Below are 130,412 nucleotides of genomic sequence, written 5' to 3'. Positions count from 1 at the left end.
TATTTCCTGCAGTTTCAGAAGACATCTTCCTCTTTTTTGGGTCTGTTTTGGATCACAGGCTCTGGGGTCTTGAAAGCTGATTCCCCAGAGAAGCTGTTGTTTCCCCAGCCTGCTAAAAGCAAGGAGCAGTTCTGTCCAACGTGTGCACAAACATTACTCACATGGCTCCTGCTGCTCCTTTACAGCTATAGTACATCCAGACATTCACGTTGTTACCTGTTACCGTTCCAGCTGGCAGCTTCACAGTCCCATGTTCTGCAGGACAGAATCTTTCTAATCAAGTCCTTGCCTTTCTGGGAATGTGCACTGTTCACCCTTACACCTGGCTGAGGATAAGGTTTAAGATTTAATCAGCAAATTAAAAAATAAACAAAGCAAGTTTGAAGAGAAGCAGATATTCCTGTCCTTTATTTTGGGATGCTCTCTCTTTGTTCTCAGCACAAGCTGGTGTGTGTGCATCATCAAAGGGAATTAAAATGTGGTTCAACTCTCAAAAGACACTGCGGGAAACCAACACCAGTTGCTGTGCATTTGCTTCCTGTAAAAGGTCAGCACTGGGCTGTACTTGCTGGTAGAGTTAAAAATGCTGAAGGAAATCATATACTCATTTCTCATTGAATGCTTGTAGCGCACAGGCTTCTTGTTCTCTTAGGTTCTTCTGGAAAATCCCAGTGACAAAGGTAAGTAGGCTTTACTCCAGCTCACAGCTGTTCTGGTAGTAAAAGAGTGAGTAACTGGTTTATTGCCTTAGACAAGGGTGTGTCTGCTCCTGACTACTCCCTGTTCCTCTGTGCAGCCACACCAGCAGTGCCCACTGGGACAGAGTGACAGGAGGGAGAGCTGGATGCTGTAAAGGATGGATCCAGCATGGATGCAGAAAATGGATCAGGTTCTGGTTGGGCGGATATCCCAAAAGCCAGGGTATTGCATAGGGTTTGGGGGGAGGTAGATTTGGACCCTGGGGTTTAGAGCTTGTGGGTGAGGGTGGAGAACCTGTGCTTGCAGAAAGCTCATTAGAAAACAGTTCTCTCTGGTGGAGTGGGATTCATCTGGGATCAGAGAGACAATAAACAGGATGTCCCACAATGACATTTTTATAGAGCTGCTTTGCAGAGTGGGGCTGTTTTTAAAATCCAAATTTAGTTTATTTGAGTGGGAGCGTCCTCAGCTTTAATGTCTGCTTGCTTTCAAAGCTTGGCTCATGCAGCTCTGATGGCCAGGCAAACCTGGATCTGGATCCCTCCTGCTATCTTCCTAAAAGCCCCTGCCCTTCCATTGAGCTATGCTGGTGCTCATGCGTTGAGATTTTAGCTGTAGTGATCTTATGTGAAGGGTTAATTAGCAAGCTTTGCTCTGTGGCAGGGATTACTTCATTTTAAGGTTTAAGCATCTTTGTACATCAGGCCAGTAAAATATTCTTGGAAACAGACACAGAGCTATAAACTTAAAATCATGTTCTACTGCTGAATGAGATACAAGAATCTTTAATAAAAGGTCTGGTTAATTACTAGCATGTGATGGCAAGTGATGAAGAGAGGCTGTGGGCTGTGTTTGTTCAATGTGGAGAAGAGAGGACAAGAGCCAATTGCTGTATTTGACTCTCCAAAGGGAGGGTTCAGAGAGGATGGAGCAGGTCTCTTCCTCAGAAAGGCGCCACAAATGGACAAGCAACAACAGGGGCAGGCTGCTGTGAGGGAAGTTCTGTCTCAATAAAAATAAAATAATTTCAGAGAGAGAGTGGTTTAGCCCAGAGTGGCTGGAGATACTCAAAACTGGATCCGAACAGATGCTAAGCAACCTTTTCCAGCTCTTAAGGGGAACTCTGATAGTCTCTAGCTGAATAGTCTGCTCTGCACAGCATCTGTTTGCTTTAGGTGGGGGATTCCTGGAGGTATTGGTTTGTGGGGTTACTAGGGAACTTTTTCTTGGGATGGAAGGAATATACAGCCTTGGGCAGTGGTGGCCCAACCTTCTTTAGTCATGCCTTTTCTTTGGCAGGGTGTCCACATCAGCAAGAAAGTGAAGAGTTTGTTAGTGCAGCTCCTCCTCTGTCACAGTGAGGGTCCAGAGAAGCAAGCCAGAAACCAGCAGTGATGCTTGGAGAGAATGTTGCAGAAGGGGTCTTGCTTGTGGGCTGCATGTCAGTGCTTGTGTTCACAAGCTGGTACATATAAACATACTGAAGAAATGGAAAGATTCACTGCTGTAGGAGTGTCTCAGGCTGCCTGGTTGTCTCAGCAGGGCTGCACCAGTGCAGGAAGGCTCATTGTGCTACCCTGGGATGAGATCATCCAGATCATCCCCTCCCACACCTGTCTTGACAGGTAGTGTGCTTTAAAGCACATGATTAAGTACTGTGAGTTGAGGCCTCGTGCTTTTCTGCTGGCCCCTGGACACTTTTCTACAGGGCTGGTTCCTCGTCTTTCTCCTATGTATTGCTGAAGAGGGCAAGGGGTTCTGTCTGGAGGCAGAAGGGCAGAGCTGGTTGCCCCAAGGTCCTCTACAAGTGGTCTCTGCTACTGAGCAGGGTCAAAGGTGGGATAGAGTTTATCTAGGTCCTGGAGAGCTGTAGAATGAGGATGCAAGATGCTCTGTCCCCTCAGCTCTTGGCTCCATCTTTCTCTGCCTTGGCCACATATCCAGAAATGAGTCAGGAGAGGTGTAGGGCCAGGGAAATGGGACTGGAGAAATTCTTGTTTAAGAAGTTGTTAGGGGGTTAAAGGCACTGCAGTCCTGTGTGCTCCCTAGTCCTGGAGTAGCTCCTGTTCTTCAACAGCCAGGGGACTTCTAGTGCTGGGGTTTCCTTTGTGCTAGACACAAATGTCAGTGTACCTTCAAACACTTCTCTTGCCCTAGGAGAGCTCTGTGCTCTGAGTCAAGATCTGAATGGCCTGTCTTGCCCCAGCCAAAACACGACTGTTCCCTGTGTTTCTTCCAGTACTTGTTTTATTTGTCCCATGAGACGCATAAAGTTACTTCCCCGAGGAGGCTTTGACATGGGCAGCTAGAGACCAGCAGCTGGAGTCCTTTCTTAATATGTAGTCACACTACACTTTCCTTTCCTTCATCCTGTTCCATCCAAGCACTTTCTGTGGACTCATGTAAGCAATCCCTGCTCTCCCTGGGGCTGCAGCCCCTTTCCACTCCATTCCTGCATGCAATGTTGTTACTCAAAGCAGCATCCCAGCATGGTGCCTAGAAAAGAGCTGTTTTCTCTCCTGAGTAGGTTCTCCAAAGCTGTTATTACTTTTCCAACAGCAAATACAAAGCAAGTAGAAATGTTGGCTGATGCTGCTAACAAAATTCTTAAGCATCTATGTGTGCTTTGAAATGCTTTCATCCCGCTGCCCTGTTCAAGGGGTACCAGGCACCGACGGGAAGCCTGTCAATGCAAAAAGGATCTTTGGGTTCTCATATCTGTCAGGGGGATACTGTCTATTTCCTATTCCAGGGGCTGGGAGGCTGTCCCAGCCCTCTCCAAGAAGCTGGACCCTTTAGCATCTGGACTCACTGAAGCAAAGGGATTTTTAATCTAACTTTTATCTTGGGATCTAAATCCCCACGGAAACCATGGATCATTGGAAGACTCGGTAGATGTATGGATTGTGGTGGCTCTTACTCCCAGGCACGTGAGTTTTCAGGAGCATTCAGACTACTGAAGGGAAATCATGGTGGAGTGGTCTGGAGAGGGAAGGTCTCTTAAGGCCAGAAAAGCAGGTCCTGAGGTAAGAAGCAAGGGCTGTTAGTCACCAAATATGAACAGTACTATTGCCCATTCCCTCCAAGTTACAGCTGGAATTTGTGATGTCTGTAAAGCCACTGAAAATTTAGATCTTTGTAAACAAGTCAACTTCTACTGATATCCTGAGAACTGCCACTGGGAAACTGTAATAAAGAAGTTGTGTACAGTATTAGGTCCTTTAGCCACCCAAGGCCCACTTCAAACAGAGATTTGTTTAAAGTAGGAATATCTCTGCAAAGATGCACTGCTGCCTTGGCTCTTCCTTCCTCTCCCTCAGCTACATCTCATTGCCCCGTCCTCTTCCAAGAGCAATTAGCCTTGGTACCTGCAGAAATCAAGGACAGTCTCCACATAAATCCTCTCTACTTTTGTTTGATCATCCCTAGTAGCCAAGTCACAGTGCCTGATCTGCCTAGGTCAATATTGAACCTTTTTTCCTTACCTCCTCCTGTTCAGCTGCTGGGTTTCAAAGTGTTTTAAATACCTGCAACTATTGAAGGCATCTTTGAGGGAAGCTTAGGGATGTGTGAGGAGTAACTATTGGGGTGTCCAAGTGCAGAAGCCTCTGCTCTGTATGGCAACTGCAGACCAGACAAACTTGTGACACCCTGCCTCTCTCCCCTACACCCCTGCAGGAGAGCAGTGGTGCCTGGGAGATGGGTAAGTACCGAGCACCTGGCCCCTTAGCATGAGAATCCCCATTGCTTTATGCCTTCCAGCTAATGGGTGGTTTCAGCTCTGCTAATCTCTAATCAGTGCTGGAGAAACCTAAACAAACTAGCCTGGACCATTCCTAAGCATTCATAATTACTGGATCAGACTCAAAGATAATGCATTTAGGGCTGCTCTAAAAACATTTCAGATAGGGTGAATGTAAATAAAGTGGCCTATAATTGACCCTTCTGCTGACATTTGAACCCTGGCTGTGCTGATGCACCTGGGGAAAACAATATGAGGATGGAGAGGGGTGCCTGGGGCATCAGGCAGGTCCAGACCTACCTCTGAGTGTGACCTGTGGAGCAGCAGAGCTATGGGCGTGGATCAGAGCAGCAGGAGCTTGTGGGGTACCTGAAACCCTTGCACAGGAGCCAACCAGGCTCCAGAGAACAAGTGCTGATGGAAGTGTGAAACATGCTGATGAGTTTTGGGGGGGTGGAAGTACAAGAGACTGATGTGCAACCACAGGTGTAGCTCTGGCAGTGCAAGTAAGATATGCAGGGAACCTCTGGGAACCTAACCCTGACAAGGAAGAAGACACAATGCTGGGAACTAATTTCTGGGCCATTTGTTTATTTCCTTGAAAGCTTGCTGTTTACTGTGTGATTGCTTTGGGGAGCAGCTGCGGGCAAGATGGAACAAGAGGGTCTTGCCAGTGCCTCCCTCCTCCCTGCAGGGCTCTGCTGAGCTCACTCCCACCACCCCAATTCAATGAGCAAAGCTACTTCAGCAAAGTGGCTGAAGGCAGGTTAAGTTTCATGCACCAATTCAGCATGGGGCTGGGGCATTGAGACTTACAGTCCTGGGGAGTGTGGAGGGAGGGACAGAGAGCCAATTCCATGGCTGGATCCAACAGCCTGGATTTTAAGGCTTAGTGTTCCTTTTGAGGGGGAGTAAAGGTCCCCCCTGCAGGGGCAGAGGGCAGGGCAGAGCTACTTCTGCCCCTGCTACTGCCTCTGGCCTTGGCCTGACACCCCCTGGGAAGGAATGGGGATGAAGGAGGGAAGACACCCTGTCATCCCACTCTGATGTGCTTCTCTGTGTGCCAGAGGCAATGCCTACCTCCCAGTACCTTTTACTCATGGCCGAGCTTCACTGAATCTCCAGGGAGAAAGCAACATTTTCTTATGGCTCTGTCCTTTGTCAAGGATGAACTAGGAAAAATAAACTCACAAACAGAAAGTGGAGGCATAAATATATCAATCCCAACCTTCCTCCTCACAGCCTCCCCTTCATCATCGCCTGCCCCTCACCATGCCAGCTCTGGGACTCGGGAGACTTTCTCCAGCACCCACTATAAAACACTTTGTGTCAGTCTACTGAAAAGGAGGACTTTAAAAATAATTAAAACATTGTTTTAATATTTTTGATTTTTTTTCTTCTCCCCCTCCCCTGTGCCCCATTACCCATGAAGAAAAAATGAGGGAAAGAAAAAGGAAGAAGGGCACTTTGTTTTCTCCCCCACACACTCGGAGCTGTAAAATACTTCTTAATCATTGGTAGCAAGAGGATCTCTGTGCTGGGCCTCCACTTTTTGTTTGTGAGTTTATTTTTCCTAATTCATCCTTGACAAAGGACAGAGCCATAAAAGAATCAACCAGCACGTCTGTGGGAAAAAACTGCCCTGAAAAGGGTCGGAGGAATACTGTAGCATTTCCAAACAATTCCAAGGGCTAAAGCCTGTGTGAGATGCAGCTTCAGCTATAACTTGCCTTTCTAGGAACAAGCCTACATCTGTTTGGCAATGCCATATTTTGTAGGGTAAAATAAACCCTTGAGAACAAACAGGCCAGCTTATCCAGAGGGGTAAATGCTTGGGAACAGAGCTCACTTGTTAATCCTAAAACTGTCAGCAAAGACCCACTGGAGAAATTATAGCTGGCCACGGGCACTCAAGCTGTTTCCCTCTGCCTCCCCGCCTCCCCCATCCCCGTAACAGCTGTAAAATCTTCTTTATTGTTCTGCTGGAGTTGGAGAGCAGCACAGAGAGGTCTCCCAGCCCAGGGCTTCAGCAGCAGGGGCAGGGGGAACATCTGATCCATTGTATCTGCACCCGGCGTTATTGCTTTAGTGGCAGACAAAGAAAATGACGGTGATAAAAGGAGAACAGCCCGAGCACCTACTAAAGAGGCATATGAACAGGAAATCCTGGCTCGTTCCCACATCTGAGCTAACTACGGTTTCTTTCCCTACAGGATCATTATGTTTAATGTCCTTCTGCAATTCAGGCAGCTGAGCCAGCGGAGCCCCTTCCTTCCCCCTCCTCTCTACCTTCCCTTCTCTCATCAGATTTCGAGCCCTCCTCCCTGTGGAAAAATGATTTGTGCACAAGCAGCCTACACAACGGCGCTTAGAAGGAATTTGCCCCTGCCAGGACTTATTAATGGCACCCCAGTAAATGCCCCCAGCAAAATGGGCCGCTGCAAGCATCAAGTGCGTGTTGAAAAATAGGGTTTAAATCGTCCCTTGGGCAATGACCTATTGGCCACCTAAAAACCACAGGATCGGTTTGCTGTATAATTAAGTTCAGGCCATCTCTTGTGCTTACACATGCAGAAACCCAGATGTCAGCTTGGTGCGAGTCAAAGTTCTGGGCTCTTTTAAAGCACCAGAAGACAGACTGTGAGGGCATAACATTTACCACTGGAAGAAAACCTACTTTGAATACTTGGAATATTTAACTGACTGCAACAGATAATTAGCCAAACTCTCTTACACCTCCAAATATAGATTCATTAGTCATATGAAAATATCTCATTGGAACCAAATGTGAGTCATTAGTGAAGTCAACAGCAGATCATAAAAAAGGTACTGAGAGCCTCCTTCCCGCTATCCCCGAGAAGTTGTAAGTGTGCAGTGAAAATGATTTGCTCCGTTTTCTATTGAACATCTGCTGGGAAATCTGTTTAAAAGGGAGGCTTTTGAAGGGCTGCTGGTATGCACGGCTGTGCATCCCATTTTCCCACTTCGAGATTTGTGGGAATAACAATTGCAAATCCTATGCTGGGCTTTTTTTCTGCATTTATTTTTCTTTTTGTCTTCTGGAAGGGACTTTCTCAAGTCACCCAGGCTAAAATCTAGGTTCTGTAATATAAAAAGGCATTTTGTAACATGAAGCAGAATAAAAATCTCTCCATTATTTGCTTGTAATTTCAGGGGAACATGTTGGTTGGCTTGGAATTTCAGAGTCCCCTGCACTCAGAGCAACGAGTGCTGCTGCCACAGGGACCCCAAAACCAACTGGATACTTTCCAAAGTGAAATGGGGCTGTTTAACATCAGTGTCGATCTTAAGCAATGTGCAAACAAGCAATGGTGTGTTTTAAAAACTAAAGCAAGTGGGTAGCTCCTCTGTGGCAAGGTATCTGCAGCATGATGGGCAGAGAGAAAGGGACCATGCTTGATTAAACTCTTGTAAAACCTGAGTTATTGTTTGGGAAGACCCAGAGACTGGGATGGGACTGCATACTCAGTCCCAGGACGTATCACAGATTTCACAGAGCACGCTGAATGCTGCAGTCCATCAACCAACCCTGCAGTCATCAATCTCACAAACAAACATGTTGTTGTATAACTCCAGAGCTGTGAGTAATCCTATGCCAAAAGTTGTGTTGTGCGAGTTGTCAACAGCAGCATTCTGCATTTTTCTTAATTTGAAAAAAAATAAAACCAGAACAACAAAAAATTACACCAGCAAATGTTAAATGCTCCAAAGCCGTCATTTTACCCATGGCTGAGGGAACTCGGGCTGCCTCAGTGCTTGACTTTAACCATACACCCCACAAAGATATTAGCTGAGTTTTCCAGCTTCATTAGCTCAGTTGCACTCCCTTGACTTTGCTGTTACTATTTTTTATTACAGAAAAAGAAGTCACCTCTATGTAATACCCCTTGTAGTTAAAACTCTCTGTGTAGCCTGTGGCAGTCGGGCAGCAGGAAAAGGAGTGTGACAGGATTTGAAATGGGTATTTCATACCAAAACCCCAAAGCTCAGAGACCTCTGTCTCTTTGCCTCTGGTTGTACCCCACTTTTGGTCAGCCTCGTGAGGCAGTGGCACACGAGAGGTGCTGAGTCAGCTGCAGACAGCTTTGATCAGGGGTAAAATACCCTGTGGGCAGCCAGGCTGAAGACATGGGGCATCCCTATGGGCACGGAGCCCTGGGTCTCCAAGAGGTTTCTCCCAACTGCAGGGTCCTGTTCCCACAGAGGCATGGTGGCTCCCAGGACCAACTTTGGTGAGCAACTGGGTGTTGGGAGTACAGGTGTTGGCCCCCATGCCCATGGTGGCACCTGGACTGAAATGAGTCTGCTTGTACCAGGCCTGGAACTTTTGTGGTAGCAGGGTAAGAGTTGGCCCTTGCTGAACCCCCCAGCTCCCCTCATTTTTTGGGATGTGGATATCATCCAGTTCTCCCTCTCCCAGCACTGGGTGTTGCTGTGAGGCACGATCCCAGCCCTCTGATGGAGCGGGATCTCCATCCATCCCTGTTCAAGGTGTCTCCGGGAGGCCGGTCTTGCCTCCGTATTTAGCCCCGCCGTATTCAGCGGGGCAGACCCCCATCCCCAGAGGGAGACCTTGTCTCCCATTACAGTAGGCCCTCGCCCCGTGTCGCTCAGACTCCCCAGTTCCTCTTTGGGTCATCCCCAGCCCTGTGTGCGGCTGGCCCCAGCCCACTCTGGGTCGGATCGCCGCTCCCCACCGGGAAGGACAGCCCCGACCCCCGTAGGGGAACGGGGGCGGGCGTGGGGGCGGCTCTAGGACCCAGCGGCGGCGCGGCGAGCCCGGCCCCGCTCAGCTCCGCTTAGCCCGACACCGCACCGAGCGGAGCCGAGCCGTGCCTCGCCGTGCCGTGCTGTACCTCGCCGTGCCGTGCCGTGCCGCGCCGCCTGGTTCCGCTCCTCTCCTCTCCGCCCCGCGCCGCCCCGCCGGGGGGCCGAGCGGCGCGTCCACCTGCCGGCCCCGCCGCCCGTCACTCCCGCCATGGCGCTCGGCGGGGTCGGGCGCGGCGCGGCGCGGGCCGCCTGGCCGCGGCTGCTGTTGGTGGCGGCGGCGGCGGCGCTGGCGCTGGCGGGGCCGGCGCTGCCCGAGGTGCTGTTCCGCTGCCCGCCCTGCACGGCGGAGCGCCTGGCCGCCTGCCCCCCGGCTGCCCGCCCGCCCTGCCCCGAGCTGGTGCGGGAGCCGGGCTGCGGCTGCTGCCCGGTGTGCGCCCGCCTGGAGGCCGAGGCGTGCGGTGTCTACACGCCGCGCTGCGCCGCCGGCTTGCGCTGCTACCCCGACCCCGGCGCCGAGCTGCCCCTGCAAGCCCTGGTGCAGGGACAGGGCACCTGCGCCCGCCGCCGCGACACGGCCGAGTACGGCGCCAGCGCCGAGCGCCCCGCAGGTGAGCAGCGCCCGGCCCCGGCCTCCGCGGGTCCGGCACGGCGCGCCGAGAGCCGCGCACCGGGGACGGGGCACCGAGCGCTCTGCGCGGCGCGCCGGGGACCGGGCACTGCGCGCCGGGGACCTGGGACCGGGGACCGCCGTCCGGGCTTCGGGCACCGGGGACTGCAGCGTGCATCGCTCACCGGGTACCGGGTACGGGGGGACAGGTGGGCGCTGGACACCGCGCACTCGAGAACGTGTGCCGGAGCAGCGCCGGCGCAGCGCCGAGGTGCCGGAACGTCCAGGGGACAAAGGAATCGTAAAGGGTGACCTCGAGGGGGTCCTCCCGGGGCAGAGCGACCCCGCAGAGGGCAGACATGAGGATCCCTGCGGGAGAGGAGCGAGAGTAAGTCCAGGGAAGCACAAAGAGGGAGGAAATGAAAGGGGCGCTGGAGGGGGGACAAAGCATGAGCGCATCCCTGAGGCGGGCAAAATAGGGTATTTGGGGGTGCAATTACTTCGGGGGTTAGAGAGGTTTCCTTGGTATGGCGCAAGAAACCCAGGGGTGGAATGCAACGAGGTGGGGGGGGGCGGGGGGGGAATGCAGGGACTGCTCCAGGGGGCAGGCTGGAGGTTGGGAGTCTTTTAGGGGAAAAAAAACACCATGAGAACAGATAAGGGTGAACTTTGGGGAGATGCAGCTGAGGTATGGGGAGGGTCCTTTGGGGAGGAGAGAGAAGTGAACGTTCAGATTTGTATTTGGTGGAGGAGTAAAACCACCCTGAAAGGTGATGGATGCCCCAAAGACAAGGAGAGAGGTGGTGTGGGAGGACCATGTGCTGCCTGGTGGGAAGGGGGAAGCTGAGGGACTGCGGGGGCCGTGCTATGTGAGGAACCTGTTCCCTATGGCCACCCTTCCAGCACAGTCTACCTTGGAGATGAGGTGACCTCTGCCAGCTCCCGTGGGGGTCCTGGCCCCCTCAGGCTCCCCTGCTCCGGGAACTGGGTGCAAGGACAAGAGGAGTGCCTCCCGGGGGCACAGCCCCGGGGACAGGGACACCAACAGGCTCCTGACCTGTTGCTGCGATCGCCGTGGGAGGGAGCGCTCTTCGGGTTGCCGGTTCAGCTGTGCTGGGTTTTATTAATGGCTCGTCTCCCGTGCGATCAGCTGCAAGCTCTTTCCTTTTCCGTGGGATGTTGAGAATTGACAAATCAGCTCTGAAAATAGACACCATCACTTTCTCCTTTGTAATCACCCCTCCTTGATTTCTGCCACCTTGCTGGTTTTGCTCCCCTGGCTGTGACTTGGGCTCTTGACCCTGTTTGCATAACTAGTTCAGCAGCACGATTTGAATTCCCTCCCTCCCCTCTTGAGGCTTGATTTAAAAGCGCTCTGAACTGGGCTGTACCTCTTGGCTTCCCTCTCTGTGAGGATGGGAATGCAGCCAGGTACCTGTGCATGCTCCTCAGGGTACCTGTGCATGCTGCTCTGCTTGAGGAGGAGAGATGGAGAGAGTGGAGCAAATAAAAAGCAGCATGGAGAACTTCGCACGTTTCAAGCTGCTGCTTTGCACAGGCAGGCTGCCACTGCTGTTGTCCCCACTCCTGTTGTCCCTTCTCCTGTCCTTGCTCCCTTGCCCAGCTGTGAAGGGCTGTGGAGAGCCAGGACTCTGGAGAACAATGTTGATGCAAAATCTTCCTTGACCACAGAATACGCGTGTCAAGGGAATGAATTTTAGACTCTCCAGAAGAAGCCAAGGGCATTTAGATTTAAGGAATTTGGCACTGACTTCCAGGCTTATGCTTTTACAAAAAACTGGGGTAGGTGGAGGGCATTGCAGTGATGGGCTGAGAGGTGATATTCTGAGTTAGTGCTTCTTTTTTTTTTCTTTTTCAGACTGTAACTCAGAATTATGTTCACTTAGCATTTTGCTTGACTGGATTATCTTTATTCTTTTACAATGGGTGTGATTTATTTGATTGTATCTCTGTGGATAATACACACACACATAAATAACACACTTTAAGAACCCTATAATGTATGTGGTGCTCTGTAATATCCATAGGGGATGAATAATAAAAATACTGGCACATGCTTAACCAGCGTGATGTGAAACATGCAGCTGGAATATTCACAGTTGAGCATGTCTTGGCAGAGGAGCTTGGACATCCAGAAAAGGGTTTGCGCTCTTCAGATTACAAAACTTTTAACAGGTTATTGTAGCCATTAGGAAAAAAATCCCAACCAAACCCAAAACAAAAACAAAATCTGAATCTGCCAGCTTCACTTGATACTCTTCTCTTTAGACTGTCATATTTGATCCCATCTGCACTTGCTTGCTAAACATATATGAGGGAGCTGAGTTTGCTTTTCGTTTTAAGCAGTGACAGGGAAAGAACTCTGGCATCCAAAAGAGCAAGGACTGGAATTTACTTTCAAATGCTGATGTTAAGCCAGTTTCAAGAGTGCCCCAAGCGCAAGTTTTTGCCTGCAAAAAGCAGGTGTTGAGGGTTTTTTGGTGTGGTTGCTTTTGTGGTGCCTTTTTTTTTTCCTTTTTAAATGTGCTTAAAGGTATTTACCCTTTTTCCCCTTTCCAGCTTGAAAAGGCTCCTTTGGCTGATTCAGGACTGGAATGCAGAGCTCGTGCTATTCCTAAATTAAGAGGTTGGCAAGTTTTTTTGTCCCTGATGAGAGGCAGAAGGATTGCTGAAATAAAACAAGGAATAAAACTCTGCAAATTCTCCTGCTATGGCTCCAGCATTGTTTAGTCTTCCACTAAGGTCTGTAAAGCCAATCCTGAAATGGTTGTAGGCGGAAAGTAACATAAACCACCATGTAGCTAAGAAGCAAGGGATGTTGCTCGTTGCACAAGAGGCTTTGGGTATTTTGGAGATCTTGGGAATGTTGGAACAAAATAGCAGCAGTCTGTGGAAATCAGTCTGAGAACTTCTACCCTCCCTGGGGAGGCGAGTGCATCATTCACCATCAGTGTGGGAGTGAGGTGGAGACTCAGCATCTACAGGGATCAGGGCCTTTTAGGTAGTTTTGGTGCCTCTGGACCACGTTCCATTGCAGTTTGTTTCAGGTCATGGTGTAACAAACTCCTGTACTTCTGACTGGAGCCGCGTGACCTGGGGACAGGGCTGTTACTGTGTGCACAGAGCTCACGGAACTCCTGCTGGTCTTGTGTGTGTTTATTCTCTCAGCACCTCAGCAAGATTATCACGGTGTTTTGCAGATGGAGTAAATGATGTGCACAAGGTCCTCCAGGACACAGGGAGCAGAGTGAGGACTGTCTTTTCATTGTGTTAGTCTGTGTCCTGGCAGAAAATGTCTCAGTCCCTGCAGCCACCTTTTATTCAAAACAGGCCTAAGCTGGCCATATGGGTAGACACAGTGTGATTTGAGAGGCATTTAGGTAGCGCTGGGGTCTTTCAACCCCTCCAATCTCAGCCAGAGGGTGGGGATCCAGCCTTCTGTTTTAGCCATGATGAACTGGAATCAGGGGCTCATGTGGTGTTGTTGTGTGGCTCTCAGCTCCCACGCACGTCCTTTGCCCTTCCTTCTTCTGGTTCAGCTCTCACCTTATGTTAGAGCAGGCTGGTTCAGGAGATAGTTCTGCTGCAAGCTAGTCCTAGAAAACAAGTGACCTGAACTGGCTCAAGGTGCAGCAGGGTGCCCAGCAGGATGCCAAGTGCTGCTTCCAGGTGGGAGCTTATGCTAAGAGGTGCAGCAGGGCAGATCTCAATGATGTCAGCAAATGCCCTAGATTGTCTTGCCCAAGTTATGAGAACAACTGAAGAACATATTTTCTCCTAATGGAGACAAGATCCTAGGAATAAAACTTGTTCCACTCTGAAAAAATGCTTCTTGAGCTGCTGTTCAAAGCTGATCAGTTAAGAGAATTTTTTTTTTCTCTTTCCCAATTCAGATCAGTTGTGTTTGTAGTATTACTTTTTTGTTGGTGTACTTGTACTAATTTAGTGGGATATGTCTCAGAACCCACTGCTAGCTAATGAGTCCTGCTTTGGAATCTCACTTATTAAAACGAATGTGTTTTTTCAGTCCATGCCAGTGCAAAGTAACCTTTCCAAAGGGCAAGAGAGCTGTGCAAAGAATGTGGCTCCATGCAAACTTGAACTTGAAGGGTTGGAGTTACGTTCCTCAACTGACCAGAGTCTACACTTTGAACTCCCATGACACGAAAACAGCGTCAAAATGGTTAACTGTTAAAAACACAGCTTGTTTTAGCATCCAGCTAAAATCCTTATTTGGGTAGCTCCAAATGCCACACATCCTTCCTTACAGGTCAGATGTCAAAACCTTCATTTCCCCTTGGCAGGCGCTGCTAAAAGACAGTTTAATGTATTGCTTGAGAACACAGAAGACTCTGAGGTTGGAGGTAGCATAATGTAACTGGAATTTTAACAGCAACTTGAAAACCACGCCAGTAATGCTATGAATGCATTTTTCATTTCTACTGAATTGCCAGGAAGACTTCTGCTTTTCTCCTGCTTTTGTAGGGAAATGAAGCATCCATCATGATCTGCATGTGCATGTGTGTATCTGTCCTCCCACCCCCACAACTTCTGACCCTGTCAGTCAAGTTGGTGGGTCCAGTGCAGCAGTGGATGTCCTGAAAGTACTTCATTGCTAAAACATGGGTGAGGAGCAGAGGAGAGCCAGGCTGTGAGTGCCCCCCTCATCCTGTGCTGAAAGCACATGAGCAAGAGGGAGGTTGGTTACGAGTGCAGCAGTCAGGCTTTCAGCCTGGTTTATGCAGGCTTGGGGATTACTACACGCCAGGGAAGCTGACTACCAGAACCAAATCCACAGGAGTGTATTAATATGTCCATAGCCACTACAGCAGCTCTGCCCAGGATAAGCCAAATGTCTGCACAGCTCCTTGCCTTGGAAGAAATTATTAAAAGTCAAATGCAATTAGTAGCAGCTGTAGGGATGATAGGTGAATGAGAAAACTACACAGTTCATCTGTCCTCTTTGCCTCTGGGGCTTTGCCAGTAGGTGGACCAGGTCTTCATGCTTGTCTGTGGCAGCTGTGTCTGGTCAAGAGCTAACCTGGTCATCTTTTAAGTATTAAGACAATAAATAACACCTTTGTGAAGCAGCTTCTTGGAAATAATGCTACCCCCTGCCACAGTCCCACTGGAGTTTGCCATGGTGAGAGTGCTGCTGGTGTGAAAATGGTGGTTTGGAGGGAGAGGGAAGCCTGGGAAGATTTCAAGGCTCTGACCCAAAGCAGAAATGTGTTTTCATGCTGTCCCTTGGCAAATGATCTGTTTCCTTCTTGCCCTTTGCAGTTGTTTCCTTTCCTCTGGATTTCAGGCTTATACTCACTGAGCATGGTATTTGTCAAGGGAACAGCAAGAAGCCCTGTCTGTGAGAAAGTCCATGTCGTTTGTTTTATCCACATCCAGGAATTGAGCTGAGATAAACAATTCAGGAGGCAAAACAGTGAAAACTGGAATGTGAGAGGTGTCTTTGTGTATGGCTCTACTAGACCTGGTTGCACTATCATCTGGGTCTAATTTATCTGCCCGATGGGCAGCTGTTGCTGTTATCCACAAACACAGCTGGATCTGTGAAGGCAGGGTTTCATCCCAGCAGCCAGCAGCATTCCTGTACCTGCTTTTCCTGGTCATGTGTTCTGAGCTATGAGCTAGGAGAAACAGTGGTTTCCTTGGTGGATTTTTTGCAGTTCTATTTGGATTGGACAATTCTAAGCTTTCTGAACATGGTGACATCTGCCTTTCCTGCTGGGACTCCTTCAGGGAGGATCTTTTGCTCTAAGCAGACAGAGTAAGAGGAAGGCCAAGGCAGAATGTAAAGATGCTGTATAAAGCATTTCTGTTACAGAAGGAAGGCTGAGCTTGGTGGTGTAGTTAGTTTTCAGGCATAAGAATTCCTGTTTTCTTTCCTTGAATTGGGGTGAGATATGTAACTGTGATCAAGTGTCTGCTTAGCAGACCCTTTCTGTATTGGAGAGATGCAAATCCATTGCAACTGCTTGCATTTCCACTATCACTTCCACCCATCTTCATCCCAGCTCTCCCTTGGGGAGGTGCTGCTGGAATCAGTGCCCCTATGGTGGTGTCCTTTAGCAGCACATACTGAACACATTGTGCTTGGCTTTCCAGCTTGTCCTCTCCGACTGTTTGCGTCTGCCAGAAGGGGCAGGTTTGTCCTGAGGCTTGCATTAGTGTCTTCCCGGGGGAGGGAGCTGTAGAACATGTGTGCTCTGAGGCCAACAGTGTGGTGCCTCATGGGTGCTGAGTGTGCTGTGGGACTGGGAGGCTGCCCATGCTGCATGGTCCTGCTGTGGACTTCAGAGAGAAGGAAGAATTCTTGCAAGGGGTTCTAACATATTGTGCAGATTATTCCGCTGAGCTGATGTCGTGGCAGCCGTGTGCCACTTTCCTCCCCATGCACATTCTCATGCTCTGTCATACAGGTCTTGGTCTTTGTTTGGACCCACAGAGCCGTGATAAGAAATTTACCCAACTGAATCTTCACTTTTCTGGAAGGGTGAGTTTTCTGCCAATTTATCACATATCAAATCTAGTCTTATTATTCTTTCTACAAAGACAAATTACACTCAGTAGACCACGTCTGACCGAAACATCTCTGCCTACTTTCAGCAGTCACTGCCAGCAAGCTGGAAGGTGTTTCTCATTCACAAACTGGCCAAGCGTGTCCTCATTGCACGTTGAGTTGACACCTAATTACAAGAACATGTGATGTGATGGCTATTCTAGACAAAGGCTGAAGAGAAAAGGGTTAGTGCACAGTTATCAGAGCTTTGCTGCAGCCCAGCATTTGACTGCTCTTTGTAATTGCATTATTGATTGATTTCTGCTCAGTGTTTTGCCAGACGTGTAATTTAGTGAGATACCAGTGGGAAGATTAAGTCTCTTGTTGCATCAGCTTATGGTAGAAATAAATTGTTTAAGAAAGGAAAGGATTAGGAATTAGGTGCCTTTGTTATGGACTGAAATACTGGGAGACATCAGGTCACTTTTATAAGCCTTGAACTGTCCTCTGACATTGCAGCTTTTATTCTGAAGAAAGCTGCACTGTTCCTCTTGACTGGTGAGGGAACAAGTTCACTGCCTGGTGCTTTCTGTAGTCAAAGATCCCATTAATTCTGCCGCCTGCAAGGAATGATTTCTTGGTATTTCATTCTGGACTGTAATTGAGAGTGACACAAAGCACTGATGGGAATTGGACTGTGTTGAAATCCCTGCTTTTTCTTACTGTTTTCTGCAGATAAACCAGCTCAGGTGGGATGAGGGTATTTCTAATGCTCAGCCCTTGAAATATATAATATTTTCAACACCTTACTGGCTGGAGGCAATTTTAGAGAGGTGTCTTTGTGTATCCTTGCAGCTTGTCCTTGTGATGCAGGATGTCTACAACATTGACACACAGTGCACTGCACTCAGTTGCATAACAACATGTGTGGGATTACATGTCCTGTAATGTAATGAAAATTCATAAAGCTTTGCCCAGTATTTTTGCTCCAGACTACAGCAAGATTTCCTGGTATGATCTTGCTGGTCAGACTTCAGCCGGAAGTCTGGTCTCAGCTCTCCTGGCTAGTTGTAGAAGGCTTAGTCCAAGCTGATGAATTTCTCTTGGCTTGGTAAGGAGATTGAAGCCTTCCTTCCCTTGTTTTCTCCTTGCTGTTTTCTAACTAGAAAAGGGTAAGCATCTGACATCCATTGCTTCAAGAGTGCTTGCTGCTCAGTCTGAGGTGACTGGTGAGTTGTTGACTGGTAGGGTGTCTCTTCTTTTGGCCGTAATGAACAGGACTGCTTCTATGGCTTCTGCAGGGGTGGTTTGGGTAGGATTTTGTTTAGGCAGAAATCCAGGTTGTTACAGACTATTACAGAGATCATTTGGAACAGAAGATCTGGTTTTCTAGTGGTGTTTAGGGAATATTGCCATTCCTGGGACAGGATGCTGGGTCAGCAGTACAGGTACTAATTAGAGGCTAACCCACCAATCCATCACTGAATTTAAAAAGCATTCTGGACCTGGGAGAGAAAAGTGAGACTAGAGCAAAATGGTGCCTTCTTACAGGTCCGCTCACTGTGGGAATTCTGAGTAATTTTGTTGTTGTTGATTTTAGCAACTAAAATCAGTGTTTTCTCTCCTTTTTTTCCTTGCCAGACTCCACAGACCCTGTCACCCTAAACTTTCAGATTCCATTAATTCTTGTGCATTATCCAGGGATTTTGGTTGATTAGATTCTTTCTCTGCAGAGGAGCCCAGCTTCCCACTGTTGCATCCTGGGTTCCCGCTGCCTGCAGATGGGACCTGTAAAGCTCAACTTCCTTGCACCCCCAGCTGGGTGGTGGGAACACAACTTCTGATGTCTTCAGGACAAACTTGTTCCTTTCAGGGCACCTGTTGCTGAGAGCATGGCCAAGACTGGGCAGGTGGAAAGCAACTGGACTACAGAGCTTTGAATAACGCCAAAATGCCTGTTTTGGGCTGACTTTGGAGGTCTAGGAAGGTCTAGACCTCCCTGCACATAACTGAGACATGGCTGGTCTGTGGGCATGGGGAGGAATTTGGCATGGAGCCCTCTGAAGCAACTGTCTTGTCTAGTAAAACTCGGGCTGTGGGAGTCGGTGTGAGGAAATCACAACATCCACTTTGGTTTCTGCAGGCTCTGTCCCGGGGGCTGGTTGGGTGTTGCAGGAGGCCACAGGAATCCTGCTTGTGACCACAGCCAGATTAATGGCCACTTGGGCAGCTTTTCAGAAGTGAGGAATTCGTCCACTTTCACAATAGTGGCTAGAAATTCCACATGAATTAATTAGTTTTATTACAGGACTTGTCCTTCCTGCTCCTCCAGGGCTGCCTGAAACACTGAACTCATTGCATGAAGAAATGGAAATAGTACTAAAAATAAGAACTGGTATTCCAAGCCTTTGTGAGGAAACACACAGAGTATACTGACATCCTCCACCAGATGTGTTTCCCAAGCTGTGGCTTTTGGTCAGATGAGATCTAAAACTCGATCAATTGCAGCCACTTAAACACCCCAGCCTGCTCCACGATGCAGTCTTCTCTCAGCCTCATATTCCCTGCTTGGTTTAGGCTGTTCATCTAGGCTTTGTAATTATTCCCACAATTTCAATTTGGTGCAGTGTTCAGATCTGACCCTTGGATGTTGCACAGTGAAGGCTGCACACTTTCAGCCTCCTCTCCCCATTAGAATGGATTTCCTACCTTGCAAGGACACTGTTGGCTTTTATGGTAGTGAAGTGCTTGGAAATACCCTTGTGAAAGGGTGCTCTGCACGTGAGTTGTGGTGGCATGGGACTTTGGAAATGTTTGAGTGTAGTTAGAGTAATGTTAGACTGAGTAAATATTTTGGGAGCCCAGAGTCAATAATTTTCCCTTGCTTATATTTGTGGGGGGTCAGCCTGCAGAAATTTACCACCTCTCATGTGGCTTTTAAACAAATGTTGTCCGTGAACTCAGTGTGCTTTTATTTTAATCCCTTTTTAGAAGTGCTGATGTTGTCTTGAGATTTGCCCTGCTGGTAAGGGCAGGTGTACTGCTTGCTGGTCATTCCAATGTTTGCTTTATGAGCATTGCTTCAGATACTTGTGGTTGGACAGACTCATTATGAGTCTGACCCCTCCTTTCTGCTCAGCCCCACCTTTGTGATCTGGGCTTGACTTGTTATTTTTTGGATGAAGTGAGTTCAACATGAGAAAGCTGACCAGTGAGGTGGTAAAGTTCCTGCAGGTCCCACGGCACATAGTGGTATGGTTTCTGCTCAGCCCTCTTGAGAATTGTGACCTTCATCCTGGACTATGGCCAAATGAGCTAACAAGGACTGAAACACACAAATTCCAGCATTAACAAAATGTGCCCTGTACAAAGAGTAAAAGATGCAAATGCAGACATAGTTTCTTCTAATCTCAGATGATTGGAAAGCTTCTGTTGTTCTAGTAAAGTTTGTTGTGGATTTCAGTCACTGCTTTCCTGCATTTTTCTGTTTATTTTTATCACGCTGGTTTCAAGGATTTGTTACCTTACTCCTTGCCATTAGGCTGGTCCTGCACATGCTGAAACTGACATTTGCCAATTCAGACTGCACTGAAGGTGCTTGGGCAGTACAGATATGATGGGGCAGTAGGTGAACCTGGCCAAATGTCTGTCACATTCATAATCTGGCCTTAGGTGACAGCCAGTGATGCAGAAATTGGGAACTTATGAAAAGAGTATGGAGTGAGCATTGAGAGGTGGGAACAGTGCTATGGAAACCCATCATGCTGCTATCAGCCCACGATTTCAGGAATTTCCAAAGCCGGGTCTGCTGGCTGCTCACAGGGATATCTTCTTTATTTGGTGAACTGCCCTGACTTCCAGCAGTGGGGCTTCAAGTGCTGGGGGAGGCAGACAAACCCACAGTGATGTGTGTGTACATCAGTCCTGTGTCGTAAGGCTTCAGCTGTGGTGAGAAGGGAGGTCCCATCACTTGGGCTGTGCCCAGGGGAAGCACAGCCCTGCCCAGATCTGTTTTTATCCTTAGCTACTGGGTGTGCTTGAGGATTGAGCCACTGGCTTGTCGTTGTCAGCACTATCCTGTCCCCTGGAGCTGATCTGCCCTAGCAGAGCTAAAATGTCTCAGCTGACCTAAAAAACTGCTTGTAATTAAAATGCAGTGGCCTCCATAAATATTTAACCGAGGCTATGTTTTGCTGTGCATTTTTTTTTCCAGTTCTTCTCTTTTGCTTTTCCCTGCCTGTGTGTGGATAGTCAACTGAATGCACATCCCCTCCATGGCATCGTGTGATGAAATGGCATTTTGGCAGTTATATTACGCATCTTGCTTGTCTTCCATCATCATCGTGTTTAAGATGGGTATCAAGCTCAGTGTTGAGTGTGTGAATGCTCCTGTGGGAATGTTTACACCCCACTATGGGCCGCCCACTGCCATGCAAACCACATCCCGACAACCTGTGTGCACCCTGCATTAAGATTTTGCAACTCTGCTGCTGAACAGTGGACTCTCATCAGATGAGGGAAGTTACAAAGTTTTGCCCAGGAAATAGCTGTGGATGAATGGGACTTCAGGTTGTGTGGCAGAAGGAGCCTGCAATGCAAGGCTACAGTTAGTGCTGTCAGACAGTGACAGAGGTATCTCTGTGAGCAGCCAGCACGCTGGGCTGAGCTTTGGAAATCCCTGAAATAGTGACCTGAGCTGGGCTGACTGCCTGATACCAATACCTGGGACTTGTGCAAGGTGTGCATCCTGCCCTGTACCGGAGTAACCGCAGCTGGGATGCTCTCCTTTCTCCAGCTGTGGAAGCATGCACTATGCCTGGAGGACACGTAGCCACAGCCTGCCAGGGACTAGGACAATGCAGATCAGACTGCTCCTGTGGTGGAATTAGGCTGGGGGTGCTGCAAAGCCATCAAATAGCGTCACCCATCATCACAGCTCAACCCAGAGCAAATGTGATTTCACCATTGTGACAGAGTCAACGGCTGCATTTCAAAGCTGAGAGGGGGTGTTGGTTCCCCTCTGATCTGAGCCCAGTGCAGTGGCTGATATAGGGCAGTGCTGCCATCCTGCCCTGGCTGACATGTCCTGGAGAGAGTGGAGCTATGCTGTTCTCAGCTGGGGCCAGACCCTGGGCCAGAATTGCAGGTTTGCCCTTTTCCCAGACAGACACATACATCTGTTTAAGCCAGCCAAGGCACAGGGTGAGCGAGACTGAATCTCCCCAAAACCACCCCTGTTTCCCAAGGACCTGAAGCGGGGGCCACAGGAGTGGGATTAGACACCAGAGTTTGAGGACACATATGTTGCAATGCTGCCTGGAGGGTGCTTCTGTCCAGGGCCTTTCCTGTGGAGAGACATGGCCGGGAAGCAGGAATAGCAAGTGACTAAATGTCACGGTTACATTCCTGCCATCTGAAAAGAATTCCCTATTTTCTTTTGGCTGCAGAAATTAACTTCCCTTTTCTCCTCTCTGAGCGGGCGAGCTGGCTCCCGGTGGCTGTGCCCTCGTGGCGGATGCACAGGACGGTCCAGGTCAGACTGAAAGGAAAACTCTCCTACTGGGGGCTTTTCACTGTTGTGCTCCTTTCTAAAGAAAATGTGCAGGGCTTTTCTTGGCCCTTGTGAAGGCCAAGATGCAGGTCTGTAGCTGGAATAGGATTAGACTGGCTTCATTTGGGAGCTCTTCTGGGTTTTGAGCTCCTTGCTTCCCTTCTGCGTCCCGCTGAGCTGTGTGGGGTGGGGGCTGGTGGCTGGTATCCGGCTTTTTGTTATTCATGTAATTAATCTCATTCCTCCCCGACAGTGGTTCTGCAGCCCCTAGGCACAGACTGGTTGTTTAGCCTCTGCTGCACAGTAAGAGCTCCACCTGGGAGTCAAGGCAACTGAGGCAGGTACAGCTGGGTGTGTTGTTCTTGGGCGTGCTTATCCTTTGATCCTGGAAGATTCAGTAATGGGACTGTACCTTGGGATAGTAATTTCCTTAGACTGAATAGCTTGATAGTTGTTCCAGTGATGAGCACTGGATGATGGTGCCACGTGTTGCCTAGTTTGAAGATGCCAGGGAGGGAAGAACATGGAAAAGGCTCCAATGCAAAATTCCCCGGGATTTTAAAACATTTCTTTTAATACTCTTTACAATAGCAGGAGTCTGGACTTTTGTGGGATGAGAGCCTGATGGATAAGGAATGACTCAGCAGCTGCTCCACCTGGGAGTAGTCAAGAGCTTGGTCCTTTGACTTGCAAAAGGCTTTTGTGGGCTCTCTGGGACTCCCTTAGTGCCAAGAAGAAAATGTGCATCATTATACCCATGCTGACCATGTGCATTCAGGCCAGCATGCTCATCCTAGTCTCTCTTGCCTTCTTCCTTTGCTGCTTTTTTTTTTTTTCTCTAGAACCCTATAGTTTTTTCCCCATTGCATTTTTTTTGTCAACAAGTTTATTATTTTCCTGCTATGAGGTGCTGTGCTTTCTTTCTTCCTCTTTCTTGTGTTCTTGCTGTGTTTCTGCCAGCCTCATCTTCTCTCCCCATGCTTGGTCTCATGTTTACTTCACATATTTTCAGCAGGGTGCTAGCAGGATTATTGTGACCTGTCTGGCTCAGTGAAGACCTGCTGAAACCTGCCATTCATTGATCCAGTGAGAAGAGCCGCCAAGGAGCACTTCTGCCAGGTTTGGGAGGGCTGGGCAGAGCTCTGCACAAGCATGTCTGGGAGCTGTGGAGGTGACACTCTCTGGGTTTGGAGTATGATGGAAGCCACGTGTTGGTTCCTGCTTGGGACTGATCCTTTTGATTTGGCTGCCAAACCATTTGAAAGAAAACAAAAGGTAAAACTAAGGTTTTATTCTGGTAACTTTGATATATTGACATTTCTCCTTGGGAGCACAACAGAGCCTCAAAACAAGCTTGCAGAGATATCTAGGGAGACCAGCAGCTAAAGAAGTTCACCACTTGAGCATCTTTAAAGAAAGAAAAGGGAATGAACATCCACACTCTCAAAAGCAATGCCGAAGAACACGCCACCAATGATCCAAGGATGTGTGAAAATTCATCCCAAACTCTTCCTGTGCCTGAGAGGTGAACCCAGGCTGTCTGGGCTTCCACACTGTAACACATGGGTTTTGCAAAACTCTGCCATTTCAGTTGGCAAAAGCAGCAGGTAGTGTTTAGGAGAGAGCCTGGAGAAGCACAGTGATCCCTCTGGGCCTGATGACCCTCCTGAGCAGCAACTGCAGGAGCCAGCAGAATCTCTAGTTCAGTGGGGTGGAAGACTTTAGTCCCAAATGGCCAAGCTCTTGGTGGCTTGTGTTGTCACTGCTCTTCAGTTCTTGCTGAAATTGGGCCATAAACGTACCTCCTTGGTGGAGCTGCTGGCACACAGGCTCCCTCCACCCAACTGGCCCCAGAACTGACCACAGTCTTCAGTTTCTTTTCCTTCTAAAAGGACCAAAAAGAAGCCTTGGGTTTGACTATAAGCCAGCCTTTTTGACTTGATTGCTGTTACTGCTGCGATTAAACCCAAACAAAACCAAAACCTGGAGTGTTTTCTGTATGTCCAGTTTTACTTCCCTTTTTTTTCCAGGTCATCAGCCAAACCAAACAGCCCCAAACAGACCCCAGGTGTTTGCACTGTCCTCCTTTTCATGAAAACGCATGGTTCATTTATAAAAATGTGTGCAAGAATTTGGGGTTTTCCTACTCGCTCTCTTTCTTTTGTTCAAAGAGAGATCCTCTTTGTTATAGCTGTACTGAGATGTTTTTATCCTGGCACTGTCTCTCTCCAAGGCAGGGCATGGAGAAGCCATCAGGAAGCTGTGGAAAGAGCAGTGTGACTGAGAACCAAAGTGGACTTAGGAGCAGAGCCTTCCAATGGAATTTTCCTGGGCGTGGTGTCGACCCTCTGGATGGGTTAGATGTCTGCATCTATAGCCATCTCCTTTCTCCCCTCCTGCAAATTGAACAGGGCTTTGCTGGAAGCCCATCCCAAACCTGAGGCTGGTGGCTTGTAAAGTGGTGCCAATCCAGTGCCTGGACTGCACTTGGACCAGTGCCCATCCACTTTCCAGAGAGTGGGGGAGCCAAGTCCACAAGGAAGTTTTTCACAGGTTTCAGTGAGCCAAGTGACCATTATGGCATGTGGGCTGAGACATATGTGGACCTTTATGTCTTGGCTCTTTTTCTCCAATTACCTGAGGTGCTGTCTCTTGTCTCAGCATGTAATTCCTCCCTGCTTTGCATCCTAATTCCAGCTGGTGCAAATCTCTCTCCTCCTCCGCTGATACCCGTTCTCTGACTTAGCATTTCTGCTGCTGCTGAGTTTTGGCCTTCCCCCTTTGGGTGCTGGCACCCACCGAACCCAGCTGAGAATGTGGCTCTTTGTGCTGGAGCTGCTTGCAGGAGCTGGGGAGCTTTGCCTTCCCTGCTGCGAGCCTTTTTGGCTGGAGAACGTGTGCCCTTTCCTGGTGGGGAGGGATTTAGGGGTGAGGGGGAGGTGAGAGCGCTCCTTGTGCTGGAAGAAAAATGATGAATGACTCTCTTGTGCTTCTGAACAAAACCAGGAAATGGTGGGGGGGGGGGGGGGAGCAAAAAAAAAGGAAATGAGAAACAGTAAAGAGGCCTCCCCCGCCTTCATATAAGCAATCACTCCACAGCATCTGGAGCCCAGTAAAAGGGCTGTTCCCAGGAGACCTCACACTTGACAGCCACACAGATCTCCTTTATTGCAGACTCTTGGGGATTGCACCCTCACCCACCTCCCCTGTGCTGGCCCTGCACCCCAAACCAGCCTAACAAGGCCAAACTGAAGCTCAGTTTCCATGGCCATGAGCACCAGAGATGGTAGAGTGTGGCTCAGCTGGCAGGGCATGGCCTGGATCCACCCCAAGGACGTGGTTGTGATGCTGTCAAAGCAGCCGGAGCACCTGCATGCTGTTTGTGCTGGCGTGCTGCCCGGCAGCACCAGGGCACAGATAATTGTGGTACTCTTATCTGGTGTGAGATCTGCTGGAGTGGAGTCACCTCTCCTGCTCTCTCCCCAAAAGTGTTCTGGATGCATTACATGTAGTAGGGAAGAGCAGAGTGGGTCACTGGCCGTTGTGGTGTCGGATTTTAAACACCCTCCTTTGTTCTTTGTTAAAAACCGTATCTGGTAGGAACCTCAATAGGTTAAGCTCTTTCTTACTGTAACCTTGCTGGTGTTACTGGTTTAGCCATTGTGTTCCTGAGTGCAGCTTTAAAATCATAATGCAGGTTTCAGAGAGACCCTGGGAGGGGAGTGGTTTCCATCCATTTCCAGATGGAGGTGATCACAATTGATCACTGAGCATCTTTATAATCCCAGCCAAAACACTGGGTACTAATTTAGTTGTAGATCTTACCCCTTTGTTATCTTCATCAAGTCCCAGTTGAATTAATATGTTAGGTGGGAGGGGATTTGGTTGTTAGTTTCTCCTTCCTGAGCTGAGAAGAACTCTTCTTCTCCTGGATGTAAGTCAGTAGGCTGTTGTCCTGTAGTCTGGAGATGGCATTGTTTCTGATATGGCATTTGGGTCTTCCCGGGGAATTTCTGGTGTTCAGGGCTCTGTAGCAGAATTGTTTGTCATATAGGTAATGCAGATAGTGGGGAACCTCTGTGGTGATGGATGTTTTTGTTGCTTATATCCAGAGATTATACTTTTACCCAGGCTTAGCTCAGTGCTTGTTCACCTGCTTGTGTAACCCCATTTTCATTCATACAAATCTGGAGGATTGAATGCATTATCTGAAAAATACATTCTCTCTTTTTGTGGGCATGGGAAGAGAAAGTTTTCTATTGTGAAAAGTTAAATCACCACTTTGGATATTTGCAGCTGTTCTTGAAATCCCCTTGTCAGTAGAAGGGAATCCTTATCCTGTTTCACAAATGCAGTGTCCGACATGTATCTCTGCTTGGCATGCTCCCAAAGGAGCTTCTTCTTGAGGGGCTGAAGAGAGGGATGGTTGGGCTCACACAGGTGCTGACATGGAGGAAAGGCAGAAATTGCAGAGGAGTCACAGACACCCCACTGTTTTGTGGAGAGACAGGAAATCAGGTTACCTCCTTGGAAAGTGGAGTCTTCAGCTTTTCCCCACCATAGTTAATGGTGAGGTTGGTGGCGATGCTATGGATTTGGGCTATTCCCCTGGGGCAGCCTCCTTGTAAATTGGCTGGACTCAAGAGGAAAAGCAGTATTACTCTTGATTTTAAAGCAGTTCCTGGGTTGCTCAGTATCTAGAGGAGTTTGCTGAGACGGACAGTACTGTAAAAATCCTCAGCTCTTCTGCCTAAAATCCACAGGGCAATACCTTCCTGAACTTGCTTTACCTTAGCCCTTGTGTCCTAGGTTTTGGGTGCTTGAGAAGGCATGTGAGAAGCTAGACAGACCTCCACTCTTTGCACTGCCTCTACCCTGGGGTTAGCTTTGGAGTGACCCCTGAATTGCACTAATTTGGAGGCAGTGCTGACAAGAGGCACTGTAAGCTCTGCCTGCAAGGTCTGAGCTGTGCTGCTCTGGACTTAGCTGGAGACCAGTGGTGTGTGTGCAGGTAGCAAGGACAGATTTTGTGTCTGTGTCACAGAATGGTCGGGGACTGAGCTGGGAGCTGTTTGGTTTTTTTGCTTTTTTTTTTTTTTTTTTTTTTTTTTAGCAATTATGTGACCTGTCCTCAAAGGAGGGCAGCTTATGATTCACCCCATGCCTCCTTTTGCCTTTACATGAGCAATGCTTTTAAAGCGGGTTTCTTGATGGCTGGGGAGGTGAGTGCTGAGTCAGCAGCTCTTGCTGCTGCTGGTTTAGACCCTGGTCGGGGGTGTGAAATTATGGGGATGTCTCAGGCCATTGCAGCCTTGCCCTGCCCCTGTGTGAGGGGGGAGGTCCTTGTGCTCTCATTAGTGTAAACCAGCAGCATTTCAGCCTGGTAAATTTACTTTCTCTTGAAGTCACTTGATTGGAAACCCCGGGTCAGTTGACTGGGTGACTGCTGTGTTTTGGTGCTGATCCCTTCGAAGTTAGATGGATCCACTCAAAGGGAGAGAAATCTTAGGAATTGTCTTCCTTGGGAAAAGCTCCTGAGGGAAGTCTGACTCCTCTGTGGTTTCCATAACACCATGCTGAGGTGTCTGCATGTCCTAATGTCTTACTAATTTGCCAGTGATGATTTTTTTTTGAGTTATTTTAAACAGGCGCATTGTGCAACTAATGGGCTTTTTATTGGTGGTAAACAAGCTGAGCTAGACAGGAGTGCTGCCGAGGCTGAACTGGCAGGCTTGCCTCTCAGTGCTGTAGAAATAACTTGTTCGTTCATTTTTTTTTCCTTAAAGAGGGAGAGGGAACCTGTGGCTCTTCTGCAGCTTGATGCTCCTACCAGCTTCCCCATAGAAGCAGTGGCAGAGCAGCTGAGGTACATGCTCTGCACCTCATGGCCTGATTTTTGGGTCTAAAACTGCTTTCTGCATTGGTTTAAGGGACTGTAACCTTTGGTGGGAAGCCAGTGGCTTTGCCCACACACCATAGCTGAGTGGTGCAGGGCCCAATCCTCTCCTGGCCAGAGAGCAGCCTCCTGCCAGGCAGTGCCTGGGATGCTCGGGGCTGAATGCATGGAGCTGGTGGGTCTCCGCAGGGGCTGTGGAAAACACCCTGTCTCTTATCACACCTCTTGCTTGATGAGGTCAAAACTGCACACAGAGCATTTCCTCACTCCTGGAGGAGAGTGAGGGCAGGTTGGAAACAACTCCAGTCTGGAAATGCAGGTACTGGCACAGAGCGTGGGCACTGGGGGGCCTGGCAGTGCTCGGGCAGTGCTCACTGTGGGGCTGTGCTGGGCACTGCCGCTGCCACCGAGCTCGGGGCCCTCTCCGGCCTCAGCCTCTGTCCCTGCAGTGTGTGTGCCACCACCGGCCAGGATAACCTCAAGTGAAAAGTATCAGACTTCAGTGGCCAAGAAAAGAGTGCTGACCTATTTTGGACACTTATTTATATTCAAGTTGCTTCTCTCTGTCTCTGTGAAAAAGCTGTTGTGACTCCAATACTTTTTAAAAGTTTTTCCCCTCCCTTAGCTTTTGTTTGTAACAGGATATGATCTAGGACTAACATCTGTATTTTTCAGTAGACAGAATAAATGTCTTACTATCTTTTATTTTTCTTGCTGAAACAGCACTTTTACGGAGCAAAGCCAGTTTTGTAATACAGCTAAGCATTTAGTTGCATTTTGTCTCAATTTTTGCAGGTTCTCCTTTTATTAAAAGTCTTTACTATAATTCCCAATTTTCAGACCAGAATGGGAAAAAGTTGGAAGTATGTCACTGCTGTTTCTGATTGTGAGCAACAAAAAGTCATCTAATGTAAAGTCACAAAACTTACGGAAAACTGTTTGTTTTTTGGTTTTTTTTAGTAGAGTTTCCTTCTGTCACTTACTGGCTGTATGAATTTGCTGGAATCTTGATCTTCTGAAGGATCTTACTGCTGAAAATGTTCTGGGTGTGGTTTTTTTTGTGGTTTTTATTTTTTTTCTTGTTTTGACAGCTATTCGCTAACTTTGTGTGCTGCAGTTCACAGTTAATTTCTTATGTTTTTTAAAATTGAAACCGTAGTTTCTCTGACAAATTCTATTATTAGAATAATAATTAAATCTGGACAGCTTGGTCAGGGTAGCTATGTGCACTAGCCCTAGGTGGATACTTGTAATTCTGTAGGTTTTAGGACTTGCAATTCTTTGAACAGTAGGAATCTAAGTTAGATACTTAATCAACAAGGAAAACTAAGGCAAATGCTATGAATATTCATCATTTATCCATATAAATGATGGTTGTATTAGTCCATTGTATTCCATAATTTTTTTTGCTTTAAGGTAGGAGGGTTTTATTGCATATTTTTTTGGTTAGTGTTGTGGTTGGATTTTTGTTTGTTGGCTTTTTATTTTTTTTTTCATTTCTCTGTGTGTCTTTAAGACCTGAAAGAGTAAGGGTGAAAAAACTTGCTTTATGGAAATTGCAAACCCTTTGGCTTCACTAGCTGAGCTTGCAAACTCACTGAACAGTGCCAACCTTGCACTGAACTAGCTGGGCCCTGTGCAAGTGCATCTACATGAAGATCATATGCAGCTCCCAGAAGGCCAGTGGGAGCCTTTTCATAATCCTTGTCTGCAGCTGGATTTGACCCAAAGTATATCTGAGAAGGATTATGGCAGCTTCTTTGTTGAACATAGTTTAGGTGGATTATGTGCTGTCACATCTGTGTTCTGTCTTTAGTGGCTGACATGAAATTACCAGTTTGCATGCCCAGACAGACACACAGCCACTTATACCCCCTGTGTGCACTGAAATGTCTCTGTGCATGGATGTGGCTGCATGGGATGATCCCATTGCACCATGGCAGAAGGGCTGTGCTGGTTCCCTGGGCTCCCTAGGCTGATGGCTCTGTGGCATCAAGTAAAGCTGCTCCTTGAGCTGCAGCTGCTGCTGCTGGTAGGTTGGCCCTGCACAGGGTTTTGGAGAGAAGGCCTGGAGTTTTATTTTGCTCTACACACTGTTGTAAGAGGTTTTTCTCCAGTGTGCTTCACTGTGCAGCCAAATGCAGTGATGCAATTTGTGGGTGCTGAGTATGGGGATGGTCCTCATCCAAAGTCACCAGAGAGCTGGAGGCAGAGCACTCATGATACATGGAAGATGGGTGTTCCAGCTTCTGTCAGTGAGAAACCTCAGTTGAGGTCCAGGGCCTCTGGTCAGGGCCTTGTCCTGAGAAGCTCAGCATTGCCCTTAGCAGGAGTGGAATATGGCATGGTCAAGTGAGACTCCACCATGCTGCATGCTGGGGTTTGGAGTGTCAAATGTTCTTCAGCTTTCTGTGGTTTGTTCATGTGTGTCTAAAGTTGCTTCTGATCCTTATTTGTAAAGCTCATCTACAAGGAAGTAGGTTCTGAAGGTGAAATTAGTTCCTACTGCTGCTGGGATCAAAGGAATGTAGCAGCAGTGTCCCGAGTGGTGTGTGGGTTGGGTTTGGTTGTTCAGACCTGACTGTGGAGAGACCAGACCAGGCTATGACCCCTTCATTGTAAAAGAAATAATTTTTAATATTTTATGTGTGTTCAAATGGGCAGCATTTCTTTGCTTTCAGAAGATCTGTTCTGGGTGACAAATCATCCCAACAATAAACATAACAGTGAAATGGTGGGCTCCAGAATAGATGCTTATTTTGTCTCCTGAATACCCTCCATAAGCTGCTGCAGTGGAGCAATGCTGTTGGCATCTCCTGGTGAAATCTGCTGGTGTGCTTTCACATCAGCAAGACAACCTGTTTACTGAACTCATCTGGGATTTGCTGGATTAGGCATGATGAGAGGCTGCTGAGTCTGGAAGCTGAAGGACTCTCGGGAATTAATGATGTGTATATACTCTGGATAAGTTTTATCTATAGGAGTTTCAATTCAAGACATTTGCTGGGAGTTGAAGTGCTCCTTGTTCAAAATGAGCAGCATTCTCCCTGCAAATGAGATGGCAAACTTAAAGGAGGGATGCTCTGTATACTATGGTATGCCAGGTATTTAGCTACTCTACTGTGAAAGTGAATTCAGATTAAGCTTCCCTTGTATAAACAAGCCAGGTGAGGAACTTTTTTTGTGTCATGAGTTGATACAGTAAAGCAGAAGCTGTAAAGGAATCTGCTGTGGGCAGAGGGAATGTCCCTGGAGCTGGCAGCATTGGCAGAGCTGGGGATGAGGAACACTGGGGAATGCATAGGACCCTCCACTTGAGTGCTTAGCCCTCTTACATCCTATACATTATATATCAGGTATGAAACCACAATTTTCCTATTCTGGACGCACATGGAAATGACTGTTAGATTTTCTTTGAGTCCATCAAGGATCAATCCCTTTGCACTTTGGCTTAGTTATCTTCATGATTGCCAGTGGCCTTGTGCATGTGTGCCTTCACACCTTACACACCAGAATGTCATCAGGACAAATTTTTTCTAAAGTTTCTGGGGAAGACTTATTGGTTCCATATTGTCAGTTTCTTGGAGACATTTGGATCCAAAGCTGAGGCTTGAGTGCTCTTTCCCTGTGTTGCTGCCACCATATTTGTCTCTGAGCAGGAACACTGATTAAATTACAGTGCACTTCTGATAATGTGCACATATAGCAACTCTCTGAAGTTTCATATTAATTTTTATTTTTCATGTGGTGAATAATCATGCTCACACATCCAGAGGGTTGAGGAAAGAACAGGACACAGTAATTGCTGGATATGAATTTCAAAATTCCCTGTGGAAGACTGTCTAATTAGATTTAATGAGCTGGCTGGTGTGCATGTGTGCTTTCACCACCTCTCTTGAGCCAGCTGGATCAGAAGTGCTTATGTGTGTCCGAGGTGAACGAGGAGTATGTGGAAGAGATATTTTTACACTTGGAGCATGCAGGTTTGAAGCAGACTTCTACCTGCTTTTCTCGTGTGTGTGCTGTAATGAGGGACTTCACCATGGAGGTGAAGCATTTGATAATGCAGGTGGTAAATTGCAAGTGACTTCACTGTGGTTTCAGCTGCTTAGGTGAGGAGGGATGGGAGCAGAGTATCTGTCTCTATATCTGTGGGGTTGGTATCCCTTCCTCTGTAATGTACTCCTCAGAGCTGCTGGTGCAGGTGATAGCAGAGCTACAGTACATCACAGGATGTCACTGAGCTGCCAGGAGAAGGTTTTGAATTAGCTGGAGGCAAATGGTCAGTGGGGCCAGGATTTCTGTGAGTGAGGTGGATTACAGCCGTCAGGTTTGAGCATTGCTGTGTCTCTGATCTGCTCTGCTGGCTGGCTTCCCACCCCTCCATCACTGGAGACAGCCCTGAGTTGATTGTGTGCAGTTTGGCTTTTTTGCAGGGGTCATTGCCATGGGTCAGTGCTCTGTTTCCAAGAAGGACCAGTGTGAGTAGGGAGCTGTGCTGCGAGGGTGACCATTTTAATGAGGGGCTTCTCTGTGGTTTTTTCTTTCTTTCTTTTTTTTTTTTTTTTTTTTTTTTAATATTAATTAACCTTTGTTTTCTGTCAAGAAGGTTGCCCTGAAGCATGACTTAGCAAGGCAAACATGCCTGGACAAAGGAAGCATTAAGCCTGCACAGAGGGAGGGGAGAGGGTTACACCTCTAATTACTTTGTGTGCATGTAATTTTTTTTCCCCTCTGGTGACTGATGGGTCTTGAAGGGACTTGCCGGGGTTGGTGTGTGATTCACCAGGGCAGAGCGTGTTCTGGGCTGAGGCTGCCGGCTGTCTGGCCCTGGATGCCAAGGGCAGGCGATGTCCTTGTGCTGGTGTTGCTCACGCCTGAGTCAGCACTTGTGCAGCACAGCTGCTCCCCAGCTGGGGGCCAGCCTGGGAGTCACTGCTCACACCCCAGTCCAGCTGGACAGGAGGATGCAGAGGCTTGGCTCTGCCGTGTGAGCACTGTCTGGAGTGGGCTGGTGTGAAAGCATGTGGAGCAACATCTCCTGGTAGGAATGTGGGTGCTCAGAGCCATCCTGAGTGGGTGTGAAGCACTGAGCTGCCAAAGTGCTTATGCCAGTGAAGGGGCTGGAGAAGGAGGCAGTCCTGAACCCCTTTCACACATCCCTATCCCCAAACAGGAAAAAAAGGATCAGTGCTCTCCCGCCCTCCCAATAAGCAGCAGCCTACAAACTACCCAGCCTGCCACCCTGTCCTTTTCTCTGGTCTTCCTGCCTGGTCCTGGAGCCCATGGTAGATACACAGGCTCTCCTGAAAAAAATGGGACCTCAGATTGGCTTGGTGGGGAGTTAGAGCTCATGATGTTCATGTGGGAAGCAGGAAGAGGGGAACTGAGGTGAAGGAGAAAAATGGGTAATAAGCAGTTGTGGGAGTGGTGTTCAGGGAAGAGGAGGAGAAGCTGGGGCTGTGAGAAGAAAGGAGGACCTTGTGGAGTGGGCTGCAGTCCTGGCCTCAAAGCTGATGGATTAGGAGGGCTTGGCAAAGACTTGGGGATCTGGTTTTAGGCAAGTAGTGTAAAATATGTGGAATTCAAGGAGGGAGCCCCAAAGCCAGTGGGCTTGGCTCCTAAAGATCCCACAGGACCGAATGGATTTTAGTCAGCTTTCTGTAAAGGTTTTCTCTTTCCCACTAGTTTTTGGATCCATTGACCAACTCCCTGCTGGTGGGGTGGTGCAGAGGTCTGACCAATGATTTTCATCTTCGAAGTCTGGTAAAAATCACTGACCAGATAGAGGAGGAAAAGCCCTGTTAGTGTCCATTGTGAGGGGAAGGCTTCAGCATGGGTTCAACTGGAATATTAGACATCAGGGCATTTGTGTGGATGCTTCAGGGCCAAGATGCACTCTTTGGCAATACTGCTCCTGAGGTGCCTGGCTGTCTTTGGAAAGTGGTGCACTTTATGCATCAAAATCATGGAATTGTTTAGGTTGGAAAAAGCCATTGAGTTCAACTATAAACCCAGAATTGCCAAGTTCACCACTAAACTGTGTCCCTAAGTGCCATATTTTTAAAATACCTTCAGTGGCGATGCCACCACTTCCCTGGGCAGTCCAGTCCAATGTTTGGTAACCCCTTTTATGAAGGAAATTTCCCTGATATCCAATCTAAATCTCCCCTGCTACAGCTTAAGGGTATTTCCTCTTATCCTATTACTTGTTAAAAGAAGACCCAGAAGAGCTTATTGCAGAATTCTATTTGGCATATGGAAAAAGCCTAACCCTTCCATGGCAGTTGGGAGATGCAGGGGATGGGACCCTTCCTGAGCTGGGTGGTTCCAGATTTGAATCCTGTAATTTTAGATGTGGGGTTTCCCTGCTTCTGGGCATGACACTCAGTAACTTAAGTATATCTTACTGTTGGGACTTTTTTCCCAGTCTCTTTCCTTTTTTTTTACCAACTCCTCTTTCCTGATGCTTTCATGAGTCTGAATGATGCCTTGTGAAGGCTGACCTAGAACAGAGGCTAGATGGAGTTATGGAATAAAGTAGGGATTTATTAAAAGGCCTCAGTGGATACACTTTGGATAGTACAAGAGCCCAGCCAGTGCTACACCCAAGATGAACCCAGTGCTACACCCAAGATGAAGCCACAGAATGGACAACCAGTTACTAGGTTTCTCACTTTTATAAGTTCTGGTCCATCTGCATATTGCAGTTAACTGTCCAATTATACCTTTAGGTTATGAAGTCCCATCCTTCTTGTTTTTCTCTCTTCATTCTGCTGTTATGCTCTTGGGCCTGAGCTTTGGATAGGTTGTCCTTGGTCCCCAGCAAGAGAAAGAATTGCTTTGTTTCCCTAATCTGTGAAGAGAGCTTACCATCCCCTGAAGCTCAGAACTGCACACTAAAGCAGTACAGAATCTGAAAAACATAAAAGCTAAAACCTGAGGCATCATCAGTGGCTTAGAGAAAATATTTTTCATATCTTCCTTCCTCCCCCCCTCCCCAATTAGCATCTCTTCTATTGTTTTCACAAATTAAAAATTGTCTCTAGCAAAAGGGAATGAGAATCTTTGCCATTTTGAGCAAATTCTTGTCCTGCCAGGTTGAGGAAACCTATCAGTGTCACCTGTTTGGTTGGTTCCTCAGCTCTTCTCTGCTGACAGAAGATCAACTGCATCTTACAATTTAGTTTGGTTTTGGGTGTGTTTTGTGTTTTGTGTTTTTTTTTTTTTTTTTTGTTAAAACAAACTAAAAAACCCCACCAAATAAACCAAATACCCAAACCACCCATCTATCTGGGAGTTATTTCATTAAATGGAGCTGAGGGACTGCAGCATGCTACCTTTTCTGCAGCAAGCTACCTCTTCTGCAGCAATCTCTTTTGGCTTGAAAGGAATTATTCATGCAGTTACACAATCCACGATGAATTTTCAATTTGTCACAGTTTTTCCCTGCCTCCTCCCTTTTGTCCACCAGCCTAACTAGGCTCTTGCTGAGTCTCTTCATTGACTGACATGCTTTAGCAAGAGTTCTAATGTGTAGGTGCAGTCCTGGTCCAGCAGCCCTTCATGGAGTGAGGGGTTGCAGTGTACAGTGAGGTTCTAGACTCTTCCCAGTTTAAGGTCACACCTTCTGAGAGGAAAACCCATCATTTTTCATCATGAATTCTTTTCTGAGAAAACAACCTGTGGTTGCTTGGTGTCTTGGCTTTCCTCCCTTCATGTGTGTGGGAAAGCCAAGTGGTTCACATTCCTTGCAGGAAGAAATCTTGGAAGTGGAGGACTGTGTGATCCTCTGCAGTCACAACCTGAAGTGTACTGAAGTGCACAGGTATTGTGGAAAATCTCAGGAGCCTTCACTTGATGAATATCTGCTCAGATGGGTGGTAGCTGAGCTAATGTTTCATTTTTCTCAAACAATTTAATATGTGGGATGGAGGTGTTGTTCACTGCTCATCCTGATGTAGGGAGCTCTGCCACCTGTAACAGCAACCTGTGCTGCTGCTGGCACCAGTTAAATTTTGAAGAGGAGCCTACGTGTGCTGGGTTGGTCCTGGCTGGATGCCAGATGCCCACTAAAGCTGCTTCATGGCTCCTCTCCTCAGCCTGACAGGGGAGAGAAAATAGAAATAAAGGCTTGTGCTTTGAGATAAGGGTAGGGAGAAATCTTGCACCACTGCTGCTCTCAGGTCAGGGAATTCATGCATGTGCACCCAGGTGGGATGGCAGGGGGGGCTCCTCCTGTCCACTCACTCTCCCTGCAGAGCCTGGTGTTTGCAGAGGATCTGCAACAGAAGTATGGGGATGGGTTTGTCCTGCAAAAATGGTGAGTGTGGGCAGCACCAGCACACTTAGGCAAATGTTCATGGGATGTGGATTTTTATTTTACTTCTCCCATTCATAATATTCTGTTTGGATCAGTGGTAGGAATTACTGCTGATAAAGCTAGCTGTTGCCATTAACAAAAGCATTTTCTTTCAAATCCCTAAGAGCTCCAGCAGAGAAAATAATAAAAATTCACTTGCTGTTCATGTTTCCAGGGTGTTCATGCCTTGGAGATACACCAAGATGGAATAAGAATATCTAAGGGAGGGTAAACACTCCTGGGACTGTGATCAGGAGTATGAAGATCTAGTCACAAAAAAATATAAAACACAATAGAACAAACCCACTTCCCTAAAGACCACTTTTGCTGCTCTCCCTTGGCGCAGCCCTGCGTTGAACCTGACACCTCCATCCTTCTCTGTGCTGATTTCTATTACTAATTTCTCTTGCTGCAACAAGTGTTAAATCCCAGCTGCTTAGCAGCAGGTCTGGGCTGTGTTTCAGCCCCCTCCTCTTTCCCAGGAGCTGTTGATGTGCATATGCTTGCACCCTTCATGCTGTGTCCTCCATCCTGACACAGCTTTTTTCTTTCCTCTCTCTCTCTCACTTTTTGAAGGGTTCAGGCTGGGGGTGTGATGTGTGTGGTGGGGGTTTTTTTAGGGATATATCTGCCTTGACAATGTTGTTGAAAGCTGGCCCAGCCTGGACAGAGCAGAAAACTTGTGGGATATTTGAATTACTGACTCATTCAGTGGTCTCCTGGGTAATGGGGCACAGGGGCAAATGTTGCTACTGGCAGACACTGGAGTTGGAAGGAGTTATTTGCTGCAGAAGGTACCCCTGAATTCCTCAGCTGTGAGGCCGGCTCAGCTAGGCAGAAGGGTCCCCTGGGCCTGCTTTATTTTGTATGGGTCCTAAAATTACTTTTAAGTGAATTCAAACTTCATTTCTCCTGCTTGATCCAGCCCCCTCCCTGGGTTTCCTCCATGTGTGATGTGCTGGAGTCATGGAGATGCGGGAACGCCTCCAGGCTTGGATGGTGTCTGGAGCAGAACATCCCATTCCTGAGTGTGGGGCTGCTGTGGGATGCTGCGCTGAGCGCACAGGGGCCGCGTCCCCTGGCTCCCCTTGTGCGGCAGCTGGAGGCAGGCGATGAGCAAGCCTTGCCCGCAGGCTTTGTGAGGTGAGCAACTGGCTTTGTGCTTCCCTGCGGGCTGCTCCGGAACGTGTCTGTCCCTGCTTGTTCGTGCCACCGCCTGAGCCCCGGGGATGGGGAGGGCAGGATCCCCTGTGCTGCTCCAGGACCTGGCACCGGAGCTCTCCACGTCCCTGCTTGGTGCAGGCGAGTGCATGCATGTGTTTTACGAGGCTGAGTTCACTGTGCCCATTCTTTGTCTCTCCTCTATCCCTTAAAACTTCCAAATCTTACCTTCTTTTTTTTTTTTTTTTTAAATCCCTATCATATGAATGCATACTTCATGCTTCCAGAGCATCTGATGGCAGTCAAAGTGCAGGTCTTTCCCCTTTAACACCTCTACAGTGTGCCATGCCGTATTAACTCTGTTGAGAGGGCATCTGGGCAGTAAAGTGCAAACATGGTCCTTGTTTGGCTCTTGCTCTCAGTAAAGACTTCTCTTTCTTGTTTTAAAGCAATGCACTGGCTGTCCCATTTTGAGCCTGGCTTTCTTCCAAACGAGCCTGTGTGTGGGCACGTGTGGATTATCTTTGTCTCTATGGCTACCCTGAAAACTTTTGAACCGGAAAATTCTGTTGAGGGATTGAGCTCTAAGATACTGGTTTTCTATTGCTTTTATGGAAATAGTTGCTGGGTGGTAGGACTGTACCTTGTTCATGTCTCCTAAGGGGTTGAAGCAGAAACTCAGCCAGTATTAGACATCAGAAACCAGCAATGTACTCACAAGCACACTCTCAGGAAAGATACATAAAACTCCTTAAAAATCAAGCTTTGTTAGTTATATCACTCAAGTGTATTAATATTAATTAGGTCATTTAACTAATTACCTGTTCATCTGCATGTAAGGGGCAGTTGACAGCTTGTTGATGGGTCCCATCTGGAAACTGCAGAGCATGAGAAACAGACCTTGAGAGTCACATGTAGGCAAGAGGGGTTGATTATCACTTCCAAGAGCTCTTGTTTGCTAGGGCTTTAAATAATTTTGGCAATTCCTGAGGTTTCATGTGGAATGGAGAAGTGCTGTCTCTGAGGGTTAAACACATGCTTTTTAAGAGAGAATTAGTGCATGTAAGCTATTCACTGGTGCGTGCTTGCTAAGAGCTGCTGTCAACATTTTGAGACGATAACAAGTAACAGCACTTGCACATATCATCATCATCCTTATGTTTTGTCTCTTTTCAGTCACCTCCCCAGCTGGGGATTTAAAGATGTTTCTAATTAGTCACTGTTTCAGGATCTGGGAGATGAGAGTTGCTGAGGCTCTGTTGCAGAGATGTCTGTATTCTGTCCCTCCCTGGATCTTACTCTGGGATGAGCATTGTCTGTGTTCCCCTCGTGAAGGTCACACACTCTACAGTGAGTGTGAGGAGATAAAGCAGGGGACACGGGAAGGGGAACCTTGTGTTTGATGTTTCCTGTGGGCTTTAGGTCTCTTAGAAGGGAGACAATCACTGAAGACATACTGGCTAGTCCTGTACCATCATTAGGATGTGCCAGGTGCTTTTTCTTCCTCTGCCTTGTCCAGCTGCAGTGGCACACAGATGCTGTCTGGCACCAGTAGGTTTTCCAGCCCAAATGTGTCTCTGGTTATTTCCACACTAGGCTGGACAAGATTTGGTGGTGAGCAAATGTGTAGTCATTTGTCGGTCTCTCTAGACTGACTGTGGGAGTCAGGTTCTATGAGTGATTCTTTTCAGTGTGTTTTTTTAAACATAAGTGGTGACATTTCCCATGTTTCAGTCTTCTCATGCCTGGTATAATAATCTTCGGAGCCATTCAAACTATTTTTTACTAATTTAATGAAAATTGGAAGAGATGCTTTTAATTTCTGTACTTAAAATACTACAAATTTGATGTTGCAAAGCCAAATGGAAAGAATTCATACATGCCAGTCCCCTGAACAGACAACCTCCTTGTTCTGCTCCCTGGAGAATCCTCCAGTCCATTGTCATTTTGGACAGAAGAGCTGTTAAAACTGGCTTCATCCTCCCCCAATTCAAGAGTATTTTGGTCAAAATCTTGCCATTTTAATGCAATTGTTCCTTTCTGGCTTGTCAAGCCTTTTCTTTCCTATTGTTTGCAGCCTCCTGAAAGCTGCTGCTGATGGCAGGTTGATGTCCATCAGACTTTCCATATTCCTTCCCCAGCTCCCTGAGCCCAGCTCCCTTTCTCCAGGCGTTTCTTGATAATGCAGCACAACATAACTTAGTCAAGTTCAGACTAAGCTGCCACAGAAAGTGCAGTCCCCAGAGGTTCCATGTGGGAATTTTGATGGTGGAATGGGTTTGAACTACTGCTTTTTTCCATCGGAGTGTAAGGAAGAACAGGGTCAGTCAGAAGTTAATATTGCTCTCAGAAGATACAGTGAAGGCTTGGTCTGAGATGGGGAAACAAAGAGGGTGAAGTGTGTCCTTACCTGCAACAAGAGCTGCTGTTGCTCAAAGCAAGGAGTGAAATAACATGAAATATAATTGATGACGTGGCATAAGTGGTGGAGACAAGGCAAGGAGGCCTCTGGACATCTGCACATGAACAAACAGCTGTCTTGGGAAGAAACTCATTTGCCCTGGAAAGAAACCACTCTGGATGGGAACTGGTTAGGGCAGGTTTACTTCAGTATAGGGTTGCATCATGCAGCCTTTTTTCCCTCCCCTTGGGCCATCTGGGGATTTCCTGGCTGATCCTGTTCATGCTGCTTTCTCTTGGTGCTTGAGAGATCTCTAGTAGGTGCTTGTGAACAGCTGTGGGGGATGAGGATCAGGCAGGCCTAGCTCATTAAGGGGAAATGGGTTCAGAGCAACTAAGGTGATCTGGGGGCATTAATTGGTGGAAGAGGAGGACAGGACTTTTCCTTTTCATCGCAGCAGCCTTCTGAAGGCGTGCTGGGATCTGGGGAGATAGGTAAATGGCAGCTGTATTAATTGAAGCACTGGAATAAGAGTCTCACTGCTCTTGGCAAGGGTCCTTTGCCCTGCTGTGTTGCCTCAGCAAGGCACACTCATCTTCCAGTCATTAGTCATTTGCTTGTTATTTCATTTTGTGGAGATTATAACCGGCTGAGGTGATATGGCAACGTGAGAGGCCAGGCTGCTGTATTGTCCCTTTGTTTTGCTTTTTCCTCCTTCCAAACTCATGGCCATCCAGACCATACGATGGAGAGCAGGCAAGAGCATTCCTTAGGGTGGGAGGAGCAGACAGTCTGGATTTTTGCAAGTCAAGTTGCCCAACACTGGAGTTATGTTATTCACTGTGGAACAAATAAGGGCTAAGCATTGTGATAGTGCAGTGTTGATTTCAGAGAACTTATAAACTGTGATGAATTTATGGAGAGCAAAGGCTCAGGGCTGGAGGACTTCATCATGTGGCTGCTTATTGCAGCATTTGAATCAGCCAGGCCTCAGGATGCTCAGCAGGAGCAGGTGATTTGAAGGAGCTCAGCTTCAGCTTCTGGTCCTAAAGATCTGCATTACCTAATGCAGTCATGAAGTAGTGAGATTAGGGATGCTCATCCTTTCCCTTGGGGCCTGAGTGTTATTCTTTGATGAAAAAGTCTTTAGGAGACAAGATTAAATTAGCCTGTTGAGCAAATTGTATATGGGGACTCTTGTCCTGGAGGGACCCCCAACACACTGATTTTAAATTTTAACAATAGCATTTGATCAAGTGGCTAAGGTGAAGATTTATCACTTTATAAGGTTAGATTTATCACTTCTAGGAGCCTGACCTTTGCTCCCAGGGTCTTATAATCCCTTCAGTACCAAATCCTGGCCCTTCTGAAGCTGTTCACTGACTGGGAGCAGCACTATGAATGAATAGCTTATTACTGCCTGACGTTTCTCAAGGGCAAGTTGCAGACTGCTGTTGCCTCTTACATGCCTAGGCTCACATGTGTTTTGGCACGTACACCTCTTTGATATGAAAAATGATTGGGTTGAGAAAATGCAAATCACTTCTGCAAAATTGCTGATTCTTTTTGTATGAAAGAGAAAGGGAAAAAAAAAAAAAGATGCACCCAAATCTTTCCTGAAACTTCCAAGTTTGAGGAGTGTCCAACCTCTGCCAGGCTTGGTAATCACCTGTGCCTGATGCCAAGCAAGGACAGGAATTTTTCAGTAGGTAAGAAGGTAACAGTGAGGTGAATTGTGTTTGCTGCTGTGGGGAAACATCTGTGTTTCTGCCACCCACCCTGTAGTGGGGTCTGTGTCAGGGTAAGTATTCAGAGGCAGTTGTCTGTATCTCCTGGGTTTCTGCATAGGGTCAGTTTTGCTTAATCTGCAAAGCCCAAGCAAAAAAATCAAGTCAAATGCACAGCTCAGGATTATTGTCTGGGGTTGTCTTAGTTTGGGCAGCTGCAGTGCATGAGGTTTTTTGTGAAGAGGCAATTTTTGGAGCAAGGCAGGTGAGGCAATTACCACAATCCTTTTTTTGGATTTTGCTGAATGCCTCCAGTCTTTGCAGGGCTATAGAGAGAAAGGAATCAGAGTTTCCCCCAATCCCCTTCCCCTTACTACTTTAACTTGTATGCTCAGTGATAATAGCATGACAAAATAAAGGAGAATTATTTATATGGCACTAAAAGCACAGCCAGTGTCAGAGTAAGGGACTTGCACCTAATATCTATTCATTTTAGCTATGTGGCTGTCCTTGCCATAGTTACAAGGATTTTTTTCTGTTTGCTAGCTTGACACTAACAGTCATTCTGTCAAGGACAGGATTTTTATGGTCCCTTTTTTATAGATGTGTACTGCTGAATAGAGTGATACAATTATTTCCTCAAGGTCTCTTCAAGATCGAGAAGCAGGGTAGGAGGGCTCAAATCCAATTCTCTTGAATTGTAGTTCATGAACTTGGCTCTGAGACTGTTTATGGGACCTTCCTGGTGTCAGGATTGACTTCCCTGAAGTCAGCTCTATTGTACCACCATAAATTACCTTAAGCAGATTATGGCCAGGGCCACATTAGTTGCTTTCAAGGACTTCACTGTGAAACAGTGCACACAAAAATTGGAGTGGAATCAGGAACATAGAAAGTACTGAAAACAAAACTCTTTGGTCCCACAGTCAGTAACAGAATGGGCACTGAGACTTTCTTAGTGTACCAGAATCCATTCTTGTCTTAGTCTAATTCATCTTCTTTCATTTGCATTTCCCCATTTTTGGCTAACTTTAGTTTTGATGAAGAGGTGTGCCAGGCCCTGTGACATCCATGACAAGTCCATTCACAGTCCCTCATGTTGAGCCAACACTACTGACTCCCATCTCAAGCAGACCAAAGATGAGGCCACAATTAGCAGACTTAAATGTTCTGCAGTGACAGTGTTTTGTGGTGGTGTTTTTCCGTGATGGTGTGTTTTGTTTTCTTTTATAGTATCCTCAGAAAGGAGGAAGGTCTGGGTGGCTGTGATCAGAAGTCAAGGACCCAGAATTGGTGATACCAGAAGCATTGGCATGTCACCTATATGGTCTGGTAGTGATGCTGTCCTAGCTATAGCAGTGTAAAGATGAGAAAGGCAACCTTTGTGGGGAAGGTGAAATTAAAAATGAACATTTAAAAATAAAGGCAATTCTATGGAGTGGCAGTGATTGTGTGAATAAATGTCTCTCTTATGTTATGGGAAAGATAAAAGTTTCCAAAATAATATTTCTGTGGGAACTTAGGAATGTATCTTACTAGGAATACACATTAACAAACACGTTTTATTAATAAGGTAAAACATAGATAATGCCTGGATGTGGTAGCTCAGATTTTTTTTTCATTAAATACAGCACCAGCAAATGGAGGTGCTATTTTAGGTTTGTTTTGGTAACTAATGTTGATGTTAAGAGGGCCTGATTGTACTGAGGAATCTTGGACCTAGTGCTCATAAAATGGATTCCTTTTAAATTAAATAGAAACCTAAACAAAAGTAGATCTGGAACTAGGATACTTGTCTTTGAAAGGGCAAACTTTGAAAAATGAAAAAAAACTGGTGGGTGAAGTCATCTGGGCAGAGAATTGTGAATGCAGAGGATACAGAGCCTCTAATTCAGAGGTACAGAAACTATCTGGACTAGGGGTCCTAGGCAGAGGAGGAAAACAGGGCAAGAAAGGGCTCCTTGCTGAAAGCTGGTGAATAGCCACCACCTTAAAAAGGATAGCTGGGATTAAACAGAGTCTGTAAGGAATGGAAAAAAAGACTAATTGGCAAAAAAGCAATGTCTTAGAGGTCAGGAAGGGTAGGGATAAAATGAGAATTGCCAGAAGTCATGCTGTGTTAGGTCTGGCAGAAGAAATTAAAACAAATAGCAACAGGTTTCTCAGCTACATAAATAAAATCAGACTTGAAGCTGCTGTGCAGCAAGGACCAACTGGAAGATCAAAGATGATGTAGGTATGGATCCAGTATTAACCAAATTTTGCTTTGTTGTTAAATACAGTTGGAGGGGATGAGGGCAAGGAAATCTTGGAATCTGAGGGTAAGAACTGAAAGTCAAAGAATCAAATTGATTGAAATTAATCAGAGGGTAGGAGCACTACCCTTGGTGGAAACTGTAGGTGTGAAGATGTTGGATACTTGTGGTTGCACTGTTAAGCTCATTGCTATGAAGACAGAAAAAGTCTTCAGGATAAATGATGTGGATGGTTGAGAGAGCCAGGAGTGGGACAAAGCTGAATAGAACAGAGTGCTGGGATGGGCAGTGAAAGACCAGACTGAAGACTGTGATGAATGGGAGCTCTGCTAGTGCAACCTGCCAGTGGACAGCTAAGACCTGCATCTGCTAATTGATCCCAGGGGGAGGGGGAACTTCCATCCTGCTTTGAAGAAACCACCCAGGCCCACCCTGTATCCACAGAGAAATGTCCTGTGGGGAGGAAAGTGTTAACCCCCTGGAAAGCAGCTGGCAAGCCCTCAGCAGCAGTCATGAGCCTGAAAAATGGATGTAGGCAGGCACAGGTGCAGGGAAGAGCTCCAGGGAAGTGGGAGCTTGTGCCATGGGTAAGACTTGGCTGCTCTGATGAGTTACAGGAGGAAAACAAAGACAGGGAGGGGAAAGAGCACAGTGAGCGAGAAAATAGTGTTGGCACAAGGACGTCATACCATAACTCAGCCCTAATAATACCTTGTCTAGAAAATATGGTATCTTCTGCTGGCTGGAGCACTGTCTTTTTAGGATGACATCTCCAGGTGATACCTCAAGGGCAGGGCAGATACTTTTCTGCTCCCAAGGAGGTTACTGTGATGTGGCTCATGGCAGTCTCGTGAGAGTTCAGTGGTTCAGGAGGCCCTTGCACTAATCTTAGGGAGGATTTTTTTCCTTAAAAGAAGAATTTTCTAAAATGTTTTAGTTCTCTTCATGAGCCCAGCAGGTTTTGTCAACACACAGGACATAGTGCTGACACTGCCATGCTAGTGCTCCTTCAGCTTGGCAGAAGGCAGGTTTTGTCATGGGATAGTGATTGTTAAAGATCAGTGTGACCAAATGATGATCAAGACCAAATTCAAAGTAAAATTGTGCTGAGAAGAGTTTGGGGTTTCATTCACAGTACAGTTGAATTGAGGCTCAAGCAGTATTCCTGTTTCACAAAAAGTTTTATTGTACTGAATTTCCAAAGGGAACGGAGAGATCATTTTGCTGTTTTTAATACTGTGTTTTAGGTGAGGGTCAGCAGTCTGCCTGTTTTTTAAATTGATTTTATTTTAAATTGTAGCAAACCAAGTGGCATGACATTCTCTGACCTAACGCAGGTTTCCATCTATTTTTTTATTTACTGAGATGTTATTGCTCATCATTTCAGAGTAGCAGAAGTGTCCTATGTGTTTGTTTTCTTTAGGCTCTAGAGTTTACTCTGCAGCCAAGCCAAACTACTCCAGCTTTGGGGGGAGCTGAAATGAGGAAATCTGTACTTTGTGACCTTACACTTTAATTGAAAGGGGATTTGAGAAATGGAGCAAGTGATCAGAAAGTGACTATTTGCATTGGGTGAGCGGAGGAAGGCTTTAAAACCAAGCCCTTATTCAATGCCAATGACTAGATAATGTGGTAAAGTTTGGAACAGAGATAGAGAATCGGTTGCTCAAGAGGAGGTATCAGGTATGTTGTCTGAGCCCAACAGCCCTGACAGAAACGGGGAAAAGGATACCTGGCAGCTCTGATACTTTAATTGCAAATGAAACAAAAGCTGGTAGGGGAGAAACTGAGAAGTGTCACATGCCTTTAAGGCCTCCAAAAGGCTCTTCCCCAGTTTACAGTGGGCCTTTCTAGACTGATTTATTCCTGTGACTCAGTGAGGGTTAGATTTTAAGCATTTGCTTCTCTCCCCTTCCAAGCTCCCTCAGCATGGGCATGCTGCCTTTGGGGCAAAGGAGCAAGATGCACTCCAGACTATTTATGGCTCATTGTACAGTTCCATTCTGGGAACATCGTGGGGAGGCTGATGGCTGTTTTGAGGCAAAATATTCATCAGCCTTCTGCCATTTTCCAAGTTAATTTGTCTGGATGACTTCTCAAATGACTTCTCACATTTTCCACCAGCTGATGCTCTATTAAGAGTTTGTTCCTTTGTCTGTCTCTGGGGCTGTTTCATTGTATGGGTGCTTCTCCATTTTCTGTCCAATTTAAGGATTCAGGCTGACCTTGTGAATTGTGGCAACTGATCAAGGCCACTTTTGTAAAGAATCATCATCTGGAGACCTCCATCCCAGCTCCACTGCAGTAGGTGTGATCTGAGCACTGCCCTTTTCTTTGGTGGAGGTTCTTGGTTTAGGGATCATTCCACACAGTGTCAGGTCATCTCTTAGGGCATCCATCTCTGATGCTCCCAGGTTAATTTTTCACAGCTTTACAGCCAGAAGGACAGTGTCCCATTCTCAAGCCTGCTTCCTCAGACAGTTCAGACCACAGATTTTTGCTGTGTGAACCACTGTTTTGATTAGAACACTACAAAAAACATTTGGTCTTGACTTTAAAATCACTCATAACATGATACACTATCACAACCCTTTTGTAAACGATACCAGTGACTAATTACTTGGATTGTCCATGTTTGTCTAATCCAGTAATTTTCATCTCCATAAAAGCTGCATATTTATAAGAGTTCTTTTGGTCTTCCTAGACTTGACTATAGGTGTAGTCAAATTTTCCCGGGTTGCCCTTTTCCTTTCTAGTATCTTATCTGACCAATCTGTCCTACTTTCTTCTGTGCTGCTCCATTAAATATTTTAGGAACAAGAAAGACACTTGTGTGGAATTATCTCCACAGGTTTTACTCACTTTTGCGTTTCATTATTGATAAGCAGTTTCCATTCTCCTCTTCTCTTACACCTCCTTAATAATAAATATTTATGTTGCCCCCTTAGTTTACATAGTATTCTGTAGACCTCAAAAGAGTCAAAGTCCTGTCCCACTGATTTCTTGTCTTTCTATGCATCTTCCATGCTGCTGTGCAGGCACTAGAAGCAGAGATGATACAGCTTTGCAGGAAAGGACTCACATACTGCAGAGGCTGGGTGTATTTTGCTCCTCTGGAACTCACTGGGAATGGAAGACTTTCCTAATTCCCTTTCAAAGAGGGGGGATGACATAGCAGGTGGTGATATTACACATGGAAAGAATGTGAAAGTGCCCTGAAACTGGACATGCCCATTCTACCTGCTCTGGTCCTGTAACAAATCCTGTCTTTGAATGCAAAATTTGCATTACTCCTCCTGTGAGATGTTCAATGCCACCAGTAACTCTTTCCTGCTCACTACAAACCCTTCCCTCCAGCATTACCTGTTTGCTGCTCCTCCAGGCACGCTTTCTAAGTGATGTAGGAGAGAGTAGTGAAATGAGTTAACTCAGCTCTTGTGGCGTTAGGGATGTCTTTGGTCTGGAGGAACTTGATGATGAAGAGTTCTGTGGCTGTGTAGGGATCAGCCAAATGAAGCTGGTAGAAATGGGATCAACCCAAGTCTTTTCTTACTCTGGTATTCTTCCTACTGGTATTCAGTAGGAAGACTCAAATATAAATATGATGATTGCAAGCACATGTGGCTGGGGCTGTCCATCTTGAGACCTGTTCAGTGAAAACTGGATTTATCTGTTTGCCAAGAGCAACATGCTTTAACCCTCAGGAAGCCTTTCAGCTTTAGTCTGGCTGACACCATCATGGTTTATTTAGCAAGGCAAAGCATGGTGAGGCTGAGGGAGGGGTGTGAGAGGCCACAGCTGGGCTTTGTGAGAGACAGGAATGGGGCAAGGGAGAAAACAATTAGGAAATAGCAAGTGTTCTGGTGCAGAGTTTTAGAGTGGGAACTTGTAATGTTCAGTGGTAAATAGCTGGTTAATCAATGCCAGATTGTCTCTTGGAAGTTGTCTTAATTACTTTAGCCTGTGCCAGACACTGATATCCTTGAAACCTAAAAAATCCCATTAGAAGGTGCTTTCATTGGCCCTCAGCCAACATGTTTCACTGTGTGACAAGAGCGAGTGCTGATGGGCTGGACATGGGCTGGGGCCATCGGGGCAGCACTGGAGGTGGCACTGGAGGGGTCTCTGTGTCAGAGCACCCTGTGCAGCTCATCAGGAGCTTGCAGTGAGTTCCTTGCTCTAGGGTGGTGTCCCAGCTCTCCACTTAGGCGGCAGTAAGAACTGCTGCTGCTGTTTTCCATGTGCTTTGGCTTTGCTCCTGTGCCCTTAGCTCATGCCAAGGCCTTCTGTAGTTGCAAAAAGGCTGGGCATTTTTCTTTCTTTTTAAAGAAGAGGTGTCCTGGCTCCCAGCCCCTCACCAGGGCTGTGGTTGATTTTGGAGGCATGCATGGCACACAGCAGGTGCACTTATCATTCTGAAGGTCACCCCTTGGCTAAGGGGTCTCCAAAGCCTGTCTCAAGGGAGTATAAAGGCTGGTACTGTGGTGTTTAAGTCTTTCTGCTAACTTGTTCCTGTGGGCTGAGGGAAAGCTATGAAACAGGAACAAGAAGATCACTATTTTTCAGTTTCATTTGGCATTCCATGAAAAGATCAAGCAGGGCACAGAGCTGAACTATGAAGGTCACTCCTGTAAGAAGCTTGAAATGGCTTTGATATATAAATGGCATTTAAAAGGAAGTATAGAAATTGATAGATGTATGGCTGGCTAGGAAATGTGATGAGCCATGCACAGCCTCTGGCTTGGAAAGTCCCTATGTCACTGGTTTCCAGAAGCAGAGGAGATGATCAGTCATTACAGTCCTCCTGATGTCAGCTGCTGGCCACAGAGGAGCAGCTCATTCCCTGACTGCTCTGTTTCCCTGGGAAGCAATGCTGCAGAAGCCATCTGCTGATCTGCTGTCCCCTCTCTCTGTTGTAGTTGAAGGGGGTGTCAGTGTGGGTTGTATAGCACTATCTAAATTCTCTGCCTTCCCTAACTATAGTAGATGGGGTGTCCTTTTGAGGATAACTTGGTGTTCCCACAGGTGCAGTCCAGCTGGGTTCAACTGTAAAGCCTAAAGAGGCATTTTTTTCATAGGAAAGATGTCTCTGCTTCTGCCTATGAGCTGTGCTGGAGGAAGAGAGGAGGGTGGGGAGAGGTTTGGAGACTGTAATTTGCCCCCTGCCTTCCTCCCGAGGAATCCAGAAGTTTGTCTTGTTAAAGACAGGTCTGTTTTCCTCTCTAGTGAAAGAAGAGTGCCTGAGTAATTATCAAACACACAGGAACATCCATTGCCAGTCTGGGATAGGAAGTGCAGAGTTTAATTACATTTTGACTCTCTTTCACTTCGCTATTCAGATATTTCTTTTCCTGGGTTTGAAGTCTTGTTGGACTGGGACAGGAAGGACCAGGGGAGCTCATTCAGCTGCTGCTAGTGTGCCTTGCTTTTTGCTCGCTTCAAGGGTGGCTTTTGTGTTTAGACATCGGAGAAAAGATACCAGGCAGCAGGGATAAAGGATGGCTGGACTCAGCACTGCAGCATGAAATCAAACTGGAACACAACACTGGGAGAGCTGACAGTGCTTTGAATATCTTACTCTCATAGGAGGGGGTCAGGCAGGACATTGATGCCTGCTTCCATTGGAAGGGTTGAAAGCCACAGAGTTCACAAGGTGTGACACTGGCTGAAGAGGATTCTCTTGTACGTGGCAGGCAGGAGAACAAGGAGCTGAGGTCAGGGCAGGACACTTGGGAGATGGCTGGTGGGGGTGGGGAGCATATCTGCTGGGCACAAAAAGCAAGTGATGGTGTAACTGAGGAGCTTCCTTCTGGGTGCCTGAAACAGATTTTGGGGATTGCTGCATCACAGCCATGATGTGTGGTGGTGTGATGAAGCATCACTTCAGTCACTTACCCTGAAGCTGCAATAGTCCTGATTTCAGCAGGTCATTCTGCTTTCAGCAGGTATAGAGCTCCTGGGCTGCTTGTGTGGGTTGCATTCTGTGTTAGTATTAAGCAGCATAATGTATTTGTGTGCATCTGGTGCTCCATGGCAGTCAGGCCGCCAGCTGAGCAGTCTCAGCCTGTCTGCAGTGAGAGAAATGCTGTCTGGGATGGTGCCCATCCCACATCATGGCCTGAAAGCTGTGGAAGGATGCTGGGCATGGGCCCCTGTGAGGATGCCACAGGCCAGTGAAGGTGCCCAAACTCCTTGCCCCAGGAGGCACCAATCCTGTTCTCCCAGTGACTGCAAAATACTTGGGGTGGCTTAGTGGGAAAACAGCTAACTTTACAGCCAGTGCTCCTCTATGTACCCAGCTACTGTGTGCCTGGCTTCTGGTTTCACAGGGAAACAGGCATATAGGAGCTGGCAAAGGGCATTTCAGGTAACCTCTCCTCAGTCATGAAGGGGCATGAATGATCCTTGTACTTTTTGGAAGGGATTCAAGCGCTGCATGCATCAAATGCAGGCTTCCTGAGCTGGGCTTTTCTGTTGTTCAGGCCACCTGGAAGGATGTACCAGAGAAATCTTGCAGTGTGATTGTTTGTGAGTGGTAGCTGGCACCAGCACAGCCTGCACTGGGTGGTTGGAGGGGGACATGGGGGCTGTGTTTTGATTCTGCTTTTCCTGTTTGTTGTAATTTGGCAGAGGCAAAGTTTCAGAGACAGCAGGGGCAGCAAGATCCTTTTTCTTTCTTCCTGACATGACTACACCACCTTCTGCCACTAATTCTGTTTTTTTTTTTTTTTCTGGGGAAACAGAGTGGGAAGGGAGGATTGGTGGAGTTGAAGTCTGCAGCTTTGTAGCACATAAACCAGAATATTTAGCATGGGGTTTATTGTCTAGAGAGGAGACTTTCCTAAAAACAGCCCCAGTGTGAGTATCTGTCAGAGTGGCTTTTGTTCCTACTTCAGGTGGGAATTTAGTGGAAAAGAAAATTAAAAAAGGAAGAATGAAAAAAGAAGCAAATTTCAGCCACACAAAGCCCTCTCCCCAAGGCCTGTTCAGAAAATGGAGATAAAGCAGCAATAAAGTCAAGTGCTCAATTAAGCCAGATGTATGTGCTTTAAAACACTAACAGATGTGGCAACAGTGGCTCCAATGAAGTGGAGCTTTATGGACCAAGTGTGGTGGAGGTTGGTGCAGGTGCCCATTGCTTCCTCATGGGGAATAGTGCAGCAGTGCTTTTGTTCTGGGCACTGATGAAAGGGGGTATGTAGCTGCTGGGGACTGTTCCCCACTGTCTCCTTGGCTCCTGCCACCTTGCCTCTGGGATGGCTGTGGTTACAGTGCTTTCCAGTGGTGGTGGTCTGTGGAGAGCAGTGCGAATTACAGCGCTCTGGGGCAATCTGTCTACTGACAGCCTCCCACCTTAGGGCTCCTGAGATGGTTTAGTGCCCCCCTGGGCAAGCTCCTTCCGCAGAGCCTATGCTTGGGGACTTACATGCCCTTAAATGACTGCTGCATTTGCTTTGAAAATTTGGGGGTTCCAAAATACCATAGATAAAGGCCAGGTGAAACCTGTTGCACGCTGTACAACGTGAGCAGAGTACAGTGTGAGCCGTACTTGCTGCAGAGCAGCTGTCTGGACTGTGGCTGGGGAGGCTGACCCACGTCAGGTGTACATCATGTTCAGGGTTGGTTTGGAGTTGGGATGTAAACATCCATATGCCACAAGCCAGCTTATGGTGTATGGCATTTTGGGGTGAGTTCCATGGGAACTCCAGTCCTTCTTGAAGCTGGGGGAATTCACTGCACTTCCTTGCAGAAGCTCAGTGTTTCACTGTTTGGATCGTTTACAAAGGCAGGGGTGGTTTTCTCTAACTTGGGGGCCATCCCACCCAGTGTATCATCAGATACGACTTTTCGAGTGCTCTTTGCCACATGCCTGGATCTCTTCCAAGGCTTTAAGGAGTATCCAGATTGTCTGGCCAAGAAAGGGGTGCTGTGTAGATCAGGTGTAAAGCAAACACACCAGGGTGCTTGGGGCTGAGTGTGCTGGCAGGCTGTACACAAATGGAAAGCTGACTGATGTGCATCCCAGCTTCCGTTCCAGTGGTTCAGCTGGGTTATCACGTTTGTCTCCATCACTGTGTTCTGTGGTGGTCTGTTTCTTAAGCTTTGCCATGCCTCCATCCTCCTTGGGAATGCAGCTACTGATGTTCCCCTGTCTTTTCTTCCTTCCTCTACCACAGTTTTATGACTCTCTCTTCCTGCCTTTTGCTCAGCAGGAGTCTAAAAACTCCTGAGGTTTGAATTTGGGCAGCTTCATGGGTGGCCCAAAATAGAGAGTCTTTTTCAAACAAAACGAGATCCAGGCTTTATAGAAAAAAGGCAAGAGACTAAAGCAATATCATGAGAGTGCAGGAGCAGGCTGTCTGGCACTGCTTCCCTCACACCTGTGGGGCGGAAGCTTCCCCTTCTGAAGGCCGAGTGGCATGGATGTGGCCATGCTGTAGGCTCTGGAGGTTGGACGTCACTGAGGGACCGTAAAGGTGCCTTGCATTACTTGACTGTGCATGGCCCTTATATGGCACAAACAGTTATTACAGATCAAACTACTGCGTCTGATAGAGTGTCCATGAGTTTGAACGCTTCATTGTGTTCCTGCATGTGTGCATGTGCCGGTCAGCAGTGGGATGAATCTGCAAAGCCTTAATTTTGTCAGAGCTCCTGGTTATTTCAGTAGCAGTGCTGTATCAGTGAAGACTTTATCCTTAGAGTTGCAGTTGCCTTGTTTCAGCAAATGCACATACTAAGATAAATAGTAAATGTGCGTAACAAATACACAGGCAAGACCTGGTTCAGTCCCTTCTCATGGAGTACTTGAACACAAGGGTTCAAATTCAGCTCTGCCTCTAGCTGGGAGAAGGATAAAACAAGGGTTAAAGAAATTGAGCAAAGTGACTGCAAAACTGAGTGAAATACTGCCCCAAGAAAGATGGCCAAAGTGTTTTGACATAACCTGAAACAATTGGGGTGTTGCTTAGCTTGGATGTCAAATGAGAAAAAAACACAATCTGGGAACAGCTCAACTTGTGGCTTAAATGTGGGATATAGCAACTAAGTAATAGCCTTCATGAGGAGGGAAGATAATGACTGTGAGTACTGGAGGCAGCTGGGAGATGCTCATGGGCAAAAAAGGCTCAATTAAATTGCAGCAGATACTCCCTCTTCTACCTACGGTTCAGTGTTCTGGTTTTATTTGGAGGTACCTGTGCTTTGTGCCTGGGGAATGCAGGTTTCTGGGGCAAATGCAAACAGGATTGGCTTTAAGGGCTGGTGCAAAGCTCAGGGGCTGCATGGGGACAGTGGGTCCGACAGACCTTAAGGTGACACTGATGGTATTGGCTATTGAGCTCTGGCAGAGTTTCTGAGAAGTTAGGAAGAAATTACTGTAATAATAGTGTGTTTTGAAAAAGGCAGACTTTTAGGAAATGTGCAGTGAGATTTGGGTAGGTGGTGAGGGGAGCCCTGGCCTGAGCTGCTGTCTGGAAAATTGACTTTGGAAAAGTGAGATGTTATTTAAAAACTAATAATACAAATGACTGAAGTTAATTCCATTTGTATGCACAATAACTGGAGAAGCCAGTGTGGCTGAAAGGGAGCAGAGCAATACCAGAGATAGGTGAGAGATGGCTCTCACAGGCAGGATGAAGCACCTTTTTGCATTTTAAGTGGGTTTTTTTTGCTTTATTTGTGGGTTGTTTTTTGTTTGATTGGGGGTTTTTATTCCTAGTTTTGAGGAATTTTCCACCTTTCTTGAGAGTCCAAGGTCAGAATTCTGGCTGTGCTGCACACAGCCTTCCCAGATGGTGCAGGACTCTGCTGCAGGCTCCTCTGTTCATGCTGTGTCCAGAGCCACTTCCCCACCAGCCACTGATCCTGATGGGAGTTGTGAACAGGCACCAAGTGGTTACTCACAAATCAGTGAATTGCAGTTGGGCTTCCAGAGCCAGAGGACATCTTTTAGGTGAGCTTTTGTCTATCCTTGAAGAGACAGAACAGGCAGAGGGCATTTTCAGAGACTATCTCCTTTAGCTTCTTATATGAAAGAACCCACAAAATTTCCTTCAGCCACCTCTTCTTGAAGCAAGACGTCTTGTATTTGGCTAAAGCACCCTATTGAAGAGACATGGACAGATGTGAGTACTTCCTCTAGTAGTCCATCTCTGCAGGTTCAAACTGATCTTTGGCAGTCTGTCTCCAACTAGCATGGTGTTTGCTTGTTGCTGCCTGCACCTATAAATGTAATAATTTAAAAATAGGAGAACAGTCTGAAAAGGTTCTGTGTACTATATTTTTTTCCAAAATATGTGAGGGAGGCAGAAACATTTAGTGTGATTTTGAAGAGTTTCTTGTTTGTGATTGTGTACCCATCAGATCGTAAGATCAGATCATCCTTCATCAGTCCTTCCTGGCAGGCTGCAGAGCGTCATACCTGGGAATCAGCCTTGCTGAGATTCACAGCTCCTGTAATTCTGGCAGCATCTGGCTCTCCTGCAGGAAAGAGAGGTGCAGCAGCCCAATGCCAAACAGAGATCATCTAGATAGTAATGAACATGCAGACACCCTCATGGAGGCTGTGGAAAGGAAAACTCTTCTGTGCGTGCATACTCTGGACTGTGGGATGCAAAACTCCTGATAGATTTGGGCTCAGGGTTAGAGATGAGCCCATGTTTCCATTGTGGAAATACAGGTAATTCAAACACAGCAGTTAAACCTATAGGAAATGAATAAGGTGGTTTTGTGGTTCACTTTTAATCTGAAAATAAATAGGAACCAAGGATTTAGGTGCTGATCTTATACTAGAAATTGGTTCAGGATTTTTGGGGTGCCTGAAGACCACACAGATGCATGTGAGTGAGCAGGGAAGGAGAGCGAAGACTTGGTCTGGTAGGATTAATGGCTTCTTTCATTCAGGCAGAAGCCCCTAATGACTAAATAGTAACTACTCTGGGGATTTTACAGACAGGGTCAGTGTCAAATTGGGAAGCTGCAGTGCAATTAATTTAAGCTGGGAAGTGTTTTCAAGTTAATTCATTTGGTTCTGCTGGGAAGGTTGGGGCTTTGCAGAGGGCTAATTGTAGAACTGTGTTGAAAAGGCTGAGATACGGTTCACTAACAAGGGGGAATGCTTTTATGGTGGCAGGGAGCTTGGAGAGCCTCACTCAGCAAAACCTTCCAAACGCGTTAAAGGTCTTTCCCCTGAGCATGCTGCCTTCACACATGTTGAGATTAAGTACATGCACAAAAACACTGTCATCAGCCATGAGATGAGACCCTCTGACTCCTCAGCCTCAGCTTTTAGCTAAGTCCAGAGTGTCTCTGCTGTAGGTGTGCACTGGGATGCACAGCAGCTCCATGCTCGGGGGAAGTGGTGAAAGAAAAGCAGGATTGTAAGTGGAAGCTTGCTAAATGAAAGGACTTGAAGCATTCTCCTGCATTTTTGAGGGTCCTGAACAGCATTCTCACCATTCTTGGCACACAGTGAACACCTGGTGCGGGAGAGAGCAGGATGTTGCAAATAATACATGCAGGCTCACTGCTGGCCAGGAGGAGGGCTGGAGCAGACCTTTCCCAGCGATGGTTTGTGCTTTGCTGGGTCTGCACAGAGTGGACTGATAATGTGCTACTTGGCCCTTCAGTCAAATCATTTGGAAAGAAAACTAACAAAACCCTGCTATTTTGTCTCTCTTCAGCCTGGTTTCAGGTTTCCATGAAATGGTGGAAACTAAACTATTTTTGTGAATTGTGTTCCTATTTGAGATGCAGTTGGCATTTGCTGACGTATTTGTAGATATATTGAGAGGTGGAGGGGGAAGAGAACTAATAGGGAGACAGGCAGTCATACAAACATACACACATGCAGAAACACAGAGGTAGGCTGTGTAATTGCACAAGTCCTGTATCCTTGGGAAACCAGTCTACAAACCTAGTTAAAAAAAAAGGAAAAAAAAAGACTGGTTGAAGTAAAGCCCGGAGAAAGGGACATCTCAGTCCCTCTTCTATCCTCATCTGACATTGGCTTCTTGTCAGTATTGCTTCTCTTAAGGCTTCTCTTCAGGCTTAAAGGCTCTTGGTCCTGGAGGCCTTTGTGTGCAGAGGTGCACAGGTGTGCTACGGGGCACTGTGCAGTGGTAAGAGGTTTTCCTCTGGCTCTGGACCTAGGTGGATGGAGGAGGGAAAGTTGAGCTCTCCAGCCACCAGGAAGAGGCAAAGAAAAGAGAGCAAAGCAAGCTGCTGAAAGCTGTGCTGCCCGGAGTCACTGTCCCTGGCACTTTGGAGGAGCATAAAGCATTTCCTGTAGGATGCCGGAGTCAAAGGAAAGCACTGGGTGCCCCTTGGATCACCCCTCAGTGCCAGCTGCTCAGGGTAGGGAGAGGAACTTGCTAAGCAACCCCTGGCCAGAACATGCTGTTCTCTGTTCCCTCCCCAGTCCTGCCTTCCCTGCTAGTAGAGATGGGCTGAAAAGATCTCATGGCAAAAAAAAAAAAAAAAAAAAAAAAAAAGGTGTTTGCAGAGCCCTTAGGGCTTTTGGCCCCAGGAGATCTGAGAGTGCTTTATGGACAGCTTATCACAGAGGTAAAGCAAGCTCTTGGAGACTAATGCAGGAATTTTCTGGCTGTGGTGTGCAATTCCTCACTGATACTGAGCAAGTTGGTGTGATGAAATAACCCTGGGAATGCAGGCAGGCAGAGAGTCCTGGGGAGCTCTTCAGCAGATGGAGAGATGCTCTGAAGTGATCGGTGTCCCATGATGATAGCCTGTGTTTCTGAGAGATTGGGATGACTGGTCTTCATGGCAGTCCTTGCAAAAGCTGGGTGGCACAGACACCTCTGGACTTGTAAGTTCTTTGAAACCAAATCAACAGCTTAAACATGACATGTTCCCTGTGCAGAACTGGGTGAGGCTAAGCAGAACAGGCTGTTGGCTGAGGAGAGGGGACAGGAAGCAATATGAGGGTGTCCCTGTACTTGAATCCAGAAGAGGTCAATAACAGCTTTTCCCTCTTAGGTCTGTCAATGGCTGTTAAACCTAGTCTAGATGAAATTGCTTCGGTTTCTGAACTACCGATGGCCAGGAGGAGAGCAGAGGAAGAATTGCTCTGTAATTGTCTTCTTTTCTGCCGCACACCCTGAGCATCCATGGTTTCCCTCTGTGAGAGATGCTGTTCCAGGGCAGGTGACACTTCTTCTCTGATGTGTGCCCTTCTCCCATTGCTCCCTCTCCTACACAGCCCATTGCTTATGCTCTCTCCATAGCATTTCCAGATGCACTTTGGTGCAAAGCGAAGAGTGAAACTTGAGTGGGTGCTTTGGTTTCATCTGCCTCTGGACAGCTGCATCCAGACTGGCTTGATAGTGATGGGGCCAGACCATGTACTGGTGCTTCCACATTTTCCCTCTGCTGCCAGTGTGGATGGCTGCTGTGCCACGGCTCAGTGCTTTACAGGTTGGCAGTGCTAACAGCAAACCCTGGGTCCTTTCTGGGAGTAGGGTGGGGGCCAGAGGTCCTCGGTGTAGGGGTGGGCTTTGTTCTTGGCAGCTCTTGCTGTGAGGAAATTGCAATGCCAATATAATACTTGTTGGCAAAGTTTTTCTGGGGTTTCTGAGTTCCAAGTCATAACACACACACACCCCAGAGCTGTTGCACCCTTGCCCAGGGCTCTTCTTGATGTACTTTGCAGATGGATGAGGCAGAGGTTACCGGGGCTGTGGTTGGAGTTTGTCTGCTCCTTCCCTACGTTCTTACAAGTAATTCTTTAGTGGGGCTGTTGTGCATATGAAAGGTCAGGCTTAAAGGCTCTGTCTGCTCTCAGGCTGCACAGGAAAAGCACTGGCTTCTTTGCAGCCTGGGACAGGCAGCTCTGCTCCTTAAAATAAAAAGTGGCAAGCAATAAGGCATTTAAATGATCCTGAAATGGTAGAACTTGCAGACATAAAAAGCTAAAAGATACAAAAAACCTGCCAAACCTAGATAAGACAGATGACACTGCTCAGGGTGAAGAGTCTCTTCATGGATGCTGCATTCCTGCAACCCCAAGGGTGCTCACTTCTGTATATGGTGCAGTGCCAGGCCAGGACTTGGAGCTTCTGGATTTGCCCATATATTCCATGCATGGCTTTGGGCAGCACTCTCAAATATTTATGTGCCTTTTTTTTTGTTTTTCTTTAACCATGTGCAATTCAGGATGAACACCTTTCTGTCTCCAGGGTAATTAATGAACTGCAAAGCCCTTAGACATCTTCAGAAGGAAAGAGTTGGCCATTGGAGGCTGTGATTGCTGCGGAAGGGAGATGTAAACCCCATTCAACCCAGGACACAGCCGGGACCCCAGTTAGTGGGGTTTCAGGCAGGGTGTTGAAGGCCACTTGGATGAAACTTTCTGTGGGTCTGGGACCTTAATCAGCATTTAAACACTACAGACACCCTGGACAGATAAGCAAATGCACGTGAAACCCTCTGGGCAAGCTGTTGATGAAGGAAAGCAAGTACAGAGTGAGCAGGAGCAGCACTGGCAAGGGCAGCTGCAGTCCTTGGCATGGAGTGTGCTCCCCGTGATAGAGCCTGGCCTTCCTGTGCTAAGTGAGTGCTACTGGCTCCATCCCGTTCTGCAGCCCTGATACGCTTCAGGGCTCTTCAAAGGGATAAAAATATATTTTTAACCTGAGGCAGCTGCCTTTTTTTTGTGTGGTACATTTTTTCTTGTAGCTCTGGAAGTGACAGGTTGTTTTTCAGCCCCTCTGTTTCTCAGCTGTCTCGGCAGAGGTGCCTAGAGGTCTCAAACCAGATTCCCAAAAATTTTAGCACTGGAAATTGGTAGTTGCTTTTGAAAATGTTGGCGAGACGGTGCAGCTCCCTACAGACGTTAACTGATGGCCATTTGAACAGGCTTTTTCTTCAGCCAAGTCCTTGCCCCATTGAAGCAAATGGGAATTTTCCTTGAAAAAGGCCATAAAGAAATCATTTTCTTGGCAAGTAGAGAGGTGTTTCATGGACTCTACATCAGCATTCAGGAGAACTTCAGCTATCTGCTTAGATTCCTGCCACACTTGTCCCACCCTGCACAAAGCTCTCTACCTTTTGATCTGAAATAACACAGGAGATGTTTTCCACATGCTGTAAGAAAGAACTATAAAACAATTGTTTTGGAGTTTGGCACCACTTCCTTACAGATATATTTAGTGAATTGAAATTGGTCAGCAAAAAGGCGTTGGTCAGGATGACAGACAGATTAGGGCTCTGTGTCTTGAGGTTATTACATACCTGCCCATCCCATGCTAGTTGGGGTGGTAGGTGGCTTCATTAGTTCATGGATTGTAATAAACAAGCATGACTTGCAGCTTTTGGACAGCATTAGAAAATGTTATCTGGCTGTAAGAGGGGTTATTTGGCTTGTGTCATGCTCTGTGCTGTCCTGACCTCGAGTCTTTTATCTCTCCACTCTTCTTGTTGCTCCCTGGCCCTTTTGCTCTTTCAAATGTGGTCCACCACACCTGGTTCTCAGCCTTCTCCTGTGCATGCAGCTTGTCCTGAAAGAAATGCTGGTGCTCTGCACATGGGGCCAACCTCTTCTGTCTCATCTCCCTTCCCCTGTGATGAAGCCACCCCTGGAAGCTCCAAGTCAGGATAGCTTCTCTTAAGAGCAGCACCAGATTTGGGAGATGGAAAAGCTGCTATGGGGCTCTGCCATCAGCCTTGGCAGCAGGGTCAGAGGCGTGGCTCACCATGGCTGACTTGGCCTTAGAGAGGAGAGCTTACAGTCAATAGCAGCTAGACCTTCCTGGCCGCTGATCCTTGCTCCTGTGATGGTGCCTGGGGAGCCAAGACCAATCTCTTCTGTCCCTGGGTGTGTTCATGCACATTGGCTTGCACACTCCACTCCCATCGGTGGTTTTCTTTGGGCTGATACTTGTTAGTATTGGAAAGTGAGAAAAATGAACAAAAATATTATCAGAAGCAGGTTTTGTGAATGAATCAGCCGACAAGAGGCTTACCAGCTCGCCTTCATTTACTAGCACAGTGCTTATTTGGGCAGATGTCTATGTATTTTAGTTGGAGGCAGGAAGGAGTGAGAATGGATGGAGGAAGACATCACTTCCAGTTTGCTGCTTTTCTGTCAGTTTGTACCATCTTTTTCTGAATGAAGCAGGGGACTGCAGTGTGTCTTAGAACCTGCCCTGCTGCTGCTGCCATTGTTCTGCTGTTGTTGACAACTTGTGGGGCACTAAGGGGAGGAGCACAAAAGAGGTCAGAAGGCTCTCCTAAAACTCTCCTAAGCCAGCCTTGCCTCTCCAGCCTTGCCCATCTCTTCATGGTGCTTTTTTAGTTGATTCTCTCTAAAGGCGACCTCACGGCCTTCTCTCTTCTCACTATGTGTTTCTAATTAATGGGGAGACTGGTGTATAAACAGAATATTCCTGCTCAAAATATTGCTTGTCTGACTTCTAGGATGATGGCCAGATGGCAATCACCAGACAGCAGCTTAGACTTTGAGCTTGCCCATCTGGCTATCAAACCTGGTCTCAATTCTCATCTGGAACCAGAACTGAGGAAAGTAATGGGCTTTGCCAGATTGGTTTTGCCCTATGTTTGCTTTTCATAGTTGCTACCTAAGCAGCTAAAAACCTGCAGACCAAATGCATTTAGTATTTCTGGAAACCATGAAGAAGTTCAGAAAGATACTGGACAAATCCACTGAGAGATGGGTCTTTGGTGGCTTTTGAATCCTGTGGGTCAGATGCAGCCTTCAGCCATGAAAGTGCTCTTATTGCTGGTCTGCAGCACAGACTGGGAATGGTTCTTCTGCTCCCAAGCAGCTGCTGATGGTTTCTCATGAATGGCAGGCCGGGTTGGATGGCTCCTTGATACAGCCCACCTGGGCCATCTTAGCATCAGGTAGCTGCATGTTTGCTGAGTAAGTTCAGACAAAATGCTTCTCACAGTTTCTCCTTTGTGAGCTTGGGGTTGTAATACCTGAAAAGAGCTTAGAAAGCTGTGGCAGAAATAAAACACTTTCTATTATGATTTTTCACTCTGTCATGACAGTAGGGCTATGCTGACTGTAGGGATAAACATCATCATGCAGATTCTTAAAAAAGGAACTTTAACATCTGTAAATGCTCTATATGCTTGGTCCCCTGAGAAGCAGGAGAGATCCATAAATTAAGCACTGTTATGTGAGCTAAAGCATTGCTTGCCCTGCATCATGCATGGTTTGATATGATTTCTTTACCTCTAGATAAGTGCCTGACTTCCATAATACTGGAAAGCTGAAATTGGAGGTGCCAGAGAGAGTTCTGATGCTGGGAAGTTGGGTGCTGCAGTTTTTCCTTGGCAATACTGAAAGACACTTCCTGTTTGTCACCATCACCAGAACAGCCTGGTCTGTCCCCTGGTATGGTACCTATGGAGCTGCTAAAGCGGTCTTATGTAGAGAGATATATACCGAGATGTACAAAGCCTGGCCTGGGTTATTGCACTGGGAGGTGATGTGCATGTGTGGGTTCAATCCTGATTTGTCCTGGAAGGGACCTCTGGAGGTCTTGCATCAAGTCCCAGTTTAATTCAGGGTCAGCTTCAATATTCTATTCAACTATAGTATTAGATGTGCTTGCCCAGCCAGATCAGAGCAGGCAACAAGGGGTGATCAGCTGTCACCTGCTAGATGTTTGGAGCAAACAGGAGGAATTGAGAACTGTCCTCATTTCCACTGCAAAGTCCAAAGAGACTGGTGGCTGCAGCATGGTGACCATTGTGTCCTGCGGTGGCAAGGTTTACTCTCACAAATTCCTGGTGAATTGGGAAAATGCATAAAGCACAGCAGAAGAGATGGAAAAAGACCAGAAATTCCCAGATTTCTGCCAACTGATTTTGAAATGGCTGAACTAACTGGGATCTTGTGGCATTCGGCAGTGGCAGAGTTGTGACTGTTCCACTGTCAGCAGAAGTGGCCAAATGCAGAAGTAGGTAGAAAATAAATGAGTAGGATAGTGTATGAGAAGCAATGGGAAAGATGGTATGGCAAGGATGATGATGACTGAAATGGCAGGATCTCCAAAGGATGTTAGGGTGGCCACATGGCCACAGTACAGAGGTGAGGTATTTTTGAAAGCAGACCTGAGAATTTATTTTAACACATGAATACTGAGTAAGTATTCCTGGAGATATTCTGGGGGATGACAGATGAACTCAAGGTATTGTTACTAATCACTGTGGTTTTAAGTGTTGGAGCTGAAGTACACTCGGCATCTCTAATCCAGCTGGACTTCTAATGGGAAAATTGCATTCTTTGGAAGTAATTTAGAAGGTCACAGAAAAGCCAGAAAGGACTTCTCCAGCAGCAATTTCCCCTGCTCTCTAAACTTGTCTTTTAGAGTGGTAATAACTCCAGAATGAAAGAATCTATTCTCACCTTCCAGATGAAAGGGCTAATGCAATTTAAAATTTTTGCATGCAAAGATTTTATGGCTTGGTAACCAGCCACATCTGAAAATGATCCAGGGCAGGATGAACATGTGAGGCAGCGCCTGACTGAGCTGGACACTTTCCTTGTCTGCCCTGTCTCCTGCAGATAATGGTGATGACCGGTCTGAGAGCATTCTTGCTGAGAACCACGTGGATGGCACTGTGGGGATCCTGAGTGGAACTGGAGGGAGGAAACCCATGAAGACAGGCATGAAGGAGCTGGCAGTGATGAGGGAGAAGGTGAACGAGCAGCAACGGCAGATGGGCAAAGTCAGCAAGGCCCATCACAACCACGAGGACTCCAAAAAGTCACGGCTGTCGACGGGCAGGGTGAGAGGGGGGGCAGCTGTGGGGAGCTAAGGAGGGCAGCTGTGGGCTCACTGGGAAATGCTGAATGCAAAGCCTAAGCGGCATCTGCAATAAACGGTCTTAAAAACACAAAAAATAAATTGAAAGAAAAACCTGGGGAGAAGCAAACATTTTTGGCCTAATGCTGGGGCTGAACGCTCCATCTGATGAACTTTATATGCTGGTCAGGATGCATTATTTTCATTGCAGCTTCACTTCTGGAAGAGGGGCTTCTGCTGGCTCAGCACCCACCTCTGCACCGGTGCAGGCATGCCCTGGCCCATGGACTGGCTTTCTCACACCCTTTTTCCCTATGCTGCCATGGCTCAAGGGGATTTGAGGGGCCAGAAGCAGGGCTGTCTGCCTGCTGCAGCAGCCCAGTCCAGGTTAAAGGATGCCACAAGCCTCGAGGATGACCTGTGTGACTGTCCTGTAACAGGGAGAGTGCTCTAAGACCTCCCAGTCTGCTTGCCTGTCCCTGTCTCTTACCCAGTTCTTGGCCGTGGCTTCCCTCTAGTGGGAAGCTTGATCAAGGCAACTAGATGGGATGGGAATGGGGATGGGGATTGAAACCCACCCCAAGGGGTCCACAATATACATCCCTGTAAACATACAGAGTATTAATATCTGGGGAGCACAGGGACAAAAAGTAGCTTGAAGAGAGTCCTCATGCCTTCCAAGGAATAGGCAAAACAGAAGTTTGAAATAAAACCAGGCACCATCAACTTTGAGAGCTCACACACTGCTGCTGCTCCTTTGCAAAAAAAAAAAAAAAAAAAAAAAACCCTCACCCACTGCAAAATCAGAGAGGCGTGGACTCAGTTTGACTCACATCAGGCATATTTCAACCACACTGCCTTGGCTGGAAGCTCTGTCTGGGAGCTGCTGTGGAGCAAGAAGGATGCCTCCAGAGGCTGGCTTGGGGTACTCCCATTCCCAGATGTTCCTCTCCACTCCCATGGAGTCTCACATGCTTTTGAGTTGTACTTCTGGGCCAAAACTGCATCACAGGTGTGTGCTCTGGGCTATGCGTATGGAAACCTTCCTGATCTGTCTGGACTAGCCCTGCTTCATGTCACTTTTTACCACCAGTGGGAGCCATGGTAGCCTCTCTGAGGTTTCTCCTCTGTATCCAGAATTTGGTACCTGGTATTATGGTGGCTCTTGGCCACATCAGGTACATGGGAGACATGCATGTCTATGCACGACTCTGATTTTGGGTGCCTGGAGGTGGACTCTGCAGCAAGGACCCAATGGCAAACCTGTGTCTTTAGGGATGCACATGTGTTCGTCTCTACTGGTGTTCCCATTGTCCACAGTGTTAATGCTGAATGGAACCATTGTCCTGATAATACATTATTTTTCTGCTTTCTGGGCTGTTTTCAGACCCCTTGTCAGCAGGAGCTGGATCAGGTCCTGGAACGTATATCCACCATGCGGCTGCCAGATGAGCGAGGGCCCCTGGAGCACCTCTACTCCCTTCACATCCCCAACTGTGACAAGCATGGCTTGTACAATCTCAAACAGGTAAGTGGGGAGAGTGGGGGCTCTGGGGCTGTCTGTGCTTCCAGCAGCAGCCCTTGGCTCACTGTCTGTCCCCATCATGTGCAGACACAGAACATGCATAGTTCAGGGCTGGGCTGATACCGTGTATGTGATGTGAGGTGTGGGCTAGATAGCAAATGCTGGACAGACATGGACAGGTTAAGTTACACCCATGTGCATTTGTAGCCACTAGTTTGCAAGTGGAGATGAAATCCACATCCACACGTGGCTGTGGGCAGTCCAGAGATGGAGAATTGGTTTAGTTCTTCTTCCCCACAAGAGCTGCTTATCTGTTCAGGTGTATTTTCTTGAACTTTGAGCCAGATCTTGTCCTGTCTGGGCCCTGCTGCAGAAGAAAAGCAAAGAGGGACTGAATACTGAATACTTGCAGACAAAGCAGAAGGAGATTCTGGGAGTCAGGAAGGTTTCTACTGCACTTCACTGGTTTTCCTCCACAAGTCAAGGCTGGTCCCACAGCTCCAGGAGGGATTCCTCCCAGGCAGAGTGGGGTTGGGGTGCAGCATGCTTCTGAAGGTATTCATGGGACCCAGAAGAACTCAGATATCTGGTGTGTCTGAATTCTGACTTCCTGGCTTCATTCATGCAAAACCATCAGGTGTCAGTGGTTGAGGAATGGGGAAAAAACTGCCGGGAAAAACAGCAGGAACAACAGCTGGTGCAGGGTTGACTGGGGTAATCTGTGAATAGTATCTGGATATGAGGATTCCTTAGAGCTGAGCCTTTGGAGTGGACTCATGCTGTTTTCATGGCTAAGCCTTTTACTCAGGGCTACTTCTACCCCCTCATCAGAAGCATTAAATAAAAAAAAAAAAAAAGATGCTCTGAGAGAATTTCCCTCTGTCCATTCTCCTGTCTCTGTCCCACTTGGGCCCTCACCCATCCACTCCTGAAGAGCCCCATGAGCTGGCTGGATCCCCCAGCACGAGCACACTTGGAAGGGCTGGATGGAGCAGAGCTGGCAGGTTGCCTGTAAGATGAGCCATGTCTGGGGAATGAGCCCGAACACTGCAGTGATGCTTCGTGTGCTACAGAAAAAGAGTCTCTGCTGCTCCTTGTGCCTGAGGAACAAGTCAGCCTGCTTGGAGTGACCTCTGCATCTCCCACTACAAACTGTTCAGAAATGTATCTGCTGGGGCTGGAGGGATGAACATCAGGTTCAAAGTGCCTGCAGCACTGCAGGGCAGGACGAGGACAATAACTGTTAGACCAAGAAACTTTTCTCTAACAAGACTGGGAGGACAGTGACCAGGTCCAGATGCACCATGGTCCCTGCCTCTGTTCTGGGAAAAGTGAATCTCTGTTTGGTCTGGCTGTGGGGGCCTTGATCTGATGTTTGTTTAGCCTAATCTGCAGGTGAGAAGAATCCTACACAGCTCCTCTGTCAGTCTGTCTCATCCCTCTTTCCTAAGGGAACTTTGTCTCTTTGGATGCTTTCATCCCCAGTTGGCAAAGGGTGATGCATTTAAGGGCACTTGTCCTTCTGGTTCATTAAAATTGGCTTCTTGGTCCCTGGCACAGCCCCTGGGGAAAGAGGTTCAGCCGCCCTCACCCTGGACTGCTGGAGTAACACTGCTGGTGCAGCATAGGCCCTGGGAGGTTTGAGTACAGCATCCTATGGATTTTGCCTGAATCTAAACTAGTGCCAGATCACGAGAGAAACCCCAGCTCTGCCAGTGCTGGGGCTTTGGGCTGGGTGACCTGGGAAGTGGTTTGTTTTGTCCTCTTGACTCTGACACCTGTCCTGTTCCTCTCCACGCAGTGCAAGATGTCGGTGAATGGGCAGCGTGGCGAGTGCTGGTGCGTGGACCCCATCCATGGGAAGGTGATCCAGGGTGCACCCACCATCCGCGGGGACCCCGAGTGCCACCTCTTCTATACAGCCCATGAGCAGGAGGACCGGGGAGCACATGCCCTGCGGAGCCAGTAGACAGATGTGATCTTGCTGGCTGGAGGTGGCTCACTGTGGCCCCAGTGCTGGATTTTACATGGGTTTCAGCGTGTCTCTTTAGGCTCTGGAAGAGACTGGGTGCTGCCCTCCTTCCTCGGCTGCCTGGTTCCTGGGGAGGGGAGGGATAACGGGAGGGGAAGGTGGTGGGGGTTTTGCAAGGAGAAGGGACTGCTTTCTTAAGTCTTTCACCCAACATAAACCAGAGAACTGGTCTTTTTTGCTCCTCGCCCTGCAGCCCTGCCCTCCCTGCTGCTTTGCGGCATCTTTCTGCACCCTCCAGCACAGAGTGCCATGTGCTCCCTGACCCCTCCCAGGGGACAAAACCCCTTGCTATGAGTGGGAGAGGGTAAAAAAACTGAAAGAGCCCAGCCTTTTCCCCTCTTTTTCTCTCTTCCCCAAGACCAAAGACTGTAAATATTGTCACCTGCCTCTTGTGTCCTGCCAGTCAGTCTCTTGTGCCCCAGCCCAGCCATCAGTCCTGGCATGGGATGTGGTGTGGGAGGGAGGGAAGGAAGAAAGACCCCAGATTCCCAGCTGGAATATACCACCACAGCTGGGATGTGTTCCCCAAGGAAGCAGCAGTGAGGGAAAGGGCTAAAGATGAGACAGCTGCCACCTTGCCCCCTAACAACACTCTTGGGTGCTTCCTTTGCTTGTGCTGGGGCACAGCCAACTCCACAGGGGCCCAGCTTCAGCCACTGGTGTGGCATGGGGCCTTTGGGTGATAGCAAAGCTAAATGCTTGTTTTTCCAAGGGATTTGAAGGGCTTTTGCACAGTATTTCTTAGGATCAGCTTATGCCGAGGGAGCTAAAATGAACTTGCCGAGGCTGGGTGGAAGGATGCGTGTGTAGGTTTAGGATAACAAGCCAGGGAATGTCTCTCTTTCTCTTATTAATTTTTTCTTTATTTCTAGATAGGAAAAAAACAAAACATCTAAAACCTGAGTTCCCAAGCAGTTGCCCGTGTCCCTCCATTTTTGCTTGGGACTGAAGTGAGCATCTGTTATTCAGCACATAACTTTTTCTTTTTGTAAGTAAATTACAGTATATATCTTGCTTTGTAAAGGCCCTCACTCACACACAGGCACATACACACACACACTCCTCTGCCCACATACACATTTCTATAGATTAAATCCAAGTGATTCCAGGTGCTCTGAGAGGTTTTGTGCTGGACATGCTGAGGAGAGATGTGTCTCTGCTGTTAATTCACCTGTTGATTTCTTTCTGTACAGAACACACAGTATGTGTGTAACACACGATACTGAGAATAAATAACTTCCCCATAGCCTAAGCAAGGAGGTTTTATTATTTTCTTCTTTTTTTTTTTTTTTAATATGGATGTCCTTATTAGAGCAATTGCAAAAACTCTCTCCTTGGAGTAAACATCTTGGGCTTTTCTGAAATGGTTTGTTGTTTCTTGTCTACCTTCTTGGACCCACATTTCAGATCCGAAGTGTGAAGGGCACAGGTGGGCTTTGTTAAATTAGGGCCCTCGTGCCTTTGCAGGGCTTTGGACATGGCAGTGGAGGAGACAGGGGAAGAACCCCCTTTGAAAAGTTGGGGATGGGCATACGTGGATGTGTATGAATGGGAGGAAATGAAAGAAGAAAACACACCTCCATGCAAAACCAAGTAATTGTAAAAATGATGTTGTTTTCTTTTAACATCTGAGGGTGTTCTGCTTTTTCATATAAAACTTGCACATGCTGGCTCTCATCTGCAGTTTGTACTTTGTTTTGTTTAGGAATGGGGAAGTTTTCTTATTTGTTTGCCTTCCCTTTTAAGAAAGCCAAGTTACATAAAGTTGGAATAAATGAAATAGGATGCCAGAAAACTGTTGTCTTTCCCCTCCACAGTACTTGCAGGACATTTCTTTGCCTGATGCATCACGTGCAGATTTGTCCCTGTGCATCCTTTGTCCATGGCTGACAGGTTGTAATGGGAGCTGAGCTTTTCATTGTTACTGGCCCCAGTTCTGTGAGCAGGGAGGAACTGGTGTTACTCCTCCTTTGCCTGGCTATACTCCCGCTATACACATGGGTCCTTGTGAATCTGTTGGGAAGTGCAGGGAGGTACAGGCTCTGTGTGTGACCGGAGTTTGGCTGAGCTGCTCCACTCACAGGGCTGTGGAGAGAGGTCCTCCACATTTTCCCAAGGTGAAAAGTGCTGCCAAAGGGAGTGTGACAGCAGAGCTTGGTGTTTGGGCATCACAGAGAGGCAAATAATAATAAAAATAATAAAAAAAACCCACCCACACTACATTCAATTAAAATTGCAGCATTGAAGGTGAGGCTCTTCGCTGGCCCTAACATGCTGCATCCAGCTGGCTGTGTTTTCCCTTTGGACTCCCCAAAGGGAGGCAGAACCACTGCGCTTCTTCCCCTTCTCTTTTTTTCTACCCCCTGCTATGAGTTTCAGACAGACACATGTTGAGGGGCTTGCCAGTGCTGAGGAGCACCAGGAAACTGTAGGGGGGCAGGAGGCAGTGAGTGTGGGGGGCTGCAGGAGAGGGGAAAGAGGACAGGCATGATGGGGGGGGGGTGGGATGTAGGCTGAAGAACATGGGAAAAGTAGCAAAATTACTGTCCTCTCCGGTGCCTCTGGGGTGAGCTGGAGGTGGCTCAGGTGATGCCAGGGTGGGGAATGCTGAGTAGCAGGGTGGGGCACGAGGGTGCTCCAAGCCAGGTGCTGCCCAAAGAGGGCTGGAGGTGACAGAGGTGCCCAAGCCTAGAGCCTAGCAGTGCCTGGGGCCACCCTCCTGTTCAAGGGCTGGTGGGGAGCAAACACGAGCTGTGACACCCTCCCCTAGACCAGGCTGCTCCAGGCCCCATCCAGCCTGGCCTTGAACACTCCCTGGCTGGGGTATCCACAACTTCTCTGGCCAACCTGTTCCAATGCCTCATCATCTTTATAGCGAAGAATTTCTTCCTAGTATTTTTAGTATAAAAACCTGTACAATAGTACAGTATAAACCACAATATTTAATATAAAGAACATCATTAGTGTAAAAATGTATGACCGTATCTGTTTACAGCTGTAACTACCTATACACGTGTATACAGCTCCAGCTGTCATTCGGGATGTGATTTATTAGCCCGTAGCTGAAGGCAGCACTAACTTTTTGTATGGAAAGCCGCATTTCAGGGCCTCTGCGGCGGGAAGCGGCAGCACCGCGGCCGGGCCTGGCCCTGAGGGTGACGCGGGCGGGGCGTGGCGCCGCCTGGTGGCGGTCGCGGCGCCGCGCGGCTCCTGCCCCCCGTGCTGCCCGAGGGGGTCGGGGGACGAGGTGTCCATCGGGGACACGGTGTCCATCGGGGACAGGGTGGCTGTGCCAGCTCCATGTGCTGCAAGGTGGCTGCAGGATGCATTGTTAGCGCAGCTCTGGCAACCTACGGTCCTCAGTGCAGGGGCAAAGGGGATGATACTGCCTCCCGCCCCGCGCTGGGCACACGGGGTGATGCTGGCAGGTGAATGGAGGGGAAGAGGGGCACAGGAGGAGGGAGATGGGGGGTGATTGGGAGAATGAAGGGTGCTGGCCGACTGGGCGGTGGGGCAGGGTTCAGATCCAGCACCGGGGAGGGCAGTGGGACGAGCCACCAAGAGCTACCACAGTGTTTGAGGACCATGGCCTGGCTGGGCTGAGCAGCTCCAGGGATGTTCCTGCCGCTGGGACACTGGGGCAAATCTTCCAGCGGCTCCAAGAGGTCTGAGACTCTGTGGAGCTCAGTTTGAGATGGCATTTAGAGGCTTAACATCACTGGTTGCTAGGTACTTTGCCCTGGTAAGCTGCAAATGTGTGTGCTGTGCCCCACTGCCACATCCATGCAAAGAAAATGAAAAAAAAAAATTTTGTAGCTCTGCTTTCAGGAAGCTGTAAAGTTAAGCTTGCAACTTTTACCAATCACCTAGCAGATTGTTCTAGTATCAAAAGCTCCACTAAAGCATTGCCACCATTTTACCCCATGCCCTGTATCTCCCTGAGCACCCTTGTGGAGCTGGCTGAGCCCCTCAAGGGACCCAACACAGGCGGCCGTGGGATGCTTGGGGCTGGAGCAGCTCACTGGCAGGCCCTGGCACACAGATGCTCCACGAGGGTCAGGCACAAGCTAACTGAATGCATAACTTTATTAAATAAATGCTTTGTCATGAGAAAAGACAAAGATCAAAGAGTAACATAAATTATAAGTTGAATAAATAGTATACAGCAATCTTCACTTTTTAATAAAATGTGAGATTTTTTTTTTAAGTACAAAATGCTAAACAGAGCATTAAGCTCTTCTTCCATTGTCAGTTTTTCACAAACTGCTTTTTTTTTTTCCCACCAGTAAGATTATGAGTATTTCTTGTTTACTGGAAAAAAAAACAAAACAACAAAACCAAAACGAAACAACAGAGCTACCGTATGTATGTAAAGCTATAAAAAGCTACCGTAAAATGTGTAGTGAGTATTGCTTAAAGATAAAAACCAGGCAGGAAACTCGGAATCTGGTGTGTTTTAACAACTGTGTTACAACGGTGGGTAACGTGCGCGGTGACGTCTGTCCCGGTGGCAGTGGCGGCAGCTGGTGGGGCTGGGGAGGGGGCCACAGCAGGCAGGGCTCCTAGCCAAGGCCAGGACAGCGGTCTGGAAGTGAGGCGAACTGACTGTTCTTTAAATATACAATGCTCCATTTGGGGAAAAAAAATCAACAATGACAACAAAACAAAACAAAAAAAAAAAAAAAGAAAACTAAACCAACAGTAAAGAATTTTCATGGGGAAGGCGAAGAAAAGGGGAAGGGGGGAGAGAGCGGAGAAATAGTGCAAAATGCTCTTGTACTAGTGGTTTTCGAAGTCCACTGCAGTACAGACAAGGGGTAGCCCAGCCACTGAGCGCCGCTCCCCGGGCAGATGTGATGGAAGGGCTGTCCTGAGCCATCCTTGTCCTCTCCTTCCCAACTCATATCCTGGATACCAACGTGGGCTCAGCACAAATACCATAGCCAGAGACCCTGAGCCTCACGACCCCCTGATGCACAAATTTGCCAGCATCTCCTGGTGTGCCTCAACCCTCCCAGCTTCCAAATCTGCCCCTTCTGGTTCTCTCATCCTAAATGCAGAGGGGTGCTGCTGGGTGCTGAGAATCACTGAGAATCATCACTGCCACCCCAGAGGGTGACCAAGCCCTCCTGAAGTCACTCTCATTCCCAGCCCAACCAGGCTCCAACCCCAGTCCTAAATATTAGTGCAGCCTGTAAACAGCCTCGTCCTGCTGGGGATCCTTAAGGGAGTGGGCAGCTGGGAGGGTCACTGGTGCCCCATCCTGGGAGCCGAGGTGATCTGGGGAGTGAGGGTGATAAACCCCAAATGTCCATCATCCTTCCCCCAGGTTCATGGGGACAGGACAGGCAATGCCATCCCAGCATGGGGTGTGCAGGAGTGAGGGAGGCTGTGTGGGATGGATTTTGGTACTCTGGGCTCCCAGGGCCACACATTGTGACATCACCATGGGGCCCTGTGAGCTAACCCTCATGCTGCAAAAACATCCTTGCCAAAAGGCAAGGTCCATGGGGGTCTGATGCCCTTCCCATCCCACCCCGGGGGCGTCTCCTTTCTCTGCAGCCAAAGGCTTTCAAGTTTTGGGAAATTAAACAACAAAACAAACAAACAAACAAAAAAAAAAGCAAGAAAGAGGAAGAGAGGAGGAAGGAAGGGTCCTGGGAAAGGTGGTACTGGCCTATGACAGTCAGGAGGTTTTGCACAGGGATCAGCAAGCGGACAGTGTCAACAATGGTGTCCAGTGGCCCTTGGGGTTAGCACAAGCTCCTCCTCCTGCTGTCTTCACCCCATTCTTCACTCCACTTGCATCCCAGCATTAACCCACCACTCTGGTTAAACCAACCCTGCTCCATCAGGCCTGCAGAGCCTGGAGGGGTCCCTCTCTCAGCCCCCACCATGCTCCCCTCCAACAACATGGAGTTACCCCACTCCCAACAGGCCTTTTTGGGGGTACATCTACATTGATAGCACACTTCCTTCTTTTCAGCATGGGAAGGTGCTTTGCCCCCAGGACGAAATGTCTTCTGCTGGGTCTCTGTCAAAGTCCATGGGCAAAACTTGCCCCCACTGTCACTTGGAGAGAAATAACCACAGGTGTCCAGTTCTGCCCTCCATCAGGGTAACGTCCTGGTGGGGAGCCCACGGGATGCTTATGGGAGTAATGTCATCTCATGAGAGGCTATGAGGGCTCTCAACCTGTGATGGCAAGAAGCCTTCTCCAGAACCCCTTTGTCCCATCCCCACTGGTGGGGCCCCAGTGGTGCTGTGGACCTCCATTTTTCTCTGCCCAGGTTCAGGAAGCTCAGAGAGATATGGGGTTCAGGAACCTTCCACCTGAGATCAGCTGTGTCCTTTGGCCAGTGCTGGCTGCCACCTCCAGCCATGGCAGTAGAATGTGGCTCCCAGCGGGTGTGTTTCCCCACCACAGCACCCAGACCCCACAGCTCCCTTTCCTTTCTTTCCTTCCATTTGCTGCAGGATCTCCTCCCAGCACCAACATCATGGAGACCCTTGTCAGGGATAAGCAAGAAGCGAGAGTCCCAAAATCAAACGCAAATGTTATAAACAACAAATGAGTTAGGAAGGCAACCGAGGGCTGTCCCAGCATGCACAAGGCAGTTGGTCTCCATGGTGCAGTGGCTGCTGTCACTCAAAAAGGAGCTGGGTCCCAGGTTAAAGGCAAGGGCCCATCACAGGATCTTACTGCAGGGTGGTAGGAATCAGCCGTGGCAATGTGAACAGTATCCTCAATGCAAAAGGATGGCGTTTTCCTACCCATGGGGAAAGCTATAAACCAGCCTTAACAAAAATCAAGATGAAACAAAGTGGAGGTTTGGGGTTTTTTTCCCCCTGGAGCAAACCACATTTTCGGCTGTGTAAAAAAAAAAAAAAAAAAAAAAAAACTCCATAGTTGGTCGTCTTTGTGGTGGCAAAGGGTGGTGAAGAGTTTTGGCCGTGATTCCCCTGTCCCCATGTAGGGATACTTCAGTCTGAACAGTGATGCAGTCCTCAGTATTGATGAGGCCCTGATTCCACAGGCACCGATGCTCCTCCATAACTCTGCTTCTGTGCTTAATCCAGCAGGTTGTTATTTGTTTTTGGGAGGGGCAGCATATCCCCCAATTGCATATTACATTGAAACCTCCAGATTTCAAGGTGAAGTGTTGCAAGGAGGGAAAGCCACATCAATGCACACACAGGTGCATGCAGGTGACGAACACTTTCACACCTGGATGGGCAAAGGTCAGAGGACTGCTTGTCCAAGAAAATTTCTGACCTTCCAATCAAGATGAACTGGACAGGGAAGACTGTATTTCCTTTTGTGATGGTTTATTTTGAAGTCCACAGATACTTTCTGGGGGTATTTGTGCTGTTGCAGGACCTGTGTTTCCCTCCCCAGCTTATCTCCAGAGACAAAATGAACAGTCCCACGTCTCCTCCCTTGCTGAATCTGCCTGGATTGGGGGCAGTCATTTGAGATGGAAATCAACTTGAGTCCCAGCAACATGGGGAGGACACTCTGGAGGACTGCAAGGGGAGTGCTGGTGGCCACAAGATTTTCTCCTCAAGACCCTTCAGAAATCAACTGAAAGCTAACATGAAAGAAATATAAAAATAAAAATGAACCTGCCCAAAACCCGTACTGGAAAATCAGCAACTTGGAGAGCTTCCTACATCGGGGTGACCTCTGCTTGTGGCAGAGGGGTGCAGGCAGCATTGGGGAGAGGTGCAGGACGGCAGAGTGGCCATGGCTGGTTTGTCTCTGGCTCTATCCTTTCCTTGCTGAGTCCTTGTTGTCAAAAGGCTGTTGTAGATTCCGAGTCCTCAGTTTCTTCAGGGTTTATTTTTCTCTCTTCTCTTTTTTTCCTTTTCTCTTCTTACTTTTTCTCTTCTTTTCTCTTTTCTTCTCTTTTTTAATTTTCTTTTTGCTTTTCTCTTTTTTCTTTCTTTTCTCTCTTTTTACTTTTCCTTTCCTTACTTCTCTCCTTTCTTTCTTTCCCTTTCTGTTTTTTTCATTTTTCGTCCTTTCTCTTTTATCTTTTCCTTTCTTTTTTTCGTCTTACATGAGATGAAAGGAATCGGAGTCCCGGGGCGTGGGAAGGTGCGGAGGGGAGGGTGGAAGGGAGTCTGGATAGATAGTGATGGGGTGGAGGGAGGGGACGTGGCTTCACTCCACATTGCTGCTGTCGAACGCGTGGCACTGCAGGTCTCCGCTCAGGAAGTCAGTCCCTGGCAGCTTCATGCCATACTTGTCCACACACCAACACAACCCACGCTTCCGGCCCCGGGAGGGCTTGCACTGGGGAGACACCCAAGGGCAGAGATCAGAGCTAGCCACCAGACAGTGTGTGGTTCCCTCCCTGAGGACCAGGCCTTGGCCCTTTCACACCAGCAATGCAATTCCCATGGTAGGATTTGGCTCCTGCTCTCTGCTTTCAGCACATCCCTGTCCCTGCTGCTACCCCAGCCCAGGGTTCTCTTTTCCCTCTCCCTCACCAGCTCCTTCAGGCTGCTTGCTTCAGGCCAGATGGCACTTGGAGCCATCAGCAAGGCCACCCACCACCAAATGTGTCTGGAGATGCTTGCAGCAACACCCAGACTAACCCAGCAAAGGAAAAGCCTCAATCCTTCCCACCCAGGGTAGTGGCAGAGAAAAACCTTCCTGGGTGAGGAACATTTTACCTGCTTCCTCTTGTAGAAGCCCTTGCGGTCACAGTTGGGGAGGTGGACAGCGCGGGGGACCATCCGCTGGCTACTCTTCAGCTCCTGCAGGGACGCCTCCATGTGCCTGCGGCACGGGCCCTGCACGTGGGGAGATCCAATGTGAGAAGGGGAGCACCTCACAGAACCTTCCAGCTGCAAAAGCCCTCAGGTCCCCCCCCTCCACTAGTACCCATTTCCCAGGGGTAAAAGCCCTCCGCAGTCACCTTCCCATGGGAGCCTCATGGAGGGAAGGTGAAGGCACCCACCAGCTCAAACTCCTGCCGGAGCTCGGGGATGACAACACGAGGGTGAGCCGTGTTCTCAGCCATGCCCACGAACTTTGCCAGGGTCAGCTTCTTCCGGCGGTCCTTCTTCAGGGCCTCAGCCTTGAGCTCAGAGAGGCGCCCGTGCTTGGGCCGGTAGGCCTTGGGCGGGTAGGTCTCCTCTGTCATCTCCGACGTGGTTGGCTCCTCATGCTCCCGGGACTCCCGTTCTGCAAGGGATGGAGTACCAAAGTGTCATGTCTCTGTGAGATGAGTGGGGCTTGCTTTTGCACAGAGACCCTCCTGCCCAACCCCAGAGAAGATCTCTGCATCAGGCAGGATGAAAACAAATGACTGAAGGAATCCCTTTCCCAGCTGCTGCCTAGCTTTATCCCACTGTGTGGGACTTCACAAGGTTTTTGCATGACCTCTGAGCTCAGGACAGGAAGGTGCCTAGAGAGCATGGAGGAGTCAGAGGTCTAGGATGCATTTCTACATACAAGGACCATCACTGTTTTTGTGGAAAAAGACCAGTATGAGGGTCATCCTACTTCCAGGAAGGGCCAGGTGACACATAAATGAGGCAGAGAAGACCCTGTTTATCCATGCTGAGAGGATTAAGTGACGAGTTCATACTTCACCCTGCCTTGAGAAGGCATGAGCACAAGCCAGGAATGCTTGAAGATGATACAATTCCAAAGCCAAGGTCAATCACACAGCACAGGCACCATGTGGCTGGGCAGACATTTCAGCAGTGATACCAAAGATGTGGCTGACAAGTGCTGGGATCTCCAGAGTCCTCAGCTTGCAGCCCCACTCATGGGATCAAATCAGCTCCCATCTGCTGGCACACAGCAAGCAGCCAGCAAAGCCAAGGGTGACACAGCCAAGTAATGCTGCCTGACTGCCACTGACAGTACTGACAGCAAAAGGGGATCATGCTTAGGTTCTGTCCACGGCACCCATCTTCCTGTAGAACCCCTAGCACAACCTCTGCTGGCAGGATGCAGTCAGGAGCCCTGAGCAGTTATATATAGGAACAAGCTGGTGACAGTCTAAACTTAGATGACTTGTGACATTTAGTATAACCACCAGAGTGAAATGGGTTATTTCTCGACTAAATTTGAATACAGTTTAAAGGTCCTGAGGTTCCTGGTCTCCTGACCCCTGGGTCCCCAGACGTCTGGTGTTGATGACAAGTCCATGCTGGGACCAGCAAGTGACCATGAGGAAACTCACTGCAGCAGAAGGAAAGCATCAGAGTAGCTGAAATCTGTCCCCGAACACCATCTCTTGTCAATTTCTGTGCCAGTGAACCCAGATCATCCCCTCCTACAGGATGGGAAAAGGCTCAGGATTAAAATAAAAGCAGATATACGCCCCCAACAAGGCAAACAGGATTCTTTCTGCTGACTGACTGGTTCCTGGAGCCCCAGATGCAGCAGCAGGAGGGAGAAAGGTGAAGAGGATGCCACTGTGGCCCAGGGATGCCTCAGGATACCCAGTGGGGGGGATGGATGAGATGCTTAGTGGCAGATGGCAGTGCCAGACTGTCACACACACACCTCTGCTGGGGGGTATGGAGGTGACCGAGCATCACTGGGTCACTGGGTGCCCAGGCCAACCACAGGTACAAGTCTCCTATTCCTCCTTGCCAATGCGACATTGCATTCTCCCAGCAAAAAAATGGAACGTTTCTCATGGTCACTTATTTATTAAAGTGGCCCTTTGTTTTTTCTGTTTCCACAAGAACAGCACTGGATGAGCATCCCCAACTCTACACCCTTCTAACTGCCAAGAGCAACATAAACAATCCCCTGCACCATGCCCAGGATTCATGTGGGGTTTTATTCCTTGCTGCAGGACTCAACTGCCTGCACAGATCTACTCTAAGAGGATGACAGGGGATAGAGAAGAAACCGAGTAAACTGGAAATTACTCCCCAGAGAATGAAACAATACAAGGTGTAGGTGAAGTGCATCCTTTGCCTCAAAAGATATTCTGGCAACTGAAGGTCTGAAAGAGGAACAGAGGCATCTGCAGTGACTAAGCCCTTCTTATGGCAGTGAAACACACTGTGTTCTGTCCCAGGAATCCCCTCTGGCACCCACGTCCAGGGCTGGAGAAGGCGCTGCCAGAGTATCTCCCTGGGCTGCCCTACAGCAATAAAGGGAAGTTTTACCTTGGTGCTGGCAACACCCCAGTAACACCGGAGGGGCACAGCTCATTACCTCAGCAATAACAAGTAAGTGAGGCACAGCTTCTTAGGGCAATCCTAACAAATAAAAACAAGTAACAAATAAAGGATACAAGGCAGCGAGGATTCAGTCAGAGAAACAGTTCAGGGTGTCCCCAGAACTCACCATGCAATGGGTGTCTGCAGCAGCTCAGACTGCTCACATGGTCAGCCTCTTTACCCTCTTGCAAGCACCTTATCCCTCCTCTCCCTGCAAGCTGCCAGCAAGCCAGAGTGACCTGGGGACTAATGTGGAGCCCTTTCAGCAAGGATAGATGGGAGCCACAGGAGCCCTGTGCTCTTGTAGAAAACTGATGTGCACTAAAAGCTGCCCAGACCCCAGCCCAAGTATGGTGCTTTCTGAAGGGCTGAGAAAGCACCTGGAACTGAACCCCTTCACTCTCCCTGGCATGCACATGTTCCCCCTCAAGTGGGAACATACGCTTGGGATGTCATACAACAAGGGTTAGAAGTGATGGGACTCCTTCATCTTTGACTCAGCAGGTTTTGGTCTTTATATCCCAGTGATAACTCCATGGATGCCTTGAATGGATCCTTTTCCTCCATCCTCTTATGTTTTTTATACCCTAATTTCCTTCAACAACAAGGCTGATGCAACCCCTTCTTCTAACAAGCTGATTTTGGCAAACTGAAGGGCAGAGGTCTCTGACAGAAGCTCCTGACAAGCTCTGGGAAGCTTGTAAGGGGCCTTCTCGTGCCAAGAGTAGTGGGAAAGGCAGAGCCAGGGCATACAGCACCCATGCTGAGGCATAGTTTCTTCTCCCCACTCCAGGCTAGCCAGAGGAAACTGCCTAACAGGAACCATTTCCAACTGTTCCCTGCTGAAGGGAAGGGGAGTAGCAAAATACCAGGTACTGTTTCTGGGAAGCCACAAATTGCTCCTGTTTGGCTGCCTGCTGTCCTTAAGAGATACCACCCAGAGCAGACTACACATCATTCTGCCCTGCATCAAAACCCAGCTTGGTGCTCCTGGCTTCAGATGCTTTGGACCTATGTGAAGTCCCAATAAGATGGTGGGTGTACTCACATGGGGGAGTGGAGTGTGTGGGAACACTGCATCCCTGCCTGCTGACATTACAGAGTGGAATACAAAACTTTTTCCAAATGGCTGGGAGGCTCAAATTTTTGTAACACATTTTCATTGGTTTTGGCAGAAAGGATCTATTGACTGCTGCTCCTAATGAACCATGCTTATTACAGCCATAGCCCACTGCTAGAGGATTTGCTGTCCTGTTCAACACCACCCCCAAAAGCCACACACACTGAGTAAGTACATGCACAACCACAGAGCAATCCTGCTAAACAGCCCTCTTGATTATTATCATGATCATTATTATTTACAGCATAGGCACTAACATAATACACCACTTAAGCAGGAAGGTGTTGGAGAAAGACTTAATGGGGATCTCAGTTAAACCTCTAGCACAGGAACAACACAAATATCACTCGTGGAGAGAGTGAACTTGAGAATTTGTCCAGTCCTTCCTCTGTCCCAAACTCAGCCAACTCTGTTCAGATGTGTTCATTGCATATGGGGCTTATACAGGAATTCCATTCTTAGGTACCTGGCTGGGAAAAATCCTGAGTATTTTCCCCAGCTGCCCTCCCCATTTGTGGCCACTCCAGAGGAGGGGACATGCTTGACCTACACCAAAACTTCCTGTTACTGGCAGGCAAATTTGTCCCTCACCTGGACTTGCACCTGTGGCCATGACGGGAAAATAAAAATTCCTCCTTCCTGGTCAGCACACAGAGACAGCCACTGTGTTTGCATTCTCAAGATGCAGGCAGGGAAGGGATGCAAAGAGAGGAGAGTCATCTCATCTTGCACCCTTTGGCAGCTGTAGAGTACAACTGAGCAAAAGCATTCCTGAGCTCCCCAGAGGCCACCAGACTCAGCCCAGGCAGAAGCCCAGGAGTTTTCACCCGCCTAACAAAGAATAGCTCACTTATATTCCTGTCCCAGGCACAGCCCCCAGCGTGGTGGTGACCGGCCCCCAGCCCTGCTGGGGTGGTCAGTGGCCCAGGCGCTGTGCCTGGGCTGGGGTCACTGCTGAGACCACCGCCCTGGTGAGGTCAGGCAGTGAGCTCAGGCAGCCGCCCAGCCCGAGGCCATCTGGCACCCACTGGAGGCGGAGCAGCCAGGGCTGAGGATGGAGGCTCCAGCCAGTTCCTCCACTGGCCAGGGTGTTGTCTGCTGGAGAGCCAGCTGCAATGTGCCTTGGACTTTGAACGAACTTTTGTGCTTTGGTGGGTCTTGGCATCATGCCGGTACAGTCTGTCTGGCAGGGACTGGCGAGGGAGCATGCTAGTAATGCTTGCAGGTGATGAGAGGCTCGGAGGAGACACCACACACCAAGAAGGACAGAATACCAGCAACCCTACTGGGACTGCCACCCCACCTCCCACAAGTCTCAGCAACATGCAACAGACACTTAAATCTATGTCACAAAACACCCAAATGCTAACACTGAGGTGTTTTGGATGGCCAAACTCCATGTGTAAGTCATTGCAGAGATGCTGCTCCCTCCAAATTGTGACCAGCCCCATCATTTGGCTTAGGTTATGATTTTAGGGTGGAACAAAAGTCCAGTCTCCTCTCCTGTGACTCCAGTGATCACACTTAGGCCTCCAAAGGTCTGAAGTTAAGAAAGGTAACTCTCACCACCTCTTCAGTCTTGGTCGCCTTGAAGCCTGTGATGTAGTTCCCACAGGCCAAGCTGTTTTACAGACACAGAAGCAGTAGTAAGAAAACACATACCCTCTTTCCTTCCCTGGGAATTTGGAATTTCAATGGCTGCCAAAGGCAGCAAAACACTTTTGTGATTTGCAGAGTGTGGAAGGAAGTCTTTAGCAGTCAAAGCACTGTGAAGTGCTCCCAAAAACATCCACTCTGCCCCACCACACCCAGGCAGCACCTTTCAAAGACAGCTGATCAGAATGCAATCAGTCCATGGCTTAAAAGCCACACAAGCTTTTGGAAGAGGGGCTCCAGGGTATTCCAGTATCTTATACCCCTGTGACAACATGGTGGAAGTTGATGAGACCTCACTCCCTTGTTCCACTGACACACCTTTTAAGGGAAGGATACGGATCCGTAAGGCCAAGCTCAGAGAAGAGATGGAAAAGCATTCAGAGAGTTGGCTTGGAAGGCTAGGACTTATCTCCATTCATTAAGCCAAGAGCCAGGAAGAGTCAGGAAGATGCTTGGGAATAGCTCAAGAATACCTGAAGAGCCTCAGAGAACAGGTACTGATGGCAGAGGGATGTGCTATTCTGTGGCCCCTTTTTTCTTTCTTTTTTTTTTTTAGTAGTATTGTTTGGGCTTTGCTGAACTAGCCTGGAAGACCAGCTCTTTCTCAGGTGATTAATGTCTCCTCAGCAGAAACCTGTGGATGCAGATTCTGCTGTATCAGCCAGGGCTCACCTGCAGAGCGTGAATATCAGGTGCTTGGGCTGCCCCCAGGTTCACACAGGATTCATGGGAAAGGGAGATCATCATCCTGATGACCTCTGTATCCTCATGTAGAGCTGGATGGGGGAGAAATGCAGCTCAGCATGTGGGAAAGGAGCTCTCAAGGGAACAAGCTCATGTTTTGGTCTGCTCTGGAAGTGCAGGACCTATCTGTAGGAATGGATCTCTGGGTCAGCATGACTTTGCAGTGCCAGCAAATGCCATGAAGGTGGGAGAGCTACAGCTATGGGAACTGGAAGCTTAAGGAAGGATCTGTGTTGCTATGTGCCACACGGTACTTTCCTGAGTTGCCCTTCCTTACTGCAGTCACAAAATAAAACTCTCTGAGAGTAACTCTGTAGGGCAAGGAGAAAAGCAGGTTTGGATATGGGGAGCTTCATGATGGAAGCTCCTTCCCTACCCATTGTTAGCTGTTAGTTCAGCAGTCTCCAAGCACCCGTGCTGTGCTGGAAGAGCCAAGGCTGGGCACCAGCTAGTGGGCTGGACTGATGCTGCCTTGAGATGTAACAATAAAGACTGTGGCTGAACAGGTGTTGTCTTTGTCTCTTTCCAAGGACTTCCCAAATCTGTTTACAATCAGTTCTCCATGCAGGTGTGGGAGTTTGCAATGCACATACGGGACACAGCAAGACCAGGTGACGGTCTGAGCCAACAGGCACCATAGCCAGAGACTCTGGGTTCTCATGACAATGATTTCTGTCTAAGAGAGAACCCAAAATGTCTAACCAATAAAAGAACTGGGAAACTTTCCAGAGTTTAACCCTCCAGTAAGATGATGAGCACACGTCCATCTATTTCAATTAAATCATGCTGATGTGCACCATCTTGCAAAACTGCAGACACTCTACTCTGTTGCTAGATAGCTGCTTATATCAGCCTGACATTTCCTGAACAAAGTTGTCTTCCAGCGAACTAAACTGGCAAGTAGAGGGGAAGGAAGTATTGCAGGACTAGATTTATATCAAGAAGCTCTTGTTGCTGATGCACTGATGATAGGAAGATAAGACGTATTTCCTTCACCTCATCTGGAGACTGCAGATGTTCACCATTCCGTATGTTCAAACTGCAGAAGAAGCTGAGAGCTGAATTATGACCCACAGAAATCTAAATAAATCATCTTTCAATATCAGAGTGACCAAGACATATTCTTCCTTCCTGGAAAGGATGAAGTAATTCAGCCTTTCTTAGTCTCTCATCTTTTCTAATAAATCCACCTGAGCAGCAGATTTCATTGGTTGCAATAAAGGAGGCAAAACCCATACCAAGCTGCCAAGAAACTAAGAGCAGAAAAGATTAAAAAAGAAAAACTCAGAGGAGACTGCATGACAGTCTCTGCCTAACAAAGGGTGAGGAAAATCTGGTTTAGCTCCTGCAAGGCATCATTGAATTGTTCACCAGCAGTTTCTCCATGGGGCTTATTTGTGACGAAAAGATGAGAACACAAATGCTGTAATGTTTTCTGAATGAAAACAAAAGGTTGTTTGATCATGTGACCACACAAGATGATTTGGAAAAAATCTTCCTGTGCCCACAGAAATGAAGGAGGTGTGATGTGTCCATCAACTGTCATTATTGCATGAAAAAGAAGCAGGCAGGGGGACTTTTTGGATGCAGGTAGCTCAACGTCAGCAGTGGAGGAAGTGTAACTAGGGAGAAGGAATAAGTAATTTGCCCTCCTGGACTCTGTGGGGCTTATCTTTAAAACTCAGGTGACAAGTGGTATCAATATACATGAGACATCAAGAAATGTGGGCTTAAAAGCAGGTGCTGCCAGGATGCTTGCCTCTTGCTCACCACAGAGAGACAGGGAAAGGCCCATCGAGGTGGAGCGTAGAGATGCACCTGTGTGCGGGGTTGGACAAGAACTGTTACAACACCAAAAGTATTTCAGGTTTGCAGCTATGACTGCAAGTTCCAGCCTAGCCCGGATTAACTTCTAGGCCTTCAGCCTCACTTTCACAGTTTTGCCTTAAACCAGATGGAAAAGTTGTGTGAGATCATCCATTGCTCATCTCTGTGTCAGCACCAGATGACACATCATCACATGTACTGTCCATCCTATTACCACCTCTGAGGGATGACATGTCCAACCTCTGCCCTCAGGACTCCTTTCTTAATGGCTCCTTCTTTCAGAAAGCCTTTGCCTGCAGTAGGCCTGGATGTTATTTAATCTACCTATCTATTTAATCTGTATTATCTCAATCTACCCAAGCAGGACCATAAAAAAGTACCAGAAGCTTGACATTCACACTCAGACAATATTGATAAAGAGAAATTTCCCCATGCTTTTATCCTAATAGATGACTCTTGCCTCTCTTAGCCATTTTCCACCCTGTACCTCTGCATACATTAGCAATTTCTTTTGGTCCAACACAATGCAAAGATGCTTCTGAATGTTAAAAAATCCCTATGGATCTCTTGATGGACAAAAGGGTATAGACCTCCATTTTGGGGTCTGAAATTCCATGAAAGACAACTGATCACACCTTACCACAGATCTAGAGCCTTTCTGGAATGAGAAAATCCTTGATGCACTTTGTTGTTTATCCTGCAACCTCAGACCACTGCTACTTTTACAAAACCAAATAACTGGCCACTGAAATGGTTATGAAATGATGCAGTAAAATTTCACCCACATCTACTCTTTCATCAGGAAAGAAGGATGCACAAGTAAGAGCAATGACTGTATGTCATTCTGTATTTAGATAAAATATCTTAAGACATGTAATAATATCTTAAGACATATGTAGCTGTGGCAGCAGCATAATTGGCTGCTGGACAGGTATAAGATAGGTATAAGACAATTCTTCTGCAATTCTTCCCTAGTAAAACTTTTCTTCTTTTCCAGCAAGTCCTTTAAATTAGGAAGTGAAAGCCAGGTTCCATAGTTTTCACTGGCTTATTTAATTACAGATTTTTATCATTAATCTAACATCTGATTTCTTAAGCACGAATAATAAATGGCTCTGTTGATTTAATTGTCCTCTGATGAATCCCATCTGTATTTGGAAAAATAAAATATTTCTACTGTTTTTCTACAAAAAAGAATTATGAATATTAGCCAACTTTGCCCCCAGAGTTACCTTTAAAAAACATTCCTTCTTCTATGTAGCTAGGCAATCATTGCCATAAGTATCTGTCAGGACTACTTTCTTGCCCTTAAATAGCAACCAGACAAGTCATCTCCATCAACATAACAATTATTTCCATCATCAAGCCAGCTGTGTCCATCCAACAAGCAAACAAACCAAACTGCAACAACAGTCCTCCAGGCTCAAAGCTGCAAAGAGCTCTCCAACTCTACCAGAGCTTTGGCCCCACAGTCCTTCGAGGACTGAGGCAGCTGGTTCCCATTGAGGGGAGAGGTGCCCAAAAGCCTTTGATTCTTTGGCCCTAGAGGAAAGGTGCTCAGCAGCCTGCAGGTTTCAAGATCTGCCAGGCTAACAGGGAACAGTGTGCCAGTTTGCTGTGGGAGATACTGACCCCCCCATTCCCACATTCTGCATGGGAGAGACAGTACCACTGGGGTGGAGTTACAATGAAAAATTCTGGGAATATCAGAGGGGTCTGGAGAATAAGGGTAATAGTGAGAGCAAGGCTTTGTGCACGTGCACACAAGAAAAGCTCGCTGACTTCACAAGGATAAATTTAACATGCCTTCCTCAAAGTTTAATCTGTTGACCAGAGTCTCTCTCTCTCACACTCGTCCTGGAACCATCATAGACAGAAAACGTACCAAAACATGCTGAGAAATGGATTCCTTGAGAACAAATTTGCTCACAGCAAATCACCAAGAGTCCCAAATTTCTGCAAACATATTATGCTGGCTCCTGCTGAGATTAACTTCAAGCAGTGGATTGACATGAACACTAAGGGGTCCTCTCAGATCACTAGCATCAAAGAGCCACCTCAAAAACAACTTGCTGAGAGTTGCCTTGGCTACACAGCTGAAGGATCACAGCATCTTGTGGGGATTGAGTGGTAAGGGATGGGGGATGTCACCCAGACATGATGGGACCCTTCCAGGTTGACCTGAGGCATGAATCATCAACTGTGCCCATCTTAAATGGGCAGCCCCAGGATCCAGCAGTGCTGGCACAACTGTACCCCTACTCGATGTCCTTGCCCTATGTATCACCCTGGAGAGACCTGGTGTGGAGGCTCATGCTCACTGGACCAGTGGACCAGGTCTTAGGGGATTCCAGCATGGGGGGGTCAGGTATCCCTCTCCTTCTCACCAGCAAAGTCTCCTCATACTTTTGGCTATTCCTGTCCAATCCTGATGATAAACAGATAGTATCTACTTTTTCCCAGTAAAAAGCCTCAGTCTGACTGCCAGTGAGTTCACATAGGCTAAAGATGATCTTCGGATCATCTCTGACCTCTGTATGCATCATGTCTTTGGGTCCTGTAGCTTCCTCTGCTCAGTGCTGGAGGCTGTTTCTCCAGCCCTCAGCTGCTACATTTCAGCACATGTGCCAGCTTTTCCCAATTCAGTTCCTTTTTCACACCTTCCTCAAGGCCAGCTGTTGCTGCCTGAGCATGGAGAAATTTGCAGGACCCCAGAGACCTCAGTGCCCCTGGCACCATCTCCTTCCATCTATGACACCAGGGACCACTGCCCTGGCAGGTGGATTGGCTGTACCTTGCAAGTCACAACTTCACACGTTCGCTGTAAAGAATTTCCTTGTTTGGCATGGGAAAATTTGCCCTCAAGAAATCTCTCAGTGTATTATCTTAGTCTAGCCAGAAAACACAAGCCACTTCCAAACAGAGGGGGTGAGTTTGGATCCACACAGCTGCCTGAGAGGAGGATAGATCTTGCATCTATCTCCTTCCTCACCTCCCATTGTTTGATATGCTCACCTGGTGCATCTCATTTCTGAGCCCTCAGTGGGAGGACAGGGTAGGCTGATCTGTACGCCAGCATCTGATCTTCATGGCAAAATACGATGTGCCAGTCATAACCAGAACCCCTGCATCTAAGAGAGGTTTGTGTGTGCTGCCTGGAAACCATTCTGCCTCCAGAGACAAGAATGCTCCGTGTGTGTGCTTGCACACATTAAATGTTTATGCAGGCGTGTGTGGGTGTGTGAACACGGGTACATGTGTGCATATGCTCACACGCATATCTTCCCTATGCATATTAATCCTGCTGCTCTGCAGCCCACATCGAGGGACAGGTGTGTTCCAGCCAAATTCTCCACTTATGTCTGGCATTGAATTTGCACTAGTAAGTGCTTGGGTTGTTAGGAAAAAAAAAAAAAAAAGAAAAGGGGGGGCCAGGATTTGGGATTTGCTGTGCCACGGGCTCTTTTATCTGCCCTGTGAGTTAGCACAGGGAAACGAGCTACAACTGTTCTTAGCGGCTCACCCAGCTGAGAGGACGGCAAGCCCCGGAGGGGCTGAGGTTCCCGCCACCGTCCCAGGCTGCTCCCAGGATTTTCAGTTTGCATGAAGAGTTTTGGGAAACGCTGCTGCTGTAGCAGCTCCCGTAACTGCTCCTGCATCTGCGGCGCTCTGGGCCCGGGGCGAGCAGAGCTTCCAGCCGTCGTTAGGAGGAAGCAGAGCACCGCGCTCCGTGTGCGGCAGCGCCGGGTGCCGCCTCTCCTCCTCTTCCTCCCCCTCTGCCCTGACACGTGGGACAAACTAAGCGACAGAAGACACTGGGGGATGTCTTGAAGCTGGCACAGAAGGTATTCAGTCTTTCCTATCCCCTTTTGTCAAGCCTGAGGGGACACCCCGCAGTCAAGCAAGCGCTTCCAGTCGCACATGACTGTGCTCAAGTCACTGACGTGCCAAAGCCGCGACGATCATCTGGGCTCAGGATGCTGCTGCTGCTGCTTAAGTATGACACAAGGAGGCACAATGGCCTCCTCCAGCATCCCTCAAGTTTGCAGAGGCTCCCGTTTGAAACCAGCCCCTGCTCTCCGCTGTGGTGGTGCAAGTTCTGGAGGGGCTCCATGCACTGACCTGGAGTGGGTCCAGGGCTGTGTGGAAGCTCGGGGCCAGCTCTATCTCTCATGCACGCACGCATACACGCACAGAGCCACGTCTTTTCTCCGGTGAACTCTGCTGGCACTCGGCAGGAATTTCATTTGGATCAACTACTTAATATTCTCTCTCCTTCCTTAGAAACCAGGCTGCCGAAAAATCCTTCCAGCCAAGGCCCCTCCTTTCCTGTTTGAACCACCCCATCCCTTCCTCCCCCGTACACACACACAGCAGAAACCCAGCTCTCTTGCTGGCACCTGATGGATTTAATTTTTTTTTTTTAATATTGTTATTGAAACTCCAGATCAAAAGAAAAATGGAGATTTTCCTGTTTTGTGTCTGAGGTTTTGCAGGCCTGTTGATACTAGCTTTCACCTTGACAGCTCGGAGCTGCTTTGCACAATGGACCTGCCGCTCACACCAGCTGGGTCCCTCCCAGAGTGACAAGAGCACAAGCCAGCGCATCCCGAGCGCCCTGCTCCCATGACCCCTGCCCTCACCCTCACCCCGGACCTCGGCATGGAGCTGCCCACCTGCCCCGCCACATCCCCTTTGCTCACCCCTGAAGCCCTGCATCCCCAAATGCAGAGCAGGCAACTATGGGAAGGGGGAATGGGGTGGGGGAAAATATGTTGGGGAGCAACAAAGGACAGCATCAAACACAAGCTGCAGGAAATCTGGGCTCGGCAGCACTCCTCCTCCTCCTCCACCTTTCAGCTGACGCTGCAAAGATGATTTTCTTAGGGCTAATTCTGCACCCCCCCCCTTTCCCCTCCTGGTTATCATTGGCTCACAGTTTCATAAGGAAACTTGCCAAGTCTTGCTCGCTTTCTAGAAAGAGAGCAGGAATGAGAGAGAAGGAAATATTTGACAACCTTTGTTTTTCCATGAGTGTTTTCAGGGCAGCAGGCTCCAATCTGTGCCCTCCGCTCCCTGGTGCTCAGCCTGACCTTCTTGCTGTCTCAGCAGGAGGAAGTCTGGCAGGAGCACAGGGGAGAAAAATGGAAAGACATGGTATATTTCAAAGGAAACCTAAACAAAACAGAGAAAACCCAGAATCCTGCAGCCTGTGCCATAAATGAACCTCATTCATGTTTTTTTTTTTTTTTACCAGGAACAGTCAATTGCAGACGTGATGTTTGGCTTTTAGTAAAGGACAGTGTCTGACTGTTGTGGGAGAAAGGACTACAGGGACCATCCTGTCGGTACCTACATATCCATCTACTTAAAACAAGTCCTACTAAGGCTCTTTAATCCCACATTTGCTTTCATTTCAGACCTCTGAACAAACCAGGAGGACATTCTGCTCATTACCTCTAGCATTCCTCAGTACCACTGCTCAGCATATGAGGAAACTGAGGCATGGTACCTGCAAGCATCTTGTCCCCAGGCAAGATGGCAAGACATCTGCTCTAAAGGAGAGCTAAGCCTGGCCTCCCAGGCTCTGGCTCTTGCAGTGCTGCTAAATGCATCTCTACCTTGTCCATAAGGAGGAAAGCATCTGCAATTTTAAGCTTGGCCAGCACGAGGGCAGAAATAGATAGAAATGTAGTTTGATCTAGTCCTCACCACCGTCACATAGTTTATTTTGCAGAGTGCTGATTTTTTCTCAGCGGTTCGCAGCTCAGGGCCAATTTTGGTCATTGATAGATGGGAGGGCCAGGCCAGCTTCCCCAGTGCACGGTCCCTGTGCTGCTGGCCAAACTGGCAGAGGCCAGAAAGTTCAAGTCAAACTTAATTTCTTTTCTTGCCCTGTTGCTTAGAAACATGCCTATGAAAATATACTTTGTTCTTACACACTACCAATTGAATGCCAAGTGACTTTTTTTCCCCCTCTCCCATCCTCAGGAATTCCTGATTTATTTTTTATTTCTGTTTGCAATTGCATAAATCTCAAGAGGAGCCTGCTGGTCTACTGTGGCTTCTTGCAGCAGCCTTTCCAATCCAGGCTCATCTGCTGTCTGTGAACAAAACCTGTCAAAAAGAGACCCCTGCGGCATTTGGGGAGTCCAAACTGGAAGTGCAGGTAGTGCCAAGGGGTTGGTTTGCATGACAAACCTGCCACCGCTTTCCTGTCCCTCTCCTTGTTCATTCAACGGGTTCCCCATCCCAAGAAAATCAAAAGCAGCGGAATTGCAAGGGACCTGGCTAAAGTTCTCACACAAAGCACCTGCTAAAGGACCAGCTTCCTTGGGAAGAGCGAGGCAGGTGAAATGGAAGGATATTCATGCTGGGAGCCAAGCGCCAAAGCTTTTTCAGGTGTCTGTATGGGGCACCCTCAGCACAGGCACAGGGATGGGCCCTGCTCTCCTGATGGGTTTCAGCTGCATGGCTTTGCCTTCCCGACCACACTGCCTGCTCCTGGCCACGCACACACACATGCAGAGTAAATAAACACCAGGATGACACACTCCGGGACACTTGGCCTATCTCTGCTGACAGTGGTTACTGCCCAGCTTCCTGGGCTCCACAGCACGAACGTGGCTCCTGGCCTCACCCTCTGCTCCCTGTGCAGGTTGGCTCCCAACCCTCATCTCTTACAGCTTCCCTTCAAAAAACCAACCTTTGCTGTTTCTGGCTGATTAAAGGGAGTTTGGGCATCTGATGTCATTCGAGGGAGGAGGGAAGTTATTACACACAGAATTTGGTTTTGCTCTGAAGGATGGTGCGTAGCAACGCAACCACTGCCTGCAAGCAGCAAAGGGGAAAAATAATAAAAGCATCACAATTTATTAGGTGCTAGAAAGGAGAAACGGATTCCCCGTTGCATGGGTATAAGCAGATGCTTGCTAACAAGTAGAAATGACTGTTTCATGGACCAAAAAAAAAGTGAGGGTTTCTGGTTGTGGGTTTGTTTTTTTTTTTTTTGCCAAGTGGTCCCCCGGACATACAGACACCCTCCCTACCCCCCTTTCACACCTTGGCAGAAATACCTCCAGTATTTGGAGGAATATAGGGAATCTGTCCTCACATGAAGACAGGATCAAGGAATGGGAGTGAAATGAGTGTCAAAATGAAGGAGCACTTTCTTTCATGCTTTTGTCATGTGCAAGGTACAAACACTTCAGAAGCTTGGCCTTGCACTGGTGCTGCCATGCTCACCTACATGCTTGCTTTTAACCTGTTCTTGCCCATTATTAGCCACGCCACCATTATTTTTTGCAAACACATATCCTGCCCTTAATGCACCTGCTCTCTTCATCTCCCTGAGCTAAAGGCCATCGCCCAACAAAGATGTCCAGCAGCTGGCAGACAGAAAGAGCAGGCTGTAGTGATTCCAAGGAGGAAGTGTGAGGCAGAGCAACAAACCTGGGAGTGGCTGAGGACTTTGGGAACAGGCTGCTGGTTGGAAGGAGATGCCCTGCTCTCCTCTGTACTTCAATCTGCAGAGATCAGCTCGGGCCCCAGAGCAATGTAGAGGATATGGTGATAGAAAGTGGTCAGGGAGAGGGTTGAAGACAGGGATGCAGGAAAGATGTAAAGGATGCAACTGGGGAAGGACTGGGGTGCAGTTGTGACTAAAAGGGTGCATCTGGGAAGTGGGGAAAGAAAACCCTTCCACTGGAGATGGGACAATCTAGAGGTGATGATGGAAGGCAGGGTGGGGGGAGGCTGTGAGATGATGCAACAGGTGGTTTAACCAGAGCACAGATGGAAAGAAGGATGGGAAAAGTGGCAGGGGGCATGGAAGAACAGTTAGGGGGATGGAAAAGTACCCACAAAGATGGAAAAGCAACTGTGGGTGTGGGTGGAAGAACATCTAGAAAGATGTGAAAGTAGCTGGAAAGGTGGAAAAGCAATAGGAGGGTGAAAGAGCAGCCAGAGAAGTGGTGGTGGTGGAGAAGCAGACAGAAGAAATGGAAAAGCAACCAGGGGCTTGGAAATGTTGCTCATGGAGGGGGTGGGGAGGAGAGAGAATGGGGAAATAGCTAGAAAGATGGAACAGAAGCCAAGGTGTATAATTGTGTGAGAGAAAGAGAAAAGTCAGGCAGAAAGGCAGAAAAGTAGCCACAAAGATGGAAAAGCAGCTGGTGGTGGTGGAGGGGACTGGAGGAGCCGGGAAGGCGAAAAAGCACACGGCGGGGGAAGGGGGGAGGGGGGATGGAAAACCGGGCGGAAAGATGGCAAAGTAGCCGGGAAGGCGGCAAAGTAAGTGGGGGCATGGAACAGCACCTGGGAAGATGGAAAAGCAGCCGGCGGGATGGGAAAGCAGTGGCGGGGGCAGGGAAGAGCAGCCAGTGGGAGGGAGCAGAAAAGCAAGCGGAAAGATGGAAAGGGAGCCGGAAAGACGGAAAAGCAAGCGGAGGGTCATGGAAGAGCACCCGGAACGAGGGAAAACGCAGCCGGGAGCTGGCGGTGGGGTGGAAAAAGCAGACGGAAAGATGGAAAAGGAGACGGCAAGGCGGATAAGCATCCGGGAGAGCTGCGGATGGAGGATTGGGGTCACTCACCGGCCTTGGCTTGCTCGCGGTAGCTCTTCTCGCTGAGGCAGACGGCGGTGCCGTGGAGCAGGGCGTGCAGCGGCTTCTCCTCGCCCTGGCGCGGGAGGCAGCGCAGCCCGCGGGCGCAGCGCTCGGTGTAGACGCCGCAGGGCTGCCCGGCGGGCAGGGCGCAGGTGAGGCAGCAGCCGCAGCCCGGCTCCTTCACCAGCTCGCAGCCCAGCGGCGGCGGCGGACAGAGCGACAGCGCCTTGGCATCGCAGGGCTCGCACTGCACGAAGGAGCCCAGGCACCGCGACAGCCCCGGGCAGGCGCCCAGCAGCACCAGGAGCCGCAGCAGCATCGCGGCGGGGATGCTGCGGGACGGGGCGCGGGGGGCTGCCGGGAGCGGGCGGCGCTGCCTTTCCGCTTGCCCCTTCGGGGGCCAAAAAAGAAAAAAAAAAAAAAAAAAAAAAAGAAAAGAAAAAAATAAAATAAAAAAATTAAAGAATTTTAAAAACTAAAATTCAAAAAGGAAAGCGCAGCCCCTGCTTGCAAGCGCCTCACTCTGGGGGTTATTCTCGGGGTGCGAGACCCTTCTGCTTTTCTTTTGGCGTTGGGAGAGGGGGGACGTCTAGATTTCCTTTTTTTGTCTTTTTCTCCCCCCTCCCCGTCTCTCCTTTCAGCTTTTTCTCGCCTCGAAATGGGGAATTCGCACCGCGATCCGCGGGAGCGCAAAAAAGAGGGAGGGAAGGAGGGGGGAAAGGGAGCGAAGCCTGCAGGGGTTGCACAGCCTACAGGTTGCAGGGGGAGGCGTGGGGGAGCAGGGGTGTTTGGGGAGGTGGGACGGCGATTTCACACACTCGCTCACTCACGCGCACACACACATACACTCTTCCCAAAGGGCTGGGAGGAGGCAGGTTGGGAAGGGAGCAAAGTTCCTTGAAAACCAGTGTCCTGCTAATAATGCATCAAAGCAATCAAGAGGAGAAGAAAAAAAAAAAAACCGCAGGAGAAGTAAGAGGGGATGCAAAGCTCCCCTCCCCTCCCTCTTCTTCTGCAGGAGGAAAAGTCTCTCCCGACGCAGCGAGCTGCTGGGAAGCTTGGTATGAAGCAAAGTTGTGTTTCGATCGGCTCTGTTCAACTCTCCCGCTTTCCTCTTCCAAGATTTGCAAAGAAAAAAAAAAAAAACACCAAAAGAGTAAAAAAAAAAAAAAAAAAAAAAAAAGTTTTCTGCAAAGTTGGAGTGTTTTGTTGCAAAGTCGGCAGAGGAGCGGTAAAAAATCAGGGGGAAAGGAAAAAAAGGAAAAAAAAAATCCACTTTGTAGATCTCCCAACACTTTTCCCCTGGAGAAGTTTCTAAAGAGACTGAATACTGCAGAACAGGCTGTCTTTTAAATAGACTGCCTCTGGCTGCCTGCCAGCCCCTCGCTGCAATTTGAGATCCCAATGACACCTCAGCTTGACTAGGTGCCAGCAGCGAGGGCCCTATCAGTGCGCGCTCGGGCCGTGGGGGTGGGGTGCGCAGCTCCTGACTTCTGGGCTTCAAACCCCGGGCAGTGATCAAGGATAATATTATGAGGAGAGACAAGGGGAGGAGGAGGGGGAAGGGGAAGCCGAGGACTGGAAGGGGGGGGGGGGGGGGGTGGGGGGAAAGTTCAGATCTTCACCGTTTAAGAAAAAAAAAAAAAAAAAAAAAAAAAAAAAAAAAAAAAAAAAGCAAAGAAAGTGGTTGCCGTTGGGTTGCAGGGCAGCCTGGGCTGCAGGGAGTCTGGATGGGAGAGGTCAGGGCTCTGAGTCTGGGGAGGACGTGGGAGATTGACTTAGCAGGGCCTGATCTTACGTGCTGTACCCTGTGCTGGTGGGGTGTGGACCCCCGTGTGGTGCCTGGGGAGCGGGCGGGCCGGGAGCCTCGCAGCACCCATGCGCTCCAAAGGTGAGCGCAGCAGGAGATGGCTGGGTGCCTGCCAGGGAGCGACTGTCGCCCGCCCGGGCCCAGGAAGGAGCCTTTGTGTGTGCAGGGTGCCCAGCCCTCCTCTCCTGTTCACTCAGCCCCTGGGCGAGGTTTAAAACCGCAGTGAGGCTTTGCCTTGTGCTGGGGTGCGCCCCTTGACACCCCTAAACAGCAAGGGTTAACACGGCCGGACAGTGAGCAGAGGGAGGGCTGGGCTGCTTGTAAGCACTGTGTTAGATTCCTCTTTGGAAAAGTTCGCTGTTGCTTAGGGCATGCCAGAAAAGAAGGGGAATTTTGCCATGTGAAGTCCAATTTGCACGTTTTAGCTCATTCTTCTGCCTCTTGCCCTGCACAAAATGGGGAGGGAGAAGGAAGGAAAAAAAAAAAAAAAAAGCGTTTTGCAGTGCTCATCCCCTGTCCTGGGCAGCTTGGGGTTTGTTGTCTTTTGTTCCACTGCTGCATTCCTCAGGGTTACAGTTCTACCGGCTCTGGTCCTTCTCACTTGCCTCCCTTCTCATTCATCTCTAGGAGCGAGGAAGCTGGAAGCGTAGGGGAGGGAATCTCCAAAACCGGGGTGTGCAGCCCCCGCAGCTGTGCTCAGGGATTACACCTGGAGCAGAACCAAGGGTGGGAGTCTGCTCAGAAGCTCAAGCACGGGGGCATCTACCAGGGCAGTGAGAAATTCAAAGGGATCAGCTAATTCCGAGTGAGGTTTATGTGCGATTCAAGTCAACCCCCCATCCACACAGGCACACACTCCTCCAAAGCTTCATATTCCCCAGGTTTCTTTTTAGATCAGTCATCTGTGCAGCTGCATTGCATGGATTTTGCCACTAGAATGCACCCTTATCTATGGTAACAGGACGGATGGTTGCTTAAAAGCATTAACTCCTTCTTCTCCAAAATTTCCAGCTTAAGGCTTTCTTTGCACCTCTCAGGTGTTCCTTGTTTTACTGCCTTTCTACCCCATGTGGACTCAGCAGTAAAGATCAAATTCCTCCTGTTCTTACCCTTCAAAAAAGAAAACAACATTGCTAAGCTTGGTTGGGTGGTTTTATTCTTTTCTTTCTACCAAGAGTTTTTTTCCAGAGGCTTTATTTATTACTACCCGAATCTCTGCTTAGATCACAGTTAACTTAAAAAAAAAAAAATCAAAGAAAATAAAAGGCACCTTTAAGGTAAGAAAAGCACTCTCCAGGGGTTTTATCTTGAAGTGCTTTAAAATGGTTTCTCCAGTTGACACTTAGGGCTTTTACAGCATATTAATTGCATCCTGCCACTGTTTTTTTATGAGAATCTGCCACTGGTCTGAATGGGTGCTTTGCAGAAAATAGCACCAGGCAGAGAGTGAGCACTGTTCACCTGGAGATCTGGAAGCACTTTGTGAGAGGGCTTAGGGCAGGAGAAAAATGGCTTTCCTCGTTCTCCCATCCACCCTGTAAGAAACGGAGTGCCCCCTATTAATACCTGGTACAGAGACAGTGAGAGTATCTGAGGGGTGGAGGTTTCACTCCCACTCCTACCTGCGAGACACAAAATGGTGAGGCATGTAGAGAACTGCCTCCATCAAGCCCAGCTGCAAGCCCTGGCATGGGAGGCTTGGGCACGGCTGGATTGCCACGGGGCAGAGATCCTGCGAGGGATCCCAGGGGAAGCTGCTCTAAATTAGGGCTGACCGGGAAATTTCTCTTGGGCCAAAATCCAGGTCATGTGAAGTTGTCTTGCAGCCACCCTCATTTCACTCCTGTGCTGTCCTGCAAGGACACTCATCCACAAAAGCTTGCCTGGAAACTGAGTTGTATCCTCAGCCAGAAAATGACAATATTTTAGCCATGAGAGGTACCCTCTTGGCAGGTTTCCCTGCATTTTATGAAAGTAGTCTCAGCTATGGGGATCTTAGGGCTGCCAGCAGTTGGGATGGAGTTGCAGATGACCCCCTGGTCTGTGCTCTCTCCATGCTTTTCACAATGTCTGTCTTTATGGCATCTTCTGCTGACACCAAAAAACGCCCACTACCCTGGCAACATAAGACAGCCACAGGACAGCGTGCAGCGTATGGCTGCCGTGAGCTGTAGGAGAGCCTGCAGCTAACAAAGATCACATTTCTCCTGGCTTGTGCTCTTCCAGGGGAGATCACAATCGTGTTTTATGTTTATAAGACATGCTCTCTTATTTCGAGGGAGTGAACAGAGAGCGTTCAGAGGAAACCAACGTTTCTATTAGTGTCTTCTAGTGTATTTCATTGCTATAGGCTCTATGTGTTACATATAGCTCTGCTGCAAAAAGTGAAATAATTATTTGGAAAGCAGTTAGTGTTCTTAACATATCAGATATGTTACACTTCATTATGATAATCTCAGTAATATGCAAAAGCACTGACTTTCCTGGGTATGATAAAGAGGATGGAATACATACTTTAATCCGTTTGGGCTAAACTGTGTGTTTTGGAAGCACTTAGAACATAAAAAAAAGTTCAGGCAGCCTAGAAAGATTAGGAGCTGAATGACAGATACAAAAGATAATTTTTTTTTCTCCCTCCAAAACCACTGTCCATTTTTTGTAGATCTGAAACTCATTAGCAAAATAATGCTTATACAGGAGAATGTATATATTTTTTTTCATGAGCAAGTGTTAAAAACCACTGAATAGTTGTGAAATCACGTGCCTGAAGCATCGTTCTGAAAAAAAGAAAAAGCCAGTACTTCTACAATCCTTGGAGGGGAAAATGACAAGCAACAGAAGTAGAACTGATGGGACAAGTCTGAGACAGAAGTGCAGAAAGGAGAGATGAACACCAGCAGGAGGTGCAGATATCGACACAGTATTTCACTTTGCATGGAGACTGCGTTGAGTGTCAAAAGTAAAATGTGATTTCTTACCAAGATATTTGTTCTTCCCTTGGACAGTGCCTTCTTGCTTGGGATGACAACCCCAACAAGTGTTTGCAGCTTCATGCTGGGAGCCCTGTTCCAGCAGGATCCCGCAGCCCATCCCGCAGCAGTGGATGTAGTAGAGCTAACGAGGGCTAGGTGGCATAGTGGATACATTGGAGAGTCACCTCTAAGGACTTCCTTCCACATCCAGCAAGGGTTAGGCTGAATGAAATTATCTCTTTGCAAGCAGCTTTCTGTGTCATTAAAAAAACAAAGCAACCGATGCTTCCAGTGAAGACAGCATCAATGTTTTGCTTTCTAACATGCCTCATGGGGGTATCAATTTTAAACCGCATGTACAAATGGAGTTTCCCCGCACCAGATCAGCGCCTGGGTGTTCTGTGGGGCCGTGCTGGCTCTGTTTCACATTATCAGGGCTCAGCTGCCAAGATTTCCAGTGATGATGGGTGACTGGGGTGCCTCCACCTTCCAGTGGCCCACACAGGTCAGCTTGGGGTGCAAAGCAGGGGGATTCAGTAGGCGAGGGACATCAGATCCTGGGCATCAGGAGGTCCTTCCTCAGAGACTTCCACAAGGACTGTAGCATAAAGGCTATACTGGAAGTTTAAATGATAGAGGCAGAAATAGCTCAAGGGACAAATTCCTCTTGCCTGAGCACAGATGAAATTAATTTCTTCTGCTAACAGGGAAAAGACAGATGTTTCATCATGAGCAGATAACAGAGGTTCCCCTTTGCACCTTCCTGGCCGGAGCAGAGAGCAGAAGTCATTGTGTTGCTGGTGGCTCTCAAGGACCTGAGTGTGGGGTGAGCAGTTCAGTGCCCCTCACAGCACCGTGCATGGGCCAGCAACAAGTAGGGCTGTGAGTCTCCTGCCCCACTGGCCATGCATGCTGTGGCCATGGCACCACGTATGTTCCTGCTTCCCTGGGGCATTGGAAAAGTGCAGTCTGGCTCTGGGGAGAGGTGCTCGATGACTGGGGATGAGTTGCAAAAGAAGCTTCAGTTTCCCTTATCTGTTCAACAGGACTGCTGAAGCTTTTGTGTTTTGGATGGGACAGGGTGGACTTAAAGGGCTGTCTTTGTAAGTGGCTAGAGATCTTGTCAAGGTGCTCTGCAAGCTGGAAATATCCATGTGATTCACTCGCTTTCCACCTCCACCTTCCCCCGCTTCATGCTGCCCACATTGTTTTTTTGTTATTAATTGTTTTAGATTCAGACAATGCCTCTCCTTTGGCCTCAGGCAGACACACTGGCTGAATCACTAAAACACTTTAACACACATCTGCTGAGGCAGCAAAACTCAGTATCTCCTTCTCTCTTTTTCTGCCTCTCCAGTATCACAGTCAAAAGGTGACTGAGACACAAAATAGATCTGAAATTGGCTGAAAAGGGAAAGTGCTCCCAGCTGAAGTGCAGAAAACACCTGCATCTAATAAAAACAAATGAGAAACATCATCAATAACCAGGAGAAAAAGTAGTGTAAATAAAGAAAGAGTATAAATTCAGATGGTCTCTGGGAAACTTGAACAGATGCCCTAGCCTGCTGTCTTCTGGAGGTATTGGCTAATTATTTACCTTGTAGTGAAATAAAATACAGGGGCTTGCCTTGTCTCTCTAGTATAGACTCAGGTGCTCTAGAAACCTTGCTGTGCATGTGGGTGCCATGGTGATGGGTGACACAGAAATACAAAAGATTGTTGCTGTGGCAGGAGAGGGGTATCTTCTAGAAGAAGAAGTTGTCCTAAGGATACTCCTTTCTGCCTGTGTAAGGTTTTACATGTTCTGAGTAGTTGGATAATGATTCAAGGTAGAAAACATGTTTGGAGTTGACTGAGATTCTTGAAGTCCCTTACAGGGTAGAGGTGGGATGTCCTTTGCCTCTGTGGTCATGTACCTGCTGCAGGCCCCATGAAGAGCAGTGAGGAGTACTTTACCTTGAGGAGATGACTCCTGACTGTGACCTCCCTCAAAGCCTGCTCTCTGCACGTTCATTCCTGAACCTTTGTGTAGTGCCTGAGGAGCTGGCATGAAAATACCCTCTTGGAGCCCTGCTGATTTCATTTTTTCTTTTTTCATCTTTCAACCACTCTGGATTCCCTTCTGCTCTGTGCATGAGCCAAGATGGATATAGGCTTTTCATCTCTTTTTGTGATGCCATGTGCCTGAAAATGTTCTTGCCTGAATCAATGTTACCACCAGGAACACAGCAAAACCCCTGTCTGAAGGGCAATGAGGTGTAATTGTCACGGGGAGCCTCATGGGTCGGTGTCTGGCTGCACCATTGACAGGAGTGGGTATGGATGGTTAGGAGGCTTTCTAGGGATGAGGAAACATAACCTTATAGCCTGATTCTGAAGAGTTTTCAGAAGCCATCCTGTCTCTTCTGCCAAGGTGCTGCAGAAGTTTCCAGGGACATCCCAAACTACTCTGGGATCTGTGGGTAACAAGTGCTAGCTGTTACCATTTATAGCCCTTTTAAATAGGGAGAACTCTCCTGCCTGTCTCGGTCCCATCCCAGACACATGCATGGAGCCTCATCCCTGAAGGTCTGCAGAGTGCTGTAGGATCAGAAATGCATGAAGCGTTTTGGGGTCCTGCTGAAACTCTGAGGATAGCAGGTTCTGTGATGGTGCTACAGGCTCATGCAACACTGGATGGAGATGGACCCAAACCAGAGAGGCCCTCAAACCCTGCTTGGATACATCCTCTTCTCAGCCACCAGTAACTGGCCTGGATGTGGGCTCATGATTATATCCCTGAAGTAATTCCTGGACTTCTCCTTACCCCCACTCTATAATTATTCATAGTTATTTTCTAATGCCTGTCCTACCACTTGTTTTCTTTCTGGCTTTCTTTTTCTTCCGAGTAATGAAAACACATCAATGGCCTTTCTCCAAGAACAGTTATTAAAGCCATCACCCCTGCCTATTCCCCCCTCCTCTCATTTAAAGCCTATCAAGCTCCATTGGATTTGTGGCCAGAGTTTGCATCGAATTACTATTTTAGGGTTGCCAAAATAAGCACAACCAGAAAGTTTGGAAGGGGGAGGGGGGAGGGAGAAAGAAGAATAGGGAGAGAAAGTTATAATCTTCCCAGGTCACTATTAATTACATTTATAATAATTATACTTTTCCAGACAGTTACACTGCTGACAAGTAGGAGGATCAGCTCTTGCAGGGCAACCTGTGTGTGTATTTTGGCCTTTGCTTTTCCTCTACAACAAATCTTTTGTGACTTGCAGCTGCTGCTGGGACACCTCTGTCCCCAGTGTGATGGAGAGGACAATGTGCATTTGCAGGGAGAGTGGATGGCTTCACTCCATCAATGACAGAGCTTGCTCCCACAAACAGGTCCCAGCTTGGCTTGCCAATTTGCCACCGCTCTGAGGCTGAATTTCAGTGCCTTGTTTTGTTTATCCTGATGGTCCGGAGCACAGCAGAGGTGGGGTGCAGGACGCAGGACTGGGAGTGATTGTCTAAAGCTGTTGCTCAAGGCAAAGAAGTGTTAAGGGGTGCTCTCTCATGGCTCTGGACTGAGCTGTGCCTCCTTCTGGTCTCCTGGGAGCATGCTCTTGCACGGGTGGATCTAGTGGATAAACAGAGCAATTTGGAGTAGCTCTTAGAAGTCAGACTGTTCCTCATGTGTCAGAGGATATTTATTTATTTAAAGGGGTGTAGCAATTAGGGAAGAGAAGAGAGATGTCAAAAGGCACTCGGCTTTTCTCCAAACAGCTCCTTCTTCTGGTGCTTCTTTCTGAGGCCACTGTCCTACCAGTCTCCTGCAGCACTGAAATCCCTGACAAGTGTCTCCCTTGCACTGCAGCCGAGGTTATTCTTTGCTCTTATTGCTTTTGCTTGACATTGCCTGCTTGGCACCCCCTCTCCTTTCCTAAGTCAGAGGGGTGAGGACCCAAATACTCCTCAGAAGTAAAACCTCAAAGGCATTAAACACATTTTGTCATTGACCCAGTTATCTCCATTTTCAAAGCTTCTTACTTCAGACACATCACAACTTTGGATCCCACATATTCTCACCTGTAATGTGATACATTTTATGTCTTCTACCAAATGCCCTTCCTAAAACTGCGTATTACACAGGCCCTTCAGTGAAGAACAGAAACACCCTCTTACTAGCAGGGAAACATTTTTATACAACATCCACTTTGCCTCCTGCCTGTGAATCCTGATCCTCAAGGGTAAACTAAAATAATACTGACTCTTGAACTAAAATTCATAACTCTCCTGCCTGTGTCAAATCACAGCCTCAACTAGAGATATTAATTTTATGGCATATTATAGCTTTCCCCGCAATTTACCTGTCCCCCAGGATTCTAAAGGCAATAATTTTCTGTCCATCTGTCCATCCAGGACCAACAGCTTTTTTACCTCCCCTTTGCCATCTTCCTCCTCTGCTTTCCAATTGCTGGCTCCCTTAAGACAGACAGGCATGGCCATCACAGCAAAGAGACACAGGTGGTGTTTGTGAGCCAGGGACATATCTCCCTGGCACTCCTGACAGATGGCTTGCAGCCATGGTCCCCTTGTTCTCACACTTGTGCAATAATTGCAGAAGTACACAGAGTAAGAGCTGAAGGGCCTCACTGCCAGACTGCCACGTTAACTCCCTTACCTCCTTGGTAAGGGGAGGCATTTTCACCCTTTCAACAATGCATCCTTTCCCCTTGTTTTCCCTAGGAAGCATCCTGACTCCCTGTTCTGCCCTGCTTGCTGCCTGAAATTGCTCATGGTTACCCCAGCAAGAGTCCTTGCCACCATCTGATGAACAGCCATGGGACACACTGGTCCATAGGGTTGAGACTGGCCCTAAGGATTGTTCCACTCAATGTTAAAGGAAATAATAAGTGGTGTTAAACTAGATGCAGAAAAAGTAGTATTAAAGCACACGCCTAAAAAAGGCAATTGAAATTAGAGCAGATGCAACAATCCAGGAAGGAGTTGAGGGAAAGCAGAGTCTGTGCCCAGTACAGAAATAGTGAGGCCTTCAACATACAAGTGTCTCTTGGGCTCCCAGACTCAGAGCACACATCAAAGAACTGAATTTGGTCCAAACCATCATTTCTATTCTTTTTCCCCTGCACTCCTCCCTTTTTCTTTTCTTGAGGAGGGAATCTCCACAGCTTCCTGTGAACCAAGTTTCACAACCTGGGGCATGTGGCTTTCTCTGCAGTCTTCCTATTTTCCTTTCATACCTGTGCTGTGGTAGGCTAAGAGAGAGGGAGAGGGAAAGTCAGAGCCACTTATGCCTTGAACTGGTCCCAGCTCCTCAGAAGAGTCACTGGGAGGTAGAGTGAAGCACGTGGGTCTCACAGCAGGAGCCAGCACCCTCATGGATCTTTGCTGGGAAATAGCATATGAGTATATGAGTCTTGTGCTTCTGCAGCCTGGGGAAATGTAGTGACTCAACACACTCATGCCAGTGGGTGACATCTTTGTGTTGGGATGCATGTGTCGGCATCAGGAATTAATCCAGAATTGCCCCTACATATCAGGCTGACAGGAACCCGCTCAGACCGAAGGCATGCTCTGGCACACATGACGTCGCGTCTTTGAGGGCACTTCTCACAATGGTCCCAGGAAAATGCCAGCCAACTCTGTGCTGTTTGACAAGAGGACAGTAATGGCAACAGGGCAAGAAAGCACAGCCCTCCTACAAAAGAAAATTCCAGGAGAGCTGCTCCATAGCTGTGGGCTGCACATCTCACAGGGATCCATGAACCTTTGGTCACCATCCCTCTGTCTGAAACAAGTCCAGTATAAATGATGCCTTAAAATATTTGGCTTCCTCTAGGGCAGTTAATTTTCACATTTGAGATGGGAACCTGAGATGGAACCAGTGAGTGCAAAATGGGCAACAGGTGGTTGAAAACTCAAGTGAAATGTAGATCAGCTTGACAGGGTAGACTCAGCAGACAGTGCCATGAAGAGCAGGCAATTTACAATAGTTAGGAAGAGGAGCAGGGATCTCCCTCTCCTGTAGCATATGGAAGCTGGAGAACCCTTTCTTGGTCACATTTGGAAGGACCACAATTAACAATCATTCTGGCAATGATGCTATCTCTGCCAGCATTCATATACCAGAGTGATGGATTCTTCCTCAGGACAAGACCTTTATCTGTGAACAAAAGTCTCTGCGTAAGTTTCGGCCAAAGGGAAAAAAATCATTCCTCCCACGTGCCTTCATTTTTATGGTCCATTTGCACTCTTTTTCTGGAGTTTTCAGCAGCCTGTTCATCTTCCTGCAGAAATCCCTGAGGACAGTCTGATCCAACATAAACTTTACTGTAGCAGCTTTCCCAGGTGACTGGCTCCTGTAGCTATTCTCTGTGCTCTAGCTCTGCCTTAAGTCATTACTTGTTGCCAGATCCTTGATGTTTTTCTGAGGTCTCCAAGTCTGTGAATAGCACATTGCCTGATTTCCCATCTCTTCCTTGATGTCCTTCTTGTGTGCCTCTTAAAATCTCATCTTTCCAAAGCATGGCCAGAGTTTTCAGATCTTGTATGTCATGCTGTCTGCTGAAAACTTCCAAAATCCAAACATATTTTAAGTGTAATGGTGCAAGATTTTGGAGGAGATCACAGTTAGAGTCATATAAGACCTTCACCTCATCCTCAACTTTACTGACACTCACAGAGTAATAGCACAGTAAAATTGTTTGGGTCGAAAGAGGCATTAAAGGTTATCTCATTCCAACCCCCTGCCATGGGCAGGGATACCTTCCACTAGACCAGGTTGCTCAAAGCCCCGTCTTGGCCTTGAACACTTCCAGAGATGAGGTAGCCACCACTTTTCTGGGCAACCTGTTCCAGTGCCTTACCACCCTCGTCATGAAGAAATGAAAACAACTCTTCCAAATGAATGTAATAGTCTATCCTTGCAGACTACATCCCATCTCTCCTTATATGTTTAAAAGTTGGTTGTTTGGTTGAAAGTAGTTGTGGAGCTATTTCATGGTTAAAGTTAGGTGTGGAAGATCTGAGATGTTCCCAGATCTGAGAGAATTTTGGTGGATTTTGAGAAATCCTTTCCAGGATCAGTTGACCAAGTGGTGACTGCTTCAGTGTTCACATTGTTCCTGTAAAACAGCCTGGCTTTTGTGCCTTGGAGTCTACAGCTTTTCCAGCAGGCTTGTGAGCCCTTTGGCTGATGGCTGCTCAGCTTCCAGGGCCTAGGCAGGAGCAGGTGGTTGCAGTCACCCTGGTACAGCTGCAGCCTACATGGGATGTCTTAAGCTCAGTCATGCATGCATCTGTTCCAGCTGGAGGATGAGCCAGAAGGTCCACTTCTGGCTGAAGAGGTTGCTGGAGAGTGGCCTTAGATAAAGTTTGGACTTGGGAATTCTGTTCCTGGAGCTGCCTGGCTACAGTTTTAACCAAGCATGATGTGTTGCTGCTGAGTTACAATTGCTAGTCTTTTTCCTCTCTGCCATAAGTAGTTTCCATAAGCACTGAAAGACATGATCTACAAAAAACTCAACAAAACAAACCACCCAAAAAAAGCAAACCAAAAAAACCTCTCTGTTGAGGGAAAAGATTAGTTAAGAGACTACATTTCCTGTACATCAAATGGCTGAGGACATACAGGTTTCCCAGTTTCCAGGGCACCATAAAATCAAACATAGTAGGAAGGGGGAATGAAATTAATAGGAAAAGTGTCATGGTCTGCTCTCAGCCAGAGCAGTCTAACCAAAAGTGATGGGACTGTGCCAGTGAAGGCATGAACAGGATTTGGCCTTGCATCTGTTAAATGAGGACATTACCAGAGTAACACATGACACAGCCTAGTTCTCTGAAACAATTCTGCTAAAGTAGAAAAGATTTGTTAGAAGGCTGCAAGGTCAGGAAAGCAAGATTATTGGTTTAGCAACCTTCTGCTGTGCTGGGGACCCCAGGCGATAGCAAGTGCAGCTCTGCCCAGTGTTTCACATCTTTGCTTTGTCATTTAAAGACTTGTAAAAAGGACAATGAGACATTCTCCTTTCTTTCTCTTCAATATTTGCACAGTTGGAGTAATTCTTACTCTGTACTTTTTTTTTTCTGCTTCAATGCCCTTATTTTCTAAATAAACCGAACATGCCCACACAAGCGCACCCACGAATATGAGCAGCCCAGAGCGCATGACCACAACAACGAACCATTCTGTAGCACAGTCTTCATGAATATCCTGTTCAGACCAGCCAAGCCCCCTGTTCATAAACAGCTCTATAGTTCCTATTAACCAGCAGCCCTCCAGTAATGATCCGTTCTGTTCAGCCCTGTACCCTTTGGTGACCTCCCAATAAAAGACCCTACTATTGCTGTGCAGCTTGGCCACAATTAATCAGCGTAGCTCTGGGCTTGCAAATTACTTTCACCCTTGCCAGCCATTACTTTCGAGTGACCCTACAATAACAAATCGAGATCCACTGCTGGCAAAATAGTCAGGCTTGGCTTTTTTTTTTTTCCAAATACCTCAAAACAGCTCTCTAAATAATTTTCCCCTATCAATTTCAGAAATTAAAAGGTTTAACCTGAGCACAAAGAAATATTAATTTGGAGGAAAAGGCAGAGATCGCTTTTAATAGGTTAATTGTCCAGTCAGGAAAAAGAAGGAACACTCTATATCAGTCTGGAGGATCCAAGTCACAGATCACATCTATGGAACTGCAGAGTGTGTGCGTCCCCACCCCAGAAGAGGAGGATGTAACTTACCTTGTGCCTGGGCCTGTCTTTTGCCTGAGGTCCCTATCCAAAGGCTTAGGAGATGCTGTGACAGCTGTGCTGAGGAGTGTGCTCACAGTTCCATAGCACAGTCACATCCCGGTGCTTGAGCCCCTGCCCTCTTTAGCTTCCTTGTACAAGTGCAGTCACAAACATCTGGTTTGTGCCCCCTGCACCCTCCCTGCTCTTTCTGGGATAGTTTGCTGGTGGCCAATGCTGTGAATGAGTCACTTTTTCCTATAGTGGGTAGTTAATCTCCAGCTCTCTTATCTGGTTGCCAGTTTTCAGGAAAACTGTAGAAATGTTGCATCTTGGAGCACCCTGCAGTGCTGTCAGATTGAGTTGAAATGGGCCAGTGGGTTGAAAAGCTACTGTAAAGTCATGGGGATATGGAAATGCCCATACCCTTAAGCATAAATATGACTGTGCACCATTCAGTCTGTGGTGTTTGGTGTCACAGCATTGTGGTGGCATTTTCACTGTGTCCTTCATAAGTTTCTGGCAAAGTCAGAGGCTGGAATTTGTCCTGTTTCACCTTGTTTTAGCACCTGGGGTTGAAATGAATTTTAAAAGCAGAGGGAAGCACAAAGAGCTGGCACACAGTGGGGTCCTGGCTCTGATCTCTCCAGAGCCACTGACTCACTCTGTGATCTTCAGCAAAGCTGTTGACCTGCTCATGCTTTGTGCTACACAGCTGGAAAATTGAGTAAAAAAAAAAAAAAGCCAATGGAAACTTCACTCAAAAGAGCAGATGCACAATTTTTCTAGATAAACAAATCACCCAAGCCCGGCCACTCCAGTGTCCCCAATCCTCCTCTCTTCTTCGCACCTTATAGTTAAAGCAACAAGAAGTTTAAAGTGGAAAATCTGGGGCTGTGTTTTCTTACATGTTCTGGATCCTCCTTTAACTGTGAAAATGTTCAAAGTGAAAACTTGACCTGGCAACAGTTTCTGAATGACCTCGCTCTGGCTGTGAAATCCACTTCAGCTTTGCAGGAGCAAATTTTTACAGTCTTCTCTGGTGGAGGAACAAAAAGATTTTTATTATTATTATTATTTTTCTTCAAGAGGAAACTTTATACAGACTGTGTGTTATGTTTTCTCCCAGCACTCAAGGTCAAATCTGCAGTTCTGGTCTCATTGTTCCCCACTCACTTTATATCACCCAAAAAAAAAAAAATAAACCCCCTTCTCTGCTCTCACTGCAGATACCCCACGGCAGCAGAGGGGAAGGACAGAAGTGCAAGCAAATACCGTGACATTTCTGCCATTGCAGCCACACACAGTAAAGACATGTCTGGGCAATGTGATCATGTAACTGGAAGTTGCTAATTATAATTGCTACCTCCTAATTAAAAGGAGTAGTGACTCACAGGATCCCTGAGCTATCTGGGCCTTCCAGATCCAAGTTCCTCAGACTACAAGCCACAGCACTGAAAATAAAGACCTCCAGTGGATTAACTTCAAGCCATTACTTAAAAGTGGTCAAAGACAGCACTAGTGAAGATTTGATATCAACTTCTCTCCAGCTTGGTAGTGAGTGCAGGATCAGAAGCTGTGGCTGAATGTCTGCAGCTCAGCGGGAGCCAGCTTGGTCCTCCTCAAGCACACAGTGCCAGAAGCCCTCTGCTGAACACTGCAGTGATTTTCTACTGGTCATTTTTGCCAGGGCACTGTATGCAGCACCAGCCATGCACTGGTTGAAAAAGAACATTTATGTTTGTTGGAAAGGCTTCCCCTGTGCGTGACGGTGGCTGTTTGCATGTGCAGCCAACACGCCTCACACCTCGTCAAGACTTACAAGTGCACACAGCACAGGACATTATTATGTATGTGCCTGCACACTCTCACAAAGCTGAGCCTTAGGTGACAACTAATTCTGAATGATGTGCTAAAAAACATAGCAGGTATACAATGAGGACTAATCCTAACCTGAAAAAACACTTCTTTTTATCTCCTGGCATGGTCCCTGGACAGGAAAGCCTAGTCTCTGATACTGACTTTCCCCACAGTCGTAGGCAAGTGTTAGGTGCAACTTCTTAGTCTTAGACACTAGGCATGATAAACATGTCCTTTTAGTTGGCCAGCTCATACCTCTGTTTCTGAAGCTTGGCCTGGGGAATAGTATGTCTCATTCCCTGTAAGGACTGTGGAGGTGACTACCACAGGATGGAGGAGGGAAGGGAATTTAGTTATAAGCCAAGCTGGACTGACTTGTACCAGGCAGACTCCAGACTATGGTCCTTGATCTTTTAGTTACAAGCATATATGTGGCCTGCATTTCCAGAATTGTAAATGAGACACCACATCATCAGGGTTGAGAGAGTAACACACTGAGGAAAGGGAGTCAGGCCAAGGACATATTACAGTATTATCTTATTATTTCTTCACACTCTCTTTCAATCAAACTGTGTTCCCTGTCCAGCATTTTACACATGATTATAGACTCTCTGGGGGCAGAGGCCATCTCCTTGCTGCATTTGTGCAGCCGCTGAAACAGTGAGGTCATGTTCTTGACGAGGAAGAATTTCTGCACGCCAGGGATGCTGATGATGCCAGGATGCTCACGGGAAGGGCGAAGGAACACTTGCCTGCTGAGATGCTACTTCACAGCAGAGTCGAAGGTCTGTTTGCTTGTCTCATTTATTCCAAGTCAGCAGGGGTTTGGTCATGGCCATCTAAGGAATATGTGCGTGAGATATTGCAACCAGACAGTTCATTCCTGTTTCCACATTGGAAAATGCCTCACTTGCACAGGAATTGCCCCTGCCACCAGAAATAACTAAACATGTAACTAAAATGTAAGGTCTAAGGAATATTGTCAGAAGTCTCTTTAAGGGAATTTTTATTAGGTGTTGGATGTCCTAGTTGAGGGTTATTTTCCCTCTTGAAGGCTAATGTAGGAAAGAATCACACCATCAGCTCAGCCCTCCCATGAACTGCCGGCAGACCATGTTCCCAAGGGGAATGGAGGCAGTGGGATGAGCCACGCTAGATTACAGAGCGTGACCAGATGTGCTGAGGAGTTTGTGAAGCCTGTTCTTTGCTATGGGGTTAACGTGCATGAAGAGACTGCTCATCCTGTAGCTGATCCTCCTGTGAAGCTGGAGCTTGATGTTGCTTTGAAATCATCTCCTCCTCCCATCTCCATTGCTGTGGGAGGAGCTGCTCCATCACTGAGACACTGATGGCTTTTGGGGCACTCTCTTTGCTCTCCTCACACTTCCAATAAAGCTTTTCTAGATCAGTGTCCACTCTTGGCATTCTGTCCATCTAGATGGTGTCCTATAGGTTTTCCTGCTGCCCACTGTTTGCCCCATCTCTGTGGCCTAGGCTACCTCAACCACAGAGGCTAAGTGGGGGAGGGAGGGAAGCAGAGCAGTGAGACAGAAGTTGTAGTGGCTTGGAAAGGCTGTTCAAAGGCACCCAGGAGGGATCTATGTGCACCATTCTGGCCCAGGCTCTACAGCCACAGGCAGGCAGTGGTGGAGGAAGTGCCTATATGGAGGCATAAGCTGCTCTGTGCTGAACTTCTATGCATCATCCCCAGCAGGGCAGAGTGGTGCCTGGATGTTAGGGACCACTGAGAAGGGGGTGATGAAAATGGCTCATTATGCACTGGCTGGTGTCACATGCTGAGCTTATTCACCTGCTGTACTCAGGGACTTGACAGAGGCAGTGGGTGAACTGGTAGCAGAAACATAGCTATCCCTACTCTGAATCCACTTTTTTCCTTGTCCTGGGGATTGGAGACTTGGGTCACATTTCTGTACATCCTGCTTAGCCCTGCTGCCTGGTGGAAACAGGACAAGGTCCTTGAAGAGCCATGGGTGTGTTTGCACAGCTACAGATCACTCTGCAGGCCATGTAAATTGAGGCATTTGTGAAAACCTCATCCACCATCAGTTCTGCCTGGTAACTTCTTTAAAAAAACCCTGAAATCAAAGAGGAAGAAGTCAGGCAGCCCCTGCCCATGACAAGCCCCAGTGACCAGATGAAAAGGAACAATCCCTAATTAGCAGCCGGTGCAGAGCCATCTGTGCTTATACATAATCTGCAAGATATGGGCCATGTGAGGAGAGGAGAGCCTGGTGTCAGCTTCTTGTGAAACCTGCTGTGATGGCAGGACAGCAGGATGAACTTTTGGGATGCTTATGGCAGGATGAAAGTGGACAGTGTTATGTGGGTGACATCATGTCCAGCAAAACAGCTGGGAAAGAACTCAGTGGAGAAATTTAGAAGATGTATTGGTAGGGATATGGAATATTTGTTAAGCTGAGACCTGGAGAAGCTGTCACAGTTGTTACATCACAGGTGACAAGGATGGGAGAGAGGAGAATGGGAAGTCCATTGAAACTATAGAAGACAGTAACTTAAAGGGTTTTATCCAGGAGGGAGCAGGTGGGGTAATCTCTGTTGAGAGCAGTCTCACAGTTCATTGCTTCTCTTTTCCTTCCCCAGGAGGAAGGAAAACACACTTGAAGGGGTCTTCTGTTTTGGAGAGAGTTGGGCACTTCACCTGCATTATCTAAACCAGTCCACATTTTGCAGGGTGTCAACCTGCAGCAACATTTCCACATCACTAATCACAATTTTGTTTTGGTTTTTGTTGTTGTTGCACAGATCTGAACTTCCCAGAGGGATCAATAAATGACAAAGAGGTGAGGTTTACACTGCATCCAGATGTGCCTGGTAGACATTTGTGCAGTGTGTTATGTTTCTGCCTTGCGTTGTCTCTCAGGTTTTAACTCCAGTGGAGCAGAGCTCCTCAGCAAGCACTTAGACACACTTAGAGGGACAGAGAGAGAGAGCAGCAGCCTTGGAAAAATGGTGCTTTGCCCACCTGGTGTTGGCTGATTGCATGAGGCAGCCTGAGATTTTGATACGTTTTGTTTCCAGTGTCTCTCTGGAGTTTTGGCCTATTGCAGCCATTTGCACTCACTGATTTTGGTGCTGGCTCCAGGTCTTCCTTCCAGCAGTCAGATTCCCTCATGCCTGAGGTCATGCTCAAGCCCAAGTGATAATACCACATTCACATGTTTTTCAAAGGCTGGATCAAGCTATAGAGGTGACTGAACCTCAGAACAAATGTCCTGTTGTGCACAGAAACAGTGTTGAGCTGATTTTTGATACACCCACTTAGTGCAGCCAGGGTGCTGGCAGGCTGTCTGTGTTGGGTTGGTGCTTTATGGGACTGCAGCAGGGAAGCTGTGGGATGTTGGGTTCTCTTGCTGAGAGCACTGTTTGCGATTAAAGCCCATAAAGTGACCGCAGGTTGTCACCTCTCTTTGGCATGAGATACACAACTAGCCAGGAAAAGGTAGTAACTGCTGACTTTGCCATTTTGCTAGTCTGTTTGCAGTCTTCCAGCTGGCTTTGAGCTCTCACAGTCATGTTGTTCTCCAAACTGAGCTGTATTAATTGTCTCGAGAGACCCAGCATCAACTGCTTTATTGTAGCTCAAACTTGTGACGAGTAATTCGTTTTCTCGTGATGTAATTGCTGGTAGTAAAACATTATTTCCACTCATCAGAAGGTCACAGGGCAAGATGCAAGCATTCTTTGTAGCTGTTGTGGCAACTCATCAGAGAAGAACATAGTATTTGAGATTCAAGTGCCCCTGGATTTGAGGGTGCTAAAACCAGCACATGATAACAAAGAAAGATGAGAGTTGACATCTCTCTAGCAAAGACTTTTAAGGAAATGGGCTATGGCTCCTACCTGAGGCAGTTTTGAATAGATTTCTAGCTGTAGAGGAGTCAAGTCCCCCCAGACTGTCAGTCCTCTTTTTGTATCCCACCTGACATCCATTTCCTGTTGGGTTCCTCTGCTGTGCTTAGGTTTGGTGGGTTCCCTCAATCATGTGGAGCTGAGTGATTAAGCTGCATGTTCATGTAGTTTGTAGTTTTTAAGCTGCAAGATTTGTAAGCTATTATAAACAGAAAGGCCCAGCCAAATCTTGCTGCCTGATGGAGCTATCAGCATCTCTAGATGTGTAGGAGAGGCCATCCTTCCCTTGTGTTTATTTGTAACACAAGGGAAAAGAGGGAAGCAGAGTAAAGCCTAGTACCACATAATTTACTGAAGAGTGACAGCTAATTTGCATTTTAGCTAAGACATCCAGCAGCAAAATGCAATTGCTTTCACACACACGCACTCCAGGATTCCTACTACATGATCTTGGACACATGGATTTGATGGACAAGGAGTTTTGCTGAAGCCCATTACAAATGAGGAAGAAATGTGACGAGGCTCCAAGGAAGTGTTGAGTGTTTGTGTGAGAAGGTTTGCATTACTAAAGACTCCCATAAAAGGTGTCCTAATGTGAGCTCAGTATCCCTCCACTGAAAAATCTGTCTGTGCCTCTCCTGTGAGGTGGCCAGTTGAACAGTTCTGTAGGTGGGTGCTGAGAGATGGACAGGAGGGAACTTTCTGAGAAAAAGACTCCTGAAGGAAGGACTTGACTATGAGATGAAGGATCAGGCAGTTGGGACTGTTCATTTTACTCAGATGTCCTCACTTAGAAATTCTCCACTTGCTGATTGTTTTAAATCTCACATGTCAAATCTGAAGGTTTTAAAATTTGTTTTTCCATAATGTCTAGAGAAGCTGGTGTAGTAGTGTCTGCTTTTTGTTTTTTCTGTGGACAAAAAGGTATCCTGACAGGGAGACCTATTTTTGGTGTATTTATCAGATAAATATGACAGTGGAAATCTCTATGTTGCATTATCTACTTTAGTCTCTGCTGCAAGGAGCAGAGTTTGATCTGAATGTGCTCCTGCCAGACCAGGGGTCTCAGTACCTCTGGTTGCCAGTAGCCAGTGTGACACCCAGCCATTACTCATGACAGATCCATGGGCTGAGATTCAGGCTCAAAATCCTTCTGCTGGAAAAGTGCCCTTCATCGCACTCCAAAGAGCAACACTTTATTTTCCTCACCGTCAGCTAACTCAAAAAAAATCCTCATATTTTGTTCCTCTGGGCTCTTTTGAGTGCTGGGTGTGCAGCTCTGTGCCACCTCTCTGAAATTGCTCCAGCAGGGACACAGCCTGCCTTTCTTTCCCAAATCTGAGAGCAGAGCCCTGCTCCTTCTATTTCACTGGTTAATATGGAGCAAAGTCAGAACTCACACAGCTCATGCAGGGCCACAGTGTCTCCTTTCAGCTGCCATTCCGGGGGGCTGTGTGTGTCCAGGGTGTCTGTCCTGGCTGGAGGTGGAGGCACACCCTGCTGAAGACACGATAGGACCAACCGACCGCACCTGGGACCATAGCTCGTCACAGTTGGATGGGTTCCTGCTTTCAGACCAGCCTGCTCCAGCCAGCTACACACATCCTCCAGGCAATTTTAATGTTCCTGGAAAGTCCTCCCAAAAACAATCACATCATCCAGATCAGCTGAACATGTGGCCCACTGAACAGCTGCCAAAATCAAATCCATTCGCCTTTGAGAGGTGCTAGGGGAATTGCAGAGACCAAAAGGCATCACGTTAAACTCAGAGAGTGAGACACGGAGTCTTTGGACAAGCTTCTCGATGAGTCTGCCCTTGGCAGAAGCCACTGAGCCCATTTGGAGAGGAGCACTGCTCTGTGGTGCAGGCAAGTGCCTTGGGCAGCTCCTCTGCCTGCTGATTTTTACTTCTGTCTTCACTTTTAGTCCTGAGCCACTCAGAGAAATGTTGGCCACTCAAGTCCAATCTCCCCAGAAGAGCACAAGCTCTGCTGAGACCACCCAGTGGTAGGGCTGGGTGTGATGGAGCCCCTCTCCTGCTGGGTTTAGTTACCAGCGCCCGTCTCGTCCTCGTTCTGTTAATACAGTGCCGAGAACAATGGGACTTCAGTCCCTGCTTTGGGTCCTGAAGTAATGAATAACAGCATCTTCAGCTGAGGCAGTCAAGCCATATTTGGAGAGGGTGCACTCTTTTCTTCCAGGAAAAGACTCTGTGGAGCAGGTTAGCCCCTGTCAGCACACTGGTTGTGAAACCTGCGTGACAGTAATTTGTGACCTTCATCCTCCCTTTGCACTACACCTCCTGCATTGCCCTTGACACTTGTGAGAGGTTTTTTAATAACCAAGAACATCAGTGACCCTCAAGGATATTTTGGAGGATGTGACATTCCTACCTATTAATGAACAAAAACCCTAAACCCAGGGTTTTCCCTAGCTGCTTTTCCAGTCAGGCTTTTCCTTGCTGGTTCCTGGGAAATGTGCTTGTATGTTGCTGTTGAAGTCTTAAAAGAAATTAAAAACTGTGTCTTTGCAAAGAACTTACCTGATAACAGTCTTCTCCCATCGCTGGTTTATCAGACTTACAAGCCAAAGGAATGTTAGCAAAGGGGAGAAGGGACAAGATGTCAAATCTCCCCCTGCCAACCTTCCTTTCCACCTAACACCTGCCAACACAAGGCTGGATGCAGAAAAGATAAAGGCTACACCTGCCAGATGGCTGATGGATAATGGTACCATTGTAAAAATTGGCCAGAGCAGCTCAGACAGCAGCCCTGCCACCCTTCACAGCATGGGACAAGGGCTCAGATGGCTGAGCCATAAAGTGGGATCTCCCCTCCAAGACCTGAAAGACCTCATCCTGCCAGGTGCAAAGCTCTCTGCAGTCTCCTAACATAAGAAGGACTCCTTGGCACCACTCTGGAACAAGCATTAATCTTTTGGATTTGTTGTTGTGGGGGTTTCAGGAAAGGGATGGCTCTGAGCTGCTGGGGCAAGCTGTTGTAGAGAGAGGGTGCTGAGATACCTTCTGTAGGACTTTCTCTGGGGCTCTCAGCCCTGATAAATTCTTAGCTTTCTTATTTCTTTCCATCTCTTCCGCTTATTTGTGCTTTCTTGGATTGCTGTCACAGAGGAAGGTTTTTATAATCATTGAATTTATACCTCAGTGACTCAGCACTGGGCTCAACCAGAAACTCAGTTGCCTTGAGGAGATATAGAAGAAACAATTGTGTGTGTAAGTATTTGTTGGCAGGGGACAAGTTCTTCCCCAGCCTCAGCTATTCACACACGTTTGATTTAGGAAAGCCTGGAGAAAGCTTTCTTACTTCCTCCTTACTGGTGCTGAGCAGAAGCAGGACCAGATGTCATGCTCTGACATGCTGAGCCGTCTCCTTCCTTCATGCTCAGTGCCTTTTCTCCTGGTGCACTTGAGGGGAGCTCAGGGAACAGCACTCTCAGCCAGTTTGCGACTTCAAAATGCGTCAGCTGATCGCTATCTTGCCTCAAATACCTGTCTGGTACAGACCATGTGTGGAGTATTAACTCTGCAAAAGAGGGCCTGGAGCACTGGAGCAGGATGGACAAAGACCTGAACTTTAACTCTTTCACTGCACAGGTCCCTGCTCACTGGTCACAGCTACTGGTACAGGGGGATGCAGAGCCATCCATGAGGATGCAGGATGAGAGGAAGACACTTGTGAGGTGCATACCAAATGGAGCTGGGAAGGCCATGTCAGAATCAGACAAAGTAGGCAGTTCCTCCGGTGGCATGTAGTTGATCTGTCAGATGGACATGGATGAAGGTGAGCTTCCAGGGAACTCTGGATGAGTTAATGAAGAAGAAATCCCTAGGGATTGATACATTTGCAGAGGGTAACACGTTTAGATAACATGGGGGAAACAGCATATTTACTTATCCTGTTCTTACTTTCCCCAGGTTGCAGGGCCAGATGTACATGTGTTCAGACCCAGCCCAGCTGCCAAATGTTCTCATACAGTCTTCTAGCTCGTTGGCAGCTGCCTTAAGCTGAACAATGCCTGGGATAGGCTACAGACCTTAAGTACGCCCTTCTTGGAACTGCCATGAGTGTTCATGGAGAATACCAAATATTTCCCTCTTGGTTGCCATTAACAGAATGAGGGGGAGAAATGTTGCTCAGTGATAAGCCAAGATGTTGTCCACAAAACATTGTTTCTTAAACACACTTGGGGGAACACAACTAACCATGAGAGCTAAATGCTCTCCCCTGGTTCCTCATGTGCAAAGTTTGTACAGTAAAGGCTGCTTCCTGCTACAGACTGCATGGCACTCTGTGTCTGTACAGCCTCAGTACCTTTTTGGTAGTTTGCTCCCACCAGACTAGATGTGTCCATTGTCCAGACAGCTGTGTCTAATCCAGAGCCTCCTACTTCACAGTAGGTGTGGAGCAAGACATAAATTAATAAGCTTACCCTGGCTCATTTATTGGACCTGTCACTGCCATGCAGAGGCACCACTGGGATGGCCAAAGGTAAAGGGAAAACAGCTGGGGGACACAGCAGAGATTTTAGGTGTTGGGTGATGGGAAACGTGACCTGCACCAAGCAAGGGTCAGGAGCCCCTCATCTGGGATATTATCGGAGTGGCAGCTAGAAGAGACCGTTGGCAGTATCTCCAGGCATACACTTGCTCTTAGCTCAGAACTTAATCTCCTTTTAGTACTTTCAAGCATTTCTGAGCACCTTTCTCCTGTTCCAGGATCCTGCTCAAGTTTAAACTCTGTTTTCACTTGGAAATAAAGAGGCCAAAGCCCATGTCTAGTGCACCCTGAGAGAGAAAATTCTTTCTGCTGCCACAGAAGATCTTTGTATTCTTGTTCCGGAGGAAACCCACAAAGTTGAACCTTATGCAACATATTTGGCAAACAAGGCTGTGGCAGGGTTGTGGCTTTGTGACCAGATGAAGTGACACAGGATGGGAAAGTCCCCAGAACTCAACCAGAGTGCAAAAGGGACAGATGTAGAAAGGGAAGAAGACTGCTGTTGTAGTGACATGAAACAACAAGATCTATCAACGCAGTGATAGGCTGGCAAAATCCCTGTGCTGTCCCATAAGTGTCTGGTACAGCTTTACCAGAGAGAGAACGACCCAGAAGGTTAAAGAAACAGGATAAAATGAAGGAGGTAATCCAGTGAGTGGTCTGGTTAATGTTATATTGGAGGGCAGTCTCAAGATGTGTTTTATCTCCTCTAGATTTAAACTGTCTAGTGTTTAGGTATTTGCTATAGCATGCTGTATAGATCCCAGTTTAGGCAGTGGGGAAAGATGTATGTCTCTAAGAAATATTTATCCCAGGCTGTCCCAAAGAGGGAGGCTATTCCTGCTTGAAAATGTCTACCTTTCTTCATGAACCAGAATAATCTAGACAGCTATTTACTTTAAGCATCTAATTTACAAATGGCTAAAGTTGGTGGGATAAACATCAATGTAGATAAGAATGAGCCCTTCCAGCCTTCTCCATCTGATTCATTACATAAATATTCTTCTGTATTCCATTAAATAAGATACAAAAGTTGTTTTCTACCATGTGAGTAACAGTAAGTACTTGACAAGACTTCAGAAGACACCAAGGCCTTTGTGCTGTATTGTTGACAAAAGAATTACCAATGTGGACTTTTTCTTCTTCCAATTGCAGCTAACAGAAGACGAAACAGTTTTCCAAGAATTCTGGTTTTAATGTAAATGTGTCAGTATTTTTTTTTTGGAGATGACAAAGCCTTTTATGAAACTAAGATTTTTAAAGGCAGCTTCAATATACAAATATCTCACCACAAATGGCTTTTGTATAAGTTCTACAGCAAATATCAGCTTCTTCTGAATAAAACCCTCATTTTCTCTGGAAATGTTCCTGTTAGTGATGGGGACCACTATGGGGTCTGGAGCAACTGAGGGCTGTTAGTTTGCTTAATGTAGCAGAGCTAGAGAGAACTTGATTCTTTGTCTAAAATGCTCTTGAGGAAAGGACAGAGAGGCATCCCCAGCATACGTGGGCTAGATCCAGTGTCAGAGGGATTGAATTAATCTGAAGGAATTACACTCTCTGGTTTGAACTAGCTATGGCTCTAAGAATGAAAGTAGGATGAGTGAGTTGATGGGATTGGGTATCACAACAGCTGCTTTGCTCTCCACAGAGCCTCACTGCCTTGAACAGGGCAGTCCTGTCCTCTTGCAGTTCTTCATACTCCTGAATTGACTCAGGAACACATTGAGGCAGGGTGCCAAAATTTAAACCTTATGAGTAATCCAAGGTGTTCACATGAAAATGTGACAAGAACAGCTTGCATATTTCAAGCTAGACATGTCTTTCAGAAAGAGGTGAAAATCCCTCATTCTAGGAGTGTGATGAGGGCATTAGGTACATTTCAGTCATAGTTTTATATTCCTTTCTTGTATTTTATTTGTCAGTGATCTAAATCAGAGGCTTTCTTTTTAAGTCTTTTCTATGAGGAAATCCTTCCATGTTTCTGCTCTAGATCCTTCTTGTTTGTGTTATACATCTTTTGAGAGCTGGTGATTCAAACTATGTTTGAGGTCAGGGAGAGAGCCTGTGTATACAATGGCATTTTAGCACTTTCAGTTATGTTTTCTAGCCTCTTGCTAAGAGTGATGTAGTCTCTGTTGGACTCCAAGACCTTGAGGCTACAAAGGAATTTGGCACAAGACTCAGGGAACAACTCTCTGAATTTCCCTTCAGAGGTGTTCTTTTCTCAGCACACCTCATTTCTGTCTTATTGAGAAGCCAGTTTGCTTTCACTGAGGTCTGCTGAACTTTTTACAGTTTCCTTAGGGATTTACATATATAATATACAAAAAAATATGACTATAGCTAGGACAGAAGGTGGTACAGAACAACACTACTTAATTATTTCTGGTGTGGAAAGAAGGATGCTCTGTCAATCTCAAACCACAAAAGGGATTCAGGAAGAAGAATGCAATTTCTCTTTTCAGTAACTCAGTCAGACAACCAAGGCTAATGAGCTTTTTCCTACTAGATGCAGACTGGAATCCTTCACTGTCTCAGACTGATGTGGTCTTCACTTAAGCCCTTAGTCCTTGGGGTGCCATCAGACAGAGGCAGGGTGTACTCTTCCTAGCACTTCATGAAAAAGTAGGGTAGACAAAAGAGTATTTTGTCATGTTCACTGCTCCTCATGACACCTGATCATTGTTTGACCATCTCCATTTCAGGTTAGCCAAAGGAATTCAAGAAGACTGATTCTTCCAGTAGGATACTCAAATACTTTTAGGCCTCACATGTGAAGAATCTCCTGTGACTTTCCAACAGATGTGGATGTCTTAAGATCAAACTTGGAATTTCACAGTAAAAAAGGAGGCTCCTAATTATGTCCTACTCCAGGACATTCTGGTTTCAAAGAGGTCCATTGCTCTGTGCAGGATGGAGTAGCACTCTGGAGGCATGGAACAGCCTCTTTTTCCCACTTGGTGTTTGCAGGGATATGTGCACCTCTCAGAAGCACTGTGTTCAGAATCAGGCAGATGAAGCAGTGGTGTCTCTGGTGAGCTGTGGCATGGTATCATCAGGGACAGAAGATCCTGATGAAGAATATTTTAAATGCAATCAATCTCTATGACTTAAGACAAAAAGCATCATTCCCACTCACACACATCCAATTGACAGGGCCTGCCAATACCCACACAAGAGCCCATCCAGATGGATCCTTTTGCAACGACTGCAAACATACTAAGAAGAAAAGAATTTCAGTTCTTCTGTTAGCCTGAAAACACATGAGCTTTTAGAGGAATTATTAGTATTCTGAACATATGGCAACTCCCTGCATTGCCTGGGGAAGCTCTTGGCTTTCCAGTAGAAAAGCTGTTAAACCAGTAATGGGGAACTGGGTGTATCAAGTGTTTATGAGTCTCCCATCTGTAGGCCAGACAGAAACATCTCATCCTGAGTGTTTTGCAGTATCATCAACCCATCTGCAGAACTGTCTGTTTGACCCTGGGTATGTGATGGACTTGGCAAGAAGCAAGAAACAAACAGTGGTGGTGGGGGGGCGGAGGGGGGGGGGACTGAGAGGTGAAGAAAGGATGATGGGTGCAAGAGGAAAAGATCTAAGGTGAGGAATATAAATAAGCCTGTTCAAATATCACAGAAGTGACATCATGACATTTCTTCACCCAAGTCCTTTACTCTTAAACTCATAAACTAATTAGAGAGGTGTATATTACAATTCCCTCACCCTAATACATTAAAATGCATTTTTTCAGCTGGTCTGGCTAAAGAGGACTCCAATCACATGTTTGCAGGGGAAAGTGTTAGTGCATGGGATGGTCAACTATGATCTGGAGGGACGAAGTTTTCACTGGTGAAGGAAATAAACAGCAAAGTAATTTTTGTTTTTATGTTTTAATATTTTCTTCTTTTTGGCTTTGGGCAGTGTTGGACTTCCCACCCTCTGCAATGCTGTCAGCCTGAACCGTATGGACATCTGGCATGCAAACAAATTACAGCCCAGGCAAATGATGTCTTGTAGTTAAGTTTGTCAGTCTCTCCATCTTGCTTGTGCTTTTTTTCTTCCTTTTTTCCTTGCTTTCTTGCTGTCTTGTCTTTTTTCCTGTTGCTCCAGCACCTGTCTTTGTAATAAATTAGTGCTCCAGCCGCCTTCGATTCATTCCAGGGGGAAAGAGCTGGAAGGTTACAGTGTGATGACACCCCCAAGGCTAACAGCTAGGCTCATAAAACATGTTATCAATAAAGCATTTCAGTTTTTATGATGGAAACCAATCTCTCACAGTCAGCCATGGGGTCTTAAATACAATTTCATTTCTGCTAAAATGGCACTGATCGTGACAGTATATGGTCAATATATTCTCAACACACTTTATACATGTATAATATATATATTTATCTAAATATATATAAATATATAAAAATGTATATATTCTCAACATGCTTTAAGTGGCAGGGATGTTTACAACAGCTCGTGAAATCACTGACAGCTGTAAATACCATACAACCATCCTCACTCTTTTCTGATTACTGAAACAATGATTCTGGGAGGGAGAGAGAAGTAGATCCAATGGATTTCAGAAGTTATACAGCAGGAGGAGGACAGCTCAGAGTCCTCCTTCAGCTTTTATTTTCTTCTATGATTTATGTGTGAGACACAATTCTAAAAAAAAAAAGAGAATTGATGTGGGCAAAGACCTCCTTTTATTGAACTTAGCATCAGTGTTAACACTAATGCCTTTTAGAGGCCATTTCCAGGAAAGAGGGAATCACTTGTAGCTGTTTCCCAGCCTGATGTGCGCATCTTATTCCTTAAAAGACATTTCCCAGCCTTAGCTTTTCCACAGAATGGATCTTCTGTCTTTGAAAGTGAGACAGAGAATAAGTGCATCACGTTTAAAATGGATGGGTTTATTTATACTAATTGGTGTTCATTAAGTTCTTTTATAAGTCAACATTAGATTATTCAACAAACTTCATAAGCAAAACAATAACCCTTGTAAAGAGAAAGGACAGAAAAAATGAATAGAGATACTGAGCAGTGAGAACTGTGAAATATAACTCTCAGGTGTCTCAGGATTTCAGAGCTCTAACAAGTGCTGAGACTGCCTCCATGTTATAAAGAAGGGAAGCTTCAAAGATAGATTTCAAGGAGGATAACATCACAAATTTGTATATTCACAGTGGACTCCTTAAATGTGTGTGGGAGCAAAATATGAAAGGAGATGGCTGAAAATGTGAAAAAGCATTATGTAGCAGTATAGCAGTATAATTTTATTTTCATAATCTATTTTATTAAAAAAAAAAATTATTTGAGGCCATGATTGCTGCCAGGCTCACTTTTGGCCCTCCCATGTGCCCAGTGCATCCTGTCAGTCTTGGCTTGGCTGTGAATTTCATCTGAGCTGGAGAATCACAAGAACTGAACAGTATGCGTAAGGCAACCAGGGGAAATGTGCATTCATATTGGCCTTCCAGATCTTCAAAGTACTGCATGGGCTGAGGTTGATGCAGGTGATTAGTTTGGAAGCAAATCTGGTTCATTGCTGGCAGGGTTTCTGTCTGGAACCAAGGAAAGTTGGTGAAATGTGAGGTTTTGGCTGATTGTTAATGGAAGAGGTAGAATAGAGGATATTAAGAGATACTTCAGGATGTTGGGATGACAGGTTAAACAATCAGGAGTGCAACTTGTGTTCTTTATCCTTCCAGTTGGAGGGAATGATGAGGTAAGAAACTGGAAGAGCCCAGCAGATCAATACCTGGCTCTGAGCCTGGTATCAACAGCAGAATTTGGGGTTTTTTGATAATGAGTCAGTTTACATGACATCAGGCCTGCTGGCAACACCCAAGGTACACCTGTCTCAGAGGGGTAGAAGGATCTTTGCACAGAAGTTAGCAGCGATCTAAACATCTTTTCTAACTGAAATAATTCTATGATTCTGTGATCTAATCCAAAGAGGGTAAGCAAGACTTGCCCAGATCTGCCTTTTCTTCAAAACTTCCACTTTTATGTATTGCAACAGCAGAAGAGCTGACTTTTGGTCACGGAGAGTGAACTTAATTTGCTTCTCTTTGCTGAGGTTTCAAGATGAAGTCTCATTTCCAGTGGGTGGAGTGGTGATACATATATTGCATCTACTACATCTAAGCAGAGAACCTCCATTTCCAGGGCTGTCAACTGAACCTTCTTCACACTATGGAGAGCACTTAATAAATGAAAAAAAAAAAAAAAAAAAAAAAAAAAAAAAAAAAAAAAAAAAAAAAAAAAAAAAGTGAAATGTGATCTTGCTGGAATGGGGAGGCATCCAAAAGGACTGTGCTTTGGGTTGTACAGTCTTCACAAGGAGTCAGAACAAATATCCAGACTTCAATGTGAGACCAAACAGAGTTGTTCAGTCCCTATGGAGATGAGATGTAGAACTGGAGAATGTAAACAGATGTGGAGACATTTTGATGCATTTTTGAAAAGACAAATTACTTTCATGCTGCTATATTTTAGAGTTCACTCCATCTCCTTATCAAAAATATGATGCAAAAAGCAATAGTCACTTCATTTCCATTTCTCAATCTGTCTTGAGAGGAAAAGGCACAGTCATCTTGTGGATGAGTTAACTATGGTGTCTAACAACTGTTGGGAAAGACTGGGAGAGATTAAGACACTGAAGAAAGGGAAAGAATTATCAAGAAAGTAAGAGTCTGAAGGAAAGCACCATGATAGATTGAGATCTTGAAATAGTGTGTGTTTATATATTATTGCAGGTGGGTTGATTAGCACATGAGAGCTTCCAGCACAGCCTCATCCATCTGGAAAAGAGAATACAAATGGTGAGTATCCAACTAACCCCATATGGATATAAACATTCCATTGAAACAAGAAACAATAGAATACAAAATAGGTGGAATTTCACTATCATAAGCTCATCACCTTTTTTTTTTTTTTTTTTTTTTTTTTTTCCAGGAGAGATTCACTCCATGGAAAGGGCAAGGCTCACACACTATAAGGCTGGAATATTCTCAGTATCCTTGGAGCTGACTTCTGTGGGTGAACAGATGGTGCCAACAGCCAAGAGTGTCTCTGTAGCTGTGGGTATGATAGGAGGGCCTTTGTTCAAGGATATCTCAACCAGCTTCAACTAACCAGTGTGGTCTGTTCAGGTCAATATTATGGACAGCAATAAACAAGAGGACACTGTGTCTCATCAGTCTCATGGATATAACTTTCTGCTTACAGCTGTATTTGGCAAAAGCCTGTAGGTGGTTATGGACTTTGAGTCAGTGGCTGGGCTTGGATGGAAGCCTTCTGGCTTGCAGTCCTGCACTCTAACCATCTAATCTCTCAGCCCAGAGGAAATTGCGGTGTCCCTTTGGGCCCTTGGTAAGACACCACAGCTTTGTTTGTTGAGTGCTTAGCTTTTGATGGGGATATTTGAAGGTTTCACAGATGGCAGTCTGTGATTCTCTGCCCTTTTTCTACCTGGAGGCTGCCAAAGGATGGCAGCAAAGAGGCAGGCGTTAGAGGGACATTGGGATATGAAAAGAGGGGGCATATGCAGAAGGAAAAAGTGCTGGATTTGCTTTTTCTGGAAAGAAAGGCATGCTATCTTGGAAAACAAATTATCTGGAATATAATATTTTCTGCAGTTTGGTGCTGCTAAAAAATGCTGCACTGGCATCTCTGCAACACGATACCCCAAAGCAAGAATACGGTTTGTTATTACATGTGTGGCCAGGAGGACTTCGTGGTGGAGGAGACGTCCTCAGCTATGGCTGAGTATTTAGTTTCTATGTCCCTTCTGTCCCAGTACAGCAGTCAGCAATAATTACTTTAGTGGTTTCTACCCTGCAATTCATAACCTCTAGGCACTATACTCAGCTCCACAAATTTCTTCCATGCAGGCCCCTTGTAGCAGGATGACGATTTCTACTCTCTGCTGAGCTGGGTATAGATTCACGTGGGAAAGCTGGAGAAGAAATGCCAGTTCACTGGAGTGGCACTGAAAGTGCCAGGCCAGCTTTTGGTAATGAGCATCTGACATTTGGAAACAATCTGGAAGTGATAGAGTAACAAACATATTGATCGATCTGAGACATATGATTTAAAGAACTATCAGGCCACCAGATCTAGACAGGAGAGGACAACTGATCACCGATAACAACTGTTAGTGACAGGAGTGTTAAGAATATCTCCTGATGACACAAGAAGACAGCCTGTGTCCTTTAAATCTGTTGCAAATTCCTATTATCTAAGTGTGATTTTCTTTAGAACAAGAAAAGAGGCAGTTTCTTTTTGTTTTCTTGTTTAACAGAGCTCCTGTGCCTGACATAATCTTTACACTTGCCTCCCCAGTTAAGTATCTTTTTTCTTTTCCTTCCCTGGTGTTTGCATGAACTTGGTGAACCCTCATCACGTGTGGCAGTGTTTATATTTGCACAGGCTGTTCTGCGTGTCTCTGTTTGTGTTGCCACCACATCTATATGGCTTGGCAGCAGCCCCACGGCTGTGTTTCAGCTGCATATAAATCAGCTTCCCTCCATCCCCCGGTGTTTCCATCTGTCTGTCTTCCCTGATTGCTCTGAAATGTTACAGGGCATGGAGGTTAACCCATGGCTGAACCCTTCAAATAGAGGTGGGACAAAATAAAACCTGAACTTCTCCTCCACAAACTCAAGTCTCTGAGGTCACCTCTGGACTGTGGAGCTGATCATCCCTTAGACCAGCATTACATGAAGTTGCCCCTGCCTCACACAGAGTTAATTTCTGCTCTTTCATTAATTATCACCTCTGGTTTCTTTAGTTATAGTATCATTAGTGTACTTCTTTTGTTAAGGAAAGAGATATGAAAAGGTCCAAAGACTGATGGCACGAGGAGCTGGAGGTGCCTGGTCATCCAGGAAAAAGGGTGTCCGGCAGAAACTGTAGACATTGATACCCTCCATGTATAAAGACATTTCTCCAAGGATCTCCTCCCAGACAGAGTTCACAGTGCAGCTGACAGAATTGCTGTGAACCCCAGAAATAAAGCTCTAGCCTGCTCAGAATGTCCACAGTTTTCTCTTGGCCAGGTCTCTTCTCTTGGAGAATGGATATGCCAGGGGAACAGAAATGGAGGATATCCCTTTGCCCATTGGTGCTGAATGGCCAGCCCAGTAGAGATGACAAGAACTAAATGGGGAGTGTGTATTGCTCTCAAATATTGGAATTGCCCATTCTAAGAAACTGAGAAACACTGATAGGACAAAAGATCTGGTAAAGGAACAAAATCCCCCTGCTGTGCTTCAGTCAGATGTCAGATGTAAAAAGCAATATTTTCTCACCATCTTTGAATTTGTTTGGTACTCTGCCTTTCTTCTGAGCATAAAACTGAAACCAGGCTCTTCCCTTCTACATGTAAGAGCTAGGTCTGTGCATGGACACCCTAGATCTTGAAAGAAGAAAGTCCCGACAACCTAATCTCAGAAACCTTGTAGATAAATAAGAAAAATAGTGGATAAACTTGAATTGGTCTCCCAAGTCACTCAGAGTCTACTTCACAAAGGAGAAAATATTCTTACCTAGGAAAAATTGATTAAAAATCATGTGTGACTGTGGGTTCCTACCTCTTTTTGGCCTTCTCTCAAACTGGAAGGTGTTTGGGCTTTGTGCTCTAGTTTTTCTTAGCTCTCTGGCTCTGAACTTGAAATCTGCAAAAGTTATGTCAAGTTGGATCTAGTGTTTAATTTTAATAGATTCCAGAGAATAATGGGTAATGCCTGTTTTGGTACACAGATAAATCCTTAGTAATAGGATTTGTCCTATTACTACATCTGTCTAACAGTTCTTTGTTACTAAATCTTTATTGGAGAGTGGGGGTGGCTGTGATTTAATTTTTGATGGGAGTAACTAATTTAGAAGTTCAGGAAAGACAGATATCCCTGTGACATAAACATCCCCTCCCATTGTACTTCTAGCTGAAATAGAGAATCCTAGATTGTTTTTTAATATTGCTGATGTCCCAGATGCATGTCTGAGTAGATGTCATTAAAAATCAGACTTGCAAGAAACCTTGGACAGTATCTATCCACAGAAATCTTATAGAACCAGTGAGGTGTTGATATTAACCAGAATATTACCATGGAAGTTCCTGGGAGGCCACAGAAAGCATAGACCACTGAAAACAGATATGAGACAAGTGCTTGACAACATTTATATTATTTTTTTTAATAGAAAAATTATTAAGGAACCAACTGAGACCTATACTGACATATCTATATTTATTTCCTTTTTCTTTATTTTTTTTTAATGCTGGATTGTAAATTTTAAGGCAGTGTTGTACAGTCTGTGAAGCAGTGCAAGAACAGGACATAACTGGCAGTACAGGGCTAGATCCATTGGGATTCAGCATTTAGAAAATGGAAGAGAAGCAATCAGGTGTCAAAAGACAACAGTAGGTTAGATCACAATGAAGAGACATCCTTCCCACCCACTGGAGACTTTTCTGCTTCTCAGAATGAGATGCAGCTGTTCAGGCCTTAGGACAGAAAAAAAAAGTGCAAGAAAAGATTGATCTGGACACAAATCCCTGGCAGGGACTGGTGAGGATAGAAATCTGGAAAGTAAGAGTGCTGTGTTATAGCCAAGCTGGGGGCTGGGAGAAACATTCCCTGCAGAAGGGATACAGAGATTGCTACTGAGATGCTGAGATTGAAGATTTTGCCAGGAGTGGAAATAAAAGTTGTTTGTGCCCCTCAGACTAACTTCAGGAGCTTCACTCATGCCTGAGAGTATTGGTCGGTGTGCTGAGTTTTTTCAGATGGATATGGCATTTACAGCTTTGACTTTTTTCACGTTTGTGCACTTTATAAAGCCATGATCATATTTTATTGGGCTTTTGTAAAAAAGACTCTTAGGTCTAACAAAATTCCAGTAGAACTGAAGAGGCTGAGATGAAGAGACATGCAATAAGGCAGAGACAAGAGGAGGAACTCGAGAGGAGGGTAAAGCAGAAATAAGCCCTGATAGAAAACTTCTTGGGCAAAGCTGGAGATGAGGCAGAGCTGTGCCAGAGCAAGTATTGATCTATACACTTTAAATTAATCCATAAACTAAAGGAAAATGTACATCTTGATTAACACTCTATGCTCCCCTCCCCCAAATCATACTCAGCTAGCCCCTGCTTGAACCTGGAGCAGAATGCAATACCAATCCACTATGCCAAGCATCCCACCAGAGGCATCCCGTTAGCACTGCTGTGGATAAGAAATGAAGGGGAGGTGCAATGCAATTAAGGTGACAGAGAAGGAAATGTTTCCCTTTCTGTCCAACATAGGGAATTCAGTACTGCAGATAATTACTGAAATACCTTTCAAAACAGGAGAGGCTATAACAGGAGAGGACATTCCTCTGCATTCAGATATAACCACTGGTATAGGTAGTGTCCCTAAGAGGGATATGCTGTCACAGGGGAGGGAATAAACATTAGTATCCACTATGCTTAGAAGAGAGTTTCCCTCTCCTGCAGAGCTTGGCAGCAGATATTAGATTCCTTCTCCCTCATTTTGAGGTCCTACAGTCCAAGTTTAGAGGAGCTGGGCAGTGCTCTAAAAGGCTCCTTCTAGTCTGCAGTGAGTTTGAAAGTGTTGTTCCAGCTCACACTGAGACTGCTGGTGGGGTATGGGTGCAGCCACGGCACCAAGAGGTGACCTCATTCCCAGGGAGAGGAACAACAGAGCAGCTGGGTCACTGAAGCCAAATACTGCAAAACTAAATTTGCTCTCATGGTCCATGCAGCATCCACACATTTGCATACACCCACCCTGAACCCAAGTCCCTGGAACTCGTTCGGAAAAGAACAAACAAACAAACAAACAAAAAAGCAAACAAGCCTAAAAGCTACAACTTGCAACATGTCAAAATCCAGGAAATAGCTGGCATGTAATGTTTGTCTCATGTCCTTCCTGTAGAAAGAAATGTTAGAAAAACGTTTTGGTCCTCCAAAGAAGTGGGCTGTGTGCTCCGTGCAGCATGGAAAGGCAGCCCCTCCAGCCCCTTCATGATCCCCAAGCCTTCAGTGCACAAGGAAGGATGCCAGAAAAAAAGTATGAGATTACCTCTCAGCAAAGCCCTTTGGCCTGAATCACTGACATCTTTGATTTAAGCAGTAATTTAAAACACGCATGATGAGAAGTCAGGGAAGGGATCCAGGAAGGCCTGGGGTCCAGCCAACCTGGCAGATCTGCCAATTTGCTATTCAGAAGGTAAGTTTGCTAGGAAGGGGCAGGATCGTGGCTGAAACCTGTCATTGCCTCAGCTAAGCCACAAGACCTTTATTCAGAATTGACCAGAGTTTGCCTGGCTGAGCCAGCACTGCCTTGCTGGATGCTACAGCTCTGCTCTCCTGCTCGGCTGCTCTAAAGCACTGTATAAAAGGATGTGGGGAAAATCCTGCCATGCTCCCTCCAGCTGATCAGAAAGCCCTGCTGATGTGTGCCCTGTGGACTCTTCTCTGGGCTGCCAAGCCAATGGCTCAGTGACGAAGCTTGAGTGTGAAGATGGCAGGCAGAGGCAGCAGGAGAACTGCTGAAGGAACAGAAAAAGTCTGGATTAAGGGAACCACAAAAGGAGCACACAGATGAAGAACATGTATCCCAGGCAGCTTTTTTCCACTCTTCTGTGTCTCCCAGAATAGTGGCTTTCCTGAGTAGTGCTGCTGGCATCTGCCTCTTGACATGCAGAGACAAAAGAGAGTGGGCTAAATCCATTCTTAACTGACACATTCTAATTGCTTGATCTCAAAAAAATAAGTATATGGCTCTAGATAAAGGTTTCCCAGGTTGAACGCTACTGCAAAACTGACACAGGCCTGCTGCTAGTGGGGGCCCAGATATAGAATAATCAGTGGTTTCACTTTAGTGAAGGAAGAGGTGAGTTCTGATCCAGCTCCGAGTCCACACTCTGGCTCTGGTCCACCATGAGTACCACCGGTGGGTAATTACCTGTTGGGCTTAGATGCCAATATATTATTCTCACACAAATTATCTTTTTCCCTGCCAGGCAATTTCAGATTCTGCCCTGATACTGGTTGTATCATTTTTCCTCTCCTGGGTCAGGTTCAGGTTGGAAACTTATTTCTTGAAGAGGGCAGACAGAAGAAGAGGTCTCTGACTTTGAATCAAATTCTGTATTATCATGACTCAATGATCATAAATCCTTCAGGGCCTGAAACCTAGCAAGGGAATAAAGGAAGAAGCTCTGTCTCTCTTGGATCAAAGGGAGGAAAAAAGATGTGAAGGAGACAAAAGGTGCTGCAGGGTATGTGAAAATCAGAGCTCCCATACGTCTTGCTGAAGGCTGCCAAAGTCGGGCTCTCCGCAGCCATCCCATATCTACGCAGGCAGCGATGGGAGCGATTTTAGATAAGATCAGGCCCAGAGAGAGCATGCCCGGCTCTGTTTCTTCCAGCAGAGCAATATGGAAACCCAGTGCTGGGAAACCGTTTTTCCATGCCAGGAAAGAGTCAGGGAGTTGTGTGCAACCATTCAGGAGCCTCCGCTCCCACGCATCCTCCTGCTCCCTCCCTGAAACCCTGCCAGGACGGCAAAGGAGGAATTGATTTATGTGCAGTATGCCAAATAAATAGATAAATACATAAATAGATACAATAAATTACACCCTTCCAACCTTGCTCATCTAAAGAAAGAGAGAGGGATGGGAATCAAATTCAGGAGGAAGTCATCTGCAGGTGTGCAAAGCTGGGCAGTGGGTGCTGACAGCTCTGGTAAACATGATATTTACTCCCTAGGAGAGAATTTCAAACTGCTCTTTGTGAGACCTGTCACTCACTGTCTCCTGTTCTCGGTAGTGAAATCTCTCTACTGTGAGCTCATCAGGGTCAGACAGCAGTGGAGGAGTCCAGCTTGAATTTCCCCAGTGTTTTAATTCTCATTTTGATGATTTTGTTTCTGAAAGAACACTGCAGAAAATGTCCCCTTGGCTGAGTATAACCCCCTGACAGTCATTTTGCTTCCCCATTTGCCTGTGTCAGTGGCAAGCCAGTGAATTCCCAAACATTTTGTCAAATGTCCACCCAGCTGAGCAGGCTCTTCTTCCATGGTCACTGGCAAATTGCCTGGGGAAATAATATAAGAAAGTTACGGTGCTATCCATCCTGTAGTTGGGACCTCCAAGTTCCTATTAATGGGTTCCTTAAAGTACTAGCTGAGAAGGCTGCCCTATAGACCTTGGTGTTTAATAGGCACCAGCCTCAGTGAATCATCCTCTTCCCTGCTTCTGGCATCCTCAGCATTCACTGTCAAAAGATCTTCTCTTGGGAATTGTATATAATGTAAAAAATTTCAAGCAGCTCCTTTGAGCTTCCCCAGACTGACCCTCCTATTTGAGATCTGCTCTTCCACAACCATGCACTATTCCTGTCTCCTTTGTCCTGTCCTCAACTGCCCACACACCTGCAAAAATGCCAAGAACAGGTCTGTAATCCATGGATTGTTCCCATAAGTTGTCTCAATAAAATAATCAAGAGATCTGCTGACTACATTAGCCCATCTACTCCTTGGAATTCAGGAGTGAGCTCAGTGTCCAGAGTTGCCTGGGGACCCAAACACATGACAGAAAAGAGGGTTTTTCTTTTCCTGCTCTTGCCAGGTATTCAGCTCCCACTCTGTTCAAATACAAATGCCCTTTTCCTCTGTGCACCATCAGCAGCAGAACTAAACCATCCAAGTGAACAATTCTTTTTCACTTTATCACATAAATTGTTGAAGTGATGTTACAACAGAGCTAAATACATCTTTGCCCTGACACCAAACTCCCACAGAAGGTAATACAAGGGCTGGGAAGGGAGAAGATTTAGGGTCAAGGTATTTCCATGTACCACCTAATTCAGTTTAACACAATGACCAATAGCAAACTGCAGCTGGGATAAAACTGAGGGTCGTTCTAGTTGCTTTAACACCTCTTGTGGGGTCCATATCAGCTTCCCTAGCCTTTAGAAAAAGAAGAAAAAATATTCTCTACTGTCTGTTCTTATGCCAGCATTTTCCTGCCTTCTCCCAGAGCAGCAGACTTGTTGTTTTCTAATCCCAGTGTAGATTAGGAGCTGCAGACCAGGATTTCCACACCCAGTAATGTTCTAGAACTGTAGCAGATCAAAAGAATAATTAAAAATACAAAAAAAAAAAAAAAAAAAAAAGTATACTAAAGCTGAAGAGAAAAACTATGGATTTGACAGACACACACATCTTCACCTACCTGTACCTCTCTTTGTCTCACACTATTTCCTTGGCCCCTCTCTCTTCACTATTCTCTCTTCCCCTTGTCCCCAGAGGCTGATTGCTCTTTCCTCAAATTGCCTAAACAGCTGACATGGAGACAGTAAGTGGAGAACAAGTGTTTCCCACCTGTGTGCAGCTGAA

At 47.1% G+C, this 130,412-nt stretch overlaps 2 protein-coding genes across 2 annotated transcripts; one reads left to right on the top strand and one right to left on the bottom strand.

Moving 5' to 3' along the window:
* Nucleotides 1–9,266: 9,266 nt before the first annotated feature.
* Nucleotides 9,267–67,761, top strand: IGFBP2 (insulin like growth factor binding protein 2). The gene is made up of 4 exons (XM_053947335.1): nt 9,267–9,840; nt 62,287–62,510; nt 63,915–64,055; nt 65,854–67,761. The coding sequence occupies exons 1-4, from the start codon at nt 9,441–9,443 to the stop codon at nt 66,019–66,021; spliced, it is 933 nt and encodes a 310-aa protein (XP_053803310.1). The 5' UTR covers nt 9,267–9,440; the 3' UTR covers nt 66,022–67,761.
* A 2,391-nt stretch (nt 67,762–70,152) lies between these two features.
* IGFBP5 (insulin like growth factor binding protein 5) lies at nt 70,153–92,749 on the bottom strand. The gene is made up of 4 exons (XM_053947336.1): nt 91,228–92,749; nt 75,054–75,280; nt 74,767–74,886; nt 70,153–74,383 (listed from the first exon to the last, which is right to left on the bottom strand). The coding sequence occupies exons 1-4, from the start codon at nt 91,556–91,558 to the stop codon at nt 74,252–74,254; spliced, it is 810 nt and encodes a 269-aa protein (XP_053803311.1). The 5' UTR covers nt 91,559–92,749; the 3' UTR covers nt 70,153–74,251.
* Between the last annotated feature and the right edge of the window lie 37,663 nt (nt 92,750–130,412).

The sequence above is a fragment of the Vidua chalybeata genome, chromosome 7 (assembly GCF_026979565.1).
Source record: "Vidua chalybeata isolate OUT-0048 chromosome 7, bVidCha1 merged haplotype, whole genome shotgun sequence".
Lineage (NCBI taxonomy): Eukaryota > Metazoa > Chordata > Aves > Passeriformes > Viduidae > Vidua > Vidua chalybeata.
The sequence above is the reverse complement of the archived record's forward strand: the minus strand, read 5'-3'. Positions and strand labels throughout refer to the sequence as shown.

What these genes read in the sequence shown, in the direction of transcription:
- IGFBP2 (XM_053947335.1), top strand. Translation starts at nt 9,441, where the DNA reads ATGGCGCTCGGCGGGGTCGGGCGCGGCGCGGCGCGGGCCGCCTGGCCG. An exon ending in CAGCGCCGAGCGCCCCGCAG is followed by an intron (nt 9,841 to 62,286) that starts GTGAGCAGCGCC and finishes TGTCTCCTGCAG; the next exon opens with ATAATGGTGATGACCGGTCT. An exon ending in CACGGCTGTCGACGGGCAGG is followed by an intron (nt 62,511 to 63,914) that starts GTGAGAGGGGGG and finishes GGCTGTTTTCAG; the next exon opens with ACCCCTTGTCAGCAGGAGCT.
- IGFBP5 (XM_053947336.1), bottom strand. Translation starts at nt 91,558, where the DNA reads ATGCTGCTGCGGCTCCTGGTGCTGCTGGGCGCCTGCCCGGGGCTGTCG. An exon ending in TCCGGCAGGAGTTTGAGCTG is followed by an intron (nt 74,887 to 75,053) that starts GTGGGTGCCTTC and finishes CCCCACGTGCAG; the next exon opens with GGCCCGTGCCGCAGGCACAT. An exon ending in GCTTCTACAAGAGGAAGCAG is followed by an intron (nt 74,384 to 74,766) that starts GTAAAATGTTCC and finishes GTGTCTCCCCAG; the next exon opens with TGCAAGCCCTCCCGGGGCCG.